Source organism: Watersipora subatra, chromosome 10, assembly GCF_963576615.1.
Source record: "Watersipora subatra chromosome 10, tzWatSuba1.1, whole genome shotgun sequence".
NCBI classification, from domain to species: domain Eukaryota; kingdom Metazoa; phylum Bryozoa; class Gymnolaemata; order Cheilostomatida; family Watersiporidae; genus Watersipora; species Watersipora subatra.
The window spans coordinates 2,209,282-2,339,136 of NC_088717.1; the positions used below are offsets into that span (position 1 = coordinate 2,209,282).

The following is a 129,855-nucleotide window of genomic DNA, read 5'->3' on the forward strand; positions in this document are numbered from 1 at the left end:
GAATTACAATAAATTAATATTATTATTAACTAATATTGATAATCTAATAGTATACCATATAATGTAATAAAATTTTATAATATAAAAATATAATATAATAATATATTAATAAAATATTAATATAATTAAAAATAATTAAAGTAATCACAGCTTATGAGTAAAGATCTCATAGCAGCCTAAAAGACAGCCCGTACAACTCGTCTCCCTCTGCTGGGTTGCTAGCCTCGAGCTCCCACTTTGACACTTTATAGAGCACCAACAACCGGAGATACAGCCATAAAAAGAAGACAAGCATTGCAACATTGGTTATAACCACTGTTGGACTAGGAATTTGTTTGATAAAACAATTGCAAGAACAAGAGAATATTGAGGCTACATACCAGCTGCTTCAATACTTGTTCACTCATACTGGATACTAGCACTATTATTATTAGTCGTGACCATGACATGTATAAATGTAATAATGATTTATTTTATTTATTTTTTACCGGCTAACACGTGATCTACTCTAACCCTCTCACAGTAATTAAAATTTGTTCTGCTCAGAAAAATCAAATCTAGATCAACTTTCGTGTGACTGACTCCATTTTGACACTTCAGTTTGATGTCTAATTGCTAGTGCGACTGTGACTAACATGAATGACAACTCTAATGAATTACGAATACCAACGAATGAAAGACTAAATAATTTTACTTACATTCTTCATCATTTGATTCAGAAGAGCTTTCAGAGTAATTATCATTAGTCTGGTCGGCCTCAAAATCCCTGCCATCAGAATCTAAATGACCTAAAATGTCTTCCTCGTCCATATTGAGAGTAGCAGTTACGATCGTTTTCTTGAAAATAATTTCTATTTGTAAAACGAGTAAAACAGAAATTATCACAACGACTCCAACTGCAAATGTGTTTTTGTTTTGTTTCATTTACAATGATTGGGTAAACTGAAAAGTATGAGCTAATCCGAAAAAATTATAGAGCGAAATTGTAACAGCCGATTTGATCGGCGCGGTCAAAATAAAATCAGGCCGGAAAGCCGATTGAATTGGCTTGGTCAGAACTTTGGTTAATGAAAAATGTAGAGACTTAGGCCAAACTTTAATCTCACCTTACAGCATTCAAAATGTCTGATCAGTTTATATAAAGAACAATGATCTATGGTGTACGTTGCAAGATGTCAAATTGTCTTTGTAGTTATGTTTCATGACTGAGAGAGATAAATAGCTTTTATATGGTTCTTATCTCATATTTTATGGTATTCACGGTTTGACTTTATTTTTTCGGTTAGGGCGAAGAATTTCCAAAATACCATTTTGAACAATTTAAATGTCTATCTGTGTCTAGAGTAATTGAAAACCAAATTTTTGCTGCCTTTTAGCAGTAACCAAAGACTTGTATGTTCTCTAAAGTGTTTTCTCACAGATATTTATAGATTAAATTAGTAGCAAGTTATACGGCTGCTCTATATGTGTTTTTATGTGTTTATATGTGCTCTATATGTGTTTACTTTAAGGGTTTGGACTTTGGTATGCTTACAAACTCTCTACACTGTAGAAGTATACAGTTGAATACAAGCGAGTAGTTTTGACCTTGATGGTGTACTTTTTGATAATAAATAACTGTAGTGTGAATGTTGTTGCAAGTTAACCTTTAAGGTAATGTTGAAAATATGCCAGTCCGTCTAGACTCTCCTTTGCAAATTTGAGTTCTATTATGTTTAAATGCTTGTTTTTTCTGCTCAAGAAACTGACCCAAATTACCATTTTGGATAGTCTTTAGTATAATCTTTATTGTAATAAAAGCTGTGTTTGTCCGACCGTCCTCTCATCTGTCTAAAGTTGTTCGTCCAATTTTCCCAAGTCCCAATTCCAGTGTTGAGAAATAATTGCATCTTTTTTTATTCACACTCTCACCATTCAGTTCGGCTGCCATGTGCTCCACAACCTTCACCATGTTTTCACCTTGAATTGTCTCAAAATAATTGTGCACATACATTTTGTTGGTGCTTTATTAACACACCTATTGGTCTCACAGGGCACACCGGACTGACGGCATACCAGTTTAAGAAACGTTTTACCTATGACTAAAGTAACTGGAAACCCGCTTTCTGTCAACTGCCGACAATGACCAAAGACTTGCCTATTCCAATAGGGCCTTTTCTGGAGTGCTGCACTCCTGCTCGAGCTCGAAAGGCATAACACAGACACAGGCATAACACAGACATATATAACATAAGTTAACCAATATTTTGTCCAAAGACTCTTCTATTACACGGGCAACGCCGGGTGGCACAGCTAGTCAGGATATATAACATAAGTTATATATCCTGACTAGCTGTGCCACCCGGCGTTGCCCGTGTAATAGAAGAGTCTTTGGACAAAAAATTGGTTTGTATTTAACATATAACAACATTTGCCATTATAACTTTCAAAGTACATATCATGAGAGAAGTGTGTCGTGTAGTTGAAATAAATTAAGAGAAAAATAAAAACAACTGTAAAGATTTAAAACTTTGTCAAACAACTACCTTTCAAGCTAGTAGCCTGGCATATTGCCAATGGAAAACTCCACTAAGCTAGTTAATAAGGTTAGTCTTCCAATGACGGCAAGCCATGACTTTGAGTCTGTATCGTTGTCCAGCTCAGCTGTTCTAATAATAGCTATAGCCGGATTTCCAACAGACGGAATTCCAACACACGGACTTTGAGAAATATATATATAGATATGTATTATGATACATAACTTACAAATAAAGTTTCGAATAAACTTTGGGATAAAGTTTTAGGAATGAGGAATGCAATGTGCACTGGATTTCAACTCACAACTTCCAGTTTTGCTGACAGGCATTTATCCTATACGCTATGCTTTCCGAATGGCTATGCTATGGAATTAATTGGGTACATGGCTTAACATTTAACACCGCAGTTAGCGTTATGCATGAAGCCATAACATGCATGCTTAAACTCACATGGCCAACAATACTAATGTAATCGGTATAGATCTGCAGTAAGCACTGTAGCTGGTACAATACACATTACACAGAAATGAACGTGATGCACATAAATAAACAATGTTCACAGAAATAAACAAACCCTTATGATTTGAAGCTTGTTTATTGCCTATGCAACACCTAGCATTCAGTCACTATGTAGTAATAAAAAGGACTTCAGAGGGTTGTTTTACATTAAGGCCTCCTTGAATAATAAACTATCAACTAATCTTACATATGTTTTCTCTCTATTCTAATCAGTCGAAAATTCCTAAAGTTCCTGATGAAAATTCTTTTAGAGAAAATGACTTTCTCAGTCTGTATGACTTGCTGTACTGCAGGCATAACTGTGATCCACTGGAATAGATAATGCAGTTGAAATGTCATTGTCCTTATAGAAGGTCAATGACATTTCAACACGTTTCAGCAAAGTCATTATGGCTTTAGGAAATAACTTTAGATTTGCACAACACGGCTTTGTCTAGGTTACGGCTATGTCTAGGTCAAGGCTATGTTTAGGCAGTTTATGGAAGAATGCAACTTTTTTAATCTGCAGTTAACTTGTTCCAAAAATACCATCTTAACATTTTTTAATAGAGTGGCTAATGGCTGGTGATTTTCATATTAAGCTTTACACTGTGAACCTCGTTTATATGCATATATATAAATGTACATTTACACATATGTATGCATATATGCAGCACAGCCTCAGAATTTGATTACTCTAATATACCATTTTTTCACTTTACGAAGTGGAGCTTTGATCTTTTTGAACTTATGATCTTTTCACCTCACCATGCGTATCTTATTTCACCATACGAAGTCAACAAAATCTTCGCCGGAGTTCAAATTTGGCAGTCCGTGTGCTTGTTATGTATGCCAAAATAACAAAGACGTCAAAATGCTGTTCGCTGAAAGTATTTTCACAACGCCTGAAAGAGACCGATTTCTCTCAGTTCAGTAATTCTCGTGTGAAACGGTAATACATGTATTTCCCTTCGAGCTAGTAGCAATGTTGGAGTTGCTATCTTTCAGACAGTTCAGTGGTCAGACAACTTCTTTTAACCCGCCAACAAAAATCCACTTCATTTCGAAAACAGCATTGTTCAGGTTTTTTGCCGAATTAGATTGAAAAATGTTTGAACTGGCTTGCTAAAGATTATAGTGAAAACCAAGACAGAAACTGATAAGTGATAAAATTTTAGTGATAAAAAAATGAAATTCAGTAAAATAGTTAAAAATATATACTAAAGCTTGGCTTTATGTGTGTGTGTGTTTAGGAAGCTAAACTTATTCGAGGTGATTTTAAAGTTTATGTTTTACATATGTCTGGCTTGAAGGTAAGAACTCCCTACAGTATGTACTTCGGTACATTATAATGTTACATTTTATTGCAGATCAAAACTCCTAAATACATCAAATACAATAAAGTTACTGTAGGTAACTATAGTTACTATGGTTAACATACTGTTTTGTAACTATTTTCTAATATGTACAGCACTTATATATAGAAGTTTGACAAGTTTCACCATGAGATGTTTGCATTATTATAATTACAATGGTTTCCATACGCTTACATACAATTTTTTCACCATACAATGTCAACCTTGGAACGGATCAAAATCATATTCTGTATATTCATGTATAGGATACAATACAGGATATTTCTGTATATATCGAATCACTGTATATTCATATACAGTGCACTTTCAGGGTACGAAGGTATATATATTTTCACTTCAGCTAACTGTTTGATGTAGTATGTTTATATTATATTACGTTTATATTATCTGCCCTTTACACTTTTGAATAATCTAATATTAACTAAAGTGGCAAACAGCCAACTTTTATTAATACCGTAGTATGTAGTCAGCAATTGAGTTTGTTTTTTGAATTCATAAAGCTGTAAAACGACTCAAAGTGATTGCCAAATGGTAATGTGTGAGGCTGTTTGCAATATACATTTGGAGTTGCAAACTCTCGAGAGTAAAACTGGTTGCGATGACATGACTCTCTAGCTCTTTGCAATGAATCTTTTTAATTCACAGGTTGTTTGCTTGTGTTTTTTTCAGTCTAATATTTTATTGTGATCATTAAAAATGCTGTTAGAGATAGCATTCACATAAAGCTAACCTAGCGTAAACGTGGAATATTTTATACTGTACACATGAAGGCTTTTCACAATTACATTATATGTGACATTTATTGCTTCTTGCTTTTCCATTATACGGGGTCATGCTTAACGTTATACATTACGCTAAGCACAACGTGGAGTGGTTAGTGTTTATTTTGAATAGGTTGAGGTGAGCTGGTTGCTCTGTGCTCTTGTTCATTTGCAGTACAAACTGTGTATTATCACTCATTTTAATTTTGCCTTATTCTACAGTAAACAAATATCTTCAAAGTTTTTGCAAATAATTTGTTATATTTTTTTGTTTTATGCTGGGTTTCATATAAAACTAGAAACTGGTAAAGTCTTATTGGTGTCTACTAAGACAACATTGCTTATCTGTTACAGATTTGAGGTTGCCCTCGTGGGTTTTGGCAAATATAAAACGGATTCGGTTCAACTAGAGTCATAAACCACTCGTGACAAAGATCATTATGGTAGTAACAGAGCTCCTGTTTACCACTGCTTGCAGTTATTTCAGTGTTTTCATTATATCCTTGTTAGAATTAATCTGTGAACAAGCTCGGTGCAAATGGCACCTGTTTTTTAAAACTAAAATCATGTATGTATGTATGTGTGTACATATGTACGTACATATGTTTGTTCTTATGTATACTGTAAACTAAGTTGGTATGACCAAGTTTAAATTTTTAGCAAAATCAAATTACTTTCAACTGTCCCTATTTTTAGCCAAGAAATATTTTAGGAAATTAAGATAAGAAATCGGAAGTTGGCTTCCTTTATTGAACAGCCGGAGGTTTTCCCCAAGAACTGGAATTAACTATTAACCAGGTGTCAAACACATGGCCCGCGGGCCACATGTGGCCCGCCACCTCATTTTATGTGGCCCGCGAGGGCTTAATTACTCATTTGCACGAGACTCATTCTCCCGTATTTATAACGTTGCTAGGCACACACCAACGCGAGTTATCTTGCTTCTGAAATTTATCTATTCCTTGTGTGGTTATTTTTACATTACATAAGAATAATTTTTATTAGTCAGAAAAAAGTTTCTGGCCAATCAAACAAACGTACATATATACCTCAATGATCTCTCTGGCAAAAGTTATTACTAAATTACTACGCCCATTGCGGCATCTAACTGAACCGAAAGTCATCGCTGTCACTTTAAAATTTATCGTTCGCGATCAATTTTTTTCAACTCCAGAAGTAAATATGCAGATTCAGAAGGGGTAAGACAGTGAAAGACTGCATAAATCAAATTTGAACATTATTTTTAATGTTTCAAAGTTTCTACTAACTTTTAATTTTGTCAATTTGAATCGTTACACTCGAATAAAAATGCACTTTTTAGGCTGTCAACCGTAGTCAGACAAAAGTTATCATTCAATCTCGATAGGATCATATTCGTTCTTAGAGCTGCCCTGAAGTCTGAAAAGTCAAGAACAGAGTTACTGAACATATTGTTATTGTTTGAAACATGTTTATGACAGTTTATTTGAGTTATATTGGGATGTAGATTTGCTATGCTTTGAATATAATACTCGCGAGGAAAAATTCGAAATTATAGTTTCGTGATTTTCATGTTCATGACTAACTGTACATGTATAAATAATATTCATAACTTTGTATTGTATGTAATAAATTACTAATTCTAGTCAAACATTGTATATTTTGTAATTTCTTTGGTGCAAGTGTAACTTTGTTTCAGCAAATAATTTTTTGATTTTTTTGCTGCTTACATATTGATTTTGTGTTGCTGCTGTTGCAATTATTTAGTGTTTGCAGATTTAATGTGTGTATGCCAACAAATTCATGTTCTTAGCAGCTCACAATTTTTGATTTCACTGAAAGTATGCCCATGTTGATGGGTATTGTGTAACTTTTCTGATTTTTTTCGAAAACAAGTGTTCTGCATGTTTTGCTGTGCAACTGTTCTGTTTGCAACTTTAAGTAATAAAGTCAGAGTTATTTAATATCAAAGACTAGTTTAAGTTATTTTACATGATTCGATTACATTTCATTACAATTATAAGTTACATCTGGCCCTTTGAGGACAGCCATTACGCTGATGTGGCCCTCGGTGAAAATGAGTTTGACACCCCTGGCCTAGAAGAATCAGAGCTTTGGCAAGAATAGAAGGTGGTTTAATTGTCAGCTTTAAAGACATCATAATGCTTATTGTCAGTTTCCAAACATCACAGTCCCATCAGAGCCTTTGTATTTCTGTTTGCTCTTACATGCGCATGTTTACAAAAGAAAGCAAAACGTCGGTTAAAGCGAACGAATAAGTAGCATAGCTTTGATTTAATAACATATATGTATACATTATTGTATATATTTAATAATGTATATGAAATCTGCTACAAAGTACTATAAACCTACATTAAGCCAAAACGATAATCAAGTTTTAAAAGTTAAAAATACTGTAGATCTAGAAATGTTGAAAAATGTTATAAAATTTCAGTTTAGGTATATTGGAAGTTAAAATTCTTTTTTGGATAGAGAGAAGTCAGGGTCTACATCTTCTTTCAGACATAGTCACTTCCCTTTGAAAGAATGCTTGTTATTTCTGTCTCGTACATTGTCGCAGTTGTGTCGTAATAGAATGGCCACAGCTGGTCCACAAGTGCATTTCCTATCTCTGCTCGAGTACAAGTTTCAGAGTTGTCTTCTCGTGTCAATAAGGGTAGTTCATCAGTTCTAGCAAGGTGGCCCATCTTTAGGTTTAGCTGCAAAAAAATTGTTGTTAAAATAAATAATTTAATTAAAAAATTAAATATAATTCAAAAAAACCTCAACAATAAAATAAAATTCTTTCACTAGGATTGAAAGAATTTCATCGTTACAGAAGGAGGTGGTTTTCTATTGCTTTCTTAGTTCTTTGTCAGGGTTATTTCTATTAACATAGAACAACTTAAAACTATATGCCTTTCTTGCTAGCCCATAGTGAGGCTTGAACCGCTGACCAGAGTGCTACCCTTTATATTGTTATGTTAACAGACTAGTTGTGTGCAACATATAATAGCTTTTAAAGGTGTGATAAACATTTCATTATTGCTTGCTAAAGGCTGGCTTCATCCTTGGAACCATGGTAAGTTTTAAGAAAAGCTAATTTCTGAACAGTTTCAAAGCAGGTCTGCTGTAAGAACCCAATATTGTTGCGTAGTGACTTCACAAAGTGCTGCTCTAAAAGAGATAAGCCACTGAGCTAAGCTGTCATGAATTCTATCATTGTCAGTGTGTGAGGTAATCTGATGAGGGTAAGTTATAATCTGTTGAAGGAAAGTTATAATCTGTTGAAGGTATGGTATAATCTAATGAAGGTAAGTTACACCTCAACTTGGCATTTTCTATTATACATACTTACAACTAGCCTGACTAAAAGTATTATTTTTATTTTCCATTGTTCTATTTGTTCTCTCGTTTTGATAATGCTTGGACAATTCTTCATTTAGCAAGTTTTAGTATGTGTATGAGGTCTTGATAAGAAAATTTATATTATTTTTCTAATTTCAATACAAAAGTATCAAGCTCTCCATAAAAATGTAGAACTGTTGTCATTTAGTACATAACGGTTGGGGATTATTATAAAAATCGTACTGATAAAGCAAAATTAAATTTTTCGGTGGTCAAAATTTTAGCCTTATACAAATTTGCCTTTAAACTCAATCATAAATTTGGCATAAAAACTCACCAACTTTTATATAATACTCCCATGTTATTCTTTAGAGTATAATTTAAACATACCTTGTCAAATTTGCTTTAGAGATTGGTGTATTCTTGTAGACTACAAATGATTTGTAGCTAGTGGCAGTAGCGTTGTCTGTAATGGCTTTCTCTGATTGCTATCTCACTTGCCATGAGTTTGATAGTCGTGAAAGCTTTTATATACCATGTCTTCCTACTCTTACCTGACGCAAATCATACATTTGTTTCTCACTTTCCATCACAATACCATGAATAATTACCTCCGTCATCATATACCTGTTTTCCTCTTCTGATTCACCTCTTCTGTAACGAGAACTTGCCATTCTGTTTGACACAACGTGTGGTTTCTTGTTGATGGATTGGTGGGATAGATGTAGGTTGATTGTTTTTTCACAGGTTGCTGCACTCAGTCTGATAAATTACCATCCTTCGTATTGACAAGTTACCTGATGAAATGTTCTTGTTATGTGATTCAACTGCTTGCGAGTTTCAAGTCTAGCAGCGCAAGGCCATAATAAATTCGATGCTTTTGCAGAGGACTTAGAAATTTATTGCTACAGTAATGATATTACACTATCAGAAGGCAAAAACACCAGCCAAATAAGCGCAGACATAACAGCATACTGAAATGGCTATAAACATATAGCTACGATAACCATAAAAAAAATTTGGTTACATTGTTGTAACTATATTTATTTTGTGTTTAATGTTATCCTTCATATTTTTGTGACGTCATTTTATCATTGTCGACTATCTTTTTAGACAACTTTTATCGTTAAAAACACGAGGCTTCCGCAATGAATTTTTGAAAACGATGCTTTTGTTTGCAATTTGTTTATTATAGTATCAAAACAACATCAAAAAATACTATTAAATACGAGAATGACAATCGTTTTTTTACAAATATGGCGGCTTTTTCGTGAATGAGTGCGTGTGCAAACGGCTTGATGACGTCAAAAAATGATGGATGTCTTTACTAATTGATGAAACAAAACACACGTATGCATGCACACATGGGAGAATCAGGAAGGCCAAAGTTCGAAATTGCTATTTCTTGGCATAATTTTTGTATGCATTGCAGATTAGGTGGAAATTTTCTCTTCAAGATTTTTGCCCAAACTAGGAGCCCGTTTTATAGACATATAATTAGTAGAGCCTAAGCAATGTGCAGATATTTCTCTGTTTCTGGCAAGAACAAATAAAGGAAGGATTTATATAACAACTAATTTAACTACGAGATATGGCCGAAATAAACGCTTCAAAAGATGAGCCTATTAAACATAAATTACCATTTTCAGCGCAAATTACTTTTGTCAAGGCCGTGTTATATTGTGCTATTACCAGAACAACCTACTCTGAAATCAACCGCAAACTTTTGCCTAGCGGAAAGCTCCACACATATATCAATAGGAAAAAGGCAAAAAGTTGATTCACGTGTATAATGCATGTCCATCAAGTAAAGCTTATTGCGTAGGTAGCCTGGAATGACCAGAATAAAGCAGTGTTTGCACGAAGATTATGGAATCTTGAAACAAAACTCCATCAAGCATTGCGATGGTATCGTTGCTCAAGTATGGAATCATATTGATAGCGCTTACAGTTATGTACTTTTCCATGAGCTTATCTGTGGCACTTGTGATGCAAAACAAATGATGAACACAAAGACATGTGATCTCTTAAATGATGGAAAGTTCTAGAAGTTGTTTTATGAACTACTTTAAGACAATGAAGTTGAATTTTTATTTTTTTTGCAATCATTTCTAACCTAAAATCGAAGTATGTGAAGCTCAAAATGTTTTTGAATTTCACAGTTTACTAAAATCTGCATCTTTCACGTCTTTTTTTCTACCTGCTCTTCGACCATTCATAAAATGGTCTGAACAAATCAGCTCTTTCTATGATCGGATAAATATGGAAGTTATTTAAAGCAATTATTTTACAATTTTAAAAGATTTACATTAGAAAAAAATACTTTTAATGTTAACTAAGGACTAATAAAATTAGCATATGTAAACTAAACAAATGGTAATATAGAACTTATGGCTAGCCATTCATATCCTGTTGAGCCTTTTTCTATTTTATTCCATATCTTCTGCTGATTGATGTTTTGGTCCATTCGTCTAAAATATAAAATATCTGCATAAATTTAATCATATAAACTGGAAACAATAACCACAAAACTTATAAACTATACATCAGTTGAATACTATATACCAATACATACAGCTGAGCTTTATCCGGATTTTCATCTCTTGAATTAGTGGGAAAACATTTTTTTGTTCTTTAGAGTATTAATTGCAAGCAATGATGATAAACTCATCTTTGAATGTACTTTTTAAAAAGGTATAACCTATATTTCTCAATGATGGTCATTCGCCGTTGTATATGTCCATCTATAATAGCTATTAAAATCTTAGCATAAAGAATCAGTAAAGCAGAAGATTTGATCTCAATAGCTCCCATTTACCATTCCGACACCATACCAACTAAACCACACGGGCTTGATAGACTCGCTAGGCAATAATATCACTATATGAGAGCCAATAAGCTACAGCGTTCGGTCACGCTGAAAAGTCGTGGCATAACGCCATGAGGTAACTCTTATTAGTAAGTTTACTCAAATTATCCTTTGGCTATGTGCCAGGCTAATAAAAAGTGGGGGGCAACTCTCACTACCTCTCATTGTTTATAAGCTGATTTTTAATACCCGGGCAACACCGGGTATCACAGCTAGTTTCCTTATATATGTATAAGACATGCTATGTGCAATGTGTGCTCATAATATCTATCTTAGACAGGCGGGAGATACTAAGACAATTGGAAAAACTAATCAACTATGGAAGCATGAACAAGTGGCTAGCATGTGGACTGAACCCGTGTTTTTAGGCCACTGTCCTTACATTTATTTAAATTACCTTCCTACGTGTTCAGAGCGGTTCTTTAACTTCAGACCAAAACAATGCAAAGCTGGTTTTAATTATTCATTTTTTTGTAATTTCACAGACTCCTTGGTTAAAAGTGTCAATTCATTCTTACTCAAAGTTTTTTACAGAACTAATATGTAAATTTAATGCAAAATATATTTAAGGTAATGACAGGAAAATACTGAAACAGGTAAACAACTTGAAAACTTCTCAAGTTTTCTGATCTTTGAAACTATAAAATAGAAATAAAGAGTTAAAGTAATACGTAATTAGATGGTACAGTCTAAATCAAAGCGCATTGAACTTTCAACTGTACAATAGACGCAGTTGACAAAAATGAGTAAACTACATGAAGCATTTCTCTGGAAATAAATTCAACAAGCATTTTAAACAGTGTAGACAACTCTATGAAGATGAAAAAGCGCCTTTGATTTCACAGTACATTGATGTTCTACTATTTCTTAATATATGGACAACATGCAATTCAGCGTAAATTTGAATGAGTAATGTTTTAATGAATAGGTGTTATATAGGATTAGGTATAAGAAATTGAGATGCCAAAAACGGTTATATCTGACAAAAGTGGTACCAAAAACTAACTTTATAAAATATTGTTTGTGCATATGAGAAAAGTACTTTTATTTTGAGCTGAATACAGCAGCTTTATTTTCATCTTTTGCATTAGTTCCTCAATTGAGTGATACAAAAAAGAATTGTGGGTAAAGTCCAGTTGTAGTGTGAAATAAATTAGCTTGTTTCTCAAGAATGACATATAAACAAATGTGTTTGATCTAGTTTGTCGAAGTTGGTGATATATAGCTAGTCTGATATTAAAATTTTATGTCACATTTTGTATTTCAAGTATGCAACAGCACAACATGAGAGTAGGACTTAGGGCTAAAATAGACTTAGCTGTGATAAGTAACAAAACCCATATGAGTCTGGCATCAAGAACATTAGTAATTATATTATTAGTAATTATATTAGCACTCAATAGTATGTTTTTAATTTAATGCATGCTTGATTGAGAATGTCTAATAGAATATTTAAATTTAATTTAAATTTTAAATTAACTTTACGCAAAGTTTTTATCACAATATCAGCAAGTTTATCAGCAAAGTTCCAAGTTTGAAAGCTTCTGCTAAAAATATATTACGAAAACGAAAGCGATGTTTGAAGCGATGTTTTCCTTTTGGGTATCTGCACTTATGAGCATTTGTCACACAGGCTCTTGAGAGCGTATTTATTTGAAAAGTTTTAAATTCTGAGTACTATATCTTGAACTCTATGATTTTGAGTTTTCTAGGGTCTGTACTTCTAACAAATCAGGTTGAAAGCAGAGCATGTGTGCATTTACAGTAACTGTTTCAGATCTGTACTTCCCCAGGAAAGTTTTCCGCTTATATATGTCTCAGCAAAACTTTGTTATACAGACCTCTCTTACTTTTGTGGTTTATTGCTTTTTATGAAGGTTGAGATCTAGCTTAGTCAGCGAGTCAACAGCCTTAAACTTCAACTACCCTGAGCTGCTAGAGTATGAATGTTGAGATCTAGTTTAGTCAGCGAGCCAACAGCCTTAAACTTCAACTACCCTGAGCTGCTAGAGTATGAATGTTGAGATCTAGTTTAGTCAGCGAGTCAACAGCCTTAAACTTCAACTACCCTGAGCTGCTAGAGTATGAATGTTGAGATCTAGTTTAGTCAGCGAGCCAACAGCCTTAAACTTCAACTACCCTGAGCTGCTAGAGTATGAATGTTGAGATCTAGTTTAGTCAGCGAGTCAACAGCCTTAAACTTCAACTACCCTGAGCTGCTAGAGTATGAAGGTTGAGATCTAGTTTAGTCAGCGAGTCAACAGCCTTAAACTTCAGCTACCCTGAGCTGCTAGAGTATGAATGTTGAGATCTAGTTTAGTCAGCGAGCCAACAGCCTTAAACTTCAATTACCCTGAGCTGCTAGAGTATGAATGTTGAGATCTAGTTTAGTCAGCGAGCCAACAGCCTTAAACTTCAGCTACCCTGAGCTGCTAGAGTATGAAGGTTGAGATCTAGTTTAGTCAGCGAGTCAACAGCCTTAAACTTCAGCTACCCTGAGCTGCTAAAGTATGAATGTTGAGATCTAGTTTAGTCAGCGAGCCAACAGCCTTAAACTTCAGCTACCCTGAGCTGCTAGAGTATGAATGTTGAGATCTAGTTTAGTCAGCGAGCCAACAGCCTTAAACTTCAACTACCCTGAGCTACGAGAGTATGAATGTTGAGATCTAGTTTAGTCAGCGAGCCAACAGCCTTAAACTTCAGCTACCCTGAGCTACTAGAGTATGAATGTTGAGATCTAGTTTAGTCAGCGAGCCAACAGCCTTAAACTTCAACTACCCTGAGCTGCTAGAGTATGAATGTTGAGATCTAGTTTAGTCAGCGAGCCAACAGCCTTAAACTTCAACTACCCTGAGCTGCTAGAGTATGAATGTTGAGATCTAGTTTAGTCAGCGAGCCAACAGCCTTAAACTTCAACTACCCTGAGCTGCTAGAGTATGAATGTTGAGATCTAGTTTAGTCAGCGAGCCAACAGCCTTAAACTTCAACTACCCTGAGCTGCTAGAGTATGAATGTTGAGATCTAGTTTAGTCAGCGAGCCAACAGCCTTAAACTTCAACTACCCTGAGCTACGAGAGTATGAATGTTGAGATCTAGTTTAGTCAGCGAGCCAACAGCCTTAAACTTCAACTACCCTGAGCTGCTAGAGTATGAATGTTGAGATCTAGTTTAGTCAGCGAGTCAACAGCCTTAAACTTCAACTACCCTGAGCTGCTAGAGTATGAATGTTGAGATCTAGTTTAGTCAGCGAGCCAACAGCCTTAAACTTCAACTACCCGGAGCTGCTAGAGTATGAATGTTGAGATCTAGTTTAGTCAGCGAGCCAACAGCCTTAAACTTCAACTACCCTGAGCTGCTAGAGTATGAATGTTGAGATCTAGTTTAGTCAGCGAGCCAACAGCCTTAAACTTCAACTACCCTGAGCTGCTAGAGTATGAATGTTGAGATCTAGTTTAGTCAGCGAGCCAACAGCCTTAAACTTCAACTAACCTGAGCTACTAGAGTATGAATGTTGAGATCTAGTTTAGTCAGCGAGCCAACAGCCTTAAACTTCAACTACCCTGAGCTGCTAGAGTATGAATGTTGAGATCTAGTTTAGTCAGCGAGCCAACAGCCTTAAACTTCAACTACCCTGAGCTGCTAGAGTATGAATGTTGAGATCTAGTTTAGTCAGCGAGCCAACAGCCTTAAACTTCAGCTACCCTGAGCTGCTAGAGTATGAATGTTGAGATCTAGTTTAGTCAGCGAGCCAACAGCCTTAAACTTCAACTACCCTGAGCTGCTAGAGTATGAATGTTGAGATCTAGTTTAGTCAGCGAGCCAACAGCCTTAAACTTCAGCTACCCTGAGCTGCTAGAGTATGAATGTTGAGATCTAGTTTAGTCAGCGAGCCAACAGCCTTAAACTTCAACTACCCTGAGCTGCTAGAGTATGAATGTTGAGATCTAGTTTAGTCAGCGAGCCAACAGCCTTAAACTTCAACTATCCTGAGCTGCTAGAGTATGAATGTTGAGATCTAGTTTAGTCAGCGAGCCAACAGCCTTAAATTTCAATTACCCTGAGCTGCTAGAGTATGAATGTTGGGATCTAGTTTAGTCAGCGAGCCAACAGCCTTAAACTTCAGCTACCCTGAGCTGCTAGAGTATGAATGTTGAGATCTAGTTTAGTCAGCGAGTCAACAGCCTTAAACTTCAACTACCCTGAGCTGCTAGAGTATGAATGTTGAGATCTAGTTTAGTCAGCGAGCCAACAGCCTTAAACTTCAACTACCCTGAGCTGCTAGAGTATGAATGTTGAGATCTAGTTTAGTCAGCGAGCCAACAGCCTTAAACTTCAACTACCCTGAGCTACAAGAGTATGAATGTTGAGATCTAGTTTAGTCAGCGAGCCAACAGCCTTAAACTTCAACTACCCTGAGCTGCTAGAGTATGAATGTTGAGATCTAGTTTAGTCAGCGAGCCAACAGCCTTAAACTTCAGCTACCCTGAGCTACTAGAGTATGAATGTTGAGATCTAGTTTAGTCAGCGAGCCAACAGCCTTAAACTTCAACTACCTTGAGCTGCTAGAGTATGAATGTTGAGATCTAGTTTAGTCAGCGAGCCAACAGCCTTAAACTTCAACTACCCTGAGCTGCTAGAGTATGAATGTTGAGATCTAGTTTAGTCAGCGAGCCAACAGCCTTAAACTTCAACTACCCTGAGCTGCTAGAGTATGAATGTTGAGATCTAGTTTAGTCAGCGAGCCAACAGCCTTAAACTTCAACTACCCTGAGCTGCTAGAGTATGAATGTTGAGATCTAGTTTAGTCAGCGAGCCAACAGCCTTAAACTTCAACTACCCTGAGCTACTAGAGTATGAATGTTGAGATCTAGTTTAGTCAGCGAGCCAACAGCCTTAAACTTCAACTACCCTGAGCTGCTAGAGTATGAATGTTGAGATCTAGTTTAGTCAGCGAGCCAACAGCCTTAAACTTCAACTACCCTGAGCTGCTAGAGTATGAATGTTGAGATCTAGTTTAGTCAGCGAGCCAACAGCCTTAAACTTCAACTGCCCTGAGCTGCTAGAGTATGAATGTTGAGATCTAGTTTAGTCAGCGAGCCAACAGCCTTAAACTTCAACTACCCTGAGCTGCTAGAGTATGAATGTTGAGATCTAGTTTAGTCAGCGAGCCAACAGCCTTAAACTTCAACTACCCTGAGCTACTAGAGTATGAATGTTGAGATCTAGTTTAGTCAGCGAGCCAACAGCCTTAAACTTCAACTACCCTGAGCTGCTAGAGTATGAATGTTGAGATCTAGTTTAGTCAGCGAGCCAACAGCCTTAAACTTCAACTACCCTGAGCTACTAGAGTATGAATGTTGAGATCTAGTTTAGTCAGCGAGCCAAAAGCCTTAAACTTCAACTACCCTGAGCTGCTAGAGTATGAATGTTGAGATCTAGTTTAGTCAGCGAGCCAACAGCCTTAAACTTCAACTACCCTGAGCTGCTAGAGTATGAATGTTGAGATCTAGTTTAGTCAGCGAGCCAACAGCCTTAAACTTCAGCTACCCTGAGCTGCTAGAGTATGAATGTTGAGATCTAGTTTAGTCAGCGAGCCAACAGCCTTAAACTTCAACTACCCTGAGCTACTAGAGTATGAATGTTGAGATCTAGTTTAGTCAGCGAGCCAACAGCCTTAAACTTCAGCTACCCTGAGCTGCTAGAGTATGAATGTTGAGATCTAGTTTAGTCAGCGAGCCAACAGCCTTAAACTTCAACTACCCTGAGCTGCTAGAGTATGAATGTTGAGATCTAGTTTAGTCAGCGAGCCAACAGCCTTAAACTTCAACTATCCTGAGCTGCTAGAGTATGAATGTTGAGATCTAGTTTAGTCAGCGAGCCAACAGCCTTAAATTTCAATTACCCTGAGCTGCTAGAGTATGAATGTTGGGATCTAGTTTAGTCAGCGAGCCAACAGCCTTAAACTTCAACTACCCTGAGCTGCTAGAGTATGAATGTTGAGATCTAGTTTAGTCAGCGAGTCAACAGCCTTAAACTTCAACTACCCTGAGCTGCTAGAGTATGAATGTTGAGATCTAGTTTAGTCAGCGAGCCAACAGCCTTAAACTTCAACTACCCTGAGCTGCTAGAGTATGAATGTTGAGATCTAGTTTAGTCAGCGAGCCAACAGCCTTAAACTTCAACTACCCTGAGCTACAAGAGTATGAATGTTGAGATCTAGTTTAGTCAGCGAGCCAACAGCCTTAAACTTCAACTACCCTGAGCTGCTAGAGTATGAATGTTGAGATCTAGTTTAGTCAGCGAGCCAACAGCCTTAAACTTCAGCTACCCTGAGCTACTAGAGTATGAATGTTGAGATCTAGTTTAGTCAGCGAGCCAACAGCCTTAAACTTCAACTACCCTGAGCTGCTAGAGTATGAATGTTGAGATCTAGTTTAGTCAGCGAGCCAACAGCCTTAAACTTCAACTACCCTGAGCTGCTAGAGTATGAATGTTGAGATCTAGTTTAGTCAGCGAGCCAACAGCCTTAAACTTCAACTACCCTGAGCTGCTAGAGTATGAATGTTGAGATCTAGTTTAGTCAGCGAGCCAACAGCCTTAAACTTCAACTACCCTGAGCTGCTAGAGTATGAATGTTGAGATCTAGTTTAGTCAGCGAGCCAACAGCCTTAAACTTCAACTACCCTGAGCTACTAGAGTATGAATGTTGAGATCTAGTTTAGTCAGCGAGCCAACAGCCTTAAACTTCAACTACCCTGAGCTGCTAGAGTATGAATGTTGAGATCTAGTTTAGTCAGCGAGCCAACAGCCTTAAACTTCAACTACCCTGAGCTACTAGAGTATGAATGTTGAGATCTAGTTTAGTCAGCGAGCCAACAGCCTTAAACTTCAACTACCCTGAGCTGCTAGAGTATGAATGTTGAGATCTAGTTTAGTCAGCGAGCCAACAGCCTTAAACTTCAACTACCCTGAGCTGCTAGAGTATGAATGTTGAGATCTAGTTTAGTCAGCGAGCCAACAGCCTTAAACTTCAACTACCCTGAGCTACTAGAGTATGAATGTTGAGATCTAGTTTAGTCAGCGAGCCAACAGCCTTAAACTTCAACTACCCTGAGCTGCTAGAGTATGAATGTTGAGATCTAGTTTAGTCAGCGAGCCAACAGCCTTAAACTTCAACTACCCTGAGCTGCTAGAGTATGAATGTTGAGATCTAGTTTAGTCAGCGAGCCAACAGCCTTAAACTTCAACTATCCTGAGCTGCTAGAGTATGAATGTTGAGATCTAGTTTAGTCAGCGAGCCAACAGCCTTAAATTTCAATTACCCTGAGCTGCTAGAGTATGAATGTTGGGATCTAGTTTAGTCAGCGAGCCAACAGCCTTAAACTTCAGCTACCCTGAGCTGCTAGAGTATGAATGTTGAGATCTAGTTTAGTCAGCGAGTCAACAGCCTTAAACTTCAACTACCCTGAGCTGCTAGAGTATGAATGTTGAGATCTAGTTTAGTCAGCGAGCCAACAGCCTTAAACTTCAACTACCCTGAGCTGCTAGAGTATGAATGTTGAGATCTAGTTTAGTCAGCGAGCCAACAGCCTTAAACTTCAACTACCCTGAGCTACAAGAGTATGAATGTTGAGATCTAGTTTAGTCAGCGAGCCAACAGCCTTAAACTTCAACTACCCTGAGCTGCTAGAGTATGAATGTTGAGATCTAGTTTAGTCAGCGAGCCAACAGCCTTAAACTTCAGCTACCCTGAGCTACTAGAGTATGAATGTTGAGATCTAGTTTAGTCAGCGAGCCAACAGCCTTAAACTTCAACTACCTTGAGCTGCTAGAGTATGAATGTTGAGATCTAGTTTAGTCAGCGAGCCAACAGCCTTAAACTTCAACTACCCTGAGCTGCTAGAGTATGAATGTTGAGATCTAGTTTAGTCAGCGAGCCAACAGCCTTAAACTTCAACTACCCTGAGCTGCTAGAGTATGAATGTTGAGATCTAGTTTAGTCAGCGAGCCAACAGCCTTAAACTTCAACTACCCTGAGCTGCTAGAGTATGAATGTTGAGATCTAGTTTAGTCAGCGAGCCAACAGCCTTAAACTTCAACTACCCTGAGCTACTAGAGTATGAATGTTGAGATCTAGTTTAGTCAGCGAGCCAACAGCCTTAAACTTCAACTACCCTGAGCTGCTAGAGTATGAATGTTGAGATCTAGTTTAGTCAGCGAGCCAACAGCCTTAAACTTCAACTACCCTGAGCTGCTAGAGTATGAATGTTGAGATCTAGTTTAGTCAGCGAGCCAACAGCCTTAAACTTCAACTGCCCTGAGCTGCTAGAGTATGAATGTTGAGATCTAGTTTAGTCAGCGAGCCAACAGCCTTAAACTTCAACTACCCTGAGCTGCTAGAGTATGAATGTTGAGATCTAGTTTAGTCAGCGAGCCAACAGCCTTAAACTTCAACTACCCTGAGCTACTAGAGTATGAATGTTGAGATCTAGTTTAGTCAGCGAGCCAACAGCCTTAAACTTCAACTACCCTGAGCTGCTAGAGTATGAATGTTGAGATCTAGTTTAGTCAGCGAGCCAACAGCCTTAAACTTCAACTACCCTGAGCTACTAGAGTATGAATGTTGAGATCTAGTTTAGTCAGCGAGCCAACAGCCTTAAACTTCAACTACCCTGAGCTGCTAGAGTATGAATGTTGAGATCTAGTTTAGTCAGCGAGCCAACAGCCTTAAACTTCAACTACCCTGAGCTGCTAGAGTATGAATGTTGAGATCTAGTTTAGTCAGCGAGCCAACAGCCTTAAACTTCAGCTACCCTGAGCTGCTAGAGTATGAATGTTGAGATCTAGTTTAGTCAGCGAGCCAACAGCCTTAAACTTCAACTACCCTGAGCTACTAGAGTATGAATGTTGAGATCTAGTTTAGTCAGCGAGCCAACAGCCTTAAACTTCAGCTACCCTGAGCTGCTAGAGTATGAATGTTGAGATCTAGTTTAGTCAGCGAGCCAACAGCCTTAAACTTCAACTACCCTGAGCTGCTAGAGTATGAATGTTGAGATCTAGTTTAGTCAGCGAGCCAACAGCCTTAAACTTCAACTATCCTGAGCTGCTAGAGTATGAATGTTGAGATCTAGTTTAGTCAGCGAGCCAACAGCCTTAAATTTCAATTACCCTGAGCTGCTAGAGTATGAATGTTGGGATCTAGTTTAGTCAGCGAGCCAACAGCCTTAAACTTCAACTACCCTGAGCTGCTAGAGTATGAATGTTGAGATCTAGTTTAGTCAGCGAGTCAACAGCCTTAAACTTCAACTACCCTGAGCTGCTAGAGTATGAATGTTGAGATCTAGTTTAGTCAGCGAGCCAACAGCCTTAAACTTCAACTACCCTGAGCTGCTAGAGTATGAATGTTGAGATCTAGTTTAGTCAGCGAGCCAACAGCCTTAAACTTCAACTACCCTGAGCTACAAGAGTATGAATGTTGAGATCTAGTTTAGTCAGCGAGCCAACAGCCTTAAACTTCAACTACCCTGAGCTGCTAGAGTATGAATGTTGAGATCTAGTTTAGTCAGCGAGCCAACAGCCTTAAACTTCAGCTACCCTGAGCTACTAGAGTATGAATGTTGAGATCTAGTTTAGTCAGCGAGCCAACAGCCTTAAACTTCAACTACCCTGAGCTGCTAGAGTATGAATGTTGAGATCTAGTTTAGTCAGCGAGCCAACAGCCTTAAACTTCAACTACCCTGAGCTGCTAGAGTATGAATGTTGAGATCTAGTTTAGTCAGCGAGCCAACAGCCTTAAACTTCAACTACCCTGAGCTGCTAGAGTATGAATGTTGAGATCTAGTTTAGTCAGCGAGCCAACAGCCTTAAACTTCAACTACCCTGAGCTGCTAGAGTATGAATGTTGAGATCTAGTTTAGTCAGCGAGCCAACAGCCTTAAACTTCAACTACCCTGAGCTACTAGAGTATGAATGTTGAGATCTAGTTTAGTCAGCGAGCCAACAGCCTTAAACTTCAACTACCCTGAGCTGCTAGAGTATGAATGTTGAGATCTAGTTTAGTCAGCGAGCCAACAGCCTTAAACTTCAACTACCCTGAGCTACTAGAGTATGAATGTTGAGATCTAGTTTAGTCAGCGAGCCAACAGCCTTAAACTTCAACTACCCTGAGCTGCTAGAGTATGAATGTTGAGATCTAGTTTAGTCAGCGAGCCAACAGCCTTAAACTTCAACTACCCTGAGCTGCTAGAGTATGAATGTTGAGATCTAGTTTAGTCAGCGAGCCAACAGCCTTAAACTTCAACTACCCTGAGCTACTAGAGTATGAATGTTGAGATCTAGTTTAGTCAGCGAGCCAACAGCCTTAAACTTCAACTACCCTGAGCTGCTAGAGTATGAATGTTGAGATCTAGTTTAGTCAGCGAGCCAACAGCCTTAAACTTCAACTACCCTGAGCTGCTAGAGTATGAATGTTGAGATCTAGTTTAGTCAGCGAGCCAACAGCCTTAAACTTCAACTACCCTGAGCTGCTAGAGTATGAATGTTGAGATCTAGTTTAGTCAGCGAGCCAACAGCCTTAAACTTCAACTACCCTGAGCTACTAGAGTATGAATGTTGAGATCTAGTTTAGTCAGCGAGCCAACAGCCTTAAACTTCAACTACCCTCAGCTGCTAGAGTATGAATGTTGAGATCTAGTTTAGTCAGCGAGCCAACAGCCTTAAACTTCAACTACCCTGAGCTGCTAGAGTATGAATGTTGAGATCTAGTTTAGTCAGCGAGCCAACAGCCTTAAACTTCAACTACCCTGAGCTGCTAGAGTATGAATGTTGAGATCTAGTTTAGTCAGCGAGCCAACAGCCTTAAACTTCAACTACCCTGAGCTGCTAGAGTTTGAATGTTGAGATCTAGTTTAGTCAGCGAGCCAACAGCCTTAAACTTCAGCTACCCTGAGCTGCTAGAGTATGAATGTTGAGATCTAGTTTAGTCAGCGAGCCAACAGCCTTAAACTTCAACTACCCTGAGCTACTAGAGTATGAATGTTGAGATCTAGTTTAGTCAGCGAGCCAACAGCCTTAAACTTCAGCTACCCTGAGCTGCTAGAGTATGAATGTTGAGATCTAGTTTAGTCAGCGAGCCAACAGCCTTAAACTTCAGCTACCCTGAGCTGCTAGAGTATGAATGTTGAGATCTAGTTTAGTCAGCGAGCCAACAGCCTTAAACTTCAACTACCCTGAGCTGCTAGAGTATGAATGTTGAGATCTAGTTTAGTCAGCGAGCCAACAGCCTTAAACTTCAGCTACCCTGAGCTGCTAGAGTATGAATGTTGAGATCTAGTTTAGTCAGCGAGCCAACAGCCTTAAACTTCAACTACCCTGAGCTGCTAGAGTATGAATGTTGAGATCTAGTTTAGTCAGCGAGCCAACAGCCTTAAACTTCAACTATCCTGAGCTGCTAGAGTATGAATGTTGAGATCTAGTTTAGTCAGCGAGCCAACAGCCTTAAATTTCAATTACCCTGAGCTGCTAGAGTATGAATGTTGGGATCTAGTTTAGTCAGCGAGCCAACAGCCTTAAACTTCAACTACCCTGAGCTGCTAGAGTATGAATGTTGAGATCTAGTTTAGTCAGCGAGTCAACAGCCTTAAACTTCAACTACCCTGAGCTGCTAGAGTATGAATGTTGAGATCTAGTTTAGTCAGCGAGCCAACAGCCTTAAACTTCAACTACCCTGAGCTACTAGAGTATGAATGTTGAGATCTAGTTTAGTCAGCGAGCCAACAGCCTTAAACTTCAACTACCCTGAGCTGCTAGAGTATGAATGTTGAGATCTAGTTTAGTCAGCGAGCCAACAGCCTTAAACTTCAACTACCCTGAGCTGCTAGAGTATGAATGTTGAGATCTAGTTTAGTCAGCGAGCCAACAGCCTTAGACTTCAACTACCCTGAGCTGCTAGAGTATGAATGTTGAGATCTAGTTTAGTCAGCGAGTCAACAGCCTTAAACTTCAACTACCCTGAGCTACTAGAGTATGAACGTTGAGCTCTAGTTTAGTCAGCGAGCCAACAGCCTTAAACTTCAGCTACCCTGAGCTGCTAGAGTATGAATGTTGAGATCTAGTTTAGTCAGCGAGCCAACAGCCTTAAACTTCAACTACCCTGAGCTGCTAGAGTATGAATGTTGAGATCTAGTTTAGTCAGCGAGCCAACAGCCTTAAACTTCAACTACCCTGAGCTACTAGAGTATGAATGTTGAGATCTAGTTTAGTCAGCGAGCCAACAGCCTTAAATTTCAACTACCCTGAGCTGCTAGAGTATGAATGTTGGGATCTAGTTTAGTCAGCGAGCCAACAGCCTTAAACTTCAACTACCCTGAGCTGCTAGAGTTTGAATGTTGAGATCTAGTTTAGTCAGCGAGCCAACAGCCTTAAACTTCAACTACCCTGAGCTGCTAGAGTATGAATGTTGAGATCTAGTTTAGTCAGCGAGCCAACAGCCTTAAACTTCAACTACCCTGAGCTGCTAGAGTATGAATGTTGAGATCTAGTTTAGTCAGCGAGCCAACAGCCTTAAACTTCAGCTACCCTGAGCTGCTAGAGTATGAATGTTGAGATCTAGTTTAGTCAGCGAGCCAACAGCCTTAAACTTCAACTACCCTGAGCTGCTAGAGTATGAATGTTGAGATCTAGTTTAGTCAGCGAGCCAACAGCCTTAAACTTCAACTACCCTGAGCTACTAGAGTATGAATGTTGAGATCTAGTTTAGTCAGCGAGCCAACAGCCTTAAACTTCAACTACCTTGAGCTGCTAGAGTATGAATGTTGAGATCTAGTTTAGTCAGCGAGCCAACAGCCTTAAACTTCAACTACCCTGAGCTACTAGAGTATGAATGTTGAGATCTAGTTTGGTCAGCGAGCCAACAGCCTTAAACTTCAACTACCCTGAGCTGCTAGAGTATGAATGTTGAGATCTAGTTTAGTCAGCGAGCCAACAGCCTTAAATTTCAATTACCCTGAGCTGCTAGAGTATGAATGTTGGGATCTAGTTTAGTCAGCGAGCCAACAGCCTTAAACTTCAACTACCCTGAGCTGCTAGAGTATGAATGTTGAGATCTAGTTTAGTCAGCGAGCCAACAGCCTTAAACTTCAACTAACCTGAGCTACTAGAGTATGAATGTTGAGATCTAGTTTAGTCAGCGAGCCAACAGCCTTAAACTTCAACTACCCTGAGCTGCTAGAGTATGAATGTTGAGATCTAGTTTAGTCAGCGAGCCAACAGCCTTAAATTTCAACTACCCTGAGCTGCTAGAGTATGAATGTTGGGATCTAGTTTAGTCAGCGAGCCAACAGCCTTAAACTTCAACTACCCTGAGCTGCTAGAGTTTGAATGTTGAGATCTAGTTTAGTCAGCGAGCCAACAGCCTTAAACTTCAACTACCCTGAGCTGCTAGAGTATGAATGTTGAGATCTAGTTTAGTCAGCGAGCCAACAGCCTTAAACTTCAACTACCCTGAGCTGCTAGAGTATGAATGTTGAGATCTAGTTTAGTCAGCGAGCCAACAGCCTTAAACTTCAACTACCCTGAGCTGCTAGAGTATGAATGTTGAGATCTAGTTTAGTCAGCGAGCCAACAGCCTTAAACTTCAACTAACCTGAGCTACTAGAGTATGAATGTTGAGATCTAGTTTAGTCAGCGAGCCAACAGCCTTAAACTTCAACTACCCTGAGCTGCTAGAGTATGAATGTTGAGATCTAGTTTAGTCAGCGAGCCAACAGCCTTAAATTTCAACTACCCTGAGCTGCTAGAGTATGAATGTTGAGATCTAGTTTAGTCAGCGAGCCAACAGCCTTAAACTTCAACTACCCTGAGCTACTAGAGTATGAATGTTGAGATCTAGTTTAGTCAGCGAGCCAACAGCCTTAAACTTCAACTACCCTGAGCTGCTAGAGTATGAAGGTTGAGATCGAGTTTAGTCAGCGAGCCAACAGCCTTAAACTTCAACTACCCTGAGCTGCTAGAGTATGAATGTTGAGATCTAGTTTAGTCAGCGAGCCAACAGCCTTAAACTTCAGCTACCCTGAGCTACTAGAGTATGAATGTTGAGATCTAGTTTAGTCAGCGAGCTAACAGCCTTAAATTTCAACTACCCTGAGCTGCTAGAGTATGAATGTTGAGATCTAGTTTAGTCAGCGAGCCAACAGCCTTAAACTTCAGCTACCCTGAGCTGCTAGAGTATGAATGTTGAGATCTAGTTTAGTCAGCGAGCCAACAGCCTTAAACTTCAGCTACCCTGAGCTGCTAGAGTATGAATGTTGAGATCTAGTTTAGTCAGCGAGCCAACAGCCTTAAACTTCAACTACCCTGAGCTGCTAGAGTATGAATGTTGAGATCTAGTTTAGTCAGCGAGCCAACAGCCTTAAACTTCAACTACCCTGAGCTGCTAGAGTATGAATGTTGAGATCTAGTTTAGTCAGCGAGCCAACAGCCTTAAACTTCAACTACCCTGAGCTACTAGAGTATGAATGTTGAGATCTAGTTTAGTCAGCGAGCCAACAGCCTTAAACTTCAACTACCCTGAGCTGCTAGAGTATGAAGGTTGAGATCGAGTTTAGTCAGCGAGCCAACAGCCTTAAACTTCAACTACCCTGAGCTGCTAGAGTATGAATGTTGAGATCTAGTTTAGTCAGCGAGCCAACAGCCTTAAACTTCAGCTACCCTGAGCTACTAGAGTATGAATGTTGAGATCTAGTTTAGTCAGCGAGCTAACAGCCTTAAATTTCAACTACCCTGAGCTGCTAGAGTATGAATGTTGAGATCTAGTTTAGTCAGCGAGCCAACAGCCTTAAACTTCAGCTACCCTGAGCTGCTAGAGTATGAATGTTGAGATCTAGTTTAGTCAGCGAGCCAACAGCCTTAAACTTCAGCTACCCTGAGCTGCTAGAGTATGAATGTTGAGATCTAGTTTAGTCAGCGAGCCAACAGCCTTAAACTTCAACTACCCTGAGCTGCTAGAGTATGAATGTTGAGATCTAGTTTAGTCAGCGAGTCAACAGCCTTAAACTTCAACTACCCTGAGCTGCTAGAGTATGAATGTTGAGATCTAGTTTAGTCAGCGAGCCAACAGCCTTAAACTTCAACTACCCTGAGCTACTAGAGTATGAATGTTGAGATCTAGTTTAGTCAGCGAGCCAACAGCCTTAAACTTCAACTACCCTGAGCTGCTAGAGTTTTCTTAATTAAATTCTTGCTTAATGTTTTCATATTCAGACTCTCTCTTAGTCTGCCTTTAAAATGGGCTCTTGTGTTCTTCTAGTTCACATGGCTTTAAGGAAGTCAAAACACAACCAATGTGAATGCTTAGCCTTTTTGTGCAGCATCTTCTGAAGTAGGAATACTGTCATATTTTTGACTGCGTGGCATCAATAAAAATTTTTCCCTATGAAATACTATATCAACTTAAAGATATTAAATAAAGTGATATCGCAATAACGGATTGGTTGGCAGGCTCAGCGAATCGCTTAATACAGGTGTATAAGTTATTTTGTTCCCAAGTAAGCGTGGGCTGAGAAACTCGTCGATCAAAAGTCTCCATTCAGACCTTGCGAAATTAAAACGCAATCAATTTTCATTGAACTTTCACAAATGTCACAATCCGAGTGCAAAGCCAGTATCTGGTGTAAACATCTAACAATGATTGGCAGGAAATGTTCAATAAAGAGTTGTTTTTAATATGCGAGGTGAATTTCACTGATGATGTCATCTGATTGCTAATAATATTTCAACTGTCAAATGTCACTATTTTCACCTGTTGCAAAACTCAACTTAATCAACAAGATATCATAAAGCTAAAACATCATGTTTGGTTTTGCCAATAAACCTAAAAAGAAAACATTAAAAATTATTGAGCTATTAAAGTGATTATTATAAACTATTTTAGTTAGATCAAATTGGTTGTTTGTCAGATTCAATGTCATTTCTGCAGTAAGGTATTGACATCCATTAGCAGACATTTATTACTGGATGTTTAATAATTAATTACCAATAATTGTTGTCATAGGCATTTGAGGCTAATATGGTTCTTAGCTAGCTTATTAGCCATTTGTATTAATTAATCTGTTATCTACAAATAGATTTATTGGCTGTTGTTTGTAGATATATATATGTATATGTATATGTATATATATATATTTCTCAAAGTGTGTCGCGTGTGTTCGTTCAGCTAAACTATTAAAATCTAGGAAGGTAAAATTTTGCATTGTGAAGGATTTGAACTCACAGAGACTGCAATTACAAGGTTTCATCCACACGCTTTATCACTGAGCTATACAAGGCGCAATAATCAAATGTGTTATCATATATCATATAGCGTATGCACACGCTAAATGACGTATTATTTGAAACGATGTGAATTCTATTAACTCTATGAAACACGATGCTTTTTTGTGTTTTCATGAACTTCTATTTTCAGTTTTTCGTAAGGCTAAATTGCTATATCAGCGGTCAAGGCCAATTCTTTATACACGAACAATTGTATTATCTTCGTAGGAAGAGCCTCAACATTCTCTCTCCCTTCGGTCAGACAAAGACAGTACGATATCTTATTTTTACATTTGTACCAGTATCGAGAGGTACCAGTATCGTCGTATTCAAAGTTTTGATGGATAGCTTCTGGTAGAACAGTAACTTTTTTACACATACACACACACTTCTATGCACAAATTATTATTATTAATTGAACATAATCAAGATTTTTATTTTGTTTTTTTTTTCAGTTCGTATTAATTGTATCCTTACCAAATCATGTTTTATTGTAATCATTGCAAAACAGACTTAATTTAGCTATTACTTGCCAATTATTTTACATTTACATTTAAACCCTTTTGTAAATGTTTTATTTTTTATTTGACCTGCACAAAACATTTCCCTCATGATATAAAGTTTGAAAGTTACAGTTGTTTGACAAAGTTTGAAAACTTTTACAGTTGTTTTTATTTTTTCTCTTAATTTATTTCAACTACACAAAACACTTTTCTCATGATATGTAGTTTGAAAGTTAGAATGGCAGATGTTGTTATATGTTAAATACAAATCAATTTTCCATCCAAAAACTTTTTTATTACTTGGGTAATAAAAAGTCCTGGGTACCTGGGGGGGGGGGCTAGGCTATTTTGTGGTCAATGCATAGGCAGGCACATACCAATTTTTATAGTAGACTCTAGTATCTCCACCTGTATTACTAGCCAAAGAAATTGATTGCCCTACTACCTATTGTAGCAGTAATATTGGTCATATTGATTTCTTCTTCTGTCACAGTATGTAACAGGTAGTGTAACATATTCGCTTGAACATGTACTCCCGGGTTATTGTCTTTTCAATTCAATTGTTTATGAAATCATATAGTTTAACAAAAGTGCATTTGTTTTAAAGAATATATGGAAATTGAAATATACATAGGCGGAAGGCGAACTTAAGCTATGTAGGCAGTATATTCAACATTTTAAATTGTTGATATAATCGCCTATTTGTTGAAAACAAAGTCACTAGTTAGGTTGTAAGATGGACTCTAATTAGGCATCTTGTCTTAACTATTTCTCTGTTAAAGAAAATTTAGATTTCTAATAATTAAAACTAACAAGTTCTTAGGAGCTGCGCTGAGCATGAACATAAGTGTAGTATTACCAGGTCACATCTGTATTGTTTATTGTCTTTAGCCTTAGCGAACTAGTTCTGCGATAGAATAACAAGGATATGATGGTTAACGGTAGTCATATTAATAATACATATGTAATCAGTGTGACGATGGCAGTCATTGTCTTCATAGTCGTAGGAACATTTGTGGTTGGATTTGAAACATAATGTCACTAGTAAGCGAAAAGGATATAAATGTACTTTTAGCAAAGTTACAAAGTTTAAAGTATGCTAACTCCAGGTAACTAACAGAGGAAACGGGCCATTTCACTGAGAGAAGCAAAAGAAGCAAACATAAATTTTAGTTCTGGTATCTCTTTCTCTCTTTCTCTTTTTTTTCTCTCTTTTTCTCTGTCAGTCGTCTCAACAATGGCTGTCTTATGGTTTCGACTTCGGTGCAGCTCTGTTCACCACTTTTTCTGGCCATTTGTTTGTCTAGTTCTTTCAAATTCTTGTTACATTTAGCCACATATTTGTATCTCAGTCTGCGTTTCCCCTCATTCCTTTTTTCTTCATAAAGTTGCGAATATAATGCTTGTTTTGGTAATTGCTCAGGATCCATGTTGTGCTCATGTCTCAGTCATCTTAAATCTTTTTTATCAGAGGTCAGACCGTTTTAAGATTTCAGTGTTCCAGGTGAGATTCATTATAGTTTGGTACACATCTAAACTTAAAAGAGCTATTACTGTACAAAGTTATTAAAATACTTATGTTCCACCTTCAATACAAATATCGACTTCTATTTCTTAAAAAAATGCAGTATATAGCAGTACAATTGCTACCAAGATGTCAATCTGCTTAGCATTTCACTATAGCAATGATTTCAAGGCCTTTCCTGTGAAGCGTTTGAGCTGTTCCTTCCATTTCGAGTAAATATACTTGCACTTTTAAAGCTTACTGTGTCTCCTTTTCAAATTCAAATACGTTTTCTTCCAGGTTTTTAGCGGGTCAGCTTTTGGGATTGTGTAATCCGTTTGATCAGCTAACTCTTCAGTAAAGTACTTTCTGTATTGTTTACAAATTCCTGATAGTTGGACGTAGAAATTAACTTATAACTAAGGATTTGCGTAAGACTAAAGGAATGGTTATAGAAAAGCCCCTTTTTATGATAAATATTTTTTTGACATTTCTTTCCTCATACTTCTCTACAGTTCACATACAAAATCAAAAACTTGTAGTTGGTATCTAGATGTGGTTTTAATCTATATGACATCAATCTTTCTATCGATTAGAAGACAGCCAACAGACTTGATTAATGACTCATTTTCAAAGACGTTTTTTTGGAGACGGCATTTTTTTAGCGTTTTCACAGCAATCAAGTTTTGTTGACCTTTATCTTATAACATCTTATCAGTCAGATCATCTAAAATAACAAACAATATTTTTAATGATAGGAAATATCTAAATTTTCTTATTAAACTTGACGTTCATAAAGACCTTGACCTTATTAAAGACCTTGTTTATTGGAAGAAGGTATCCAGTTATCATTGACTACAAACTGTATAGGTTGATGGTAGCCTTGGACTATGTTTTGTAGAAATGTCTGTAGAGACACTGGGAACCCGTTGTCAATGAGCTCTCTTTGACTTGTTTTGTACATCATAGTGCACCTCATTCGAGGCAAAAGCTGACATAAATTCTTTTACCCCTGTGAAAAGTACACAGCTAATGCCAGATTTTTTTATGCCCTCTGCGTGGGGAATCCCAAAGCCTTATATATGCAATGATGTCATTAAAGCCATTATGACCTTGATGTTTTCAGGGTTGCTTTTAGGCCTAGTATATATAATTTATGTTTTGTCTCACATGCACTTCAAAATATTTACTCTATATAGTTTTTAAAAATATTTCTAACTTGCTGTTGTTTTTACTAGTATGCTCCCAAAAACAACTATTGCTGTTCCATGTGTGTACATGTGTCTGTCACATATGTGCATGTGTCTGTTACATGTTTGTACTCGCAGCACACCAATGAGTGGGCTACGAAAGAAAAAGTTTCCAAAGAAAACAAGAAATAGGGCACTTATTTGCTCTTTTCATTGGGTGGTTGGCAGGCAATGCTAACTATTTAAGGAAATAATAGCTCTATAACTGTTAGTATGCAAGCAATGGGGCTTAGAAACCTTTTTTTACAGTTATAAATGTGCCCTCTACGTATTCCAACTTGCTTGTCAGTGATTTTTGCTCATGACTAATTGACTAACTAGCTAGCTGACTAACAGCTTCCACAGAGTTTTTTTTAGCAAAAACCAAAAAATATGTTTATGAACTTGTGTACGAGGCTTCCTCTATCTCACAGGTAACAACTTCACCTATCACTTATCATTGGCAGTATAGATATAAAGCATAAAATCTTCAGTTTATGAGCATGCACAGGATTCGATGATCGTTCATTGCATCACTGACCAGTATTTTTATGTTTAATCAATCAAAAACACTTGCAAAAGATTTTAGATTTAACAGCGTTTTGTGTCTTCACTGAGTTTCTCTGCTTTGCAAATACCTACTAAAGGTTGTAAGATTTCTATGAAGAAATATATGCAGGGCAGTTTCCAGGCGGTCAGACAACGTTTTATAAATGCTAGTTGCTAAGCTATGCTGAAATGAGTAGATAAGCTAATACAATGCCAAGTATAATTATATTTAAGTGTATCATATTTCTTATATATAATGATACTAAATGAATGCCCACATCGTCCGGGTAACAAAAAAGTCTTTGGAATAAAGACTTTATATTTTATATACATATATATGTGTATACATATAACATAGAAAGTATATATGTTATATGTATATACATATAACATAAAAAGTATATATGTTATATGTATATACATATATATACTTTATATGTTTATACATAATATACATATATATTCAACATATGTTGTATATGTTAAATAAAAATCTATTTTCATTTAATATATACAACATTTACCATTCCAACTTTTAAACTACATACCATGAGAAAAGTGTTTTGGCGCAGTTCAAATGAAGTAAGAGGAAACATGAAACAACTGTAAAAGTTTTCAAACTTTTTCAAACAACTGTAATTTTAAAATTTCATATCATCAAATAAGTGTTTTGTTGAAATAAATTTGAAGGAAAATTAAAACCGTAAAGGTGTTTAAATTTAAGTGTGAAATCATTAGCAAGTAATGGCGAAATATGGTCTGCTTTGCTACGGCTGTAATGGAAAATTATTTGGTATACAAGTATTTGATTTTAATGCGTCTCAGCATTGGTATCATAAGGCGAAAATATTGTACAGACGTATAAAGTAGTAAAGAAACTCATAGTAATTATCTCATGCAATCACTTCTTGGTAAAAATCAACGAAACCATCATCATCAAACAAATAGTAACAAAACAATATGTAACCTTAGTAACTATAGTTACCTACAATCACTCTAGTGTAGTTTGTGCTTACGATCTGCAAGAAAATGTAACATTACAGCGTACTACGTGCAGAACATACCGCTGAGAGTTTTGCCTTTGAGACAGACGTCTAACATACACGCTGAATCTAACTTAAATGAATTTAGCTTACTAAACACATACTCAGAGGATGTATTAGCATGTATTTTAGTTAACTTCAAAGTTTAAACTAAAATTTGATAACTCATCTGTTTGCCTAGTTGTGTCAGTAGACATTACAACTAAGTTCACATATGTAAGATAAACCAAAATCAAGAGACTGATCAATAATAGAGATATTTATTAGCTCCTCAAATACCAGATCTCCCTGGGTTCACCTTCGCTCGGCAAAATAATTGCGAGATCTAAATCAGGTAGATTTAGATCTTCATCCATCAACGCAAGATGTGCAGACTACCAGCAGACTACCCACAGACTACTCGCAGACTACCCGCAGACTACCCGCAGACTACCCGCAGACTGCCCGCAGACTACCCGCAGACTACCCGCAGACTACTCGCAGACTACCCGCAGACTACCCGCAGACTACCCGCAGACTACCCGCAGACTACCCGCAGACTACCTTCAGACTACCCTCAGACTACCCGCAGACTACCCGCAGACTACCCACAGACTACCCGCAGACTACCCTCAGACTACCCGCAGACTACTCGCAGACTACTCGCAGACCATTGCAGCAGGTGATCAGGCCACTTGCCCTTTATTTACACTTAACTGTACAATTGCACTTTTGCTACATTGTGGACACAATAAACATCTGTGACCACACACAGTGAGGATGTACGACAACAGGGAGCTAGTATGTTTAAACTCACTACCTTAAGGTCATGTTTCTGCAGAAACAGAGGTGGTGTTATAGGACTACCATTGTGTGCTTCATCACTCTGACAAGCCAAACAATGTTCACACCAATTGTAGCATTAAAATATTGTCAAGTCACTTTTTAAGGCTCTTTGGAGCTCATGATATTGCATAAGTTGGAAATAATGAAAATATTTGGGGTAGAATTGGCAATCTACATCTCGCAAACGACACGCCTACGAGACGCAATGAAATAAGTGCTAACATCAGCCACAAAAATCCTTTCAGTTTGAGATAAGAATCATTAACCTAGCATTACTGATAAATGTGGTCTAGATATCTATTAGTTATTTGTCTAGACCGATTAGTGTCTAGCGTGAACAGGTCGTTACTGGACCGCTTAAACTTTTAGTTGACTTTGAAGTTTCCCTAAGGTTGGATGCCTACAGCGGTGTGAACTCAGAAATGTATGCGGAAGTAGACAGTTGCTCTCATGTTAAAAGTCTACTGACGATATTTTAGCGCACTGTGATGTTACAGACCATGGTTGGTCAACCATTTTATTGAATTTGAGTAGTGAAACACTAAAATGTTTGACTGTTTGTCTCAACAGTCTTGCTTTTCATTGGCTGCTTGCTTTTAGGGTACGAGAAACTTTCAATGTAGTTAAATTGCCTATACAGCAGATATATTTGAAATTTTAGCTCTGACCAGACTGCAAATTTACGCTTATGTTCATTCAAGGCCATGCGAGTTGAGGAATATCTCTTTTTTGCATGTGTGGTTAAACTGATTAAAGCCTTTAAGCTGAGCTTGCACAAAATGTTGGCAGATTTCTTCTGAAAGTATCGGTACCTTTTTATCATTTGCAATTGTTTTTGACGTTGGAGGTGATCTGATTGTCGAGACGTTTCAAGATTTAGTGTAAATCAACCAAACTTTATTGTGGTTAAAATGCTCAAATCAAGCAAAAGTGTCTGTAACCTTTAGTTGCAAGGAGACCGGCTAAATAGAGACGCGTAACACTGCGACTCGAATGCAATAGCCGACATCAACTATTGCAGAGATAGCAGCTATCAATTGGCATGTTTTGTTTCTAAGTAATTTAACCACAATCGAGGTTTGGCGATTTTAGTCTTGAAACATCCTGACAGTCAGATCACCTCAGCATCAAAAACAATCGTAAATGATAAAAAATACTGATATTTTCTGATAGTATAAACAAAAATTTTGTGTGAGTTCATCTTTAACAAAGCCAAAAAATAAATTAAATAAAAGATAAAATATTTTTTCTGTAATCCCAGCTAAAGGATACAAATGCAAAGAGTATTGCCTAAAACATAACATAACAGTTTTTAGTAGTCATAAATGTATATAATTCCCGTATTATCTATTGTTTCATTTCATCTCTCAGACTTGTGTTTTCAACTTGCATGCTGCCATAGCTTGTCACAGGTCTACTCTTTGCTCGGAACAGCGATAAAACAACAGCAAAACCGAGAACGTTCAAAGAGCAGCAGATTCAAAGCAATGATTAAAATGAGAAGTGCCATTGCTAATGTGTTTTGGCAATGGTACAGCAATTTTACACTTGGCCACTGAGAAGGAGGCTCATAGTCTGAATTCACCATTTTTCTTCAGATGAATCTAAATGTCTTATTTGACTAACACCATGGTTTCAAATGTGATTAATGATTTCGGTCAGGGTTTAACCAAAGCTCTCAGTATCAAGAATATTGCGAATAAATTACAATATTCAAGCAGATACAAAACGCAGTCTGCAATGGCAAGTATTGAAATGCTATGACGCAACTCTCAACCAATACCCATCCATGACATCATAGTCACATCGATCGACTATCATTGGTTATAATAGAAAATTAAGCTACTCAACATAATTTTTAAGAAAGTTTGAGCTGGCTTATATACACGTGCAAACTAGTTCTTGTAGAGTAAGTGACACAGAAGATTTTTTGGGCTTTCTGTTTTTTGTTTTAGAGGCAAACAAACCTAAAAGTAAATCTCAGACGTGTCTATGACATAGACATCTAGAAATCTAGGGAACTGTGATAAGGAAACAAGGAAGTGCCATATGATATTATTTATTGTTTTGTCATATACAAATGTATGCAAAAAATAATAAACTCTAACATATAGCTTTTCAATGCGGCCAGGGTTGTTAATTTTAAAGTAATATTTATGCCGAGGTTGTCAAATGAGAAAGTTTTTAAACTCAGAATACGTAATAGATAGAGAATGACAAGCTAGTTCAGTCGTATTAGTAGCTAACCAAAGTTTGTATTGTATGAGTCATTCTGTGTTCTTTGCATAGAAGTCATCTATATACAGTTGATCACTGTTGGGCGGTAATTCAAAGGGTTGGCATTTCCATCAGTCCTGGCACAGAATGGAACGTCTTTCGGGTGTTCCCAGTGGCCTTTGCCTTCTTCCCATGCAAACATTATCTCCCTGGCATCGTCTTCATCCCTACCAAGTCTTGCAATCTCAGACTTTCTGGCAAGGTGACCCATTGTATCTGTTCATGAAAAGAGAGTTTGTATTTCACCTAATTTAAACTTTATTGCGGTGTGACCTCATCAGCTACAGCAAAATCTCTTTTGATGTTTTTTTGATCAAAAGCAAACGATATCATAATATTGCAAAGATTGCAGAAATGATTTTCGCACAATGAAATACATCTTTAAATCAGAATTTTAATAATATAACAATAATTATAATAGCCTATATACTTAGGGAATAACAAACTGTTGAATTAAACTTTTTGGTATGATGTTTGTAAAATTTGTACAGCTGCAAAGCTAACCAGTTAATGATGACATCATAAATAATTAGTGATGTCATAAGAATACAAACAGAACAGCTAGCCTTGTCATGACCCCATCAACAAAAGTCCTTTAGTTCACCCTTTGTCACTAAATTTGTCGATGAATATATGAATAATAATTGTCTCTTGATGACCAATGACACTCTAATATAAAATTCCTTACCTTCGAGTTGATCCGGTTGTAACGCGTGCGACACCTCTAGGTATGAAATGAACATCACGGTGAACTTCTCGCTTATATACTCGCGCTTGGTCATATATTTACTTGTACTTGCCAATTTCCGTTTACGTATACCATCTACCTACATGAAATTATTTGACAACGAGAATTAGTAAAACTCATTATAAAATCAGAACATCATATATTTTACTTCTTCTCAATGTTATTCATGAGGTGGTTACTGAGTTATCTCTTCTTATGATTTATCGTGTCTCTTGTCGCAAATGTTATCCCATTCATTTGCACCTAGTAATCATCGAGACACACAAATTTATCAATTTCGGTGTAAGTTTGTGCTTGATGTAGTTTCATCCTATCTGTTGCCTCTACCAAACTAAAACAAATACTTGAGACTTGAATAATTGTAATAAAATGATTATGACTTTACACAAAGAGGACAAAACTGCTTAGACTGTATACCTCAATGTAATATGATATAGCCACAAATCACAGAAACACTGTAGGGCTCTGAGCATATCTACCTTTTATATTTGGCTGACATAAGCTCTCGTTAGCTCGATTTCAGTAAGCCATAACACAAATAACATCTTATGCTGCATGATAATTTAGCAAGCTTGGCATACCAGAATTTTGAATGCAGGTAACCATAAATTAACAGTACAAATCTGAAATGGTAAAACTAATTTTTACTTATTTTTATTTTATTTAAATATAGTAACATGTATAATCCTTGTAAAAAGGACTTGAAATTGTGCTTAAAAAGATATTTAGAACAATCTGAAATGCTGCCTTACCCAATTAAATTTGAATTCCGTTGTTAGCTTCTTGTAGTTCAGCAGTAACTTTATATTATGTTAGCTTATGATTACTCTACCTGCAGTCTATCACACTCAACAAAGCTTTATCTGATGTGTAATTCCATTTTTGGTAGCAAGCTGTAACATAACTATTAAGTGATAAGTTCTGTTTTACTAGCTAAGGTAGAAGATCTTGAACAGCCAGTAAAAGATGAATTCTAGAATGCTCTATTTTTTATTTAAAACTTGAGAAACATACAAAAGGTTACTTAGCTATTTCAGAAACATCAGAGCATTAAAACATTTATGAATTCCAAAAAAGTAGCTTGTGACCTCATACTAATAAAAATACAGCTCTTTAAAAAACTCATGAAATAATAACAACCAAAAAGTGTTTGAACGAAATGTCCAACAGCAATTACAATGCTACTTATTGTAGAGCTGGTTCTAGCCTTGTTCCAACTAATTGGTGCAAAAAAAAGATTCATTTACGAAAAAACTAAAAAACAAACAGAATAATTTTTTATATTGTCCAAAAACTATTGTTCATTAGCTTCCCTGCTTACTAACTGGAGATTCTATCTGAATATACTAATAAAGTCTATGCCATAAACTTCATCACTATTGCTTTGTCAATCCCGATTTCTGTTAGCAGATTAATTTGCATAAGCCCTGCGGCACAAATGCGGAGGAGTTCAGCTCTCATTCTAAAACACTTTAAACAAAGACATCAATCATATATATATCCTATATAATAAACATATATATAATAAATATATATACAATAGATATAATTAATATAATAGTATATATAATAAATATATATACTACATATTCATCAGATTATATATAATAAATATATATAATAAATATATGTAATATATAAGATAAATACATATAATAAATATATATAACACATATAATATACATGTATATAATAAATATATATGACAAATATATATATAATATATATTATAAATATATATATAATAAATAAATATACATTATATATAATATATGTTATAAATATATATAATGAATAAATATACATAATATATATAATATGTCAGTGTTTCGAGTATATTGAGCACTAATGCTTATGCTCCTCAAGTATTGACCATTAATTCCTGTGCTCCTCAGATATTCTGAATATAAAGCCTTCCTTCCTCATGTAATGACTAATATTGCCTATGTTCCTCAGAAGCTGGTCTATAAAGCTGAGCATTTGAAGTTATATTGGACCGTCTTGTTTTTCTTATATTATTCTGGAGAGAATTACTGATAAATCATTTTAATGCTGAAAGTTTCAGACTGAACAAGTCAGCCAATGACACTGGGAGCATGGCCCTGCAGTTTAAACAAACATCAGTATATTCGACCATGTGGTATTGCCAGCGTGTAATATGCTGCGCACATCGATGCCTGCATGATTGTCAACTATCAGTCTGTCTGGTCAATCTGTTACAGCCTGTCATAAGATGTTAATTGTTGCTAATTGATGTTACCTTTTCAATAAGAATGCTAATTTTGATTTTTAATTAACTTAATCTTATGGCGAGGGCGTTACAATTTCCTGCGCTAAGCAACAAGCAGGGCAAAGTTAAAACTGGCCTGTAACTGTAACTGGCCTGTAACTGGCCTTAGTCATTTCCAGCTTTAGCTTTCCATCTGGTGACAAGTTGGTCTGAGTGGGCTCACAATCAGTCTGTTTCAAGGTCGACTTGAGCTAGGCCACAATACACATTTGATAGACTTACCACTTATGCGTTTAAGTTCAGAAAAACATCTCAATATCTTCTAGCTAATGACCGGCCAATGAATGCAGGCTTCCAATGAACAAAGCTATAAAATACTTTTTTGAAAATCGATTGTTTTTAATCACGCACCCGATGTTGTATTTTATATATGACTCTTATAAATGTGACAAAAAACGATCAGATGTTTGCCATGTTTCAGTAGATAGTAATACCATGGTACAAATGAGAAAGTGATTAATACCGGAACAACGAAGAAGTTGCATCATGCGACAGTAAGTGTACAAGCTTTGTGTAAAAATTCTAAGCTTGTCTGGTTTTAGTGTTAGCACCTCACATGGTGATCCGCCTTCCACATTTATGCATGTCTATTAACCTGAGCCTTATAGTCGCGAGATAAACTCAATGCTATTCGCTGACTGTTTCGCCGATCATCATTTTTTAGTTTAAATCAACCTTCATTGACTGATAGGAACAGCTTTATTTAGTGTGTCATAAAAACTCAAACTACGATAATAATTTTCTTACATTAACGGTTGGGAAAGTCGACTTTCAAACCAATTTTGAGAGCTTGAAAGCACCACATACAACTGATGAAAAAAATAAGAATCGTTTATTCTTGACTAATGTCTTACAACAAAGAATTTTTGCTGAAACAAATATTCCGCATTATATCACCAGGAAACTTTCCAGTCATTCTTGATAAGCATGCTTGAAGAATGCAGTGGGAAAATGTTTTGTTCCCGGTAAATGCAAATCTAGAAAAATATATATTACAGGTCATTCCGCTCGCCTACCTCGACACAAAAATAATCATCCAGAGCATCTGATTATAATTTTAACATATTCCCTCAAATTCCTTTGACCAGCTATCTGCCTACTCACAGACAAAAAAAGACCTTTGCCAAAAATACAAATCTAGAATGCAAATTATCGATATTGATTGTAATCAGTGGTGTTATCAAAAAAGAAATTGATTGTAATTTAGAGGTTTCTCAAACCCTCAACACTTGCCTCAACCTGACAGCTTGCCTACTTAGAGCTAGTGAATCATAATGCTGTACATGGTGACCTCTTGGTTCTTGCCTGAGAATACATTATCTTTATTAGATAATTACAAAACTGTTGGAACACCTATTGTCAATGATTCACAGAGTATTTCATCAATTACATAAAAATTACATTTTTTAAGGCCAGGCTCTGATGAACTTTCAAGAGGTCATGTCATCTTGCACTTAAAATATAAGACATGCCTCATCCTCAGGACTTTAGAGCATCCATTGTCATACCTTTTTGATAGGAATTGTCATACCTTTTTGATGGGAATAGTTGGCCAGAAAAATAAAATTAAGAATAACTGATGTTTGTTGCTATGATTTTATAAAACAATTCAATTTTCTTGCTTAAAACCTTGCTATTCACGTTTTATAGACAGGAGTAGTCATAGTACAAGCACATCTTTGAACAAAACTATATACCTGTGATAGCAATATAGCGACCCCACCAGTTGTTATTTGTGTGATACAAAAACGATTGAGGTCTGGCACCAGTAAACTCTATCATAGAGCCAAACACTAATTCATGGTTTGGAAATCGGTAAATAATACAAGATTCAAAGACTTACGCATATATAGCGATAGAATTAGACAAATAATTTTGAACAAAGCCACTTAGTGCTAATTACTTTTCTTTTTTCTATTTGTTGCTTTGAAAGTTCGTGAATTTGGTAAATTTTTTCTAAGTAAACAATTACTAGATTTTAGAAACCATGCTATTCCAGCTAGCTTTGCGACCAAATTGCAACTGAATTCTCAAAGGGAAAAGACTTGAATTTAATATCAAGCATATCCTTGCAAGGGAATTAATAGGTAAGATCTCAAGCTATCTACATTAAGACATTCCGATGTAACAAACTGGCGTGTACTATAACAAGGGATCTACAAGATATCACAGACTAGGTGTTTACAAAGTGTCATAAGCAGTTGTTATCTAAAGGCTGGTTCATCCTACATCGCAGCATCGCGGCGTTAATGCCACAATACTTCGTTGATCGTCGATGATAATAATGTCCACACTATCAAAAACCCATCCGCGTTTGCATAAGCAAATAGTCCGTGAAGTAGTGTTTTTATTTTCCTTTTTAATTTTTTGCAAAGAAAGCTCTTTGTTTTCGAGTACTGGAATCAAATACTAAAGTCACAGCAACTATCATCAACGGCAATAAATAAATCACTCTATCCGGGACCACGAATTACTTTCGCCAAAATGGTTCACATTGTGCAGGCGGTTGTCGATGCTCGATAAAATATCGGGAAAGTTTGACAGCTGCAAACTTTTCCCAACAACTACGAACTTTCCTGATGGCATCGATATTGCTTCGTCGATGCTGTCGGTTTATGGTTCACATAATTAACGATGAACGCCGAAAGGAAAACGCCAACGTTCGGTGATATAGTGGGAACCAACCCTTACTGGTAGCTGCGTAACATCCTATTGCGTACCGATAAACCTTTTTTTCATCGACCATGATAGCAAATGCTAAAATACAAGTTAATTAATATATGCAGCAGATTAACCAAATTTTGACTGCAAAACCGAATTCTGAATTTTATCGTGTCTAAATAAAAACAAAATTAGGCAAAATAACGCGGCATTGGACATCTACCGTTTATGACATATTAACCGTTTATGACATATTTACCGTTTATGACATATTTACCGTTTATGACATATTTACCAATTATGACATATTTACCGTTTATGACATATTTACCGTTTATGACATATTTACCGTTTATGACATATTTACCGTTTATGACATATTTACCGTTTATGACATATTTACCGTTTATGACATATTTACCGTTTATGACATATTTACCGTTTATGACATATTTACCGTTTATGACATATTTACCGTTTATGACATATTTACCGTTTATGACATATTTACCGTTTATGACATATTTACCGTTTATGACATATTTACCGTTTATGACATATTTACCGTTTATGACATATTTACCGTTTATGACATATTTACCGTTTATGACATATTTACCGTTTATGACATATTTACCGTTTATGACATATTTACCGTTTATGACATATTTACCGTTTATGACATATTTACCGTTTATGACATATTTACCGTTTATGACATATTTACCGTTTATGACATATTTACCGTTTATGACACATTTACCGTTTATGACATATTTACCATTTATGACATATTTACCATTTGATATATATATATTAAATATATATATTTTAAAAATATGTATATATTTTAAATATATACATATTTATATTTATTTAATACATATATATACATGTATATATATATATATATATATGTATATATATATATATATATATATATATATATATATATATATATATATATATATATATATATATATATATATATATATATATTACATGAGTACAAGTTGAATTTAACACAGTAAAAGGTGATCCCAAGTATTTTTCTTTATTACCACTGGCCAATTTTATTAAATGGTAGCTGACACTCTCTCCATTCAAAGAAGCAGGTGCTGACCTAATATGAATGTTGGGGCTAGAAAAACCTACCTAGATGACTATCTGAGTCTATTTCTGAGCCTTTGTTACTACGTTAAATACGCAAGTGTGTTGTTAGAAATTAATTTCCTACTAGTTGCCATGTTTCATTTTTCAGCCAATTTGAAATACCCTTAGTATTTTTTTAACCATCTAGCGATTTAGTCAGCTTGAAACTTCAAAATTACACTGAAAAGGCGTCACGAAGGAAACGATTGAAATTTCGTGATCCTGTCTAAATTGGAAGTAGGCGAAAATAAAGAATAACTATGAATCCGAGTTTTTTTCAGGCAGAGCATCAGGCCGAAGCAAAGTATAATCATAACATCCCAGTAATAAATATTTTCTCTGCAAGATTACTATACAGTTTTAAACAAACTGCAAAACTCTTTTAAGGATTAGAGAGAGGATGATTTCCAACAGGTGCTGTTAGAATTTCCTATTTATACTTCAATGATTCAAACACATTGTGAAACCTGTGACTATAAAGTTGGCAATCAGCTGACAAATAATTCAGTAAATCACAAAATATTAACCAGTAAATAAATCAAGCATTTCGTTATATTAGATATCATATATTAAATATCATATATTAAATATATATATAAATATATTACCTATAAAACATATCTATATATATACATCTCTGTATATATATAAATCTCTAAGTCTGTCCAGCTATGGCAATTAGAATATTGGAATGAAGAATCCGTATCACAGAAGATTTGATCTCAGAACTTTCTGATCACCGAGCAAATGCCTTACCAAATTAGCTCTGCTAGATTGATGAATTCTTTGGGCAGTACATGTCTCTTATGTGGGTGAAAATACGCTACCGCCCTCTATTACGGCAAAACGTAATTTTATGGTTGCTCTCTAGTGAAAGCATGTAGTTACTGTTAAACCTCGAATTGATCGTCATGGCGGTTTATTTTTCAACCTTTCCGCTCTAGTGGCGGTCAACTGGAGGTGGCGTTCGAAATTGAGGCTGGTGTTGTATTTTTAAATGGCTCGTCAGAATTTTGGGAAAATAAATTTAGCCCTTTTTTAGGCAAAGTGATTGTCGTATTTATTTTGCCCTCTTCTTGCGGTGGAGCGATGTTAAACCTTTTGTATGCAATAAATCAGCTAACTTACCCCTAACTTGTAAAAGATCTCTAAATAAAATATGCATTGGGAAGCCGAGAGATATCTCTCTCAAGTAATCTGTGATGATATTATAAAGACTGTGCCTTGCAATTAGTTAGACCTTTGAATTTTTTGTTTCATTCTAAATTTGAAGTCAAATTTTTATTTTATATTTATATTTAACAATGTTGAATAAAAGCCCATTGCACTCATTAATTTGTTTGCTACAGTTTGTAGCAAAAACTAGCTTTTTATGCATAACTGTAGTAAGCATGAGAATATGTAGTACACATCTTTTTATTACTGAAACTGTAATATTATTGGTTTGCATCAACAACTTTTCTTCTTTTTTAGGTCAACTTGACTGGTTTCACAGACCATGATTGCAGCAATATTGATGTTAATCAATATTGCTCCCCGTCAACAATAAGTTGATGGGGAGCACCCATCTACAACGGTTTGCTTATTTTTACTAAGTAGGAAAGTCTATTCTGCAAAGTAAAACTAATAACGAATATTTTATGCGTCTACCATAAAGATAAACAAAAACATTATTTTTACTATAAAAAAGCGGTACTACTTGTTCATCATCTATCTGCATCATGAGGTCAACGTTAGGATAAAAATGTTTCAACTCGTGACATGAAGATTGGTAGACCGACGCTGTAACACCTGATCGACTTCAAGTATTTATGAACAATTGCGCTGCTGTCCTTTGCTCTGTTTTGTCGACACTTCTGACAATCTATCACAACAAACTAGAATGTCTCGAAAGGTGTATATATAATAGATATAACGCAATATACACGTGCCACTTTTTCTCTCGCAGGTGTGGAAAGATAGGTTACCATCAAAAGCGAATTTGAGAACTCGCCCGACTTGACGTTATTTGAAAATTTTTACGTAGTACGAAGCATGAACTTCACTTAAATTTTTCACATTATCTGGAATCTACGTTATAGGAGGTATACGTTATAGGAGCGTCTACTGTATAAGCTATTTCAATTGGAGAATTAACCTTCACTCTCCACTGAGTCTGAGTGTTGTTAAATACAGAGCAAGTACCTACAATACAAATACAGAAATTTTTTTTTAAAATACAGATTGTCGTTACTAAAACATAAAAACAAAACAGTTAGACTTTATGAACACACTCATAAAGTATTTTCTGTTAGAAATTTTTTTTTACAATTTACCATCTTCTATGTTTTTATGGCTAAGAAAAAACAGAATAGATCAAAAGAAAGCCAATGCTTTGAAACAACTTCGTTTTGCCTAATATTTTCCAGAGTACTACAAATTAATGACAATATGATTCTGCATGAATTTATAGTTCTATTAGGAAAAAAATTGCTTTTAGATGACATTGCTACATCATCTTAATCATACTGTCAGCCAGTCTCAACAATTTCGAGTGCCGAATACATTTCCAATAAGGAAATAGTTAAAGTGTGGAAGAGATTAGCATAAATATCAAGGAGAATTCCAGCCTACCTACTGCCTGATACAGAATCTCGTACCAGGTAAATGAAGAGAAACTGTTCATAAATCAAATACTTCCTTGGTTAACCTACCCTATAATTAGCTATTGATAAGACAAAAGAATGGGTGACATTTCTTGTATGTGAATCAGACAGCATTGACTTCAAAGGCGCCTACATGTTCGCGGATGGCACAGTACCAATGACCATTGACAAATGAGTTTCAAATAAATATATTCCATGCTACAATATTTGCTATTGCATATCTCTCATAGTAACAATGAAGAATCTCTCTGCAGGGATAGAGACCAACTTTATATTTCATCATTGAAAAATTGAAGCTTTGATATTGGTGAAATATGTTGATAAAAACTTATCATTTTGGCTATACTGAAAGTTGATATAATACAAGTTTCTCTTTAAAATCATAAGCTCTACCACAGCAGCGTAAATGCACCAGTAGCAATTGGAACTGTCACCTTTGATGCTTTAATATTCTATTTGAGTTTTATCCAAACTTGCATGAATATGATTTGAAAACGTCTAAACTTCTCTACAAAACAGACACAGGAAGCAGCCATCTCACAAATCAATTTTGCATTATCACTATCCGCTTAACTACTAAGCATATAAAACATACTAGTTTTTGACCTGACCATCAATCATTAGGTCGAAACATGTGGGTACAACAACCATTCAAAAAACGATCAATTATATGAGCTGTGATATTAGATGCTATATACTGAATACAATGCACTCTCTGCGTCTGTTTATCAGCTTGCTTAGTTCCAAAGATTGTTAAGAGCGATATGGCAATGAAAAGAAAGGGCGATGTGCTTAGATTAGAATGCTGATAATTATTATGAAGATTTAGGAACTTGTATCAAGCCAACAAAATTTGATTATATGTTAACCAATATACCTACAAACGTCATTGAAGCGAGTCAGAATTGATTGGACCTCGAAAACCGATATATATCCATTGCTAGTCACTCAACTCTGTAGAAATGGCTGCCGCCAATTACCATCATTGTGTCAGTGCAACTTGCTGCTCATACATAGACATTAACGACAACCAATATAAAGCAGCAAAATTATCCTCGTGTCTATTGATAATGCCCTTTAAAGGAATAGGGCACCTCCAACTACTCACAGATTACATTTGTACAAAATAATGAAATGTAAATATACCGTGAAACCTCTAATTGAACGCCATGACGCTCTATTTTTCAACCCTTTTTCTGTAGTGGCAGTCAATTGGAGGCGGCATATTTTTCAAATGGCTTGTCAGAATTTTGGGACAATAAATTTAGCCCTTTTATGAGCGAAGCAAATGTTGCCTGTATTTGCCCTCTCTTTCCAGTAGAGCAATGTTAAACCCTTTAAATGCAATAAGTCTGCTAACTTACCTCCAACTTACCTCCTTATTATTACCTCCTTGCAGCTTACCTCCAACTTACTTATCTCTCATTAGATATGCATTGAGAAACCGAGAAATATCTCTACCAGTTGATATCTATTGCTTGAAATTAACCTGCGATGATATTATAGCCTGTGTCCTGCTTTGCAATTTGTCAGAGTTTTCAATTTTTATTTCATTCTAAATTTGAAAACATATTTTGATTTTACATCTATATTTAACAATGTTCCATAAAAGCTCATTGCACACGCATCGATATGTTTGCTACAATTTGCAGCCGAAACTAGCTTTTTATGTGCAATAGAACAGAAGAGGAGTTACGAGTGTCCATCAGTTGTAAGATGAGATTACCGCAATGTAGCTGTCAAATAATATGCTACAAATTTGCAAATATATAAATTATATAATGATAATCTTTCAAATGCTACAAATATATATTCATGAACAAGTGACATAAACGAACCATACTTATATTACATGCAGAAACAAAAAACAATACTTTTTAAACAAAAATATTTGCATCGTTTGCTAAGATAGCTGAGTCCTGATTGGTGCCTTTAATGGCACGAAGATCTTCTAGCTGTCCAATACCTTCCACAATATTCTTTGACATCAACATTTTTTCTGCCCTGCTGAACTAGTTGATATTAGCCTCCAAACAATTTTTGGCGAAGGAAAACTTTCACGCGTTGCATTTAGCATGAATGCAATGTGTAAGTTTTGCTCACTAAATGTAACCTTTGGCTCAATACTCACAAATCGTTTTTTTATATATGTACTTCGAAGTATCAAAACTGTGTTAAACAAAGAACTACTATTAGCCTGAGATACTTATTAATTATTTCTATGGTATTGCTTTCCAAATTTTAACGAAAAAAAGCATAAGCTTTGAAGTTGGACAACTAGAGAATTGATTGTTATTAATGTAACGATTCATTATTAACATGATTTTGTGGACACTTTTCTACTGATCACTTGATATTATGGGTTCCTTAAGATCAAATATAGTCAAAGTGGCGGTCAAATAGAGGTGGCTTTCAAATAGAGTGTGTCACTCTTTTTTCCAACCCTTCTCTCATAGTGGCGGTCAAATAGAGGTGGCATTCAAATAGAGGTGGCGTTCGAATAGAAGTGATGTTCATATAGAGGTGGAGTTCAATTAGAAGTTTTAAGGTACATGTATATATATATAATACATGGACATAATGCAGATGTACATAATTTTACAAAATATAGGATGTAAGCTGGAATTATCAAACAAAAAGCTAGCGCAAAATATTTGTAGTCGTGTTATAGATAATCGTATATATATAGAATAGGCAGCTCACTAACTTTGTCAATGCTAGATCATAACTGTACAATATACAAGGATAGGTTATTATCAATTTATACCAAAACAGATATTTGAATCAGCAAATTATGCAAAAACATTCTTATAATTAAATATCTAAGCCTCTGCAGTCTACATTAATAAGAATATTAAAGCCGCATTTATGATCTTTTTTGCTACTAAAGCCGCTTTTGGACTCCAGTGCCGGAATCAGGCTTGGGGCCACTAGTGAGTATTGAGCGCACTGCACTATTTGATGGCTAGACGACAGTAAGGTGCACTAAGCACTGCACTAGCACTAGTGCATGGCATAGTAATAATATAAAATGCACTAGGCACTGCACTAGCAGAAATTCTTGTGCACTAGGCACTGCACTAGTGCATGGCATAGTAATAATATAAAATGCACTAGGCAATGCACTAGCAGAAATTCTTGTGCACTAGGCACTTCGCTAGCACTAGTGCATCGAAAAGTGAAGTCAAAAATGCACTAGGCACTGCAATAGCAAAAATTCTTGTGCACTAGACATTGCACTAGCACTAGTGCAGTGTAAAATCATAAATGCACTAGGCACTTCACTATTAAACTTCACTAGGCACTAGACCAATGAGCTTTTTTGCTATAGCAGCTGCAAGAATTGCTTGCTAATCAACAGATATCTACTGCTATCCACTGCAATAGTACAATTATAACCGTGCAAAGGATGTCAGCCATGTATTTGTCAAATAAACTAGGCTCACCTAAAATTTCAAACAAACCATAGACCTACAATAATGCTCAATATTAAATAGTGCAGATGACAACAGATATCAAATAGTGCAATGTATTACAATTACAATAACTAAATATACTAAGCAAGCATGGAATGGAAGAATTCACTTCTTATTACATAAATGTACCATGTACAACAAGAAAATCGTCCCTTGGATAAACCAGTATCATGTAAACAGTAAGTCATATTGATGGCAAAATTGATAAGCAATATTGTTCAGAGAAGATGTTTATTAGACCGAAGGAACATTAGCCTTTCAAAGTTGGCGTCAGTCAGTTTAGATCTAGTTTAGACTAGTGCATACTATGTCGCACTAGGCACTGCACTTGCACTAGTGCATTTATGAAAAAGTTTCCAATCCGCACTAGGCATTGCAATAGAGCATTTTAATTTGCACTGTGCACTGCACTTGCGCGTTTATGGGAATTTTCTAATCCGCACTAGGCACTGCACTAGTACATACCATGTCACACTAAGCACTGCACTTGCACTAGTGCACCCAGGGACTCATGTCAAATTTGCACTAGACATTTCTATTTTTAAATTGCACTGCACTGCTAGTGGCCCCAAGCCTGGCCAGAATATTGTACTATACACGCGTATAGTAGGCTACATAGTATACGTAGACGGCATGCAAGATCGTATACACCTCACAATCATTTTGGTAAACGTTGTTATGAAACGACAGTGTGCACAAACCAAGATCTCATCGACAGTGGTCAAGCTTATGCTGCCAGATATATCCTTAACAACCGTGACCTGAGACCTGTGTAAATAGTTAATGCTTGTAGGCTATTATAGCCAATAACTCCCGCGTAACAAATGTTTTCAGGAATACTAAATTTTTTTAATTGCATCCGCTTATACGTAATCCTCTAATCAATGGAACAACATTTTACTGCTTTAATCTTATGGCATTGAAGGCAGCATATAGAAGACAAATCAGAGTTTGTAGATAGACACGCGTAGGTTTATACGATTGTATATTGCATGGTACAATTATTCGACCAATGATAGACATTCATAGGGAAACTGAACCTACAGCGAGTGACTACTGATCGCTTGAGCCTTTATACTTCAGTGTAAATGGATGCGATACTACAGTAGTCTCAGAGATAACTGACTGTTTTAGCTTTGCTCGACTGTCTGCAAGTTATTAACTTCTGGTAGACTACTTGAGCGATCAGGTCAGAATATATGAACTTTTGTGCGCCAACCATAAACCCTTCTGACAATGGAATGGATCGATTTAGCGTAGTTTTGTTGGCACCACTTTTTTAGCGCCAAATTATTTGGCACCCCACAGTTTGGCCTTGTTTACTACTGCTTATATTTACTGGCCAACTATAATTGTTATTGTTCATTACTGAAATCCATTTTAGAAATTTTTAGTTGGAACTAATTTTTTAACCATCGGCAAATATAGATGAAACAGTAAAAAGCGAAAGAGATGAACCTAAATTCTGTGAGAATTGATATCTATTCATGTTTGTCAATGATAGCGAGATAGAACTTTGGAGTTTTGAATTTGTGAGAACAAAAATGAATGCAAAGCCTGTCGACACATTACGTAAAACGATGAAGGGACTAAGGAATTGAGCGCCCATTCTCAACACGCGTAGGCTGTAAGTTTCATCCGATTTAGCCAATGATAGTGTAAGCTCTGTTCTGGACATGTCTACTTCTTCATGACCAATAATGTAGGTCTAGCTTCTTCTAAAGGTGGGTGGCAAAATCTATAACTAGCTAATCGTATCGTTCGTCCCCGCCCCAACGATTTTATGAGACAGCGCATTACTTTATCAGATGAAATCTTAAACAGCCCATCAATTTGCCAAAACGCACGTCATTACAAAGTACCATTGGAAAGTCATTTTTGTGTGAACGATGCATAGTTTGTTAGTCTTTATAGAAAAACTGACAATAACCTGATGTTAGACATAATCAAAATCTTTACTATAATGTCTATCTATCCGAATCCACGGTTAGAGGTCAAAGACAAGATTGCTTTGTATGGGATTTGAACTCACGAGATGTGGTTTACTCACTGACACACTACTGCCTGCGCCAATCAACCACCTTCAGCTAATTTTGAATAATTGTGCACATAGTTTTTCTCAGTGCTTTATCAGCACATCTGATGATCTCTTGTGGCTCATGAGACTGCAAGGGAGGGGGTACAAGGGGAGACTGCAAGGGAGGGGGTACAAGGGGAGACTGCAAGGGAGGGGGGGGGGTACAAGGGGAGACTGCAAGGGAGGGGGATACAAGGGGAAACTGCAAGGGAGGGGGTACAAGGGGAGACTGCAAGGGAGGGGGGTACATGGGGAGACTGCAAGGGAGGGGGTACAAGGAGAGACTGCAAGGGAGGGGGTACAAGGGGAGACTGCAAGGGAGGGGGTACAAGGGGAGACTGCAAGGGAGGGGGTACAAGGGGAGACTGCAAGGGAGGGGGGTACAAGGGGAGACTGCAAAGGAGGGGGTACAAGGGGAGACTGCAAGGGAGGAGGGGTACAATGGGAGACTGCAAGGGAGGAGGGGTACTAGCAAAAAATAAGATTTATACACATAAAATTATTAAATTTTGACTCACTGAATAATATGAGTGTCAGAGGTCAGGTCCTCAGAGTATATATATTTTATATACGATAGAAGGAAATATGATCTTGCATACAGTTTTCAAACAGTCTAAAGTTTTAAAGATTTTCTAAAGCCCAAAGGTTTGCTACAAGAAATGTACTTAATTAAGAACTTACACTGCTACGAGTAATCAGAGGTGACCTATCAGTTATTGATATGTTAGCTGATTACAATTTAGCTATATTTAATCCAACAACTATAATCTGAGAGACATCTAACATTTCCCACAAACAATTTGACAGCAAGAGTATGGCAGCAAATAGTTGTACATGTTGAACTTTACAGTCTTGGCAGCTACTCTCTGACCTTCATCATCTCTCTCACCTCAGTAATTGCTAAAGTGTTGGAGTCTACAAAGATAGCATGGAAGAATTTAAAACAGATGAAATGCTATTGATTTACAAAAAACAACAAAGAAACTTTTTCGAAAAACACGAAAAAATTTACAATTAATTGTAAAATATTGCACACTAACAATACTGCTACATTGTTTGGCATCTCATCTGTATGATTTATTATAAAAATACAATGTAAAAATTAATAACTTAAAATATAACAACCCAATTTGCACCAATCGATTGCCTTTCTGTATTTATTAATAACTGTGGGGCCACCTATTCTCTGTTTTGTTGACACACCTGGTGATCTATCGCGAAGAAATAAAATGTCATGGAAGTTGTACTGTATATATAATACAAATAGCGCAATATGTACGTCGTTTTTTAACAAATGCTCCAAGATATGTTACCATTCAAATTGAATTTGAGAAGTTGTCTCTGTTTGACAGTTTACGTTAGATGGAATTTTTTACATAGTACAAAGCAAAAACTTTGCATAATTTTTTTATCTGGAATTTACGTTATAGGAGCGTCTACTGTACGTCAGTGAGCAAGACCGCGGTTAAACAAGAAACTGTTATTAGCCTGGTCTACAGTCATTAACTATAGTTTTAATGAAAAAACCAAAAAGCTTTGACGTTGGAAAGCGGACTTCAATGCGAACAAAAACTATGAAAGAATTAATTGTTATTGGTGTAACCGGGTCATTACTAGTAGTACTAGTCATTACTAGTAGTATTTCGTGGAGACTTTTCTACCGATTACTTTCTCGTATGGGTTTGTAAAGATCAAAGAATGTTATAATGGCAGGCATATAGAAGTGGCATTCGAATGAGGTGGCGTTCAATTAGAGGTTTTATGGTAGCTCAAATGTTTAAGAAACAACCTGTGCAAAAGGTGCTACCTCGCCAATCCAATACACCTAATCAGAAAGGTTTCATCTGATTTTCAGTTATTTTCCAGAGAAGAAACCCTGACAAGACATAAATATGACACGAGTTGCTGCTAGACAGCTGCAGAGTAAGTCGACAGCATTCGAAGGCAATCAATCAACATGCAAATAAAGGAAGCCAAATACAATTTAGCTCTGACATAAGCAAGAGAAGGAAGCTACGGTTGACGATTCCCCTGATTCACCTAGAGGAACCTAAGTAATGCAAGTAATCACAATAAGCTTTCAAAAACAAATTCAAATCTATATCCGGGATCATAACCTTATGCTTAGGGTGAGTACAAGATTGTGGCACTCAAATTTAAATATTTCCTACCATGAAATGTGCAAAATAATTATTCATGAAAGTATGCATCATCGGGTCACTCCTCTCAGCTCTCTCTCTGAATCAATGATTTTGAGTAATTGCGGTTTTAAAACGTAATCGCTATTCTATTGACTGCAACGTAATGGGAAGAACTAGAAGCTGGTCTGGCAGATTCTACAGATCTAGCAATTCTACAGCTATGAAAAATAACTATCAGAATTATAAAGGCAAGTAGTATTGCATACCCACACATCATGACATTTAGGCAACAGCATTCTTTGGGGTTATTTTTGGAAAAAGTTTGACTCAACAAAAAACGCAAATAAACTACATTGTCGCCAAATAGCATCAAAAATATAGTGCTGTCATGGCTAACAGCCCATCAAGGTAAGACCTACACAATATAGTAACGAGTCTATTTGTTTTCACTTGTTAATTACTGGTGACTACAGTGACTGAACCATAGCTGCTAGTAATATGATCGGATTTATTGATTCGCTAATAATAGCACAAGAATAAAATGTTTGCTACTGCAATGCATGCTCATCAAGAAATAAATACTTAATACCCAGAACCCTACCATCGGTATGAACGTACCCCGCTATTCAACAATATGGACGCTAGCGAGGAAAGTTGACAGCGCTAGCTAATGTTATTAAAAATAGATTGGAGAATGGCTACTTTACAAAGGCTGACAATTTTTCCACCTGAAAAAGAGAGCAGAAAACTTGAGACAGACAAGTTCTGCTTGAATCAGTGATCGACCAATGACATCTGAACAAACTTTGGAGAGAAGCCTGATTTTTTAATGCCTTAAAAATGTTGAGATCTATGCATGCCAACGGTGGGTGGCATTGTCTCGGCGATACCTCCGGATTATGGTGCACACGATTGACTAATAATTGACGAGAAGACAACAGACATCAGTGATATAGTGTGAACCAGCCTTTAGTGCTCATATCTGGTGTCATTCATTGTCTCATTGTCTCTGATGTCATTCATTGTCTATGCTGTCACTCATAAAATAAAAAACTCATATCTGATGTCATTCATTGCCTATGCAGTCATAGTCGAAAATTGAAATACTACAGCCTTTGAACATCCAAAATAGTCAAAACGGCATACACATACAGGTCTAAACACGCCTCCATGTTCACTCATCGGAAACAAACAGGATCCTACACAACCTTCAATACTTTTATGGATTAATATACTCTATAAATGACAGTAAAAGTTTATTTACAGTCGCATTATGCGATAAATTACCTGTACATATGCACAAGGCCTTTGCTTGTGCCAGTGGCCAGGTAGCCGCTATTGGGTGAAAAGTCAAGGTCGGAAGGATAGGTCATCTTCTCAGCAGTAGAGGGAAAATTCTGATAAACACTGCCTGAGCTCATATGCACCTGATAAAGAATTCAGAGTAACCTGAGCAAACACAGAGTATCATTATTTTTACTATTTCTAGGTTATCTGGAATCAAGACTGGGTACAGATTATCACACCCCACAGAACAATGGCATACTAAGAGCATTCCATAAACTTTCTCTTTTCCTACTACATGCCTCAACTCCTGACCACTCTATATAACACCAACAGTTAATTGTTGCAGTCCACTGAACATTTCATATGATTTGGGTAGAGAAATATTCCTTTTATGAGTCTTTCAAACGTAATGAATTGAAATTTGGTGAACCCAGTGTAAACAGTTCTCCCTGTTTAAACTAGTTTAGGTTGTCAAATGTCATAGCATGACGGATAGCCTTGCTATTGCATAGCAAATACCCTTGCTATAGCATGGCGGATATCCTTGCTATAGCATGGCGAACAGCCTATCTATTGCATGGTGGATAGCCTTGCTATAGCGTAGTGGATAGCCCTGTTATAGCATGGTGGGAAGCCCTGCTATAGCATGGTGGATAGCAAAGCTATTGCATGGCGAATAACCTTGATACAACATGGCAGATAGCCTTGCTATAGCATGGCAGATTTCCTTGCTATTGCATGGGGGACAGCCTTGCTATAGCAAATATATGTATAATGCCAATTATTTTGGAAAAGGGCCATGAATTGAAAAGAAAGTAATTAGAAAAATTTTTAAATTAACTTTCAAAATTCAAGCAATTTTGTCTAATAAAAATAAAAACTGATATATTGCCTATGACATAAATTTTTTCAACAGAAAACCAATAGATTAAAACATTTGTAAAAATATAGCTACAAGCCTCGCATTGCATCAGGTGAAATCGATAGCAGCCTTGATATTGCTCTTGTGATAGAAATTGAAACATTGATCATTTCCAAAAAACATTGCTGATGAACGAGTTGGCCGCAAATGATTTACTCGATCGACTGTACCGGAAAGTAAGCAAGGACTTGCCGATTATTTGCAATGCCTCGGCTACTTTCTGCAGCAAACGTGGTAAAAGGCTTTTGCGAACACAAAAACACATTTCTAGAAATAAACCAAACGAAAGAGCGAAACGAAACAAAGCAATTTCTGAAAGATTCAATACTGGCATTGTCGCTACAGTTATAACTTGGAAATTCTAAAATGCTTGGATGAGATGTCACAATTTTAGAGGAAAAATGAGCATTTTGTCCAGTGTTATGGGCGACTGTACTGATTAATATTCAAACTTTACATTTTAGTAAGGTCAAGGAATTAGAATATCGATTAAACTTGGGTCAGGGATATTTGCAGGTGTGTGCAGGTGTCCATGTGTTGCGTAATAATGGCTCAATACACGTGTTTTTGCACGCAGCTCTACATGAAGGATGTGAAAGTTTTTTTAGGCTACATTCCAGACCACTCAGCTCGTGAAGCAAAATGTAAATTTGCTTTCACTGGAGCAATAAAACATGGCTGCTCTATTAGACAATTAATACTCTATTAATCATAATAATTTTTAATACAAAATATTAATGGTGTTCATCTAGTATAGCGGAGGTAACTTATTGCAAGGCACCAACAACTAGCCAACAGCTGAAAATCTCTTCTTTTCGATGAGGCATTCATAATCTCCCACACCTGAAATCCTTAACCCTTTCAGGTCCAATTAAATAACTCTTTGCATGCATCCAGGTCCAATTAAATAACTCTATTGCATGTGTCCAGGCCCAATTAAATAACTCTATTGCACGCGTCCAGGTCCAATTAAGTAATTGGCTGCTCAAAAGTGATATAATCAATGTTACTGAATTGCCCTTATCTCCTAGTATAGTAACGTTATCTTAATTCTGCTTTTATTCCAGAAGAAAACATTTCATGCTACATATTTATATTAAAGTAATGTAGCTATGTACAAGCAAAGAAGAAACTTTATGAGCAGAACAAAAAAGGTGCTAGCTGCTGAAACCCATGCAAAACCAACCCAACTTGGCAAGCTATAAGGTTAGGTTGTAGGCACATCTGTTAGCATGAGCGCCAAACAAAATTATGAAGATCCATGCACTACGATTTGTGATAATTGTGATTATGTAAAGCATGATTGGTCAACTTCTAATTGTATTCAGTTGCTGTTGAGTAATAATTATTGTCAATATGCCCAATTTTAGCAGCAAGTAGTAAAACTGCTTGAAATGAAACTGTACTGCTTCAAAGTTTACTCAACTCAAAAACAAAACTGCCATCACAGCAGCCAGAAAAAACTATAGTTATTATTTGATGTCTTGCTTACTCTTCAAAGCGTGTAACTTACATGTAAGTATGTGTGTAAGTAACTTATAATCACATATACTCTTGAAACTTATCTAGAGCTAGTAGTGAAACAATAAAGTTGTAGAGTTGGAATACAATGAAATTATAATGATACCGCTGAAAAAAAAAACGATCTTCAAATTTTGCTGATATGGTTGGTTTTTCTTACAACTTGCGAGAAAAAGTCTTTTTGGCCTGTTTTTGAGCTTCAATCTCTAGCAGACTGATACTCATTTTTAGGCTTAGAATGTTAACTTTCAGAATATAGCAACAGAACTACGATATAGCAAATGACCTTTGTACAAATCACTAAAAAGTCGACTACGATCAATTCGGGATTCAGCCCAGGGGATAACAACTCCTTTCGATATATTTTGGGTTTTGGGCTGAAAGGATTAAAAACTTGGTATAAATGAAGACTTGATACTTTTGAGGATATAATGCTGCAAGCAAAAATAAAACAGCTTAATGCAAGCTGACTTTTTTAACTATAAAATCCAGGTAACCTTGCAAAGCCCAAAACGTACACAGCATAATATAAATTGCAACCAAACAAATTTTAGTCATATGTAGCAGCTGAAAGATAGCGCAATTGAGGCCTGAAAACACATGAAATTAGACCAGAACACCTCATCATTCATCTCTCCAAACCATCAGATGTAACAGAAAAGACATTAAACAGCACATAAATCTTTTTCTCTAAAAACAACGAAGCAATGTGACGGAAATTTTAAAGATGGGCCAATGACTTTCCTCTACGGCGTCTATAGAAATGTCTATAGAAATCTAAATCTGTTGCGACAGCGAGGGAATCGCTTGATATATTTATAGGTAGCAAGTCGAAAAATTCTAATGTAGCTTTATATCATTCTGCAAGATAAACTGCTACATGCAACGACAGGTATGCTCTCTCAGTGCAATTCTATTGGTCCTCGTGTCGTACTTGAGACAAAAAATGAACTTTTCCAGGAACTGCTCTCTGACGGGAGATAAACTTTTAGTTGACACTTTGACTGTATATCTCAGCCAGGAAGCAAACCTAATCATTAAATCATATACTGCTTTATTACGGAACAAACATACCATAACTTATTTGCTGGTTTTTGAGATCTCTACCATAGACACAAAGCCAATGATATGATAGCCAGACTCCACGTGTAGTAGCACACTGATCATAATTTCCTTTCAATTTAAGCAGATTTTTAAGACTAAAGCGATTGGTATGGATATATTTAATCTGGTCACACCTTTCCTAAATTAATCTATTCTGATATTTACTCTGTAGGTAGTCTTATAGTCTCACTCTAATAGCGAAGGAATTATTACATTTAGTTTAATTCATTCTTCTGTTGAAGTGACTACAAGTCAAGAAAAAATTGCACCATCTGAGATTAGAACTCTCGGCATTCAGTTCGGTACACTAGCCCTATAGCAACTATGCCAGTCAACCAGCCAAAATGATTTCGGAATAATTGTGCATATAGTCGTAACACATGACGATCTCTCACGACATATTAGACTGACAGGGTAAACATTCGTCGGCTCCTCTAATGTCATTTTATAGCAATATAACCAGTTGTAACACAATTTTAACAGAATTTGGGCAAATAAAAACAACCTTTTTTTGACGAGTTTTTATTATTAAACTTAACTCCTCATCTTTTTCAAATAGCCCGAGAATCTAACCGATCTACAGTTTGATAGCTAATTAGTTATCCCTCTATATCTAGCTTTAAATACATAATATAGTTCTTAGCCTTTGAGCTTCTGCAAAATTCAAACCTTATTGAAAAGCCTTGGATCTCAACTTCCAACAGACTCTTACAGCAACCAAGAACACTGAATCATAAAAATGATTCACCTATACTATAATTCTATCTCACAGTTTCTGTGTCTCAATGACACGTAACAGACTGTTCTACAAGTACACGGATGATACCATCCTAACAACTTACCAAATTCTAATTGCTATCACAAAATTAGTTTTTTTTACTAATCAATCATTGCCTTTCCATTTGTGATCAACAGTCAGAAACATACATTAATCTTCATCTCCGAACCATAAACTAATTTACCAATTATTGTACATCGTCTTCTAAGACAGACATCAAACTCAATTGGACAAGTGGCCAAAATTTGGAGCATACTCAAGGTCACTGGCTAAACAGTGAGAAAAATTTATTAACCATGCTTAAATTAGATGCTTTTGTAACATAAATATAAACGAAAACATACTTGAATATTATTCTTTCAACGACTTAAACTAAAACAACTTGTATTCAATATAATACTCTGCGTAAAATATGCCAATAATATATTATATCTTTATCAAACTAACCGCCGAAATACTATCGAAATTCCTTTGTTGGAATGTCGATTATAGAAGGCCTTTGAGGGTTGTCCATATACATATACTTTGTCGCATCACATTGTTTCAGTTTAAACCATTAGCTCTTTAAATCAAAATACAGACTTACAGAGAATGTCAGTGAACATAATTATACTTATTATTATGTTAGAAAAGAACTCTGTTTTTACAACCAATTTTTTTCTTCAGCATCGTGAATACTAAGGTAGATATTCGTACTAAGTAGATATTTGCTGCGGCGACAAACGAACAAGCTTGCAAATACGCCAGCATCTTTGATGAATTTTACATTACTGCAATTCATTATTTAATATCAATAAACAATATTTTGTGCTACATTTATAATATTTATGCGAGTGTATGAATTGCTATTTTAGATCAATGAAAATGGCACTACATATTAACAATCGAATGATGGACATCACAAAATACTTTGGCATGAACTGATCATGGAAACAACAGAGTTTCAACAAATTTAAATACAAAAAAGAACGTATTGCCCATCTATAAATAGTGGTTTTGGCGAATACCTGCTGTCATCGTGATGTGAAAGTGGTTGTTATATGAAACAGATTTGCCATGAAAACGAATAAAATGGAATTGAGATTATAATATTGATAAGAATTCACTAATGTGAATAATCAAAGATGCATCAACAACGTAACGTATTGCTGACACATCTATGCTATGGTGGATATGCAAATTGCGCATTTCCTTGGTGTGCATGTGTGTGGTGTGTAGCCAGGCTTTGATTGACTTGATTGACAAGGAAAGGGCGTGGCAAGGCAGCAGAGACATTGTCTTATGGGGAATTATTACGTAAAATTATATTCTAAGCTGTGTGGAATCGCACTGCTGGCCAGACTATGCGCTGTAGGCGAACGGAGTGTCTGCTGCCTGTGATTTCATCTAGTTTAAAAATTCTAAATTTAGAGAAGGCTTCAGTTTTTGGCTATATCTTAGCTTGTAGGCTTTATACTATCGCATATCATTGTTTTCAAATAATTTGGTCATTTAAAATCGGTCAAGTTTGATAATGTCACAAACAACGAGTATATTTATCCTCCGAAACTAAAAGAATCCTATGAGACAAGAATACTTTGTCACTATGCAGAAAAAATGCAAGTGACATCTTTCGACGACTTGAAAAATAAACCAGACCTGAACCAAATCAAAATCAATGCAGTCAGTGAAACATTGACTTTGAAATCGGCAACATACCAACTTGACAGACTTCTCTGTGTTGAGTGAAGCGAGTGCTAGAATCTGACCAGAAGAGTTGAAACGGGAGCTCGTGCATCGTGTGAGTAGGTTGTTGACAACTTTTACAGGCTTTGGCTCTGTCTCCACCAGACAATCTGTTGCCTTATAAATGTTGGCTATGCCAACCTCCGAGCTGTAGGAAATCAAAGTAATCCGAGCTGTAGATCCGTGCAACAAAAAACCTAATCACAACACAAATTTTGCTAAGCATGCAATGCTTATCGAAAAGGCACCTTCAAAGTCTTGCCACCTTGAAGCCACATTTTAAACGGCTCTAATCTGAAGACAGTCATCTCCATGACTCTTACATATATCTAACTAGCTGTGCTACCCGGCTTGCCTGGGTAATAAAAAAGTCTTTGGACAGAAAATCGATTTGTATCTAACATATAACAACATTTGCCATTCTAGCTTTCAAACTACATATCATGAGAGAAGTGTTTTGTGTAATTGAAATAAATTAAGAGAGAAAATAAAAACAACTGTAAAGGTTTTTAAACCTTTTCAAACAACTGTAACTTTCAAACTTTATATCATGAGAGAAATGTTTCGTGCGGGTAAAATAAATTATAACAATAAAACGACTATAAAAAGGTTTAGATGTAAATGTGAAATAATTAGCAAGTAATAGCTAATTTAAGTCGGTTTTGCTACGATTAAAATAAAATATGATTCGGTAATAATACAAATAATACAAAGTGAGAAAACAAAATAAAACTCCTGAATATGTAGAATTAATAATAACAACTCTTGCATAGAAGTGCGTGTGTATAAAAAAGGTTACTGTTCCAGCAGAAACTATCTATCAAAACTTTGAATACGACGACATATCTGTAAAAATGAGATATTGTACTGTTTGTGTCTGATCGAACGGAAAGAGAATGTAGAGGCTCTTAGATGGAGCCCATACAATTGTCCGTGTGAGAAGATTGGTCTTGACCCTAAATATAGCAACTAAACCTTATGAAAATTATTTCTTGAAGGGGCATCGTAACGCGTAGACGCATCGATAAAATAATCAGCGCGCGCTATAGCCAGAATGACAAGACGTACTTTGAGAAATATATATATATATAGATTTGCAGCTAGCTATTAGCAAAGGTAACTGCAATAAAACACTCCGACTAATGATGCGGTTACCCTGGATTATTTATTTTGAAAGTACCTTTCTGATGTCTAAATCATACATAAGCGATCTGTTCGTCACACTTGTGAAACAATGAATACATATTACAAATAAATACACATACACAAATACATAGACATTACCAGACAAAACCAGCTCTCAAATCAAATAAATCAGTTGCAACAGCTAGAGGCACTGGCTCCCGGACTCAGAATATGATTGTCTACAGGTCGACAGTTTGTTTATGAGCACAAATATAATAACTCGTTAACAACGCTTTAGGGATAAAGACAATTTTTTTAGAAGGTAGTATGCTAGATGCTCAGTTTGCTCATGAAATTGTAAATAATACTGTTAGTATAATCCCACAGAATTAACAAATAATGGATTTCCATTATTTTATATGTTGAATTCACCATCATCATTATCGGCATCCTTAATCCATGCAAATCGCCCTTTCTTTTAATTGTCAACTTTTTTATTCACTAGATCGCTCTTTACAATCTTTAGAGCTAAGCAAACTGACAAACAGACTTTTTAAAACACGGGGAATGCATTGTATTCAATATATAGTACCCTATATCGCAGCTCATATAATTGATCATTTTTGCATGGTTGTTGTACCAACATGCTTCAACTTAATGATCGATGGTCGGGTCAAAAACTAGACAGTTTTCTAGCCTTAGTAGTTAGCAAAATATAGTGGACCTGTGCAAAAAGACATTAATTCATTCCGGTGTTGGCATCATAAGGCATACATTTTGTATAGATAGGTATAGAAACCTATAATAATCATCTAACGAAACCGACTCCTTGATGAAAAACATCGAAAATTTATATACATACCACGAATATTAAACATTTGTAACAAAATAGTATATTAACCTTATAACTATAGTTAATTTATAGTTAACCTGGTAACTCGGTAATCATTTTCTTACTTCTCACATTTAAGTCGTTATCAATCTTAGAACCCGTGGCTAATAAAATAGAGTTATATATGTAGTAATAAATTAAAGATTATAGTAAATGTTATATTAAATGATAAAATACACAATAACCTTTCACTTACTTTTCACTAATTTTAGTTTCACTCAAGCAACATCAAGCATTACGAAACACGAAGAATGCTGAACTGAGAGAGAGCAAGCATGGTATCTGCGCGTTGTGAGAGGAATATCCGCAAATAATGTATTGTAATCTTTGTGATTCCGGTGTATTTAGCACACCAGCTGCCAAATTTGAACTTCGAGAGACATTTTGTTGATGTCGTATGGTAAAAGAAACTGTAATGAAGGGGAGGAAAAATCATCGTACCCCACATCGTAAGGCGAAACAACAGTAAAACAGGGACGCCATAACCCGGGGCGCACCGCAGTGATAATGCATGATTGGTTCGGGAGATGGATGTTTCATGTGTTTGTTTTGTAGAGAAGTTTAAATGTTTCGCTAAAGGTATCTGGGATTTAGAACACTGAAGCTTTTTTGCTGGAATAGCACATTTGCTTTCAAAGGAGGAAAGCTTTTACTATACCAACTTTCAAAATATTCAGAAAGATAAGCTTTTATCAATATATTTATTGATTGATCTATTTATTGTAGTCATATAGTCCTACATATGTATATATGAATTGAAACAAATGAATAAAATGTATTTGATGTGATCATAACTGTACAGACTGTCATCTTTAACTGTTAAAAATCAAATATTCAGAATTTAGCCAACAATCATTCAAAAACATAATTTGACATCTGTTTTGTTTTATATATTTCAAATTTGGACCAAATGAGGATTAATATATAGTTTTATATTTTAGGTTATTACTTTAATATATAATTTGTGGCTTTTGACTAAATTCACAATGAGTAACAATGTTGTAAATGAGAATTTTAGTTTTCCAACAAGCGGGTGCGCTTTATTTCGCACCCCTCTGTACTATTTAAGGTCCCCTGATCCAGACTGCAGGTGCTATATCATACGTTATAACAACTACATTATCTGTGACCTATTTATAAGACTAGCCTCGACAACCTAGACAATAAATCATTTATGTTGCTTATATAAGCCCAATTAGGTTACATAAATTTAAACTCTGCAATATGGTCATAGCAGAAGACCTTGAATACATTTTTGAGCAACTTCTTAAAACCATAAGAATGTTTGCCAAGAGAGCAACAGCAATAGTCAAACATTCGTGGGATCAACAACTCCGCCAAAATAAGATCAACTCTTATTTTGGCTTTCAACCTCCACTACATTGTATGTCAGTGTTCAGATTCTCTACACGTATAAGGTGTATGAATAATCTATGCGCATCGTTTTTAAGTTTCGGTAACCAGCTCCCCCAATTATTGATGAATTATAGATTTTTGCCACGATCAGGTGGCATGAGGGTACACGAGAGCCAGCTCAGAAAAATTCCATTGCCAGTGGCTATGCATCTGCCTCTACCACGCATCCTAAAAATCATCATATGAAATATTAATTCATATTTAATGTTTGCAGGCTACAATAAATGAGAACTTGCCATAGAATATATGTAAGGCTGGGCGGTTTTGGGCACCAACTGTATACCGAGATCGCACCTGTTTAAACCGATACCGTACCGCATACCGACACAGAGAGAACAACTCCCAAAAACATACGGTTCGGTTTACACACCAACAAATACTGCAAAATGAGACAAAACCGCATGAATTTTGGGAGTTGTGTTCTACCTACCATTGCTACGCAGCACTAGCCAGCTCTACTTGAGTACAGGGTCCCTTTGTACAAGGGATGGCATTTAGGTTGCACAATCCACCTGTTGGTTCATTCCACCACTCTTAACTTTAAGGTTGGATATTGTGTATTCTTTATTTTAGGCGAGCGTGTAGAAAGCGAGCATAGAATACAAAATCACAGACACACATAAAATCATGTACCATGTTTGTTGAGAATAAACCCAGCTCATCAGCAATGAACGACAATTTATTTTATTTATATATGTAATTACAAATACCGTATATAAAACAACATTCAACTTGACAGCGTTAACTGCAATCCTACATATATCTACAAATAAATTGCGTGCTTATTAATAACTAACATGGAAGAAGTAAGCAGCGTGGTTTCTACATCTAATGTAGTGTATCAAAGCATTGCCAAACATCGGATTTCGATGATGTCGGTGTTAAAACTTCCAAATCTGCATCTTCGGTAGATTTCAATGATAATGATGTCGGTGATAAAAACCCCAAATCAGCATCCTCGGTGTCTTCACCTACCAATGATGACAAAAATCAATTAGAGTACGAACTACAAAGTAAACAGAAACATAAAATATGGAGCAGTCCACGAACGTGAGGAGAGTGAACAGCGAAGAGTAAAATTGTGCAAGCAACAATGTCTATATCAGTAATTGTCATTCTAAAAGCTTTGAACAATGTCTATATCATAAAAGTTTGTTCTTGAGAGCTTCAAAGAAATAACGCACATTATTAAAATGATAGATTTTATTCAAGTTCAGGCGGTTAGTTAAGTGCAGACTGGAAACAAAACCCCTAATGATAAGGAATTAATTATTACAATTAAAAAGATAATGCAACTGACAAAGTGTATGGTTTGGAAATTATCATTGACGGTCATAACAAACCCGAAAATTTTGAGTTCGAGTCTTGAATAAATAACATTCTCATTAATTCTGCTGCCTAGCTAGTATTTCCTCTCCATTTAGATTTATAAAAAAATAATACGGACACTAAAACTGCAATAACTGGCAAGTCAATGTTCACGGCTGTCCATCTGATTAGCATCAATCTTTATTGAATCAAAAATAAAAAAAATGATGATCCGCACCCATGCATACGATAGATTTAGACTTAGAGATTAGAATAAAAAATCAAATGCCTCCCAGCCATACCAACTAATGCACCAAGTACCAACACAAACCTTAAGTGTGACCACACATGGCCTAACATCGAGTATAATAAGAAACAATGAAAGCATTTACCTTCTGCGATACTCTCGCCGTACATTCTAGCATGACGACTCTTCTTCCTGCAAAGGATGGCCCCCTGCGACGAAATATCATCTCCATCAACCAATCAATCTGCTCTATTTTGGCGCCACTTTTACCATGTGACAACGGTTGCTCGGTCTACCTGAGTGCGTACCGATACCGCATGAATGTTCACATAATTGTTCGGTATTCTCGGTGCGTGAACGACCGAACCGCACGGTTCCATTGTGACGTTTTACCGCTCGGTTTTAAAAGCAAGTACCGCAAAAAACAGTAATACCAACATACCGCCCAGCTTTAAATATATGCATATTTCTGGTAAATGCTCCTATGATATTAAAGAAGTCTACTAAAAAATTTAGTTGATTTTATCAGAGTATCAATATTTTTTATCATTTGGGATTGTTTTTGATGCTTGAGGTTGTCCGATTGTCAGGATGTTTCAAAATTAAAATCGATGAAACATGATCGCGATTAAAACGCTCAGATGAAGCGAAAGTGCGATTATGACGTCTATAGTTGCGAATAAACCGACAGAATAAAGACACGTAATATTGCAACTTGAAAGCAATAGCCTTATATCAACTATTGCAACAATAACAACTAATGACATCATTTGGCACGACTTTTTGTTCTCAGGGTTTTAATCACAATGAGGTTTCGCCGATTTTAATCTTGAAACATCCTGATAGTCAGATCGCTTCAAAGCATCAAAAACGATCTCAAATGATAGGAAAATACTGATACATTCTGATAAGATCAATTGAAATTTTGTGCAAGGTCATCTTTAATGGACTAAATGACATCCACGAAGCATTCACTAATTTTTAAAAAAAGAGTATGTGGGACAACTCTAAATTTATGTGTACACAAGCATTAGCAATTGAGCCTCGCAATGCAGTCAACAAATGGCACTTCTACACGTAAACAAGAAGGCTACACAAAGAAAACCCAAAAACACCATTCAGGTTACACAACTGGAGACTACCTTTAAAATTAAACTCTTCTCAAACCAAGCATTATTCAGCATATAATGTTAACATTTGTAACTTCTAGTAATGAATCCCATTTTGTCATCGTAAGTCTGCCTGTGTCTGTTAGTCTGAGTAAAGGCTCTGCATTTAAACATTTTTTTGCCAATTTAGTCCAAACTCTACACGCCTACACTTCATGCCTTCCGCGAAGCCAATAAAAATATTTTGCTTCAAAACTCGGTGTGATTCCTGAAAACCAGCCTCTTAAACACCAACCTGCGGACAATTATTAGTGAAACAAATGCCGGACATCCGTGAACTTACAGCTTGTTGTTATTACTATTTAACAACACATTCATGTTTTGCTTGACAAGCCCTACAGTTGCGCTCACACATTTCTTGATGATTATTCAACTCATACTAGTACAAGCCAGTTAGCAGCAACAGATTCGATTATCTACCAACGATTAAAGCATCATATGACATAAACAATAAAAATGAATAAATGTAGATTTAATATTAAAATTCGTAGCATGTGCCGCAGGTATAAATGAATTGCCGCAGGTATAAGTAAATCGCCGCAGGTGTAAGTGAATCGCTGTTTGCCAATTCATTCTATAACCTATCCATGCAGTTGACCAGGGAAATAGCTACAGAAGAGAAACAGCTTAGAAATTTGGTCGTGTTTGAGAAGTAAATCTGTACGCGCTACCTCTACATACATGTACAATGTTATTTCGTCTCAAGATTTGCTTCGTATATCATACCCTGTGTAAGTTAGAATTGACATTGCCCTAAAATACATTTTATGTCATTTAATTTGCTCCGCCATTTAAAAACTCAATAGAGAAGGCATGAACACATCTGCGAGTTTTTGTTGGCATTTTGCATGAAACAAGTGATCTTTGCATGGCAACAATACTCATTTAAACACATTTACAGTCAAGTCATCAGTAAAGTTAATTAAAGTATCTCCTCGTAGTCGTTCGACATGTCTGCCTCACGAAGCGATAAAGAAAAATGTTTTTCGCTCGTTGCTTTGTCCTATAATTCTAGAAGAGTGTCTGAGAAGTACAAAATGCAAAAATAAATAAAAAACTGCAAAAATTAAGGATTAGAAAATTGCAAATTGGCATCACGAAAAATGAATTGTTTATTTTTGCTTATTACTTTATTGATTTTATACGGTACAGGTATTTTATAAGGTACATGTATTTTATAAGGTACGTGTATTTTATAAGGTACGTGTACTTTATAAGGTACGTGTATTTTTGTCCTACAAAAACCTTTTCTTCATCGCTGTACATTCCTTATCATTTTCCATCATACTGCTCCCTAAAATAAGCGGGCTTATTTGAACAAGTTTAATACGCGCGGTCTGTAAGCCGAAAATATACGTTGTAATGAGACCAAAGTCAATTTATGGCGCTTTTGTTCACGACTGCGTACAAACATGAACAGAGAAACGAACTTCCTGCATTTAAGTTTAATACGCGCGGTCTGTAAGCCGAAAATATACGTTGTAATGAGACCAAAGTCAATTTATGGCGCTTTTGTTCACGACTGCGTACAAATATAAACAGAGAAACGAGCTTCCTGCATTTATCAGAAATGATCTTTCTTGGAAATCAAAATATACTAAGGTCATTGCTAGAACTGGTATATTGGCATTGAATGCGGCAGTCGTATTGTTTTCTAAGTATACCAACCATTTCTTAGTATTTGTCTGAAAAAACCTCTGTTATCTCTATTAGACATACTAGTAGCCTGGCAGTCTATTTCGCTGTGAGAAAGATGTAGATACAATCAAGATCAGCTGCCAGATGTATCAACAAAGCACAGATAATAAGTAACAAGCAGCTGCACAATTATCCGGTGTAGGTGTTAATGACGCTCTACCATCTGAATGTCACGGGTTGGAGTATCGTCGAAAATCTTTCATCATAACCTTGAACTTTTCAATAGATAGGCGGATGGGCAGACAGACACCGAATGTATAGTAAATTTATATTCTTGTTTTACTTCATTTTAGACATACAAAACATTTTTACTATTTTAAAAATAGAAATGTGCTTAAAATAAAAAATAACATCGAGGTAAATTGACATTGAAGGCGTGCAGTCTCCTTAACTCGATGTTAAATTACCCTAATCATCGACCATGAACCGAGTGAAAGTGATAGAAAAAGAGAAAAAAGTTGTTGATACAGCCATAAAATTAAAAAGGTAAGCCTTGTCTTTTTTCTTGTTGAAGGTTCATAGAGGTAAGATTGGGAAGATCTTGCAACGGATTCGACAATGTACATATATTTTAATGTTCGTATATAACAAAACACATAACATAAACGTTTTTGGAGCGAATTGTTTACGTTGTAAGAGCGTCATTGAAAAACTAGTTTCTATTTCGCGGGTTTTCACTTATGGCACAGATGCTGGTTTCAATTAACAGTGATAAGTAAGGAATTACTGTATATATTTTGCTTATATTTGGAGCCTGATCGGTGTTCTAGTAGTTGTTGATCTTTGAACGTAGTCTTAAGATTATAGTTGAATACAACTCCAGCATCAGTATACAATGACTTGGAAGGCAGACATGAAATTTAATTAAATGGCTAAATAGATATGCTTAGTACAGCTAGTTTTGACAGATCTGATGAAAGGAGATTACATTAGCTAACAATTTCACTAGTTCTATATAAAGTTGTAAAAAGTTACGGATATAGATTGGTATTATAATAAAATGTTGCCAATGCCACGAGTTTTGCATCTGGTAGTTTAACATTTGACTATATTGCGATGGCAGCAATTACTTGTGTTTGTCATTGACCCCTAGCAGCACTCATATAGAAACTTGTCTCGAGGGTCCAAACTATTCTTATAGAAAATTTTCCTAGATTATGTTTAACTTGACTGTCTCAAAAACATTTGTGGAAAAGTCACAGACTTTTCTGCAGTCACATATTGGTAAACCCGATGATTACATAAATATATATGACACAAAATCCGTCTTGTGGTTATGATACAAGGAATTCTAGCACATAGTTGTGTATTTTTCGTCTAGTGGCCAACCTTACATTGAAATGTCATGCACATCACCCCATATCAGCAAATGCAGATCATCCTTTCTCAGCAAATGCAAATCCCCTCTTCAGCAAACGCATTTGTGTGAAAAACTTCATATTAACAATTGACACTAACAGTACTCGAATTTGACAAGTCAAATCTAATTTAGTTTTCTATCAAGCATACATTTCTGCGGAGATCTGCATATTCAAAAACATCAACAGGATCTGATTGTTATGCATACTTATGATGGGGCAAGTGACATTGCTCAATGACAAGGTCAGTGATGAATGTAATAACCGCGTGTGCGGTGAAGCAATTGATGAAAGCTAAGCCGTGACATCACTGACGAAATGAACTACATCGAGGCATACAGATTACCTACCTCTTATCCTATCAGTGTCACATAAGCTAATCACATGCAAGACTCCCAAAGTTGGGGTGATTCTCTTATAGGTCAACAGATAGGTCGTAATTTGTGCTCTCAGGCCTGGTTCACACTATATCACTGTATATCGGTGTTGATGCCACAATCACTATGTTTCCATGGTGCGCAGTACTGCAAAGCAGCCCCCTCTGAAGTCAAGGGGATTGTACGATTCCATGCTGCGCAGTGGTTTTCAGCAAATTAGCCAGAAAAGAGAAATTGTATAAATCGAATCGCCTGATGGAGAAATAGAATCGATCACGGATACCGAACGTCATAAACGGTCTTTTTATGATTCTGTCGTCATTATACTTTTATTTACAATACACATTCACAAGGTTTTACAAACCTTAACACACTTTTTACAAAGTAATATATTTTTAATAAGTATTTTTAAGTAATACATTATTTAAACGTTAATTCAGGACTTGCCACCTATTTTTCGAAAAGTGTTGGCATCGATAACAAAGTCCAGGAAAATAATCACCTCATCATCCTCGTGAATGCAGACCATAATTAAATTTAGGTGAAAGAAGATCGGAAGAATAGAAAAAAAACAAGATTAGCAGGACAACCTTTGTACTAGTTTATGGCCCTCGAAGAATCCGTCTCCACGGCATGAGAGCTAATTGATGAGAGCTAATGAGAGCTAGGAATTTGCACTGGCTTCGCACTGATCAGTGCGCAGTGATTTCAGTGCGAAGACGCCGTTTCCATGATTCGGAGATAGCGCAACTCCGAAGCACTGCGCATCATGAAAACATAGTGAATGTTCACACTATAACACTGTATATCGGTGTTGATGCCACAATGTTCACACTATAACGCTGTATATCGGTGTTGATGCCACAATGTTCACATTATCACAAACCTATCAGCGTTTGCATCACACTCCATGACATAGTGTTCTCATTCTTCTTTTATTTTTTGCGAGAAGAAACCACTTTGTTTTCACGCGCTTGAATCAAATACTAGTCCCGCAGCAACTTTCATAAACGGAAATAAATAAATCACTTTATCCGCGACCACGAATCACTATCGCCGAAATGGTTCACATTGTACAGACGGTTGTCGATGTTTGGTGAAATATCGAGACAATACGAAAGCTGCAAACTTTCCCGAGATATCTGCGTTGCTTCGTCGATGTTTACGGTTTACATAGTCGATGATGAACGCCGAAAGGAAAACATCGACAAATGGTGATATAGTACGAACCAACCTTAAGTAGATGACTGGTCAAGGTAAGCTTGTCAAACAGGAATGGAGGCCTTATAAAGTAACGTGTGAAATGTATTATTATAGCTACTCATGTACACATAGGTCGAGTTTCTGGGAGATGATCTTAAGGTAAAACTTTTGGAATCGACTTATACGTGAGCAACATTTATCAATATGATGCTGCCAAGCTGAACAGAATTTGAATATGAAAATTCCATTATTATACATGCAATGTACACATCGCAGTATGAAGCCTTAACAAGCGCTCATAATAATGCTGCTTCTTCACATAAATGTTCAAGTTATCTCATTCATAGAATTACCACTGTCAAATATCAGTGAAAATGTGGTAGCCTATATATTACAACTAAACAAGCTTACAACGGCACTTTCATTCATAACATGCCTGCTGCCTTTGTTGTGCTGTACTGCCACCAACTACTTTTAAATTTACCAAGTAATATATTTGGAAAGAAATGAAGCGAACTTTTACAACTGTAAAATCTGAATAGGGCTTACTCTATAAATATTTGCTTTCTGTTTGTTTACTAGCCACAAAGTTGCAAATATGTGATTGAGACGATATTGATAGATTGAGAGTGATATTTATCGTAACGAATAAAAACACTAAATTTTGAGCGTTGTTATTTTTCCTGGAAAGTAAAAATCAATTCAGATTTCATATAATTATTCCAGAATATTCTGGAAAAATGGCACTTTCCAATTAAATGAATTGAAAATATATTAATAACTTGTTAACTATTATTAACTTTGATCTTACATAACAACCATGAGTTGAATCCTTATTTACAGCCTCATTTTATAAAGATTCATCACCTTTTTAACCACAAAGCATAATTTATAATGTGATACACAAGTTGTCTATTAGCCACAAAGAACAGGCCACACAACCCGGCAACACATTCATGATGTCATTAACATTCACGATGTCATGATGTCACTTAAATTCATAGCCAGGTTTATAGTGATGCAATGCTTCAAAAAAACCTTCATTATCAAGGGCGGTCTTTGAAATACCCAATCAGTTTCCAGAAAACTAGGAAATTATAGAAAATTTATGCTATAGCAAGAGTTTACAGGGTCAACAACAGTATGGCACCAGCCGTCTGAATCATGCTATTTCCAATCACATCCAGGGCAGGCAATTTGAGTATTACTGATGTAAGGCTACTGAGGCTACATGTTATCGACATTGACATCCATCTAACTTTTCTAAAACTCGCCTCTAGCATGTGCTGAGATTTCAATGCTTTTTATTAACATAAAGTTGTGATGAAACGAAAACTCGCCGAAAGCCTATTCACGTACCGATCAATCTCTCTAGCATGCTTAAAGATGAACAAAATTTTAGTAGATTTTATCATAAGGTATCAGTATTTCTCCATCATTTGCGATTGTTTTTTGTTAAGGTGATCCGACTGCTAGAGTGTTTCAAGATTAAAATCGACAAAACTTGATCGTGGTTAAAACGCTCATATTCAAGCGAAGGTGCAATTATGACTTCTATAGTTGCAGAGACCGACAGAATAGAGACATAACTATGCAACATGAACACAATAGCTGATATCAACTATTGCAACAATAGCAACTAGTGATGTCATTTCGCACGTATTTTTCTTCTGAGTGTTTTAACCGCAATCAAGTTTTGTTGGCAACAATCGAAAATGATTGAAAAATATCGATAGTTTTTGATAAGATCTACTAAAACTTTGAGTAAGGTCATCTTCAACCATAATCAATTTTTTTAAATTTTTAACATATTTAATAATTAATTTTAATTAATTAATAATTAACAATAATTTTTACTGCCAAACTTGGCACAAAATGCCGAGATTTTTAATAAAGCTTGAAACAGAATTGAGTGACAGAGGTGACCTAAAAACCCATGGAGTGAACTGTCATCGCCAGTAGGTCACACGACGTGAGAAAAACCGTGGCGCATGCTATTGCTCTTTGTATATAAGGGAATTTTGCAGACAGCCGCTGCCATTTTCATTCATAACCATGATCAAAAGATCAGCTAACCGAAAAAAAGCATAGAGATCGTGACATTCAGTTATCGGTATAAACAATGAGATAGGGCGTATGGACAAGTAATAGATCTATTTTTAGAATGTCAGCTATTAGACATGTCTGCTGTTAGAAGTGTACTATTGGCTCAGTGAGAATTTGTAACTCAATTTTGAGCAGACTTTGTGAAACAGTCAAAGCCACAAGTTTCAATCAGCATAAGAAGACTAACCCATGTGAAAAATGTTTAAAATATTTTGTAGTTGATATCAGGTTTTTCTCTAGAATCCTTTCTTCTCAGACCTCATGCTGTGAATAAACCTTTGTCCCACAATTCTATGCCTATCGATCAACAACTCAGATGGCAAACAATCCTTGATATACGAACTGGTGTTATAGTTTAAATTTGTACCACAAGAAATACTGTACTAACCCAAGTATAATGCTTCCTTTTTATCTCAAATTCGAACTTCAAGAACTTCAAAGTTTTTCCGAACATTATACTTCAGTATGCCAGGAATCCTAATTTGTAAAATCAACTTCTGTTTAAGGTGAAATTAAATAATGTAATATATTTTAATGGTAAGTTTGTGGTCCTTTTTCAATAAGTATAATACAGAGAGTGCATACATAATGTATGCACCTGCTCATGTAGGCCTATCGCGTTTCCGGAGTATAAGAGGCACCGGATTATAAGGTGCAGCATCAATTAATGTCAGTTTCTGTCAATGTCTACCTATGAAGATTATAAGGTGCATAAAGTGAACAAAAAATGTTTTGGATAAGACAAAGTTTATTCGACTATTTGACTAATAACTCTCTGCACGATGTTCAGTTGTAGACTAACAAAAAGAAAATCCAAAACTGTTGCACAGTTAAGATACGAAAATACAACATAGACTGCCGTCAATTTCTTTTTCTTTTAATACACAGTCTTTTAACAAAAAAATATTTAAGGAAAATACAAAATCGTTATACAGTTGTAACACACACCCAAGCACACAAAAATCAGTAGAGTCAGTTCCTTTTTTAGTTGATTCCCGTTCGTAATCCTTCAACTTTATACTTAGTGTTAGATATAAACACCCAATTTTGAGACTGTCTCATCATTATCTGGCTTAGTCTCGTTGCTGTCATCGGCCGGTTTAGTGAAGCTCAAACAACACTGAAGACTAATACCTTAACCCAGTTATCCATGACCTAGTCGGCAGATAGCGGCATAACCTGCCTGTGATACCACACTAAATTGGAAAACTTACGGGAGCGTTATACTATGTGAAAAAAATGAGTTTTTTTTATTTTAATAGTGAAGTTTAGTACCATACTTTAGTAATCATTATACTTGGGCGATTACGGTAACCTCTTTTCAAGCAAATGTCATAAATTCAAATAGAATGCTTTTGACATCCCTGTGAGATAAATGACTGATAAAAATATTGGACTGGTAGAATCGTATCAGATTCAGCAAACCTTTCTGACCACACATTAATACTTCTCTACCTACCCTAAAGATAATATATATTTAGATTTTATGTAAAAGACTGAGCTAAAAAGGAAAGGAAGTGGGCAAGTGATGGCTCACAGCAATTATTCAGGTTATTGTGGTGAAAGAGTGGTAAATGATTGCATGACTAGTTTTGAGTAGGTAGAAAGATGATTGAGATGCAATATCCTGGCTAGTATATAAGAGCCGGATAGAGAACAGAATTTCAGTGTGAGCAGAAGGCGAAGCGAGAGAGAAGAGAGGTTAAAGTTTCTTAGCATCAGCTTCTAAGATAACTTCCAGATAAAAATTGAATAAGGTAAGTTTTAGTAGCACACTAGAGATAAATATGTTTGTCACAATCAAACAAATTTTGCGCAATGTAAATTTTGACTTGAGAACGCGTTTGACTTGGTACCTAATTTATGCGGTATTCAATAAAAAATTAAGTGAAAAAGCTGGTGAAAATAAAAGTATAACATCGAATTGTGTAAAAATAATAAAAGAGTATGTAAACTAAGTGAATCTAGACTTTGCCTAATCAACGTTAAATTTAGCCGAGTATCTCTATAGCTATGTCTGCCTCTGAAACTATGAATTGCCGAGGCTATACCTTTGCTTTCATGTCTCTACGGTAATAAGCAAAAATTTTGTTTGTAGACGGTGACTATATTATTGATTTAGCTTTTCTATATTTGTATTTTTCTACAGTTCTTTATAATACACTTGTTACCTAGCGTAATTACATAAGCATTTATTATGAAGTATATGGACTGCAGAGAGATTTAAACAAAATATGGCATATATTTAAAGAGATATTTGTTCAACATACCATGATTTTGGAATACGAATCACATCTCAGAAAGAATTATCTAGAGACTTAACTGTACTTAACCAAAGATAGCTGTGAAGTCAAGTCATCAGTCGCTGTTTTCATGTCCGCTTGTGAACAATCAGTGTGTTTCCATGATGCTGTTAATACGCAAACTTGCGTCATCCGCCGGATGGAAACGACAAAGAGCCACAAGACAAGCAGGTTTTGCTAGGCGCAAATTTTTATTGGACGTTTCATGCTTGTGATAAAAATGGCTTTCACGAATGGCGAGCAAGAAAATGGGACGAAAGCTATTCCATTTTAAGCATTTTCAAAATCGCATCAAAAAGTGTGCAGCTAAGTGAGACAAGAGTGTTCCACTATAACCTTTCTTTTAATAAACAATTTTTTAAATAAAGCGACTACATTAATCTGCCACACATGCATTTCTATTGAAACACTTATTGCACAGTTACTCGATGTACGCACAACTCCGCATACGCACTATGAAAACATAGTGTGCGACTTCCTACCAACAAGCAGAGCTCATGAATTGTCTTACAATATGCATAATAGGCATATGTGATGGTATAAAAACCACAAATAAACTTATATCAGAATGATCTGATCAAATTAAAATTAATTTTAATAGTATTTAGTATTTATTTCAATAGTATTTTACAAAGTATAAAATCTGTGACTTTTTTAGGAAAGCTTAACCAAAGAAATTTCAGCTTAAAGAACCTAGTGCTTTTCTAGAAATGGCAAAAAATTTATTTAGTGGATATATATTTCCACAAAGACTAAATCAAGGAAACATTGTTTTGATTTTATCAGTTTAAAGTGGGCCAGTTTTAGTAGACATACCAAAGATATGCAGCTACCTAAAGTACACGTTTATCTTGAAGCGAAACAAACTGACAAATGTGAAGACAATACAAGGGCTTGTGCTAAAATTATTTACAAAATATTAACTTGATACCAAATATCATTTCCTGATGTGAGCCTAAAAAGTTGCTTCAAAAACTATGCATGCCGAAACACACAACTCAATTCAACTTCTCAACTAAAACGAAGCTCATATTATATAAGATAAAGAGCTTTGTTCACACTCTTGCAAAAGGAGATGATGTTGGCGCACTTGGCTATAGCTGAAGAGGTATCTGCCTAAACGAGAGAATCAGCGCTGATGTGCTCATCAGGCTCTCAAAAGTATTGGCTAACTAGTGATAGATTCATCCATACTTTCTCGCTTTACCTACAGCCTCTTTTTATTTTGCAGCCAAGCCAAACCTGAAAATGGGTCACCTAGCTAGAGCTGATGAACTATCATCCTTGACACGAGAAGACAACTCTGAAACCTCTACTAGAGCTGATATAGGAAATATAGTTGTGAATCAACTGCCTTCATTCTATTGCAACACAATTGAGACTACATACAAGACAAAGACAACCAGCATTCTTGCAAAAGGGAGTGACTATCTATGAGAGAAGGTGTTGACCTTGACTTTTCATTGTTCAAAACAACATTTCATCTATAATATTGTCATATAGCAGTTTTATAGGAGACCATGCTCAAAACACGCGCGATTATGTTTTGCTTTTTCATCATATCTTGATAAGCTATATTTTATGGTTTAGCATCAACTTTCTCAATTTCTATTAATATAAATATATAATAATATATAATATCCTAAATGTAATCCATTGAGTGTTAATGTTCATAACAGGCAGCCAAAATGGAAGTCTAGAGACGTGTCATCTCTGAGCAGACAGCAAGTACACCATCCCTCTCTTTAACAGACTAGTTGTCTCCCCTGTTTATAATAACGGACTTACATGTAGTTGTCTCCGTGTTGATAATAACAGACTTAGTTATCTCCCTGTTGATAATAACAGACTTAGTTGTCTCCCCTGCTGATAATAACAGACTTAAATGTAGTTGTTTTACCAGCAGATAATCCAAAAAAGGATACATTACAATCTAAAACAAAAAGTATTGCTTCTAAATGGCATGATATTTTTTGTCCATCTTATTTCAACTTACCATGTAAAAACAAGAAAAAGTAGAAAAATAAGTTTTTTTTGTAATTTTTATCGCAAACCTTGACAAAATAAAAAAGCACATCAAAGTTTTGCCAAACATTCTCGATTTTTAGTAAGGAAGAGAAGCATTGAAATATAGCCAGTGCCGCTCATGTAGGCTACTCTCCACCAAGCCAAAACTCTGAAATGATGCCACAAGAACCTCCCTTCCGAGTCAACTTCAAAATCTTATTTTGACGGCATCAAGCACTGCTCCAATACTCAATTAAAAAAAAAAATTCTAGAGACCTATGTTGCCACACTATTTATAACAATCCAGCGCCTACCATTTTTTATGCTGCACAGTGTTACTATCTCTCTGGTTATGTTACGGATGTGGCTTTACAATGGATTAGACATCAATTTTTGTCCATTAAACATAAGTTGACACAATCTAGAGAAAATCCTGGAGTGGTAGTCTGCCTAGTGCCTTTGTCAATCAACCTTCGACACGCGCCACAAAAGTTTATATTATACTAATGTGAGTAGTTGTTCCTGAGATAATGAAACTTTTGTGCTGCAATGTTAACTGGTTTGAACTATTTTTAACTGTTTTGCGGTCATAATAGACTTGTATCGGAAGATTACGTGCTTATAAACGTTGGGAATATTGCTGGCACGCACAGACGATCACATATTTAAGTTTTAGTTTTTGACAAATGGTGTCCGATCAGTTACAATTACCTGAAGACATTTCAACAGTGTTGTGGTGTGACTTTTTTGCCTGATTCTCTGACTGTTACCTACGTAAATAATTGGACACTTCAATACAGTGTCGTGTATGCACCTACACTCTCTGCTTAAGTGTTATAAGCTATTTCCATTCACTGCTTCTATTCTGTCAGAGAAAAAACATTGCTAGTAAAGGCAGTTTTATAGCACAAAAGGACTTGTATATTCAGCTGGCTGTAGGAAATACATTTTAGCCTGAAAGACCTATCACCACTAATTTATAGCATTCCAGAGATTCCCCACTGACTGTGACAGCTGAACTGAGCTGAACGCGGATATTAGAACAGGCTGTAAAGTGTAACAACAGCTTAGTTATTGTAAGATGCTACATGATCGGTAGGATCAAGTGATTAACGTCTCTCATTTAAGCGTCTCTCATTTAAGCCTTGTAACAGGAACCTTGAAGAGGAATGACATAGACAAAGTCTACGGATTAGTAAAAATGAAATGATTCCTAGACAGGCAACTTTGTTTTAATTGAATTAAGAGCAATTCTGATGAAACAATTTGTAATCATTCGGTATGCTTACTTTAACCCTTTGGCTGGGTTAAAGCCCCCAAAAACAACCGAAACTGGTGTAATTTATTTTCGAAAATTCAATAAAATCGATATTTTATGAACATGCATAGCTCAAATCTTAAATTTATTTCTATGAACAAAAATTTTTGTATATAAACATTCATTCACATATCTACTACTCAAAAAAATACAACCATGTGTATTTGTCCCTGTATGAAATGCTTGGAAGCATTTTTTTCGGTAGAGTCAAACGCTATAACGTAGCCGTGTGAGCCACCATGACGATCGTTTTTTCTGTATATTCCAAGTATATTAAAAGTCCAAAAAAGTTTACATCACTTCTATCATTTGAATTATTTTTATTCTGATCAGACAAAAAATCACTAATGATCGCAGGATCAAATAATCTTTTATTTTACCATTTTGAAAGTCGAGCCGATGTTGACTGGTTTTTCCAACTTTTATTCTTTTCCAAGGAGGCACGATTTGTTTAGCTTTTAGCACAAAGCAACACCTCTCAGATAATCGTTTCATATTGTAAATCATTGACCGCTATCTTGTTGATGATATTTAAAACTTACTAGTGTTCATATCCTTTGTTTAACGTTACTAGGCGACAGCTTTATAAACGTCTACCGAAATCGACATAAATGTCGTTTCCCCACGCAACCGGTAAACAACATTTTGGTCGTTTCCCCTGCCAAAGGGTTAAAGCCGTAGTGAAGGTCAAGGACAAATGGAAGTATTTTAATAATATACATGTAGCAGGCTATCTACTAGGCTGAATAAAAAAATTAATGCTATGGGCAACTCGGTATTACTCCAATGTTTTCTTTTGCTCAAGGCTTTGGCAGAAAATTGTTTAGGATAGCATAATATCTGGCATAAAAATCTAGCAACTATGTAATTATGGGTACGTTATTATCGAACTTCCATTTTCATGTACGTATTGCAAGGCAAAAAGAATTCCAGTCTATTGTATACCGGTGTATATTAACTCTTTCGCTACCAAATAGATTTCCTTACCGGGACATAATTACATATTAGGTAAAACCTAATACTTGACAAAGGCTGGTATAAATCGTCATAACTTATGAATCACATGGTCAATAAAAAATTTTTTGATACCAAATTAATTAGCACAAAACTTAAATCAGATGATGCCATAAAAACACCACAAATGCTTCGCAGAACACTCGGAGCTCAGAAACTTTTACAGCCAATTTCAATAAGACCATGAGAATGTTGATGTATCATGCCGAGCCTGAGTTAAACGATTTATCAATATTATTACAATTACAACATTATTACTGGTAAAAACAATCACTCTCAGTAGTGTCATTGTTCTCAAAAACTACTCAAAGTCTATAGATCTAAAATTAATGAAAATATGTTGCTGCATCTGACACAATCACATGTGAAACATCGTTGCAAAGAAATTGCAATAAAAAAGTTTTTGCAAAGCGAAACTACACTCAAGATGAGTTGTAAATATATTTTCTATTGGTTTAACGGCCTTAACGGATGAAGATAAATGTTTCCTTTCATTTAAGTACCGATACGATAGAGTAAATAATCAACTACTGACTAATCATAAATCATTTGTACGAAGCCGGCTAAAGCCATCCTCTGCGGCTCTTGGTCATACGCAAACTCTTCGCTGAGTGGTACTACAGAGCTCCTCTTAGCAAAAGAGTTAATATTAAAAATATTACAGAACAGCACATGTGAAATCTTCTAATTGCAGCTATAATAAAGATAAAAAACAGGACATGTTTTATACACACAGTCGGCAGTGGAGACAATTGTAGGCAAAATTTTAAGGCACTCTGAGGGCTGACTAAAGGGGTGGTCACACGAGCGCCGAACCGAACTAAATGACGCAAAACGACGTCGCTGTCAGCTGTAAAATATTCGGCCGAAGACATTTCTGGCCGAAACGAACCATTTCGGTCCTGCTCGAAATTTCGTGGCCAAACCCTTGCTCTTATTGGCTGGTTAAAATTCTAGCGAGCACGCGTCACACTTCTCCTTATGTGCATGTGAGCAAAGTTAAAAAAGAAATGGGACGATACTTTTATTTCGTTAAATAAACAACATGAAGCAATTTACGACAAGGCTCACCCGGACTTGTGATTGTGTTGCATAAATGTAAGATGTTGCATTCAAGTTTTGCATAAATGTAAGAGAATGATTGTGATTTTCTTTTGTGTAGAATATAAGTAATGTGTCATATTCATCCTGATGAAGTATCGTTGACTGATTTATTTATGTAAAACCACAGTACTATGATAAAGACTTTGTTTGTTATGTACCCAGCATAGAAAAACATTCATATGTTAATAAAAAATATAATTATGTTGATGGGAAGGGTTGGCAAAATCTTTGTATCGAGTGATTTATTTTGAGCAGCTGAACGATCTTCTGATAAATCTGCTGTGTAATTATAATTTATAATTGTTCCTCAAAGTTTTTTGTTTACGATAGAAATATTAAACTCAAGTACATAAAAACTACCAATGAAACAGTGTCCTGTCTCTATACGTATGGTATCTAGGAAGCGAAATGACTTCGGATGCCGCGTGACATGTGCCACGAACCGAACCAGCCTCTGAAGCGAACCTACGTCGGTTCGGTGCTCGTGTGACCACGCCTTGAGTGAGACTTACTGTAAATCCTCGTGTATAAGCCGCAATTGTGAACACAAAATTTTGTTTAAAAGTTTGTGGTGTAGCTTATAAACACATTCTAGAAAAATTAAAGTTTTAAACCTTTCACTATGTTTCGGATTAGGGTACCATTAAGAATGCGTACATGCTAAAAATAATTCATTCAGCTATAAAACGCTAGAAAATGTCCAACACTGGTATTCCCGTAATGAGGTCTAAATAGAAGTCGCTGTGATGCGACATCTCCAGCACTGAATTCCACTCGGCGGATTGCTTTTTGTGATAAAAGTGATAAAGAGCAGCAGCTTTTCAGTTGGTAGTTACGTTTCCAAAGCTGCAGTACATTCACAACTTTTAATTAATTTACACGCATCATCATATATTGCCATTCTCCATGACATGGCTCGTACAGCAAACAATTTGCCAACGTACTCGTGTATACATAATAGAAATAACCATATAAGCCGTTAGCTCTCTCAAGTGTGGCAAAAGAAAAATTATATTTTACGGCTAACTACAATATTATAGCTATCCATATCAAATTTGAGAACTCGCCCGATGTGACACTTTACGTTATATGGAACATTTTTACGTAATACGAAGCAAACACTTCACATAAATTCTTTATGTTATATGTAATTTATGCTAAGGAAGTATACGTTATGAGAGCCTCTACTGTATTCGCAAATTCAAATAAGTGCAGTATTTTAAACTAGCGCATTGAGCTTTATGACGAAGAGAACATGAAGAGAACATAGCGATTGAATTTCTAATTAATTACCTAGGTGTCAGGCTTTGAACTGGCAACAATAGATTTAATACCCAATACATTAAAGGTTTTCAACGTGCCAAATCAAATGTCTCAGACGTAGCAACAATAGGTCAAAATAGTTCTTGCGGACATCCGCATTGATCACATCTCGGCTTGACTAATGGGTAAACATCTCGCTAGACAGAACATGGAAAAAAGAGTTAGCGAGAACCTGCAATGGAGGAAAATGGAGATGATAGAAACTGGGAAAGAAAAGGGATGAAAAACAGAGGGAGAAAAACATAGAGCAGAAGTCCAAATCAGTAGGAGTAGAGAGAGTAGCAAGGGAGAAGTGAGAGGGAGAAAACATAGAAATATGAGAGAGGGGTAGTAGGATATGCCAGATAGCTTAGGCCTAAAAAACTATTCTAATTTTCAAGATGGTTGCCTTTGCAAAAACGGACGCGAAAAGAACCAATCAGCAATTCGCATCAAGCGAATAACAACTACCCCTAAAACAATGTGTCTCCTACACGTTTGAAGACCCATTTCAGCAGGAGAACAACAGATGACTGTTTGTCTGGTTATCGGCATCATTGAAACTATGCTGACCCTATGTTCTGGGTCGATTCAGCTGTCAAATTATTCAGCAACTGTGAAATAAGTCTTAAAAGTGATTGATTATCCTTGATTCTCAGTAACTCTAAATCGATTTGCCCTAGCAACATTACTAACAAGTATGATTGGCATTATCATTGACCACCCTGTTTGCAACACAGAAGTGGTATCTACATGTACATATCTATCCATTGTTGCAATATATTGTTGGTCACATATATTACTTGTTATTATTTCTATTATTATATAAATTTATTGTAACTAATGGTGCTTGAAATAATTTTTTCCTATGTGGGTCTCATCAGTGTGAGACCATAAAGTTAATAGAACAATCACAATTATCAAACCGCAGTCATCTACTGTCACAGATCTAGCCTTGGTTTTTTAACCTTACAAAGCAGCAGAGTAAAGAGTAATTCAAATACCTACATACCTGAACGAAGAGAGTATAAAATATAGACGCATCTTGAAACCTAGAGATGCATAGATGCATCTCTAGGTTATGTTGAACAGACATGGTAAGGAAAACTAATTGTTTTCTTCAACAATTAGGCCGAGAGATAACCCGATAAGCTGGCTTTTAAAACAACTTTTCAAAAATTATACTCACTACTTACCCGCAGACGATATGATGGTTTAAGGAGTCGATGGAGATGCATGTACCATTTAGACATCCCTCGTCACGGAACCTATGAACACACTCTCTGCTCCGCATCTGCCAGACATATACAACTGCGTCGTCTATAAAAAAAAATCATTATTTTCCCCTCACAATCATTCTTTGCAATGTAGAGAATTTTGCTCAAACCTTACAATGCAGCTTGCACAAGGAACATATGCTATGTTCATGTCTTCAATAAATGGTCTCATCTTATCTCTCATAAATTTTTTTCCCTAAACACAACATGCATCATGCAACTCTGAATACATCCTTGATGAGTAGATCACTATTAGTCCATGCATCAATTTCTAACTACAAATTTATGTTTCTAACAATCACTGAGAATAGACATATGGTGCGTTTACACTGGCCGATTTTGTCACCGATTTTGTCGTGCACAGACAAATTTGATGAGTCGGTGTCGGTAGGTGTGAACAGAAAAATCGGTGTCGGCACCGATCTGAAAGTCGGTGTCGGAGCTACCCAGCAGTGCCCGGTTGCACCGACAAGTCGGACGCTCATCAGCCAATCAGAAGCTAGGAGCCTCTGGTTAAATGAGCCTAGGCTTTAATGACAGTGCTAAGTTTATGAAACGAAAGGGCTAGGTTTAATGAGAGGCTAGAAGACTGTCATTAAACTTTCCCTCGTTCTCTTTTTAATAGTGAACCAGCATGGCTAGCAACGATGTGAACGCGAGAGTACCAAAAAATCAAGTTTTTTTCTTTAATTTAAATTAATTAAAAGTGAATAGCCAGTTGTACGACTACTACTAGTTCTACTACTAGTACTACTGTAAATACAACTGTAAAGAAATTTGCCGGTCCTTACTTGGCACGATTTAGATTATGTCATACAGAAATAAATTGCGTGTGATTTCATTCAATGTTTTATTAGCGAAGGAAATTCACTAGCTGAGGAGCGTACGGCCATTTGCTCTGTCTACTAAGTGAGCGTTGCTCCCTTATATACAATAAAATTGCCCGTTCTGGCTAACGGGACCGAGTGAGAACACCGGCTAGCAATGTTTAAATGGCCAATAATTAGGCCCGCTAGTGCGTTGATATGACAACATAAACGACGACAATTGATAGCATAACGAGTAACAAGGCCAACAATAAAAAGGCAATAAAGAGAGAATAAAAAGGACAACTCATATAATAAAATATTTACAGACATATAAAATATATACAAACAAATAATTACAAGAAGTGTAAAGTGTTGGCCCGGCGTCCATCACACTACTCTACTACCACAAATATACATTCACCATTCAATCTTCTTCATTATTCATTTTATTTATTGTAATTACTCGGACGAAAGAACTGTACGTACAGTTCTTTGCTCGGATTTTTATTGCCTCATCATTCATTCATTGCTTGGCATTCAGTAGTTGCTTCTAGCAGTAGTAGTAGGAGCAGTAGTAGTAGTGTAGTACTAGTATATAATTTTCCACATCAAGCGCGTTGATTTTTATGTGTACTCGTCTTCGCGTGGTCGGGTGAAGGTCAGAACGGCGAAACGCTGTGATTGGCTGTTGGTACCGACAAAAATCGTTTGATCGTTGCAATGTAAAGTGGGAGTCGGTGTCGGCACCCATACGTGAAATGTCGGAGGTACCTGTCTGAGTCGGGGTATTGGCACCTAATCGGAGTCGGTGTCGGCCAGTGTAAACGCACCAATAGAGTAACAACAATGTACCAGCCACCAGGGTTGTTACGATTTAAATCAACCGAATTAAATCAGGCGATTTTTATCTGATTTAAATCGCCCAAAAAATTACAATTTTTTTGATTTTTATTCTATAACGCGGTAGATATGTTTGAAATAAACCTTACTATGTATCTTGAGCTCACTGAAGGCTCTTTTGCAGACCATTCTAGCAATCTAGCTCATTGTGTGCAGCAATACAGTGGGTAGGGAATGGTTAGAAGCCTACTAATGTCCATAGCTTATAACGATGAGGTTATAAACAGCATTGCACCTTTCTTTAACTAATGGAAGGGAAGACAAGTCTCTGGTAGATAATTAAATTTATTATCTTTAATGACCGCACTGATTTGAGTAAAAGACTAGATGTCTAGGTATTTGCATCTTCCCAATGCTTGGTATAAAGCAGCGGGTGGAAAGAAACTGCCTATGGTCTGCGATGTTCGATCGAACAGTGTTATAGATACGTCGGAGGCCTGTATCGCAAACTGGCCAAAGCTCTTAGCAGTGTGCGAAGAGCATCGAGACAAGATTGACAAGGATAGCTAAGAAAGTAGGAGACATGTCAATGAAACGGAATGTCGAAGATGTCATCATTTTCCTGAAACCTGTAGCGATAGCCATCGATCAAGCGCAAGCCGAAAACTGCACCATAGCTGACGGTGTTCAAATCTGGCTGTCATTGGAGCAGAAGTTAGAGGGAGCTATTGATGCAGCAAAAATGCAGAAGCTGAAACTAAGCATGACTAAAAACTTAACAGCTTACCACTACTTGGCATACATGCTTACTCCGAAGTATGCCAGCTCGTTTAAGGCCGGTTCATACTATATTTTCATTTCAGCGTTTACTGTCAATTATAGAAACCGGGGGCAGATAGCAACGACGGATACGCCAGGAAAGTTTGCAGCTGGCAAACTTTCCCAATATTTCGCCAAGCATCGACGACAGCCAGTATAATGTGAATCATGAGTAATGGTGGCGGATAACATTATTTATTTCTTTCCGTTTATGATAGTTACTGCGGGACTAGTATTTGATTTGAGCATGTGAAAACAAACAGGTTTTGTGAAAAATTAAAAAAAATGATAACACTAAGCACGGAGTATTTGTTGATGCAAATGTGATAGGTTTGTGATAATGTGAACATTGTTATCATAGATGATCACTGAAGTCTTGTGGAATCAACGCCGAAATACGGCGATATAGTGTGAACCAACCTTTAAGTTATAGACTTCTGGAACATGTAAAATGAGTCTTGAAACAGGTACAACTATTATACAAGTATCATTAGCTAGACCGAGCCCATCCAACAAAAAATCTCTAAAAATGCGCATATCAATGATATGAGCCAGTACAAAGTCGCCAGCAATCAGTAATTAGTAATAACCCAAGTGCAACAGAGAATCTGTTCAATTTGAAAGAGATATAGTTTACAGCTTGATAACTAACCATTCCAAATCTCTCGCTTTATATATTTCTAAAAACTCTTTGCTGACTAGGAAACAAAACTAATAGTTGGTGACAAATAATTCCTTAGTTTAGTAATAGCTTACCTAAAATATGTAATCTATCGATTAAACTGTATTTGGACGTTTCCCATTTATAAATCTATCATACGGTCACTCATATGTAAGGAAAAATACACATCGGTAATAATCAGCTTTTTAACATGAAGAAAATTATATACCGCTATGTTACTTGTAGTATCTTTACTGTAAATCTACGCATGTAGTTAATAAACTAACTTACTTATATTTGATACTTATCATATTCTTATTGCTCGGCTCAAGATCTTTCTCCAATTCTTTTTTTGTATTTCCCATTTACTTTCATCCCTCCCTCGTTTAAGGCATTTTCAAGCTAGTTGCTCTCTAAGTTACTTTCTAATAATAGTTGGCTTTATATCAGATATCCCATCCTAGTTACGGTAATTGCCACTTGTGGTTATTAGACAACCATCACTTTCTTCACCAGGCTGTTGTATAGTACACTGAACCCCTAACTGGGACAGAAAGGGATACTTCCCCGAAATACAAGATCTTTTCAATTTTATCACTTGAAGCAAACTTTGGCCGCTTTCTAAATTTTAGCAAATATATACTAGTGAGCAAATCTGACACGGATCTCCCAAAAAACTATTAGTGGGTCACACCATTCCAAAGTTTCTTACAGTTTTCCACATCAGCTGCGAGACACCAGCGACAACATTACATAGTTTGATAAGGTTGTAGTTATGTTACCATGAGCTGTGTTATTGATGATCACATGACCAAGCTGGCACAGAAAGCCAGGGCTATTTGAAAAAGCAATTTTCCGACAAAAAACAGAGGTTAATGCGCATGGTTCTAATTTCTGGCGGAATTTCCTGCCAGCCTTCACCTGCAATATGTTTATTGCTGCTTTTCGACAGCTCCTTGCGAAAATTGAACCGTATCCTAATTTAGTGCTTGAAGCCAATGTGGGAACTAATAAGCATCAACACCCGACCGAGTCTGCTAGTTGGGGGCGCCCCCGAAGCGTTCCTCAGTAACAACAGTCATACGCTCATAATCCTGCGACAAACTGAACTTATGAACAGACCTTGTGACATCACTCAGTGCTCGTTTATCATGTACCCTGTCAGTATTTACCACTTTGATTCTCCACGAAATACATTTTTACTTGAATAATTGAAATTCATTAAATCGACGCTTCAAGTTGACCTTTAAATGTACAACATTCTACACACTTCCTGAGAATAAACAAAAGCCAACTATTTTTGGCCCTACGTGAGTGGGTGCCAGACACCATAATCCTCGCTTGCATCATCAGAACTAAGAAGGGAAAAAACTAGACAGACCTACATCCCACACCATACTAATCGGGAGCAGATTAGCATGAGAAAGGCCATTTGATAACAGCCAAGTGATAAATTGAAATACAAAATTACGATGTCGAGTATAACACCTCCCACAGATATTGAGAGCTCCTACAGCTTTTCATAATACACACCGCAACAAACAAGGCACGAAATATCATCATCAATGAAAATGCTAATTAGTAAAACGCTTAAGATGTCACAAGTGTATTTTTGCTGAGCCCTCGCAAGTGCCAGATAGAATAAATTAGTCTGAAAATATCAAAAGATAAACCAAGGAATGTAGAGATTAATCATAGTTGATGGTCGGATTGAATGAAAGAGAACTCCTCAGGCATTGGACTCACATCGCCAACTCATTCATTGAACCTACGTACAACTCGGCCTACATTTTCGTACCAATTCTCTAAGATAGAGTGAAAATAAAAATCTTGTTTCACTGAATATGACTTTACTAATTTAGTTTTATGGTTTTGACATCTATTTTTATTTTCTAGCAAACTTTTATATAATCTTTTTGTTTTATTGTCATATATAACTACTTGAATATTTATAGCCATTTTTTGGCTCTAGACCAAATAAAAGGCAAAGGGCGCTTAGATTCTCAAAACTTTAGAAAAATCAAAAATAGTTTATGCTTTGATCGAAATACATAATCCACGATCTTAAGACGGTTGGCAGGTTACAATAATTGACCAATTGGCATATGATTTTAAATACTAAAAAACTATGAATGAATTAGTCTGAAGATATTTTGCCAATTATTATTATTATTACTGCGTTAATCCGTTATCATTAAAAGACATCATGTAGAGGATAATTCCAAGTATATAGACTTCAAGCTTCAACTGATCATTTAGCGCTTCCAGTCAACGAAATTTAGTTTTCACTTCTCTAGCAACCTGGGAGTGCCCTGATACTCAGATAGCAAGCAATCTATTTACAGTCAAATTCATTTGAACGGTGACAGGTGTCAGTTTTAATAAAAACTATTCATTGAAAAAATTTGGTACTACCTGACATAACAAATATCTCACACAAAAACATGACAATGTATCACAATAAAAAAACTACAACTATCCAGCAATACAATCACTGATATTAGCCTATATTTTAACAACAATAAGTTCAATATGATACGATATAAACATAGTTGAGCGGACACCAACTGGTAATAGCCAACACTTTGGAAATGGCAGCATCATACACTAAATTTCCTCATTTACTGAGTGAAAATGTGAACTCATTTCCGAGTGAAAATAGAAATGTTATATAGAAATGGAAACTAATGAATAACTTAAAAATAGGTAATGCAATGAACAAAACAGACATGTTGAGATCTATGCCTTCAGACTAGCCCTGGAAGGAAATCTACATGTATGCCTTCCGACAAGCCCTGGAAGGAAATCTATGCCTTCAAGCTAGTCCTGGAAGGAGATCTATACCTTCAAGCTAGTCCTGGAAGGAAATGCAGTTCCAGTTTGCTATTTTATGGTTTGAATTACAAAATGCTAAAACTAAAGCATCGGATAGGTTCCACCGCGCACTTGGATGCAACAGGTTTAGGATTTAATGCTTCGAGATATATCCTGAAAATATCGGTTCAAGGTCGATGCCCTCAGAATGAATCCTGACTATGTTAGATTTAGATACTTTTTAAAAATCCTTGTAATCATTTGTAAATTTGTATTATGGCAATGATTTCTTAGCTCCAGTAAACAAAACATAGTCTGTACAGTGCGAACTTGCCATACGATTTTAATCCGTTCTAGGGTTGGCATCACATAGCGAAAATGTCGTATAGAGGGGCATAAAAACCCATAGTAATTACATAATGCAAAGACCCTTGGTAAAATCATTAAAATTTTATATAAGTCCTGTACATATTAAAATTAGTAACAAAATAGTACATTAACTTAGTAACTATAGTTACTTACAGTAACTTTAGTGTACTTAGTGGTTATGATCTGCAATAAAATGTAACATTAAACGTACAACGTGTATGTGCAGTGTCATGTACAGTGGGGAGTTCTTACTTCCGAGGCAGACGTACAATATAAACGTTGAATTTAATTTAAATGAATTTAGCTTACTAAACACACACTCAAAGCTAAGTTTTAATATGTGTTTTAACTATTTTACTGACCTTGAACTTTTCATCGCTAAAATTTTACTATCTATTGGCTTTCTTTTTACTAGAATTTTAGCCAACCTCATTAAAACCTTTCTCAACCTAATTTGACAAGAAAGCTCGGATGATGTCGTTCTCAAAAATGTTGTTTAATACATTATGAAGTAGATATTTGTTAGCAGACTAAGTGAAGTTATCTAATCCCTGACCTTTTGTTCGAAGGGATTGCAACTCCAATTTTGCTACTTTTTGCTATTGCTAAATGTAAAATATCACTGTTTTTTACACAAGGACTGCTAGACTGAGAGAACTCAGCCATCGTGTCTTTTTCAGGCATTGTGAGAAGGTTTTCAGCGACTGCCAAATTTGAAATTTGAGCGAAACCTTTTGTTAAATTTGTATGGCGACATAAAATTCATATGGTCAGGGTGAAAACTATTGTATTCCACTTCAAATCATATAACAGGGGCATTGTAACCCGAGGGCGCACTGTATCATAACTTTAAAGATATTCTTTGTGCTTAGCATGCATGTGCAAGCAGTGCTCATTTATGACAGTCTGTCAAACTATTAGAAATGGCCAAAAAAATTAATCGCTTGACTAAAAAATTTGTTTTGATGCTGACTTCAACTGGGTCAGTGCAGAAGATTTTAAGTTAGAACACAGTGAAGATCAAATCAACAGCCCAGAAAATAAAAAAAGTGAAAGCAACAGTGAGATCGTAAATACAAGCCAATGAGATAATGGTGCTAAATAAATTTACTCAAATTATTTCATTATATTTTTACACGTATCATAAACATGGCCTATTTCACCTGTTTTTGTATACAGTGCATCCTCAGGATACGATTACCCAGTTATACGATTTTTTCACCTTACAATGTGGAACATGATGATTTTTTTCACCTCACCATACACATATCATTTCACCATACGAATTCAACAAATATTTCACCCGAATTGAATTTTGACAGTCGGTGTGCACATTATGTGCGTCAAGGAAAACACTGAAATGCTGTTTGCTGAAAATATTTTTACAACGCCTGAATGAAACACGATGATCGATTTCTCCCATTTTAACAACTCTCGTGGGTAAAATGGTAATATATACATATTGTATATTCCCTTCAATACCAGTAGTAAAGTTGGAGTTGCGATCCCTTCATACAGAAGGTACCGGGATCAGACAACTTCTCTTAACCTGGTAACAAAAGTCCACTTCATTACGAAAATTACATCGCTCGGATTTTCTTACCGAATTAAGTTGAAAAAGCTTTAAACGTGTCCACTAAGAATTTTAGTATAAGCGAAGACAGAAACTGATGAGTGTTAAAATTTTAGTGATAAAAAGTTTAAATTCAGTAAAATAGTTAAAAATACATACTAAAACTTAGCTCCAAGTGTGGGTGTTTATTAAGACAAACTTATTTGAAGTGAATTCAAAGTTTCTGTTATGCGTACGTCTATCTTGAAGGTAAGAAGTTTCTATGGTATGTAGTACTGCTCATAGACATTGTACCGATAAATTTTAATGCAGATCATAACCAATATATTCACTAAATATAATAAAGTTACTGTAGGTAACTATAGTTACTAAGGTTGACATACTATTTTGTTACTAATTTTTAAAATGTACAGCGCTTATATAAAATTTTGACAATTTTTACCAGGGGATGTTTGCATTATACGATTACTATGGTTTCTATACCCCTACATACAATTTTTTCACCATACAGTGCCAACCCTGGAAATCGTATCCTGAGGGTGCACTGTATTTACTTTTAATACTTAATACATTATTATTTATCCTATAAATTGGCAAAATTGTAGCATACCATTCAATAACACAAGGCCGTTATCTAAACTGAGCTTTCTTTGTGTAGAGGCTCATAACTCAACTTCTTTCATAGATAGAAACAAGTTTCCGTTACAAACTGAAGCAAGTCCAGTGAATCCTTATACAACTGCTAGAAATATTGATGGAATCCAAAAATGCATTTAAATTTAGCAAAAAGGTTTATTAGCTCCAACTAGTTGCTTCACAGATAATAAGATTTTAAAATGTTAACCGCAAGCACAATGCAGTGGAACCTCGGTTCTCGAACATAATCCGTTCCAGAAGGTTGTTTGAAAACTGAGTTGTTCGAGATCCAAAACAATTATTCCTATTAGAATTAATATATGTAAATTTTAATCCGTTCCAAGCAGAGATAATAACTTCGGTAAAGTACTTTTTTAACATTTTACATCATAAACTGTACTGTATACTACACACTATAAATAAAACCGGGTAGATATAAATCATGTTCATTTTTAATAGAAGATTTTCTATCTATGATGATGAAAACAGAAAGCGAACATTGCGTATGTTTTGCACTTAAAACATCGAAAACATTCTAGGTTAAAATAAAATACCAAAATTGCAGAAATTGATAATGAAACAGCGAAAAATACAACAGATCAGTTACATCAAAAATCGTGTGAAAAAGAAAATATAAACAGCAATGGTATGTTTACTTCACATCGTTGAAGGAGAATCCTCCTCCAAAACAATTTAGGGTACCTCGACTGGAGGAGTTGTCTCCCTAGCAAATCTCTTCGGTAGAAAGACGTGGTCCCAGATGGTTTCTTCCTTTTGTAAAGAATTTATGAAGCGTAATTTGCTTCTCCCTTTGTTAACGAATGTTTTCATGATGTTTTCAAAGCTGTTCTGAACTTTTGATGCTAATGCGCATGCTTCGGTTTGGTCGGGAACCGAATTTATGTTCGAGATCCGAGACGAAAAATCTCAATTTTTCTGATCGAAAACTGAATTGGTCGAGAAACAAAGTATTCGAGAACCGAGGTTCCACTGTATATAAATCAGCTAGTAGGTAAATTTCTCAGCTTTCTAATGCGTATCTGCTTGGCAGTCTTCTAGACATTGAAGGTCATTGGATATATCAGCTTCCTAGCAGCAATGTTCGACATAGAAATCGAGCTAAAATACCATCATCTTTGCAGTACTCATAGCCTGTGAGCGCTCAGTCATGAAGGGATTAAATTTAAATCTATGTTAATAAATTCCACTTGTCTTTGTGTGTCTGTTTGTGGCTTTACGTAAACGCTCTGCCTTTCCACATTCATTTGCCGATTGCGTCCAAACTTCACAAATATTTTGGCAACATCCGTGTCTTCCAGCAGGTTGCCAAAATATTTGGCTTTAAAACTCAATTTTTTGCTGAGAACAGGTCTCTTAAACATCCATTTGGCTAAAAGCTCAAAAATGCCGTTCTGAATGCATTAAGGACAATTTCCCTCGATGAACACATTCATGGATCGTTGTTGTGAAAGCACTGTTGTAGAATTTAGATTCAAAATCTACAACTGTGCCCCGAGCTATCTGATTGAAAAAAATAGAAACCTAAGGAAAAGCTAGGCTTCATGCTAGTCTCAAATAAAGCAGAAAAAATTAGTGAAGTATTAAGCTAATAGCATCGAGCTAGTTTTACAGTTCTTTCCCTCGCCTATGCAAATACGCCTATTAAATACATGCTCATCTACAAGCACATGGGAGACAAGATATAGATAGCAAGAGATGAGTTGTGTACAGCTACATAAAGGCCAAGGAAAGACAACTATGTATGATGAAAGAATATTTAAAACATACCTCCAAAGCTGTAGAGGTGTTCACCATCCGAAGAGAAGGTTATACAGTTAACTGAGCCATTCATTTTCAATGTACATATAAGCTCTTTTGACTAGATAACATAAAATACATATTTGAATTAGTGCTCTAATTAAACATTTTATTTCCAACAATGCAATAATATTCAAAGGTGAAATATGACCAGACTTCAACATACAAGTTCATCTGTACAGTAGACACTCCTATAAGGTAAACTCCGCTGAACGTAAAAAAATGACGTAAAGCTTCAGCTTTGTAGTACGTAAGAAATATAATATAACATGAACTAATGCCAAGTTGATGCACATTCTCAAATTGGAATTGAATAAAGGGAGTCCCGTGGTTATCCTTACAAATATAATATTCTTTCTTGTCGCACTTAGGAGATCAAATGAAGTACTGGGTTACCTCTATTACGTATACTAGTACCTTGGCATATCGGGTATCTTTATTGTATATACTAGTACCCTGACATATAAGGTTATCTCTATTACATACACTAGGACCATGTCAGTCTAGCATGCTGCGAGAGATCGCCAGGTGTGTCAACGAAACACAGATAATAAATATGTGCACAATAATTCAGAAATGCCTCAAGGCGATCGATAGGCACAGGCGTTAGTGTCGGTCTACCGAGCTCAATATCACGAGTTGGGAGTCTCGTTGAAAGCGAACTTTTATGCTAACCTCTAACCCTGGCTCCGCACAAACCGACCGACACACAGACGCATCTTTCACTACAGAATTTTTTTTTTAATTTTCGTTTAATTTAGACATGAACAATAAGGTTTTTTACTTGCAGCTTAGAACTTTCTGTCTGATGAAATATTAAAATAAATAACCGATTTAAATTGACATTGTAGGTGTTCGCTTCCATCAACTTAACGTAAAATTAGTGTAATCATGGACCCTAAACCAAGGGAAAGTGATAAGGAAAAGAGAAAGATTACTGTACAATCATTACATACAGTAATTGAAATTATTTTAGTTTTTCCTATTTGAAGGGCAAAAAGAGTGAATTTGAGATGATTATGGAATAGATTAGGCCATTTACAGTATTTTTCTGTTTGTTAAACGCAAAATCACTGTAATGTAACCGTTCTCAGAATGGTTTGTTTAAGTTGTAGGAGCATTGACTGTACTAGCAAAGACTATGTTATACACATTTGCACAGCCGGCCTCTTGTTATGATGCTTTCCAAGAAGTCAAGCAGGATTTGTTGCACTTTAGTTGATAGTTCCTACCTAAAATTTTTGCGCAAAACCCTTTCCATGAAGACGGGTCTCATGAGGAGACAAGATATTCTTATAATGACTAGCATAAGTTCTAACAACCAGACGTGGGATTCCAAAGGTTGTTATCATTATATGTAGACTCGTATGGATTAATATGCCCAGGGGTTAAGAGAACGCATAGAGAACCACGCTGAAAGTGGAAGAATAAAACAACTACACATAATAAATGTGGGCGTCAGGACCCAATCTTTGTGCTAGTATATTTGCTAGCTATACTAAAGCTCCACGCCACAAAATATTTTAACACCTGCACCAAGTGCAAATGTTTTGGCAATGGTAAAAAAATGCACCAGTTTCTCAATAAGACAGGCCACATAAATCTTGCACATCTTTTATGGAGCTCAAACCGTATGTGCCAGAATAATTATAGAAGCAGTTTGAAAAAATAATAAGCACATGGCGCCATCAGTACTAAAAGCAGTTGCTTTCATTGCCATAGACAAACACGGTGTGAAGCGATGCGACTCGTGGTACACTAAGAGTCGAGATTAAACTGCTAGAACTCCCTAAATATGCGTCAATACAAATACTTTTTACTTTCGCTTCGTTAGAAACTTTGAAAGTATGCCTAAGCTCTATGCAATGCTAAACCAGCTCACCTTGGTAGAGAGGATATATATGTATCCATATACACCGATAAATGCCATGTACTTTCCACAGGGAGACAACTCAAAACAACTCATTGACTGATCATTCAAACCTGAAAGTAAAAAGTATCACCCAAGTGCAACAACAATCACAATATACAGAATGTAGTTAGTGTATTTGTCTAGTAAAGGAGAACTAGAATTGTGGTCCGAAAGCATGTGACTACGCGTTTTCAACAATTCAATAGGACTGATATTTGAGGAATGAGCCAATTGCTAATAAAAAAGGAACAATTGAATCATTTATTTCGATAAAAATGATGAGTCAGCGAAGCTTAAGCAAATCAAGTTTTATAAGAGAATCACAGCTTATCGCATGTAGATGAAAAATGGAGCCACCGCAAAGTGATGTACTAACCACGGTAATGAGATTTTTCTAAGCGTGGTGTATGATCTGATGCGATTTACATGCATCAGGGACTGAAAAACAAGGTTGTACCTAGAAAATGCTTGTCTAACTACCTGATCGGAGACACCGACAGGGATTGATTTCTGCAAAAGTTCGTAACTATACAATTCTAAGAATCAAATTGTGTTAAAACTAATACAAACCCGCTATTGCTGTAACAAACTCCTTCAACATTGGATTCACAAGCAGCTACATTACATCGAGTGAAAGCACTATTTGATAAACTATAATTGAAAGAACCAACAAAGACTAAAATGGCTGTATTGATGTGTTCTTACACAATTACAGTAAATATCTAACCACTAGTTCCGAGCACTTGTTCTGTTTTCAGTGAAACCAATAGAAAGAAGATAAATGAAAAAGAGCTACAAAGATTTGATAAATGCTCAGGTATATCTCAACGGTTCGTTTCAAAATTTTTTATGTCAATAAAACTTGATTCCTATAGTATTCAATAAAAAACAGCCATTTTCATAAAAGGCTAAGTATATCAAGTCAAACTTATGTCGAGTTCCAACATCAGGCATTTGATCTGAATTATACTCGTTTAAATCAAGAGAAGACAATGCTAGAATGTTATTATATCTTTTAACCACTTTCATAGAATATACTAAAAGGTTATAAGCATAATATTCTGGAATGTTTGGTAAAAAGGAACAAACAATTTAAATGTCAAGATGATTTTATGATGGTGAAATATCTTTTCAACAACAATATTGAGAAACTGTAATTTGACTTCATCTATGGCATCCTTTTAGTCAAATAAGCTATAGGAAATCGGCCATTTAACAGGACTAAAAATACATGAAATAATTTTCCTCAACTAGATTATGTCAATTTTTGTATTTTTGACTGATTAGAAAAAAAGGAGGCTGAGATAAATTTTTAAAATATTTGTTAGAGGTTGTATGCAATTTGTTCATATCACGTAAGCTAAGACGAGTTGCAAGTCTCTAGTTGTCATTTAACAAACTTCATCTATTGCCACACGCTATTATATTAGGCAACCTTTCAAATATGCAGCCAGCAAGGATTAAATGTCATTTATATTTAGGTTGATCTCTAAGCTCTCCTCTTAGAGCCGAATATAAATACTGGAAGTAGCAGAGTTCAGATGACCAGTTCACCAACCTTTCGAACATCGCCACTCGCACAATTAAAAACCAATAAAATCTCAATGGCACTACATCGTGACACATACTGCGGTGTTTGCAGGTTTACAATGCCATATCGGCAAACATGAAGGTGATTGATCAGGTTTCTGGTCAATAATGATTTTTAATGATGATGTTTGGTAAAAATAAATTTTATTCTTGGACTACATTTTATTTTTCGATTAGGAATCGGCTAATGTTGATTTATTGTATTATTTATTGATTTAGTAAATCGTTGTGAAAAGACTTTCGAAGGACATGCCAGGAATAACGTAATCATTATTGACCAGAAAACTGATCAATCACCGTCATGTTTGCCGATATGGCATTGAAAATCTGCAAACACCGCAGTATGTGTCACGATGTAGTGCCATTGAGATTTTATTGGTTTTTAATTGCGCGAGTGGCGATGTACACTCGCGATGTACGATAGGTTGGTGAACTAGTCATCTGAACTTTGCTACTTCCAGTATTTATATCAGGCTTTGAGAGGAGAGCTTAGAGATCAACCTCGATATAAATGACATTTAATCTTTGCTGGCTGAATATTTGAAAGGTTGCCTAATATAATAACGTGTGGCAATAGATGAAGTTTGTTATAGGACAACTACAGACTTGTCACTCATCTTAGCTTATGTGATATGAACAAATTGCATACAACCCCTAACAAATATATTGAAAATTTATCTGTCTCGATATTCAAGTAAAACATCAATAATGGTTACGACTATCACTCTTTTTCTACCAAATACATTTTTTCCCGAAAAAATAAAACATTCGGTGAAACCAAATATTTGAAATTGGCGCATTTCAGATGCCATAAAAATTCACCAAAGTCGTTACCATAAAACTTTACATCCTCTGATGCCATAAAAAAGGCTGCAAATGTGTTGCAGAATGAGTGGCACTTCTCTGTCATTGTCGTACTACCGTGGTTGACAAGTTAAGCAAGTCACATGAGTCAGATGTTAACGAGTCAGATGAGTTACCATTATTACTATACAGCTTGCGGCATTTTTATTAGTGTTGGAAAATAATTACTGACTGTCACTACAATTGCCCAATAGATAATAATCACAATCCGAGTGATCTACGATTTGTGAAACCCAAGTAGCAGTAATGCGTCTGATAATCGGCGAAGAAGAAATCTTTACTGTAATAAGAGCCCTGTCCGTCCATCGCCGGGCTATGAGCGTTAGGAACAAACTGCCTCACCCGGAAACTAAACTCGGATAGTGTGTTTAACAGAATCGCACACTAAGGACGACACCACTCATCTGCCTTGCTACTTTATGGAATAACTATGCACATGCTGGTTACTCATGATGATCTCTCATGGTACACAGGACCGCCAAGCTTTCTAGTTGCTATTAAATGTGTTTTTGCAAAGCAAAACTAGGTTCAGCATGAGGTGCAAACATGTTTTCCATTGGCTCAACGCAAACAGATGAATGTGTCTGTTCGATTATGCTAATATGCTAGCGTGCTACACCTATTATTTCCCTCCAGTGTGCCTTTAGTAGTTATGTTATTTATTTCATCGTTTAAGCCTGGTTCCCATATCGATTGTGAGACTCCAGCGGCAACTTGCGCAGCAAAACGTTTGCGGCGTCAAGCTCGGCGGCATCTGTTCACATATAAGCTGCATCGCTAAACATAATCGCGTAATCAAATAAAATGTTCGCTCGCCATGCCGTTTCTATAATGGTGACCTTCACCCGTACAGTGCATTTCGAGAAAGGTTTTGCCTGCGGCATTTTGCGAAATTTGAACAGCGCTAAACTATTGCGATGCCGCCGGCAACTACCGGCGGTACCCGACGCGTAAGTTCCCATTTCACCGTTAATAGCCTGCGGTGCTGTAGCCAATGCTTTGCGACGTATATGGGAACCAGGCTTTAGTCCCAGAATAAGCTGGCGATTGAAGGATATTCCTCTAATTTATATAACACATTGTAAATATCTAAAAGCGCTTCGGAAGTGTTCCGAACACGCTCTGCTTAGTTTCATCATCATTCTCACTTGAATAGTAAAAAACTATGTTACCATGACATGAATGATGCAGATTTGGAGTTGTGCGCACGTTGAGTTACTATGTGATAAGTGATTCAATGGACATTCGCGTGTTGCGGATTAACGCACAGGCTTTGTTAAAGCACATCAATTACATAAGTACTTTTATCTATATTTCAGTGCATCAGAGTCTTGGCTTTCGAATGAGCCTATATTCAATACACAAAGAATAATAGAACCATGAAACACAAGGTGTCAAAAGTATGTCCTGCAATAAAAAAACACTTGGTTGTGATTCCCACAATGTGATGTCATAATTATCATTTAGCCTTAGGTCGTCGATCCCTTTCGCTGCCATTGAGGCTGTAATTTTCTGTGACAATCGGTGCTCTCAAACCCAGAGAGCACTAATGATAAACTAGCCTTATAGATAATCAACAATGCTCGGGGATCGTGCTAACACCCGACCAATACAAACACATGTTCTGGGTTAATAGATTTTGGATGATTGTTAGAGTTTACTTTTTTCATCCTTTCACTCATTTTAAACATTTATAGTAATTATTATCACATCGTTATATGTGATGGCATTGTTTGTCCCATACAAAAATGATTAATAACTTGATTAATTACTAACTAGTAATTAAATATCAAAAAGAAAAAAATATAAAAATTAAAATATTTATATTATATTCGAATAAATTACAGTATATAGAAAATGGATAACAGGTGTATTGGACAGTTAAATTAATCACTTTGTGTATGATACTAGCTCATAGTCAGATTAAGTTATTTACAGTAGGCTTCTCTAGTTTGAACAATCCCGGAGTGCAGGGAGTCAACCCCAACGATTGATTTAATTCAATTGACTTCTACAAAAAGATTAAACAAAACAGACATGACTACTAACAACATACCTGGTTGTTACCACCCCTGGTGGTAAAGGTAATTAAATCACATCGATTAAATTGTGACCTGCAGTGGCGTGGCCCTAGGACTATATGTAGATTGGACTCTTGCGAGATCACGCAATGCTCGAAATAAATTAGCCTAAGTCGTGCCCCTCAACATCACAATAAAAAGAGAGGGCTAGTGCATGATATCATAAGAAAATATAGTATGGTGCTTGGAATGTGAGTTATTTATCATGAAAATAATCTGTACATGAAGAGCTAATGACACTGATTCCTTCGGAATCTTCATTGGTTCTCTGGAGTTGTCCTACTTTCGCCTGCCACTAGCGTCATTATCATAGTTGATAAATATAAACGGTAAAAGTAAGCGGTAAGAGCACACAACACCGAATATGAAAATTGTCACGCCACAATTTCCGAGCCTACACCCTTGAACATTTCTGCAGTAGAGTTCTGGGAAAATCCTATGAACGCTAACCAATGTCTGTCTCACCATGTCAAACAATGGCTCATTTAAAAGCCAAGATATTGAAGAACCTGAATAAGCTGAAACAGTACTTATGTACCTGATGTGCTTTAAAGAAGATGAGGATTTCTACACCAGAGGTCTTACAGCGGTGCATTCACAATAGCGCTCAAATTGAAATAAGACCGACTGAAGTATGGAAAATGTTTAAAACGGAATAGCTTGTACGGCAGTTTTTGGGCGTCATCCGCAAGTGCCGTTTCGATCTTTCGCAAGCATGCAACAATCGGTAAAAACTTGCGAGCACAAAAACTGGCTTGACTAGCACATAACACAATCTTTTGGATTAACCTAGTCATGGAAACATAGTAATAGAGGTTACAGAGGACAATGTTTGACTCCAGTTAACAAACTGATAAAACACCAATTTTGCTGGGCATCAATACACTCAACTCTAATACTACGTAATCTAAGTATTAAAACATGAGAATCATTTTATTAAACAATTATTATATGCAAGACATAAATTTTGTTAGATGCTAGCAAATAAATTATATAAATAGCCTAATTTCACTTAGAAATATGGCTAGGTAAGACACACTGATGAACCATTCGTGGCCAGTCACTGTAGTATTATGTTAATGAATCACAAGCAAGCGTACCACCAATAGTAATAAGTACCTTTTGACTAGCCAATGCACTCTTCCTACCACCACGGACCGCGTTGCTTACCTTACTGAACACCTATGTGAGGAAGTCGATCTCTACCCTATACAAACACAGGAATCCCTCCTACCTCGCAGCTTCTCCGTATTCTGGGTTTTGCAGTCACTTGAGGTTCTTTATTTTCATTTAATAATGATAACTTATGTTTAAAAATGGTAGTAATTTTCTTGTTTTGGAATGGACAAATAAAACAGTCAGTACAGTGTACAGTATATTTTATTGTCATTTTGTGACTTCAGGGCATTCTTTCCACCGGCAGCGGCCTTCGCTTAGACAATTATGACAATACGCTACCGGTGTCATCGCTGAAGCAAACATTGGAGTGCACAGCCTATTATTCAGTAAAAATATAATCAAGTTTTAAATGAACTGGCATACAGTTAAATAAAGACCTTGGTGACGTTTGAGTTCAGTTCAGCAACCCAAGTGATTTGGGTTGAATTCCAAAAATATAAATAGAATAAATAATCATTATAGCTAACCATTTGATAAAATTGACAGGATAGAGTGGGATAGAGAAGTCTGACCTTTGATTGGCTGACTGCTCAACAGTTGACCAGATATCATGTCGTACTCGTAGAAGCTCTTTCGCTTGGAGGACAGGAAAACACGACAGCCATCCGTGCTAAACCTAGCAGAGTAAATTGGGAAGTTCTCTATGAACACAGACTGAATTTTTGGATTCGTCTTTCCATCCACCTGAAATAGCAACTATAGGGTTGTATTGTAGCTCAATACTGCGGAAGCAAAACTTCAGAAGCAAAATATTTCGGAAAACGGGATTGACTGCTTTACAGAAAAGTGTTGTCTACGTTTCATGCAAAAGAGATATTGCAACACTCCTGCGTCAAACAACCCATTATGGTATAAATACATCTACCGTATAAATAAACATCTATAACCTCGTTGCTTGGGAACATCAATTTTATAAAAAAAATTCAGTATAAGACACTGGACTCTGATGCAAGCTATCCTCCCAATTTAGTTCAGGGAATCAAAAATACAATTTAACAGAAAATTGCATTATCAATTGTGCATGAATATGTTCATGAAACATATTTAGAACATTTTACGATAATACAATATGCATATATATGCAACACATAAAAACGGAAATAAAAATCTTTTGTACTAAATCGACTATACGAGCTCGTATCGTAGTTGATAATGCTTGTATAACACCAGAAGAACTTCCTATCACCCCAATAAAACAGTTATTCTACGCCTTTCAATCGATAGTTTGCTTACTGTTGGCTAGAATCAATGAGCAAAAACGTTTATAGTAAGAATTCTTCTACAAAGAATTTCATGTTCTCTCACTCCTTGACTTGAAAACAGCAAAGTGCAAAATTGGACTTCTAGCCAAGCCATTGTTATAATACGACCAGGTTAAAGGTTGACTTGCAACAAAATTCACATTACAGTTATTTGGTATCAAAAGGTTCACCATGTCTTACTCCACGTCACTCACCATGTCTCGCTGTGTTGTAGGTACAAAATACCATGTATGTGAAAATGTGATTACAAGCTCTTAAAAGCTCAAAAACGAACAATTAATCGCGGCCATCACAAAATCGCCGTAGGTTGGAATCCCTCTCCAAGACGGATCAAATGGGACGTAGTTGAACACGATGTGCTTCTGTTTACACTTTCATGCAACCTCATTCGTCGAAATAATTTCACAAATATATTTCACGCATTCAATAAAACCATGTCTACCGTCCTTACGTGTCTATTTCATCATCATTGTAAATTGTAATGCTGTCACTTTGAGCACTGATATCTCAAAACCTAGCCTAAAAATTAATTTAATTTTTTAACCTCAGCTTGAAGGAGTGCATAACATCCTCTGATAAACATGAGGAGCCTGTTGGTCACCTGTGATAGTCGAAAAATGCTGCAGAAATTATTCGCGTTGTTTGGCAGGAAATATGGGTCACATGATCAGATTACGACTAGATGATTAGACCAAGCTGAAACGAAACTGTAAAGTAGCGAGCATCTATATTTGATAAGGGTTTTCCGGTAAAACCCGAAGTGTTTGTCATAAACTAGTGCTACGAGACGTTTTATATTGAGCTTTTTATTTCCCATGATAACATCATGAGTCAAAACAATAACCACGTCGAGTTGAGTACGTCGTCGAAATAAAGGGATTCCAAACTACAGCGTTTTCGTGATGGCTGCGATAAACTGTTCGTTTTTGAGCTTTTAAAAGCTTGTAATCACTTTTCCACATATTTTGCCCCTACAACACAGCAGAGTAAGACATGATGAACCTTTTGATACCAAATAACTGTAATGTGAATTTTGTTGCAAGTCAACCTTCAATTTCACAATATATAAAACTATGTGATAACAAACCCAGCTTCATTCTGAGGGAGAGTAAGTCTTGTGGGTCATTGCTATATAACACATACAAACCCGACTGATAAGCACATCACATCGTAGTGAAATAATTCCTCATGTTTGCAAAATAAACTGATTTGAAAAAGTGCTTTTATTGTTAAAATATAAATAAGTTTTCTCAAGTGTTTTCTAAAATAAAGTGCTTTTATCCTAAACTGGAAAAATCTCTAATTTTCTTTGGATAAATAGCTATGATAAAATATAAATAAAGTTTCTAAATAGGTAAGGTAGTAGAGATAGAAAAGCTGGAGGACAGAGGTAAACAGGAGTTACCTTATCTTAAAGTATGACAACTCATGAAAAGCAGCTCATGAAAGTCGAGTTAACAATAAGAAGCCTTTTTCAGTATCAAATGCTATGGAATTTTATGAGTAAATTAATTTAGATGAATTATGAGTAATCCAGACTACTTATTGATAGACGTTAAATTATTAACAGTGAAAAGGCAACTCCTGATCTAACTAAAACAGGTATCAACTAATAGCGCATAGAAGAACACAGATCAGCTAGTTATACTTACCGTACTTTTCGGACTATTAGCCGCTACTTTTTTCTGAAGATTTGAGCCATGCAGCTTATATAAGGGTGCGGCTATTCTGTGGATTTTTCTTTCATCGCTAGGGCGCATTAACCAGAATCTCCGGTTATTGCACCTCTAGCAGTGAAAGAGAATACGAAACAATGCCTAACGGTACTGTTCCGTTAGGCACTAGGTTAAAAAGCGTCAGTTAATACGAAACAGTGCCATTAGGCACTGTTCCATTTTAAACAGCAAAGTTTCTGTCGCGTTACAAAGCACCGTCCTGAGTTCTGCGGCCTATACAAAGGTGCGGCTTATGTATCGTTTTATTATCGTTTTTTGGAAAATAAAGCAGATGCGGCTTATATAGGTGTGCGGTTTATAGTCTGAAAAGTACGGTAGATTAGCTGATATGCATGATATGCAATCAACCGCAGATGAGCTCAAGTACAATATGACTAGGTAATAAAGAGATGAAGGACAACTGTCAGAAATAGTAAAAATAGACTAACAGAAGGACTGGTAATATACTACCTGAAAAAAGGATAAATTCTGGTCTTTGCTGGCTGTCATTATCACCTGAGAGGTTGGGTGGAACCTGACAGTACTCACAGGTGCCTACAATTTGAGAAAGATGACTTGTGTCAGGGCTGATAATTCCAAAACTTGACACACGAACTATCAAATACATTAGGTATTGTATAAACAGGCATAAAATAAGCAGAAATAGTTTAAACTCTAGAGGCACAAGACAACTATTACATGGCTATGACTATGTATTAGAAGCAACTAAAAATAGACAGTAGTTTCACAGACATAACTATTACAGGGAAATACTATCGCAAATCAAAGTATCACACGAACGAGCTATGACATAATACATATACTAGAAGTAAATGAATAAATACTTAGCAAAATACAGGGATAAATACTCGACAAAAATAGCCAATATTATATATTTAAATATTGCCAGATGCATGTTCCTTTTCTAGCTCTTTTATGGACAACAAATCTCCCTAAAATATGATGAGTGTAAATTAAACCTTATGCGGTTGCGCTTTGTTAGCGTGCGTGACTGTCTTGTATTCGAGATATGTTGGCGAAAGGGTGAGGGAAGATTTGTTAATATAGTCACCAGTTTTGCGTGTCAATTCTCTTTCCTCTTCTTCCTCTGCAAACCAACCAGATGCACTTGTGAGACTAGCCTTGAAAGGGGTCATGCGGTAGTGTACCACAAGCTACATACTCAAAGTCAAAAAGTGGCTAATCGAGATTGCGGCAAGTGATTGCCCCTCTTAATCTATGCTTCTAACAGACACCAAAAAACTAAGATTCATTCAGGGTTTGACTTTTATCAATCACCAAAAGACTTTCGATAACAAAATTACTTTCAATTCAGCCATTATGCTACATTGACAATCACACAGATGTTAAAAAAACATTCTGCTTAGAAATTCGTTATTGAACTATATCACCACAATGTAGCTATAGCCTTGTGTGAATAAGCCTACAGCATTCTAAACCAGCTCCCAATTCTGATGGCGAATATCCTGCGCATTCAAGCCATGGAGTGCCTTTAATCTCCCTACTCATACCCTAAAGCGATAGGCTGACATAATATAGCAAGAATATGTATCATGGCACGGGGATGCTCACTAAGCATTGATATAGTCTCACGTGTATTCATAAACTAGGAGTTATCCTACGACATTTAACAAGTTTCCATACAGCGATTGTGTAGCTACACCGAGTTGTGCCAGTGCAAACAGATCATGTTTCTATGGGGTGCCATAGTAGGTCAAGGTAACAAGTCAAGCAAGATCTATGCCCACGAACAAGTGCGATGACGTCGGTCGCTGAGGTTGTTTCCATGACACAAAGATGGCGCATCACACGAGTGTCTCACATCCAAACAGAGATACTGAATTATGACAAAATGAGAGCGACGCGGTTGCTTCCATTGTGACACCATAGTGCCGTATGGTGGTGTGTTGCTACGCTACTACTGTATGGAAATTTATGAATACTAATTACTCCACCAGTGATCTGCCTATAAACCTAATTCTCTCATTTATCGCAGTTAATGGAAACCAGAATCACCCTCAAAATGTGAAAATCAGTATCGCGTCACATCCATACTGATGCATATATAAACAGTATATATATAATATATATATACTATATATATAGTACACCTTCTTGAGATCCAATTTACCGTGGATCCTTGCCATATGATTTTAATTCGTTCCAGCTTTGGCATAGCGAAAATGTCATTTAGAGGAGTATAGAACCCATAGTAATTATTTAATACAAACACCTCCTGGTAGCAACATAAAAATTGTATATATGTACTGTACATATTAAGATAAGTAGCGAAACATAATATCAACTTCAGTAACTATAGTTACCTACAGTAACTTTAGCGTATTTAGTGGTTACGATCTAGAATAAAATGTAACATTACAGAGTACTACTTGCAGGGGAAGCAGTATCTACCGTAGGGAGTTCTTACCTTTGAGACAGACGTTTAACATAAATGTCGAATTTAACGTAAACGTTGAATTTAAAATAAATGAATTTAGCTTACTAAGCACATACTTCTTAAATCTAAGTTTTAGTATTAATTTTACTAAACTAAACTTCAACCTTGCCATCGTCTAAAATTCTATCACCTTTTGTTTCCGGTTTCGTTTTGAATATAACTTTTAACGAATAACGCTGAACTGAGAGAGAACGACATCGTATCTCTTGCAAATGTTGTGGTAAGGATTTTGGCGAATAGCATATCGCCATCTTCATTATTTCGACGTATTCAGTGCACTGACTGCCAAATTTTAATTTTGAAAGAAATTTTTGTTGATATCGTATGACGGAAGAAATCCGCTCTAGTATGGCGAGGCCGAAAAAGCATAACGTTACGTGGAGTAAGTAAAAAAAATCTTATGACAGGGGCGTCGTAACTTGAAGGCGCAATGCAGTGATTAATAATTTATTGCGTGCAATCACAAAAAGAGTATCTACAGTATATGGTAAGGGTGATAGGTGTGATAAAAACTGCTTAGCCTTGTGGTTGCGCGCGTTTGTTAGGAAACTTGTGGTTTGGATGTCATGAGTTCAAATCCATTATGAAGGTGTTTTTTTCATTGCTAAACTTTATCGCTATAGCTGGACAGAAAAACAACGACAAACTGAGATTTCTATATACAGTGGGACCTCGGTTCTCAAACGCTTCGGTTCTCGACCAGTTCGATTTTGGACCAAAAAAATTGAGATTTGTCCTTCTCAGATCTCGAACATAAATTCGGTTCTCGGCCAAACAGAAGCATGCGCATTAGAATTAAACGCTTGAAACAGCTCCGGAAACAGCATGGGAACATTCGTTAAGAAAGGGAGAAGCAAGCTATGCTTCGTAAATTCTTTAGAAAACGGAAGGAACCATCTGGGACGACATCCCTCTACCGAAGAGATTTGCTAGGGAAACAACTCCTCCAGCCTAGTTACCCTAAATTGTTTTGGAAGCAGATTCTCCTTCAAAGATGTGAAGTAAACGTCCCATTGCTGTTTATATTTTCTTTTTCACACGATCTTTGATGTAGGATAACTGATCTGTTGCATTTTTCGCTGTTTCATTATCAATTTCTGCAATTTTGGGTATTGTATCTTATCCTAGAATGTTTTCAATGTTTTAAGAGCAAAACGTACGAAACTTTTACTTTTTGTTCTCTGTTTTCATCATCATAGATAAAAATCTTTTATCAAAAATAAGCATGATCTATATCTACATCTATATCTTATATTTTATTTATAGTATGTAGTACACAGTACAGTTTATGATGTAAAATGATAAAAAAAGTGCTTTACCAAGGTTGTTATCTCGGCTTGGAACGGATTAAAATTTATATACATTAATTCTAAAGAGAATATTTGTTTTGGATCTTGAACAACTCAGTTTTCCAACAACCCTCTGAAATGGATTGTGTTCGAGAACCGAGGTTTCACTGTATTGTGCGATTGAAATCTGAAAAGCCAAGATGTACTCTAATCTACCCTTATGCATAGAAAATATGGAAGCAACCTTAATGATACTGATGTTTTTGTAGAACATAGTCAACAACCTTTGTATCAAGAGCAGCATCAAATAGAATAGAAAATCTTTATAACACATCTAAGATTATTTTAAAATGCAAGCCTAGAGTACCCTCTATTATTTACGAATGAAAAAAGGTTTATAAGCCAGGCTGGCATTACAGAGACCGACATTACATTGCATACAATTGCGTAGCTAAAACAAGGGTAAGCACACATGAAATAAACAGCATCTAAAAAACTGAACTCGTTTTCGATAAAAACCTACCATCATCCGATTGGTGCCTTTTAGCAGAGTCCATGAGGCTGAGATCCGCCCAGGCTGGAACACCTCCGGTTACAACATCAAATCTATCAAATTATAAAAAACCTAGCTTGAAATTGATGCACTGGACAGAGAAAATGTTCCCGCAGCAAATACTTTCATGCAGAGATGCAGAATATTGCATGTCGGAACTTTCCAACATAACGGATACATAGCAGTAATGACATTGAACAATTAAACCTTTTCTTTAATCTTTTTTGATGTTCTACTTGAGATATCTGCGTCTCTCCGACTTTGGCCAGCTTCCTGTATCTTGAGTCTTTTATGTCTATGCTACAAAAAAGTGTGAAGTAATTCAAAAATGTGATTCATAAGTTTGTGTAAAGACATACATAACAACATAGAAGACTTGACGTTGCATGTTTATGATATCTACAAACTATGAAACCTAAACTTCCACATAGAGTACAATATATAATAAATAATATATACCCTGAATATAGTGAATAATAATATAATGAAAGTAGCCATGAGACCAGTCCTGAATGCAAGGGATCTGATAATAATAAGTTTAATATCTAATAACATCTTTAATATTTGCATGCGATTATAAAAACATTTTATGTGAATAGACTATCAAGCCAACTAATTTCTGCACGCAGTTATCACAATATTGTATGGTACAGATGTTTCTACTTGCCAGTTATAATCAATTAGTTGATCTGCATGATCGCTTGCAAAAAGTGACCATTAACAAGCTAGAAAAGTGACTATAAATAGAATTTTGGAGCATGCATATTGAAGCCGCTGTCATGTGTCATTAGATGTTTTGGAGAATTGGGATAAAAAACATTTTGAAACTAAATCAAAATGGAGCACAAACCTTGTTGCGTCTGCTGCATCATCATCGTCCACCCAAGCAGGTTTCCTTTCCACACAAGGCTGAAACAATTAATGAAAAAATACACCATATAACCTCCATTTGAAGGCCATGGCGCTGTATTTTTCAATCCTTTCCATACAGCGGCATTGTATTAGACATGACGTTCAAATAGAGGGTAGCGCTGTATTTGGCGACTAACTGGTCAAAATTTTGGGCAGACAAATGTAACTCTTTTACAAGTGAAACGGTGCTAATGTTGCCTATATGTTGGGGGAGAAGAGGGCAGACAAAACAAATGGATATTGTACTGTTGTTATCTTAGTTTTTTTTAAAGGTTGACTTGCAACAAAATTCACATTACCGTTATTTGATATGAAAAGATTCACCATGTCTTACTCTGTTGTGTTGTAGGTGCAAAATATGTGGAAAGGTGATTACAAGCTCTTAAAAGCTCAAAAACGAACAGAAAATCGCAGCCACACGAGATCGCCGTAGTTTGGATTCCCTTTCCAAAACGGCTCAAATGTGATGTAGTTGTGAGAGATGGTTTCTGTTTACACTTTCTTGCAACGTTATTCGTCGAAATATTTTCGCAAATATACTTCACGCATTCAATAAAACTATGTCTATTGTTCTTACGCGTCTGTTTTATCGTCATTGTAATGCTGTCACTTTTAGCACTGATATCTTATAACTTACCGTAAAAAATTGTCAAACTTTTTAACCTTAGCTCGAAGGAGTACATATCATTGTCTGATAATCATGACGAGCCTGTTGATCACTTGTGATAATCGAAAAGTAATGCAAAAATTATTTGCGAAGTATTGGGTCACATGATCAGATTACGACTTGACGATTGAATAATGCCGAAACAAAACTGTAAAGTAGCGAGCATCTATATTTGATACGGGGTCTTCGGTAAAACCCGAAGTGTTTGTCATAAACTAGTACTACGATAAGTTTTATATTGAGCTTTGTATGGGCCTTTCAATTCATGTGAGAACATACGTGACAAGACAGTAACCAAATACCGTGGTTACGTCACTGAAATAAAGAGATTCCAATCTACGGCCGCTTTTCGTTTTTGAGCTTTGAAGAGCTTGTAATCACATTTCCACATATTTGGCACTTACAACACAACAGAGTAAGACATGGTGAATCTTTTGATACCAAATAACTGTAATGTGAATTTTGTTGCAAGTCAACCTTTAAATAACTGTTTATGAGAACATAGGTAGAAAAGTTGATTTAAATGACAATGAGTAATGCGATGAGTAATACGCGTTGTACCCAAGGCAAGCAAAAGGGCCAAGGAACAAACCAAATGGGCTATTTGGTCTTACGTATCTAGAAAGAATATCTTTCCCAAGTCAAAGCAAAATTTTTACCAGAAAGACGCTTCGTAACTCAAAGATTTCGTAAGTAGAAGTTCCACTGTACGAATATTTGCTGCAACATAAGAGGGTTTTGACATAGAAAAAAATACATAACAGACTACGATCATAATTCACAGTTTGATTATGCTTCGCATAAGTATACATAACAATGAATTCAAAATTTGCAGCATCGATATCTCTGGAACAATTGAAAACTTTAGAAATTTTCCTATGTTGTATATTATGATAATTAAAAAAGTTAAATAAAAACCAAAATTAAGTTTCATTAAACTTCCCAGACTTTTGAGCTATTGCAATAATTTATATCGATATCATATTGATAAACTTTTTAGCAAATGTATTTGTATCATACTATTATATTTTAATAATTATATTATTACTGTAAAATAAATGGCCGTCTTAAACATATTCATTGAGAAACTAAGATAAAAACGGTGTGGTAATAATGTGGTGTCAATAGAAGTAGGCTCCTATAGCAAGTCAGGTAAATAACTAGCCGCATAACTTACTTTAACTGAGATTTGTCCTTTTTCTGCTTTACTGTTCACTAGCAACTAAGACAATTGTGTCGCAGTCACAGAAACCATGGTTAAGTCGCAAATCACGAAGTTGAGTTATCCGACTTTGAAGTTGCACCAACTGAATTTATAATATTGGTAACCATTTTTGTAACACGTAGATCTGGACCAATCAAAGAATGATCTTTCTGAATCTGAAGTCAGTTTAGCCAATAGAAGTCTTTAACCCTCGGAAAAACCCAATTAAAACTGTTGCTAAGCTAAACAGGAAGTACTGAAAAATGGCGTCCGATAAATATAATCGTTTCTTTTTTGCCGATTTTAAAGATAACTCTGACATTTTGGACACTTAATGAGTACTTTGGTATTCCAACTGATGTCCAAAGCAGTGAAAGTAAAGGGAATTACGATAATATTTTCCTAACGATTCTTACAAGATTATTACACTATTTAATTATAAGAATAATTATTCGAATTTCCAAGATCGAAGTACATAGTGACCGATGGTGTGCAATATGTTACTGTTGTTATTTTTCTAAGGATTTTGTTGATGATTTGGCTGTGCCCGATATCGCGGTGCTGCCAAGCTGTTTTTAATATCTGCAAAATTAAGTAATACATTTTCTTATAAATATACAACTATTTCTATGACAATCAGCTAAAATCTGTTTAGATTTTTAAATTCAGCATATTTTTTTGGATATAAATACAGAAATCTAGTTAAATATCACACCTTCTTGATATTGGTTGCTATGACGTTTTGAAACGTAAACAAAATTGTGCATTGGTTTTCGTTTCTCAAACTTTAACACCAGTTTTCTCAGAACTATGTTTTCGCACTAATGGTAAACGTGCATTCAGTTTATTGACCATAAAATCTGCTGTAATTAAGCTAGAATCAAATCTTTTTTGCAAAATAACTGAGAATTTTCTCCTTCTGCTAATATAGATAACTCCAAATCTTACAATCCGGACTTAACCATGGTTTCTGTGATCACGACCCAATTACCAACTGTTTCAGGAGAGAATAACTCCTGATTAAAATTTAGTTCTTGAAAGGTTGACTTGCAACAATATTCACATGTCAGTTATTTGATATCAAAAGATTCACAATGTCTTACTCTGTTGTGTTGTAGGTGTCAAATATATGCGGAAATGTGATTACAAGCTCTTAAAAGCTAAAAAAAAAAATTGCGGCCACACGAGACCGCTGTAGTTTGGATTCTCTTTCAAAAACGGCTCAAATGTGATGTAGTTGTGGGAGATGGTTTCTGTTTACACTTTCATGCAACTTCATTCGTCGAAATATTTTCACAAATTTACTTCACGCACTCAATAAAACCATGTCTATTGTTCTTACGCGTCTGTTTTATCATCATTGTAATGCTGTCACTTTTAACACTGATATCTTATAGCTTACCGTAAACATTTAATATTTTAACCTTAGCTCGAAGGAGTAAATATCATTGCCTGATAAGCATGATGACCCTGATGGTCACCTGCGATAATCGAAAAACGCTGCAAAAAGTTAATCACGAAGTATGGGTCACATGATCAGATTACGACTAGACGATTAGACCAAGCCGAAACAAAACTGTAAAGTAGCGAGTATCTATATTTGATACGGGGTCTTCGGTAAGACCCAAAGTGTTTGTCATAAACTAGTGCTACGAGAAGTTTTATATTGAGAATTTTATTGGCCTTTCAATTCACGTGAGAACATCACGTGACAAGACAATAACCAAACTGTCGTGACTACGTCAGAGAACTAAACAGATTCCAATCTACGGCGGCTTTTCGTTTTTGAGCTTTTAAGAGCTTGTAATCACATTTCCACAAATTTGGCACCTACAACACAACAGAGTAAGACATGGCGAATCTTTTGATACCAAATAAATGTAATGTGAATTTTGTTGCAATTCAACCTTTAACCAATCTGAATTTTGCAAATGCGTAAACGATGATGAGTGTGTAACTGGAATCTTGAGTGTAGACTTATGGGTGGAAAAGACCAAGGGGGAGACGACTGACTTGTTCACAAGTAAAAGAGTTAGTTCAGTGTAACTACAGTTAAATAGTTGCACTGAAGTAGGTATTGTAAGTAAGACTCAAACCAACTCTTCTGGTCAATTGAGATGTTTCCAGCAGATTACTGTTGCTTGCCACCAAAAGTGACTCAAAACTTTGCCAGTAGCCGGAATTAAAAAAACTAATTTTTAAAGCCTAAGAAAAAGCTTTACCTGAGACGTCTGTTTGGACTTCTTCACTTTTGCTGTAGGTGTCTGTTCACTAAGGGCTGTTAGAACATCATCTTCAGCACCAAGAACCAGTTCTTCCAGCTGTTGAGCTTTTTCAACAGTGGCTAAATAATCCTCTGGCGGACCACAGTGTACCTCTACTGAAGTGTCTGCAATACTACCTTCTTGGTGTTCGGTTGTTTGCGTGTCTTTGGAAAAATTAGCAGGTTCCGGTTTTTTCCTCCCAGGAACTAAAAGAAACAAATAAATACATCGAGTAATATGACTGATCCTACATAGGAAAATGGGAATAGCTGTTAAACAACTCTAAATAAACCAAAGAATTGGCATATATTGAAACTGGACAAGTTTATATGGCACAAATCGCTTTATATTGGGATAGCATAGAGGGAGCAACGATCTTATCCACTTGGAATGGAATTTCTTGGCCCCCCTCAAATGGCAAAGGGTCAGTTAATAATCTAGGCGGTGCTCTGACAAATGTTAGACAGAAATTCGCAAGCAAAATAGCAATTGTAGAGAATACTAAAGACTTTGCAGAGTGCTGCGAGCAATCTGTAAGCAAATTAATTGTTTTGGTAGCTGATGAAGGTTCTGGTAATCGTGTGTTTTAGACCAACGCTGGGATGCCATTCAGCCTTTGAAAGAGACCCAGCAGGTGCACCAAATTCAAGCTGTGAACAAAACATGCGTTAGTCAAAGCCGTCTAGGTCGAAATACGATATGGGAAAGTTTTTCATAGACACTGATGAACATGTCATCAGTAATCCATCAAATTAGTGATCCATGCAGAAAGAGCATGCGATTCAGAACCCATCAAACTAGCAAGCACATTGAATGAATTCGATTTTGTGCTAATACTGCTGCCTGGAGAAAAGCTTCTAGGCATTATGTGGAAGTGGCAATAAGTGCAGATGCTCTTGAACCTGAAGAGCAGTTTTTTTAAAGTATTACGCCTAAAAAATACTTGTGTTACTAATACAGAAGCTATAGCGTGGGTGGAGATTCATTACATAACTAAGTCCCTTTCTTCCCTACTCTTTCTAACAGAGGGCAGTATTGCTTTACAGAAGATTTAGAGCGTGTAAAAACATTTTGCAAGTACATTCTCACAATTACCATGATCAATATAGATTATTTTTACTTCACATAATTTAAACTCAATCATGTTTGTCGCGCCTTTATTATTACTACAGCTATTATAATTATATTTTATACTTTGATAACAATATAAAAAACATTTCAGCTTAATGCTTGTCTATGTGTATATAGTAATATTTAGTTTTAATACCATTATTGATCTCATTGAAGTGAATGTAAATGCTTATAAGTTTACAGAATATAAGAAACGCAACAACGGTGACAATCGGATGTAACAGTGGTGACATGTTTATAAGCATGAAGCTCACAATTTCCATCAAATATCTGTATAACTTTAGTCCATAGGTTAACAAGCTTTCTTAAAATCAACAAATTAGTTTTCATTGTTGGGTTCGCCACAAAATCAGAAAGTTTACATTTTCAGTTTTCATAGCATATTCCTCTGATGTAACACGGATGACACACCAGAAATTGTCCCAGCAAAAATTAACTTTAGCCTTAGATATGATACATCATTTAAAAAGATCTTATTAAACTCTTGTAGAATATCTGATTTAAATTCATCTTAAACGCAATACCAATATTGCGTTTGATAATAATAATACCGATAGAAATAATTAATAACTGTCTTAGGCTAATAGTAGTTCCTTGTTTAACGCGCCCTTGATACTTTGAAGTGCACGTATATATAAAAACCAGTTTACATTTACAATGGTACAAGAACGACCAGTTTTAGGCCAAAGGTTACAATCAGCGAGCAAAACCTTCACGTGTTGCACTATGCTAAATGCAAAGCGTAAAAGTTTTGCTCTGCCAAAAAATTGTTTGGACGCTAATATCGCCTAGTTCAGCAGCACAGAAGAAGAGTTGAGGTCAAAAGACATTGTTGAAGGTATCGGACAACCAGAAGATGCTCGTTCCATCAAAAGCAACAATCAGAACGAAGCTGTCCGAGCAAACGATGCAAATTTTTTTTTAAAGTGTTAATTTTTGTTTCTGCATGTAATATAAGTATGGCTCGCTTATTTTACTTGTTCATGAATATATATTCGCAGCCTTTGATAGATTATCATTGACTATAACATATAAATTTGCAAATTTATAGCATATTATTTGATAGCATCATTGCGGTAATCTGATCTCACAATTGATCAACACTCGTAACTCCTGGTCTATCTATATATATAAATCTCAGTCTGTATGTCTGTTCTTCTGTACTTCTGTGTGTCCAGCTATAGGTAGTAAAGTTTATTAATCAAAAGCTCACTTCGTGCTAGATTTGAACTCACGGAGATCACAACTGCAACTTTCAACCACTGAGCTATAGTCTTAGCACTATATTACTCTTGTTATATACCGTATACCGTATGCTAACCCTAAGTGTGCACTTCTGATTAATAACTAATATTACCTTTTGCATTTGTTAGTTTTGGAAATTGTTTAAAAACAAACTTTTGCTGCCATTACCTATTTTTTTACTTTGTAATTTTATATGTGTTGTTTCAATTTCAAATGTGCAGTTACACTTCTACTTTCGGTTTTTCGTAAGGTTCAATTGCTAAATCGCGGTCAAGATCAATACTTTTTATGCAGACAATTGTATTATCTCGAGTAGGAATAGCCTCTACATCCTCCCTCAGTTCGGTCGAACAAAGACAGTCTGATATCTCATTTTCGCATTTGTACCAGGGTCAAGAGGTACCAGTATCGGCCTATTCAAAATTTTGATGAATAGCTTCTGCTGGAACAGTAACCGTTTTTTATACGCACACACTTATATGCACGACTTGTTATTATTAATTCAACTTATTCAGAATTTTATTTTCTCAGTTCGTATTAATTGTATCATTATCAAATCAACTTTTATTGTAATTGAAAAAAAAAACAGAATTAGCTAGTAGATACTTGCTAACTATTTCACATTTACATTTAAACATTTTTATAGTTGTTTAATTTTGTTTCTCAATTTATTTGACCATGAAACATTTTTTTTAAGGTATGAAGTTGAAAAGTTATAATGGTAACTGTTGTTATATGTTAAATAGAAATAAATTTTTAATACATAGGCTTTTATTACCTGGGCAACGCCGAAATTCATCTAGTTGCACGTAAAAAGCTAATTTTGGTTGCAAATAGTAGCAAACATATCAACGAGTGCAATGAGTTTTTATGCAACATTGGTAAATATAAAATAAAAAACACGACTTGAAATTTAGAATGAAATAAAAGTTGAAAGCTCCAACAAATTGCAAAGCAGGATACAGGCTATAATATCATCGCAGGTCAATTGCAAGCAATAAATATCAAGTGATAGAAATATTTCTCGGTTCTCAATGCACATTTATTTCGGGATCTTTGACAAGTTAGAGGTAAGTTAGCAGATTTATTGCACCCAAAAGGTTTAATAGGGCTCCATCGGAAAGAGGGCAAAATATAGATGACATTCGCTTCGCCCATAAAAGGGCTAAATTTATCTTCATAAAATGCTGATGAGCCATTTGAAAAATACAATGACAGCCTGTTTGAATGCCACCTCCAATTGACCGCCACTATAAAAAGGGTTGAAGAATAGAGTGCCATGGCGTTCAATTAGAGGTTTTACAGTATATGAAGTATTGTGCACTTATAAATACAGTGTGCATTCATTAGCATTTCAACATCCAATCAAATGAGGGCAGACGAAAGGAGGCAAATCTTTTATTGGTTTTTACATAGAACCTAGCATGAAGTCATTACTGTATATGATGTTAAAACTTTCGCATCACATCTCCAGGGCTACAGCACAAAACAAAGAGATTAGAACATACAGCAATTCAATTTGCTCTACAATACCTTGTCTCAAATTTTGAGTCGCTTTAAATTATAAAACTTAAATTTGTGCTACCTCTTTTCTTTCTAGTTTTGGCATCATCCCCAGCATCAGAGACCTTGGATGTCACCTTTCTCTCCACTCTCGGTTCTTCAATGGAGAAATAACAAATCAACTTATTGAAGTACAAATGTGTTGGGGTACAACCGTTTTACATAAAGCAACATTTTATGTAAATTAATAACTTCTCATAATAATTATACTGCAAGATTAATTTAAGCCATGTTTTGTGTGTCATATAACACATTTAGATGCATTCCATCATTGTTATGTTTCTCATTGCGTTTGTATTTCATTAAATCAGTGAGCAGAGTAAACAGAACTCTAAGCGCATAACAACTGCGTTATTTCTAGTAATAATGCATAATAAAGCGAGCTTTATAGTAGTGTTGAAGCAACAAAGTTAGCACATTAGATGTCACCACATAAAACTAGCATAAAAGTACTTCAAGACAGAAGGAATGTTTTAGAACTAATTAAAAAAATTATGAAAAATGTTATTTGAAGCTCAAACACCGCTAGTCCTATGCTATCACTTGATCTACCCCGTATCTACTAATTGGCTGACGACTGTTCCTGTATAAAATTTGTAGGCCCTATGTCTGATTATAGGGTTTCAGATAAGTGGTTGACATGAGACATAATAACGGTCCCGTGAGTTGTTATAGGCTAACATTATTGTTCAATCCATAAGCTATTAGAGGACGCTTACTTAACTTATTTGGATGAGCATATGCTTCTAAGATGTCCTTGCGTTTCGCAATCTGTCAAATATGTTCCATTTACTAATTAACAAATCAGTATATGTAGCTTAAGCAACAAATAAGAAATTTAATGAACTAAATAATAGGTAGGCCTAAGATTTAACATATACATGTGATTTGACTTTAGTCACATGTTTTTAATTGCTTAGATTTAAAGCTCTGGTACAGAATGAATCATACAACAGTATACGCAATTTATGTAAAATGTGATAATTCCTACACATACAACAAATTAATATACAATTTATTGTACGGTTACGCAGAATTCGTTACACCTACGGAGAAAATTTATTCTACTTAGCAAAATAAAGCAATTTATAATGTATGCATATAGCAAAACCTGAACTGAAAAATAACGTAATTTCAAAATTAAAAAGAAACAACTATAAAATATATTATGAACGCATACCACGAAATTTTCTTCTTAGCATGTTTTACTCTTTAGTACAAATATATACTTTTCGCTGTATAGTATGAAAATGCATGTGCTAATGCTCGGAAACGGAAACTGAAATTCTGACCACCGAGCTTAAAATTATGGGCCACAAAGCTATTCATAAAGTATTCACAAAGCCATTCATTAAAAATATTTTCAATCCGAAACAACAAATCATTTCAAATTATTAGGTTCCTTTAGGCATTCGTGAAGGTTCTCTCTTAGACATCGGGACCATGACGTATTTTCTATTTGTCGCAACTGGATCCAAGCAGTCTTAGTGCTGTTCTGTTCTTCCGTTCTTTTTTAGTATGCAGAAGGTGAAGTGCCGTTAATTATACTGTACGTACTAAAAGAAAACGAAACAGTTGCAGGTTTATACAGTTGGTGTGGCAATTTACTACCACATTATATAACTAATAGCTATACTGTACATGGCAGCGTAAATCTAAAGTATAGGTATGCGTACAAACAATTTGGAAGCTATCTTAGGACAGTTTCTCCGACGTAACACCATAACAATTTTTTGTATCGATGAATAAAAACCACCCTTGAAATACTGTTGTAAATAGAAAATAGTTGAACATATTTAACCAAAAAAACATAGTTAAACGTGCCGTCAAACATAAGGTTAAACGCTGTGGTGCTTTAAATTTCACCCCTTCCTTCATAGTGGCGTCAAATAGATGTGACGTTCAAATAGAGGCGGCGTTCGTACGAATGTTGCGTTCAATTAGAGGCTTTACGGTATATATAGATATAGTATTACTTCAATGATGTACAACCCCACTTAACAAGAGGGGTATATATCATTTATTATATAAACATAATTTGGATAGTTCAAAAAGTTGAATACATGCATTGTGAAGCATGTTTCTAGAGTGGGGAAAAATATAATAAATATCCCATCTGAGCTCGCTGGACACAACAGGAGAGAGACTGAACCAACTCATTATACACTGCTGAAAGCGACAAAGTAGGCTATATCCATGGCCTTAATATACCATGTGCTAGATCCGAAAGGAAGAAACTGAAACAAGCTTGTTTTTAACTCCTGAAACCAAAAGAGCGCACTCTACCAAGACCTGTCTTACAATGCAGTTTTTTGCACTTGACAACAAGGAGCTGCAACCGCCTTTGCAAAAGCTAATGCATTTTAGATAACATTCCTGTGCTCCATGCTACCTGAAATGCAACTTATTGAACCTCATTGAAAACTTGCTGGACACAACAAAAGGGTACTAAACTACTTACAAAAACAGTATCTCTCTTCAAATGTCTTAATATTAGATATGATGTACTAATGCTTTATTTTTTGCTTGACTAAGTTCACGAAACACACAAGCTTCTTTAGGGAATAAATGTTTTATTTATGCTCACAAATCAGCTGTCTCTTGATAAAACACAAACTGAACTTCCATCACAGTTGAAGCAGTCTTTACATTGAACAAATGTGCACGCGTTAGCTTGGCATTAGTTTCAAGTTGCCCAATCATATTTCTTGGCTGACTGAAAATAAGGTAGACGTTCTCTGAACATAATTGTAAAAAGTAATTATGTAATGACTAACAAGAGTTATGCAACAAAACATTGACAAGTTAACATACATGAGAACTCCATATAATTAACGATGAATGGATAAGCCATATTTGTAATAAGTGAAAATATGCATCTTGTCTCTAAAGCCAAGTCTGAACGAACATGAAAAAATGCTACTAGTAACTACTGGAATAAATACTTTAAATGATCTGATGGACATGCAAGATATCAGTTGAATTTTGCAAGCCAATATATTAATGAAAATAAATTGTAAAATGCGTGGATAACTCACTCGAAACAAAAATAAACTTGTTTTATTCCATAATTGCTTTCTGTGTACATGACCTTCTGATTGAAATAGCGACCTTTTAGAGAACTATCATAAGTTTCATTGTTTGCTTTGTTTATTATTTTTACCAGTGTTCAGCTTTCCTATAATAGTTAATCGTAGCCCTCTTGTGTTTCAACTAATTAATGTCACTATCAACTATCAGCCTATAGATAGCTAGTTTGGCATGTATTTGTCGCACTGTTACATGATTTCTATGTTTTATATTGTTTTGGTTGTGTATTCAGGTCTGCAGATTTTAAGCTCAATGTCTCGTATCTTTAAAGATGAGCTTACATGAAATTTTAGGAGTTTTTATCAAAAATTATTAGTATTTTTCTCTCATTTGCAATTATTTTGATTTTTGAGGTGATTTGACTGCCAGCATGTTCCAAGATAAAAATTGGCCAAATCTTATTGCGGTTAAAACATTCGAAAAAAATATGCCGAAATGACATTACTAGTTGCTCGGCTGCATGTCTCTCTCGTTATTGATATTGGCTATTGCTTCAAAGGCTTTAAATCGCCTCGCTTACATGATCCTTTTGTCTCGCTTTGATCGATTGGTGTGACAGGCATGTCATATTCTCAAGAGAAAAGAGAATCCATAGGGCATAGGTCTAGAAAGTAAGACTGTTTGATATATACAATATTAATGCGCTGTCATATCATTTCAGCCATTTGTGTACCGATAAGGATTTATGAGATCAATAGGACTAAATAATTCATTGTACAAGCAATTGTCATCATAGCTTTCGGTTGGTCTCAAGGTGTTATTTTAAATCATTCAATATATCGCTAAGTATTTGTTCTGTGCTAACACGAAATATATATTTCCCGGCAGTAAGACATGTCTTATTGCCTTTAGGAGGCTGAACATTACAGCTTATTTTAATCATTCAGCTTGAAAAGATTTTATGGAGAGCTGTGTGTAAATGGATTCATATGGCGACAAGAATGTTAAAAATCAATGATGCTTATCTTTTGCAAAATCTTGCAAACTGGTTATTGGGAAATGAAAATGATATTTATTGTATTGCATTCTTAACATTTTTCATGGGATAGTTGTAGATGTGAGATAGTAAAACTCGAGGTGATGTTTGTTTGTTCAATAACTGTTATGGTTTTAGGATGGTAGTAGGTCACTAAAGCTGTGGATTTAAAAAAAAACTTTGACTTTATTTGAAAGTATTTTTATGTATACATTCATTAGTCAACTCTAACACCTTAGATATTCTTGTTTTGCGACGAACTTAACATTGAATTGACTTTTTGGCACATTCAAGCTTAAACTTGTGTAAAAAGCTGTACTTGAGTAGTTTTACTTCATTTTTAAATATTCGTATTGTTACAAATGAGGCAATAAATTTTTAACTGTCATAGAGAAAGTAATACAATTCTGATTTGGTATTTTGATGAGAGTTTATTTACTCGCTGACGTATTGGTAAATAAAAAAACAATTTTAGCATACATTAAAGAGCAGTATCTCAATAAAATTTCTAATAAATGGTACTATAACATCTATAAATAGAAAAATACATTGAAATAAGTGGTAACTTGTAAAATATGAAATTTTTGAATAGCAGTAATATGCAGGTAATTTGATTGTTTAAACCATTTTGAGGTATGTAGCAATATGGTTACAGCTGTGAATAATCATTAACAGGATAATGATTTAGAATTTACATGTATACAAAAAAGCATATATGAATAATGAAGCTCTAGAAATTCAAACACACCATCTAGTACATGATAACTGCAAGCAATACGTTTTATATACGTTAGTCGAGAGACGTAATGTCAAGCGTTGTTTTGTAGGTTTTTTTTTCCTTGTTTTTGTCTTTTTGCACTTGGCGCAGTTTGTTGTAGTCACTAATGGTAGCAAAGTTTGCTCCTATGACTGCTATCGGTAAAGCGGTAACCACAATTCCTAGCATCATTATGATGGAAGCTGTTAAGTAACCAATCACGGTTGATGGATAGAAGTCTCCATATCCAACTGTTGACATAGTTACAACAACCCACCAATAGCCTACAAAATAAAAAAAGTAAAAAGTTTTTTTGTGTCATTATCAAGCTTACAAGTTGGAAGACTTATTCATTCTTCACAATGCGGCAGGTAAACTTTTGCAAAATGTTTTGCTCGCATGAAGATTAAAATATGAATGCTTAAAATAGTGTAAAGGTTTTGAGAAAGGGAGCAGCTATTCGGTCAAGACATGGTTAGGACAGCCAGGATTTTTCATTGTTGATCCCCTAAAGTAGATAATTTCATATTGCGTTCAAAAGAGCTCTAAGGCAAAAAATACTTGTATTAACTTCAAGATCACAAAATTCAGTTGAAAAATAGGACATACATTATTAGCACGAATTCAGTGTTGTGAAATATAGGCTGAAGAGTAATAAAATTTTGTATTAACAAGAAAGTCAGTTTGCTCAATAAAAAGTCCCTCAGATAGATCAAACCAACTTGAACTCTGTTTAGTTACAATCTCCAGTGACATGTCCGTTCTTTAGTTAGGTACTAGTCTACAGTTTCTCAACTTGTTCAAATTGTTGAGTGCAAAACCTTTGTATGACTTCATGTTATATAACATACCAATAGCAATTGCTTGTATGAAAACAAAACTAACTGGAAATGAAACATGTGACTTACAAGATTAATACTACTGTTTTGATAATATCTTTGCCAAATAATAGAGCTTTTTCAAGAAATTGTACCAACCATTCCAATTTGTCATAGGATCAATTTTTTAGATTGTTAAACACCTTCAAGATGAGCATACTCATTCTTTACAATCATCGTAATGCTTGTCAGGGCTTGTATCTAAGATTGAATGTCTTCCCTACAAGTTATTTGATGTTTTTGCTTTAGATGTCATGTTCAAGCACTGCTAAACCTATATTTTGAAGAGGTTAAGCAGTTAAATGATTTTAATGACTGGGTTTTTCTTTTGCTCTTGAGTTTTTATTTTTTATATTTATAGCTTTTATTCAATTTTTTACTATTTTCACATACAGTATATAATTATGCTGTCATTGTATCCAAGCAATACAAGTTGGTCAGGAACCGTTGACACTTTTATAATATAGAGTCATAAAGCCGTTAATCAGATATTGTACATGTTCAATACTCTAGAATGGCTAAAGTTCTATATTAACAAAACATGTTATTTAGGTGACGCATGATTATTATATGTTCTATTTCTTTTTGACAAAGGAATAAGTTAGGTGAATATCTATCAACAACTGTTGCTCAAAGTTAACCTCAGTGTACTGTGAAAGTGTTCAAGGTTAAATTTAATATCACAAAGTAATTTGCATCATACCGACGGGAATGCTGTTGATGGGTACATCATCCCTGCTTTCTGCTATGGAACCGATCAGCTCTGCACAGTAGATTAAGCTGCCACACAGCATGCTGGAGAGGCCAACTATTATAAATAGCAGATATATCTCCTTTCTACTGTTATATAAGGCAAGCAGGAGCACTTGAAAGTCTCTACAAAGGATACCTCTCTGGTTTTTCAACAGGTCTTTTAATCCGCAGTTATATTCATCACAGCTTCTGAGCACAAAGTTACTTGAGGCCTTAAGTTTAATTTCACCAAACAAATTAAGAAGAGAATGTCAAGTTTTCATTGTATTCGCACATTCTTCACCTTATCTCCAGAGAGTGTCATATTTGAAGAAAGTCCCCTTTAGTTATTAGTTGTAAAAACTGCTACCCGTGCAACCTATAACTTAGGCGGCTAAATTAGCTTTGTGTGAATCTGATATTAGGTATGCTGCATGCTTACAATTTTATACAGGAATAAGCTCATATTTTCATTTGCCTCAAAACAAAATATAGTTTGTCAACTACCTCTTCGGTCAGTCTGTTACTTGATACATTAACTTGCTACCTGGTTGGCATGGTGTCGGCTACCTATGCAATACTCCCTTTAAGGACGTGGTGGATAAACTGAAAAAATAGTTGATTCACTATTTCTTGTGCAAATAAATTTTAATACTTTCTATAAGCCCTTGGTAGAAAAATTGGAAAAAAACTTGATTGTAGTATTTCTTGTGCAGGTAAAAAATCAATGATCCTTTATGTGCTATTTTTAGAACATTCAAACAAAATGTGTAAAAGCAAAATAAAAAAATTAAGGACTAAAATTTTTTCTAGCATCAAATTATTGTGATAGCAATCCAATATATTGCTTGTAATAGTAAAATGTGGCGCGTAATAGATTTAATTTCCTTAGCTTTATGCACATAAAATTAGCTTTGATAACTGAACATTCATATTATGTTGTTGGTACAGCTTGCTTTTGTACCAAATATTTGGCCATCATAAACCGTGTTCTAACAAAACCTAAGAAAAAGTGATGTATTTAAAAAAAATTGTTCTTCTGCCAGAATGTTTTGTTCACATAATGGATATTCAATTACAGAGTTGTAACACGATGCTACTAATCATGTGCAAGCATGTTAACCATGTTAAACCATGTTATTTGAATAAGCTCAACTAGGTTGTACTTTAAATGCTTTTGCCAAGCGCCTAAAGTTTGCCACTGTCGATTCTTTAAGCTTTTGCGACAGGGCTGATATTTGGCAATGATATGAAAACTGCCGGTATGGCACATATCTTCAAAGATAGCAGTTTAACGTCAAGCTTGATGGCAGTTATTCTGAAAACTTTTGCATGGAGCATGTCTCATCAGTTAATTACGTTAACACCAAGCACTGCATTGCTTTTTGGAATGTTTTGAAGAATGACTTATATTGTGCTACTGCTTATGAAAGCTAATCTGTACTATAAAATGCTATAGTACTATAATCTGTACTGTAAGAGTCGTGCCTGTCTGTCTGTCCGAACTAGAACCTGAGGAACTGAGAAACTGAGCCCAAGTATCCAGGTTTTGCAGCCAAGCTCCCCACCAACTGCACCACTAGACCACCTTGCAGCAACACAAAATGATTGCGGACCTAATTATTAGCCATGATGATGATTTCTTACCGCGCACTGGACTACCAGCATTTTAGTCAAAATGAAAAATACTGTCGTTATTATTGCTAAAAGTAGTGTATGTTTTACAAGCTTTGTGTAAAAACAGCATGAATGCTTAACGTGTGCTGTCGTTTGCCCTCTAATAAACATGGGTATTTTAAAACATTGGCCTGTTCAATGGCCATTTTACAATTTCGTGGAAACCTAAGATCTGTCTGAAAATGATTAAATATATTTTTAAAGGAGATATCGAAATGGCATACAAACTTTTGTGTATTAACTATATTCAAAAATAATGTTTTTAAACTAGTTTAGTGAACTAGGAATCTTTTTGTTTTATTGTCAACAGTAGATATTTCTAAACTTACCCAAAATGTGTTGTAAATGTGAGAAGTCTGATCATCTTTACCTGAACTATAATAACAGCCAAGTATAAAGCGGCATTGGTAGCGTGACACGCAGCAGTTTTTTGTGGGTAAAAGCTTGCCTGGCTTAAAATTAAGTAGAGGATAACCACTGAAAGATTAGTTATAGAACTTATAAAATCAACAGTGTTTATTGATCTCCAGAATGCTGACTGGTTTGGACAGCTAAACAGTCTTATGCAAATTTCAACCGCAAACAAAACGCTCAGAACTAGTTGAAGGTAAGATTGTCCGTCACTTCGCGTCTTTTTAAGAGTGGATTCTAGTGTTAGGCATGGCAATGCGATGCTCTCTGTAATAAGGCTATTTATGGTAGCGTTTTCTCCCGTAATCAACTCACTCACTTCACCAGGAGTTGTGTACCAAGCCATGTTAATAATCTCCACACATATCAACAATGAATAGAGAAGCATCCAAAGCTTGGCAGAAGTTTTATGTATCGTAAATGATCCATTTGGGTCCGTTAAAAAGTACCAAATGTGATTCTTCCATTTTGCTTTTTTATTTGGCTCCAAACTTTTCTCGAACCATGCAAATTGCTTCTCTAAGTCATGACTGCTCAAAACTTCTTCTTTTCTGCAGCAGTCGCTTAACGCACCTTCATCCAGTTGCCAGAATTTAACATGGCTTAAAAATTCATCCCTGCACATGTGTTTTGGAATGTGAAGCTCTCCTGTACGCTGATATCTTAATGCCTGTCGGAAAACCTCTTCATCGGCATCAAAAAAGTGCTCTAATTTGTCACTGGACCATAGGGCTCCGAGCTTTGTTTGTGGATACCGACGAAGTGTCTCACGAGTAGTGATGAAACGATATCCTGATACATTTACTATGATATTAGTGTGCTGCTCCTTTTGCTGCCAGGCTGCCTTGGTGATTTTTACTGCTTCATCCGGCATGCTAGAGTAAAAGCTCTTTTCCAATCCAGTCTAAATGATAAGCTGCTTTCCAGTTCTTATTTCCCTGGAACAGTACCGTTCACTAATTGGCATATAACCTTACAGCCAATGCCATTAAATATTAATCTAAAAAACTTGCAGACAAGCTCATAGTTTAGTTTGATATAATTGCCTATTTGCATACCGTATTTAGCCTAGCAGCTATCACCACGCAGTGTAAATAAACAATAATTGTGCATGCTGCCAAGCTGTGAAGAGAGTGTTTTGGTTTAGGTTTTATGAGAAACTTCAAAAGCAATGCATCTTCAAAGCAATTCAAAGTTTCAACATTTTCTTAGCCTGTGTTTACACAATGCACGTATTTATTATTTATCAGAGGTGCCTTAAAATTCTTTTTAACCGGAATATTTACTATAATAAGAGCCGTGTCAGCCCATCCTTCTATTGGTCTGAAGTCACGCTAAGAGCGTTATGATAAAAATTAATTCATACAAAAATCAAACCCAGATTTTTGTATTGTTGAATAATTATGCATATAGTCATAACATAATGATCCCTCACTGCTCACGGATTGCCGGTATACTAGTTGTTAATAAAAATCAAGTGTTGGCTGTCAGAACAAAATTATAAAAGTAGCATTTCGGTTCTATATTAATAGCCAGCTAACTACGGCACATCGCCACAGTCACTATGGTTTCCTCAATTCATGCTTGTATGTAATTCATGTACCCAGACAGTCTTGTGTGCCTTGAGAGATCATTATGTGTAATAAGTACATTCACAAGTATTATTAGATGCCGAAAGGTGGTTAAGTGATCAATGGTAGTGGGCTTGGCTGAATGTCTGGATTTGATTCCTGTGTGGTGCAATGTCTTTTCCTTTCAGACAAACTTTATTATAGAGAAGATTCAGTTCAGCTCCATGTCATGTTGTTTTACTGACTAACTCTGACAAAAATCCGTGAGCTGTCATCCTTTCTTATTTGTTCTTTTAACATGTGTAAATGTGTTTCCTTCTGATTGTATAAATTGCAAAAACTATTAGTGTTTACCAACCAGTCGTTTACCTACATGAACATCAACCTAACAGCTCAGTATATAATCCAGTATATAAATCCAAATTCAATTAATTATTCGATGACCAGGTGTTTCATATTCATTACACTTATCAAGGGATCGGAAAGATTCGAATGAAACAAATTAAGCCATAATGACAGCTAATCTGCATCACAACATTTAAAAAAAAACTTTCAGCATACTTTGCAAGCTCTATAACATGGTGCATAATATTCTGTCTGAGAGTCGGTGCAACCTATTAAACTGTTCGTAAGGGGCAGTGTAATATACATTGAAACATGGATAACTCGCCCTCGGATGTAGCGAACACATGGTTAACTCGACTGGATTTGCTTGGTCCGTTCCCACGCAATGATAAATGGCTCTATATAACTCGAACTCAACACTGTTAATTCGAACTGTTTTTTGCCCAACGGCTACCGAAACGGTTGCTATCGCTTTAGAAAATCACTTTATTCCAAGCCATAGAGGTAAACCTCAACTTTTCGTAATTCATAAGCGTCGTTACTACCTCCATCGGCAAAATATTTTTGTCAACGACTGTTCTAAAGGTTTGGTGAAATTTGATTTATACGTACTGCTATACGGTGAATAGCACGGGTTAGCCGGGTCACGAGCGCAAGGATTTTCGCCAAGCACATACAAAACAAAAACAGCATGTTGTTTTTGTTTTGTATTTGCGTGGCGAAAATCCTTGAGTGCGTGACCCGGCTAGCCCGTGATGAATAGTTTTCCGACGTGGATTCCGTGTTGAATCAACGTCGGAATGTTGAATGTTTAAAACGTCTTAAAAATTGTAATTAAACGTATACGTTGTCTTAGCTAAAAAAAGCTATTCATCGTTTGACCTAAGCACAGAATACGTGTGTACATTCAATAAGTATCCATTCAAAAAACGTCAGTGATATACAATGTACCGTTAAACCTCGTAAAACTTTTAATTGAACTGCCTCGGAGTGTTGCTCTTAACGAATGCCAGGTAAAGTAAGGTAATCTTTGGATAAACTTCAAGAAAAATCGGCAAAATTGATCGTGGGTAAAACGCTAAAAAAAAAGATGTCTTTTCTTTTGAGCATTTCAGCAACGATCAAGTTTTGCCAATGTCAATCTAAAAAACGTCCTGGCAATAACATCATCTCAAACAACAAACCAATCTCAAGTGATAGAAAAATCTCTATACTTTTTGATAAAAACGTTTTAAACTTTACATTAGAAGCATTTAATTTGAAACAAGCCATTTGTGCTTTTGATTTATATTATAGTTTGTATATGTTCATGTATCTACTAATAAATAAGTAAATACATGGACTTGTGACAGTGCTCTGATAACTTGAACACTCTGATAATTCGAACACTTTTGCTCGGTCCCTTGAAGTTTGAGTTATCCGAGTTTCACTGTATCTCTTTGTGTACTAGTACTAAATGAATGCCCGGTGTTGCGTGGGTGATAAAAATGTTTTTGCACAGAAAACTTATTTTAATTTAGATATGTTGTATAATGTATTAAAACTTTTTGATGATATATGAGTTATGAGTTGATGAGCTAAGTTTGTCTTTCCTAATCCGCTTCACTTCCTGATGAAGTCAACGCTACATTTGTATTATTATTACGTGTGTATCTGGAGCCAACCAGATTGTAGCGCTTTGCGGAGTGCACCATGGGAGTAGCCATTGAAGTGGATCTGAAATCTCCTGACTTTTGCTGATACAACTTCACATACTGATGCCCTTATTGGGTGTGAAGCATTATTAACACAAATTCAGCAGGCCAGCACTTCATGCTAGTTGTTCAGCTTTGG

The 129,855-nt window shown here is 35.9% G+C and overlaps 1 protein-coding gene across 2 annotated transcripts; it reads right to left on the reverse strand.

Annotated features, from left to right (window-relative positions):
* Positions 1-51,216: 51,216 nt before the first annotated feature.
* Positions 51,217-118,853, reverse strand: LOC137405900 (U3 small nucleolar RNA-associated protein 18 homolog). 2 transcript variants are annotated; one of them, XM_068092350.1, is made up of 15 exons: positions 118,766-118,853; positions 117,608-117,682; positions 113,605-113,852; positions 109,450-109,508; positions 108,807-108,899; positions 108,570-108,652; positions 105,259-105,386; positions 104,750-104,833; positions 101,814-101,985; positions 95,558-95,658; positions 93,646-93,736; positions 83,256-83,379; positions 60,086-60,260; positions 54,063-54,202; positions 51,217-51,549 (listed from the first exon to the last, which is right to left on the reverse strand). In XM_068092350.1, the coding sequence occupies exons 1-15, from the start codon at positions 118,785-118,787 to the stop codon at positions 51,525-51,527; spliced, it is 1,620 nt and encodes a 539-aa protein (XP_067948451.1). In that variant the 5' UTR covers positions 118,788-118,853; the 3' UTR covers positions 51,217-51,524. The 2 variants fall into 2 exon arrangements, with proteins under 2 accessions (XP_067948451.1, XP_067948452.1); XM_068092351.1 differs by lacking the exon at positions 118,766-118,853 and adding an exon at positions 118,310-118,347.
* Positions 118,854-129,855: the final 11,002 nt, after the last annotated feature.

What these genes read in the sequence shown, in the direction of transcription:
- LOC137405900 (XM_068092350.1), bottom strand. Translation starts at nt 118,787, where the DNA reads ATGCTAAGAAGAAAATTTCGTG. An exon ending in GCTAAGAAGAAAATTTCGTG is followed by an intron (nt 117,683 to 118,765) that starts GTATGCGTTCAT and finishes TCTCCATTGAAG; the next exon opens with AACCGAGAGTGGAGAGAAAG. An exon ending in CAAAAAAGATTAAAGAAAAG is followed by an intron (nt 108,653 to 108,806) that starts GTTTAATTGTTC and finishes ATAATTTGATAG; the next exon opens with ATTTGATGTTGTAACCGGAG.